Raw genomic sequence first — 144,179 nt, 5'->3', positions numbered from 1 at the left:
CATGATACTGCAAAAGGTTCCCTTGTTCCTCTTGCACATAGATGGCATCTGATGATGATAACAAGTGTCAGACATGGTATAAATGAAAAAAATATTTTTTTCTCATCATTTTTCCCAGCTCCAGGCTTGGTTTGCTTTCTTTTCCCTTCTGCTCTTGACAGCAAAAAGGAGTAACTGTAGTGTTCCTGTAGCTGCAGAACAGATAGACTTTATTTCAGATTTACTATGATTAGTACTGAACTGGGAAAAAGGTACCGAGTCATTAGAGAATTCAGGCAGGGAACTGGACCATAAGAAACAAGCATACTAGTAAGGCAAATAAAGACCTCTTGTGAAGGAGAAAGAGGATTTGAAAGGAAAAAAGACTGGGAGTGTAAGGAGAGGAAAGATGACTGGAAGAAAAATGCGATGTGAGGAGGGGAAGCATATTAAAGATGTGAAGCATTTTTGTTCAGTTTCAATCATATCATCCTTACAAGGTATGCCAACCCACCTCTCTTTTTCTCCTCTTTACTGTAAATATGAAGCTATCATGATAGTTTGCTGTCTTGTCTCATGCCATGCTCTATTAGAAATTCCTAACCTCACCCATTGTCTTACCACTTTATTTCTTTGAGACAGATGAAGAGAAAGTTGGTCTAATCGTTATTATTGTTATTATTCCTACTTTGACAACAAACAGCAACAATTCATGTGTGTACTTGGTATTTATTTATGTCAGAAGCCTGACTGCCCATAGAAAATGAACTGTTCTGTTTGTATTACACTGGTATTAGTGCTAGCTGCATCATACAAATTTAATTGGATCTCTTGTATTGCAGTGTTATAAAAGGTGTTGTCCTCCTCTGATAGTGATGAAATTTTCAAAAGGCTTTGAGAAAGTTGTGTATGATAAAGGCTTCAATATGCAAAATGACTGCAGAATCATCTCTCCAACTTACATAAAATACCACTGGATTTTTGCCATCAGGAAAGCAGGAATTTAGGATCACTGTTTTCGTCTCTCTATCTACCTTTTTTTATTTTTTTTCCCCAGACATCCAACTGCCAAAGGAAGATGAGATTTCAGTTCCTGTGACTTCCAGCTCCCCAGTTAAAAACACTGGAGACAATACTGACCATGCCATCAAGCAGGAAGAGAAGATGAAAGAGGAACCTTTAACGATCTCAGAACTTGTATACAATCCCAGTGCCAGCTTGCTGCCCACCCCAGTTGATGATGAGATTGACATGCTCTTTGATACCTGTCCAAGAGCAGAGAATGAAAAAGATGATACAGATTCATTTGAGGAACTGGAAGCAGATGAAAATGCCTTTATGATTGCCGAAGAAGAAGAGTTGAAGGAAGCTCGAAGAGCGCTTAGGTGGAGCTATGATTTTCTAATGAGCAACATAGAGGTGAATGCTTTTGTGAAGAGTTTCTCCAGACTTCTCCTTGTAGGCCTTGGACTGTTGTTGCTTGTGTTTCCTCTTCTCCTTGTTCTCTTGGAGTCAGACCTTCAGATCTCTTTTCTCCACGAAATCCGTCAGACACCAGAGTTTCAGCAGTTTCATATTGAATATTACTGCCCACTTAGGCAGTGGGTGGCTTGCAAAATAAACTTCATTTGTGACATTCTGGGCAGCTTTTAAATTTTAAAGAAAAAATCATACTACTAAGGGCTGTATTCAAAATTTCAGTTAGTGCCAGCTTTCCATGCTGCCCCCAGGCCCATCAGTAGGTAGCTGTCTTCATATTCAGTTGTAATCATGCTGGTCAGGATCTTAAGTTCCCTTTGCCCACTTAAATTGCTCCTTTAGGTACGGGGTTATAAATTCACCTTTCATTAACTCACAAGAATGTTTATTTTAATTGCATTTCAGTTTTTCTTCTCACTTATTACATCATACATCATGGGGCAGTGATAAGGTAATCACCCTTAATTGTAGTATCCATTACACTAAAACTGGAAGAAAAACTTTTTTGAATATACTCCTTAGTGCAGCAATCTCTTCTAACCAATGCCTATGCCTATACAAGCAATGTTTATGCTGGGTTTTTGGTTTGGTTTGGTTTGGTTTTCTGTTTGTTTGGTTTTTTTACAATTTTACGTGTTTAAAATATTTTCTTAAATTTTTAGCAAAAGATAATTTCTGACCTTATTTAAATGTGTACAGATTAGTATGAATAATGCACAAGAACATGAAGTTTATTTTTAGTGTTTTAGCAATGATTTGTTTTTAAACTACTGGCTGGAGAACGAATGAGATTGAAATAGCTCTGTAAGAGGGACAGCGGTTTGGGAAATATATAGGAAGTTCACTCAGGTTCAGTAGAGGCTGCCTGGGGGAGGTTAAATGCCACCAAGTTTTCAGAAGCATTTCTGAAAGTCTTAGTTGTAAAGCTTCTGTAAAGAGCAGAATTGAAAACAATGATCCTTCCTGTTACGTCAGTTTGTCTTAGGATTTATCAGTGCTTTAGGAAGTCTCTATATGGTAGTCCAAGTATGTTTTGGAACAGAGTGAGTCTTCAGTCTAAATGTAGATTATTGTACATAACATGGAAGAAGACAATAGTAAGTAGGGGAAAAAAGAAAGAAAAGAAAGGAAAAGAAAAGGAAAGAAAAGAAAAGGAAAGAAAAGGAAAGAAAAGGAAAGAAAAGGAAAGAAAAGGAAAGAAAAGGAAAGAAAAGGAAAGAAAAGAAAAGAAAAGAAAAGAAAACAAAAGAAAAGAAAAGAAAAGAAAAGAAAAGAAAAGAAAAGAAAAGAAAAGAAAAGAAAAGAAAAGAAAAGAAAAGAAAAGAAAAGAAAAGAAANAAAAGAAAAGAAAAGAAAAGAAAAGAAAAGAAAAGAAAAGAAAAGAAAAGAAAAGAAAAGAAAAGAAAAGAAAAGAAAAGAAAGGAAAAGGGAAAAGAGGAAAAGGAAAAGAAGCCAAAATCCTACCTAAATCAGTAGATGTGTGACCTACTTTTAAAAATGAGAAGAAACATATATGCATTTTTAAAAGCAAAGCTTTAGACTGTACAGTTGAGCTGAAAGTATTCTACTGACTCACAATTAAAGGATTAAATGTTTTAAGAGATGCATCTTTATCCTTGATGCCATTTATTACTAATCTCCAAGACAACATATTTTCTGTGTCTACTGATATGCTTCCTTTTACATATAGCAGCATACCTACCATCTTTCCCTATTAGTATAAGCCCAGTTGCAGGACTTAATGCTGTTTCATGTAATATGAATTTGTATATCTAGTTATTCCAGTATTGCTTAGAGAACATACTTAAATAAAACCTTGTCAATAGCTGAGAGCATCTGAAGGCCCTCAGATGTACCAGAGAGGTTCTATCTAAGAAGAGAAAGCTTTTATTGTTTTTATTTCCCCTGATCGTAAAGCAGATGTATTTCATATTTAAAGTCGAGGGAACTCTGATTTCAACCTCAGAGTCTTTCTCTTGCTTAGAGATTTACAAATGGAAGGCGTATGTGAGAGTGTTTTATTAAGATGTACATTTAATATATTGTAACCACAGCTCTAAATAATCCTACTAAATAAACTCCTTTATTTTCAATATCAGAATTGGCTTGGCTTTCTCACGTAAGCCTTTACAAGTATCTGGTTTGAAAGTGGTGATTTCTTACAAGTTTTCTCCTTTCCTTTCTAAACTTCTCCAGTTTTTAAAGGATGAGACAGTTACAAGGTTCAGGAGTTCTTTCTCTCAATGGAAAGCTTTCTGGTTGCTATTCATTTCTCAAGCAACAAAGCCTAAAGTGAATTGCCTTTTTCTCTTGACTTTTTCCCTGACAATCTGTTCCACAGAGGAATCATCATTGATTAGTTTCTTGGTAAGGATTTCATCTTGTGCTACTCGTAGCTAAATGAGCCTTTCCTATGAGATAACAATCATTCAGCCTAGTAGAAATGGAGAGTAAGCTGAGGGAGATATTGGGTCTTAAGAGGAAATAATTCACTGATGCTGTTTTGAAAGAAAGCTATCATCATAGTATCATAGTATCGTGCGGGTTGGAAGGGACCTTAGAGATCATAGAGTCCAAACCCCCGAGATTCAAGCCTCCTGTGTAGCAGAGCGGCACTTCTACCACTTGCGCCACAGGGGGGATTCGAACCGAGGGCCTCCGGTGTTGCAATGCGGCATTCCTACCACTTGCGCCACCGGGGCACACAAGGTATCAGAAAACATGTTGTGTGTGGTGAGAACTGGAAGCTGATGTCCTGCTGGACTACAGAGACAAGATTCCATGCAGGCTCCTCTTTTAAGTCTGACAATTGCATTTAAACAAATAAACAAAATAGAAGCCTGTCCTCTGAAATATAATCTTGTCCCTGTAAATTATAGCACACAAGAAGTGAGAGTATTGTTTTGCTTGATTTAACTCTATCAGAAAATGGCTGAGTTGCATGAGAAAGTAATCTCAGAGAACGTGCAGTGTAGTGAGGTCTTATGTAGGGTTAAATGCAAGAGTCTATGTGCACATGTACCTACCTTTGCTACCTATGTGCATACATCCAGGCCTGGCCTTCTAAAAATCTTCCTTTCTGTTTTAGCCCATCAGCATAATTCAAATGAAAGTCACAAGAGTCCTCTAATGTTAAAGGCCAGGAACACCTAATGTGCTCAGAAGCATATAGTTGGGGATACTCAGACAGAGTAGCAGTCTAGCATTTTATTGGTGACGATGACAGTTGGATTATGGAGTATCTGTAGGTACAGTATTGTGCATTTCTGTCTGTGCTTGGATTATATTGTAAAATGTTATGTACTTGAAATCTATTTTGTGGTTTGTCTAACATTTATAAAACACAACTCTGGGAAGAATTAAATATGGTATTATTTCATTGGAGACTGGGGGGATAATATATCTGTAACTCAAGCCTTATCTTTGTACAGTGAATTTCACATTTCTATGTCAACATCCTGATTGTTTTGTATGTTGATACGATGGCAGGAATCCCTAATAAAAATACACTGGAGAAAAACTTTCTGCAGTTTTGACAGTTCTTACGATGAAAGATGTTTCACCTAAAACACTTTTTGTTGAGAATTAGTTGGTGCAAGAAATAGTATGATTTTTTTAGTACTGTAAGAAAAGCCTTCCTTACATGTATTTTTTCCCTACCAGCTACAGAGACACTAAGAAATTGATGGTCTTGAAGTCATTAGTAATGTGGCTTCTGATGCACTAACCATGGGCCTGATGGCTTGCCCATTTACCGTTACCTAGTTATAGATTTGAGTGTCCACCAAATAAAATTACTATGCAGACAATACACATTGGAGAGTCTGGTGTTAAAGTTGGGCCCTGGCTATAGACATATATGGCTGCAACATTCTGGTGGGCAAATCTGACAGGAGCATTATGCAAACACACCTGCGCAGCTCTTGGATGGAGCTCTCTTACACCAGGCAGTTTTCTAGCTCAGACATCACAAAAGTAGCTGATAAAAAATATAGTCTGCATAGAAGCAACACCTAAGAGATGTGAGCAACAGCAACACTATTTTCAGGAGCTAAATCAGAACCTGAGATAATTTTTTGAGCACATAAAAAATTTAGATACAGACATGTCCGTGCTCTATATAAAGCACCAAAATTCAAGAGGAATCTCAGGTGATTTGAAATGCAGAGAGCCAAGACTACAGAATACAGACAGGCCTATTTACTCCGTTGCACGTAGGAGAGGTTTCATTCCTGCTTCAACTGACAAAAAATATAGCATATCCACCTGTTCACCTGCTTATTTGGATTCTAAGTGCTTGCCATAATTTTTGAAAACAGTTCACATAGGGCAGAAATTTATCAGTTGTCATAAACTCATCACATCTAAAACTTACATTTTCTATTAAATTACAAGTCACTGAAATGTGGTAGTTTTACACTAGAAAAAAAATCTGACTGCATTCAATGGAGCTAACTGTTACAGTAGATAGCTGTTAGTGTTTGAGAATAGTTTCATCTTGCAATGTTGGCCAAATGGGAGATCACAAGCACTGGAATGCAAGAAATACCTAAAAGTCGAGGTGCATTTCTAGAAATTTATGTTCATTTAAATCCAAAATAAAGTGGTTGCCTCTTAAGTTTTTGTCAGTTTACTGTAGGTTTTCTTATAGGTGTTTTGTGTGGGGAAAAAAAAAAAAAAAGGTCTTTGAGACACCTTGAGAAGATCTCTACCATTGTAGTAGTTAAATACCGTGTTACAAGATTTTGACCTCCTAGTCTTACATCTTTCATTCTGCCCCTGTACGAAGATGTGTCCTTCACCAGCCCATCATCATCAGGAACTAGCAGGAGCTGGTCAGACATTTTGAAGCCAACTTGCTTGTGGTCACTGTCTTTGCAGGTATATTATTACTGCATCTCATCCAGTTGCTGGCTCACTGCAACCGCTCCATCTTATCCCGTTACAAAGGTTTAGTTTGTCCTTATGGTTTAACACCAATGGGCAGCTAAAACCACCACTGTGGCATTCTCTTACTACTCCTTACCAGAATAGGAGAAAACAGGAAGAAGACATGAGAAAAGAACAAGGAGTTTGCCCATCACTTACTTCCAGAGGCAAAACAGACTCAAAACTGTTGAAAAACAGTTCAGTGTATGTAATTTATTGTCTATTGACAGTGCACTAGAGAAGTGATAACTAAAAGCAAACAAAAACACCTTCCCCCATCCTTCTCTTCTGCCTCCCTGACCCAAACTGTACAGGTGAATGGAGAGTGGTAGCTGCAGCCCGCCTCTAATACTTGTATCTGTCGCTCTGTAAGGGTCTCAGTGGTCATTCCCCCCGCTCTGCTCCACTGATCCACAGAATGCCAGTCCTCTGCTGATCCTCAGCAATCTTTCCATCCACAGCCTTCAGCTCTCCTAGCGCTGCTCCACACGGGCACCAGCTCCCCCAGCCCTCCTGCCCTACCAAGGGCCACACTCCCTGGCTGCAGCTCCATCCAAGGAGCGCCTGTGGGCCTCTCCATGAGCTGTCCCTCCTTCAGACCTCACCCAGGGCTGTGGGCTCTTCCATGTCTGCACGGGGAGATCTGCTCTGTGTGTTGTCCATGGGGTGCAGGGAACAGCCTGGTCCACTGTGGGCCTCTCCAGGGCTGCTGCTCAGTGCCTGGAGCTTCTCCTGCCCTCCTTCTGGACCAGAAATTGAGGTGAAATAGGTTATATTTCTTTGACTGTAGAACAATTAATTATATTGACTGAATAGGACGCAATACTGTAGAATGCTGTATACACAAGTGCAGGGAAGCCTCTCAGTTAGAACCCAGATATCCTATTAAGAATCTGCGTTGAAGATATATATTACATACAGTATCTTGTGGTAAAGTTTTTTCTTTCCTTTTCTTTTCTTTTTTTAAACTAAACAAACAACAAAGCACTTCAAAATATTTTCTGATTTTCAGAATTAGATAGCTAAAATCTCCGAATGAGAAATTTCAAAGAGACCGCAGGCTTTTTTTCACCAGCTGTTAGTGGCAGTGAACCTGGTAATGAAAAATAAAATGTCACCTGGTATGTCCTGTAGATTTCTCAGATGAAATCTTCATTCACATTCTTCTGCCTTTTGTCAGAGCTGTGTAATAAGATAGATACATCTTAGGTACTGGAAGAATAGACTTACAGCCAAATCCAAAAAGGATGTGAGCACAAAGTCTGCCTAATCCCTGCTCTTGGCATCTAAGCCAACAGGGGTAATCCACACACAGCAGCTCTAAAAACACTCAAATAACCAAACTCAGCTGTACACTCATGCACCCACCTGTCCTTTTTTTAACCTAATGGCATGTACCATGTCAGTTGTAGGTGCTGTTTTGTCCACAGAGAATGGTAGCAAAAAAGAGGTTTAAGAGTTGTCAATGCTGTTACAAACAGCCATGAAAATAAATGTCAGCTGCAGCTGAAAAATAGATTGAGTCAGCTTTGCATCATAGCTGCGTATCTGTTCTTGTTATTTCAACCTGCTACTTTTTTGAACTAGACCTGCTGTAAAAGCTTGAGCTATATTTTCGTCAGACAGCCCAACAGAAATATTGCTAACACTATGGCCTTGAGACTGTTAGCTCTGTCTCACAATTTTCTTCATCTAAGGTGGATGGGAAGAACTCTGCCCTTCTCTTCATTTCCCTTCTCCTCCAAAATAGCTTTCCTGAAAAGTTATTTTGTGATCAGTCTCCTTTGCTGTTATGTTCAAGTGACTGCAATCCAGAAAGTTGCCTGTCGTCTCCTCATTTTTGTGGCCTGTGCCCTTCTTCCATCTTGTCTGTACAAATTAAATCAACACCTGGATCTCCAAACAACTGTGCTGAACTCAAGCATAGCCCACAGCTTGGACTGCCTTCCTCATACCCAGCTTCTGCTGCTTCTGCTGCCCCTGTGTAGTCCCAGAAAATCCAGCACAGAGGCCCTTTGCTCAGGTAAGGCCTGCCCTGCCTCCTTAAGGTGGGCTGCTCCTTAAGGTCCCTCAGCAGCACCTGCAGGCCCAGTCAGCTCTTTCCATGGGTGTACATTGGTACTGGGCTGGGCTGAAGGCAGGGGCCTGACGGCAGCCTCCCACCACTGCCCCTCACCTGCTGGCCACAAGCACCAAGGTAAAATGGTCACCTTGAAGCTGTTTGATACTGCTGCTGTATCTGAATACACTGATAGTAGGACTAGCCCAAACCAGATCAGCCTGCCCAGGGCCCCATCCAGCCTGGCTTTGAATGCCTCCAGGGATGGGGCGCCCACACCTTCCCTGAACAGCCTGTGCCATTTCTCCTTGTCCTATCACTATCACACCATACTAAAAGTTGGCTTCTCTCCTGTTAATCTCCTCTCCTTATATGCTCCTTTCAAGTACTGGAAGGCCACAGTGAAGTCTCCTAATATCATTCTCTTCTCCAGAGTGAACAAGACAAGCTCCCTCAGCCTTTCTTAATAGATGCTCCATCCCTCTGATCATCTTTATGGCCCTCCTCTGGATCCACTTCAATTCCAGTTTTACAGTTCATCCCATCATGTTTCTGTAATAGCAGTTAGATCATAGTTTTCTAATTGCACCATGGTTTCCAGCTCCTTCCGCTTATTTCCATGCACTGGTGTAAAGGCACTTCAGCTGGGCTATTACCTTCTTGGAAGAGGCTTTTCAAATTCCAATGAGACACATCTTCTGCTTCTCAAAGTGACTGCATTCCTAACACACAGAAGTTGATTCCTTTCTCCCATTAAATCTAGTTTAAAGCTCTGGTGATCAGCCCAGTCAGCTTGCTGCCCAAAATATATATTAAAACAATACAAAATACAAAATGTATACAAAATATTTACAAAATGAGGACTGTAATCCTATACATGGCAATTTTAATTAAGTGCTCACCTCCCATCTTGATTACAAGAGAAAAGAAGACAAAAGTATGTTAGTTTACATTATTATTAGCTGTAAGCTTGAGAAGTGCAGACTCTTCTGGTTGTTTTGTTATGAGTTGTTTTGCATAGTCCAAATCCAGCTTCTTGCTGGATGTTCTTGATGCATAAACCAATGGAATGGTGACAGCATGGTAGATTAAGCCTGTTGAAAATGCTGTAGCTCATCAGATAGGAAAAGCTATTTTGGTAATACTGCATCAGACTGAACAAAAACCAACCAACCAACCAACCAGAGAAACAAACCCAGATATGAATGGTGTAAGAAAGGTTTGCAAAATATCACAAGATATTCTGGTAGTGGTTGTAATAAAAGTAATCATAGTCTCTTGCATCCACTGAAATGCTGCTATGACAAAATGTACTAACTTAGAATTGCGGTTTTGAGGCTTTAAGTAACAATTTCAGTCATCTTCCAGGAAAGAAAGTGTGATAATAAAGACATAAAATTCCTAATAAGTAGCACTGTCACTCAACTCTCTGACAACTTTAAAATTATCTGTGAAACATATTTGTCCCAGGTAAATCCAGCAACACCAGCTGTCTTTTATTGTTCCCAATTAATTGTTTTATTGTTAAGCTGTATGTATAAAAAAACCAAAATCACGATTTAACTAGCTTTACTTTTTTTTTCTTCTCATCCAGGCCACAGAAATCACTGCCAGTCACCTAATAAACAATTTAGAGGAGTATCCCAAGTCTGTTTATTGTAAATGTTTGTTCTGTGACAGAACACTGTAAGGAAACAAGCTATTTTATTTTTTGTGTCCTTTCTGTTCCAAACTGTTGACTAGATTACAGCACAGGTGCTCAAAATACCTAATTCACACATTGCAATTGCTTGTTTACCTCTAGACAGAAATCTTACATCCAGTTTCTCTAAAATAATGATAAAACAGTGATATTTCAGCATTTTTTAATACCAATCACATTTTTATAAATGTGGCTTTATGTTTCTAGAAACTTAAATCTATTTCATTTTTGGCTTTCCTAGCCTTGTTCCTGGATGCTCTGGCAAGGTCTCTGTATTCTTCCAGGTTACCCGTGCTAGCAGGCCTCTGTAGGCCTGCTTTTTGTGTTTGAATGTGTTTTATTCACACAGGCCTGTGGCATTTTTGCCTGATGCCCTCATCACTGTGGATATGATCTACGAATATTAACCAGCTTTCTTGAGCCTCCAGCTCTTTATTTCCTCATGCCTAAAGTTGTGAAATTGGTTTTTGACTTCCTGTCTGTCCTCAGATGCCTGAATTTGACCATTTTATGATCACAGTAACCTTTGTCCTCCACATTCCCCACAAGACCCTCATTTTTGTTATAGGACAAAGTTTAGCATGGCACCTCGTTGGCTCTACTTTCACTTGAAGAAGATTATCATCAGTACTTTGCAGGAATCTCCAAAGTTGCTTATACCTTGCTGTGTTATCCCTCCCCTTGTACTTGGGTGACATTGCAACGTCCCCTCACTGGGGCCAGTATATATGAGTCTACTTCCATCAATCTGTAAAGGGTCTCATCTTGTTCTGTCTAATCAAGTAGCATGTGATAGGCCCCTCTGCAGTGTCACCTATTCCTGTCTTCTCCTTAAGCCATGAGCTCTCAGTTGTCTCCCAATCCATTCCCAAGCAGAGCTCTATGTACTCAGAGGCTGTCTTGTGTAGAAGTCAACACACCAAACTACTTACCTCCTCTTCCCTAAGATCCTCTATCTGAAGGACATTAACAAGTTTCTAACAGCTCCAAAACTAGCAGGTAAAATGTTTTACATGGTTTCAGAGAAAGTGCATGATTCAAGAATTAATTTGTATACAATGTGTAGAAATGGAGAAGTTGTATGGACTGTCAGCTGAGCTAGAATTTATAAAGAACCTCTGCTAAGAAACTGCTGCCTATTACCTGAAACCTGCACGTAAGCAAGATTTCTAGGGAATTAAGAACTGTGTTTGCCTCTTGTGGTGCTAGGGAGCAGGAGCGGAAGGTGTGTGTACCAAAGGATTTGTAGAACCCTGGTTCTCATTACAGATTACAATACAATTACAATAATTAAAACAATCAAACAAACAAACGCAAAGCATTGAAACAAGGGCTGTTCAAGAGCGCCCTCTGGTGGTACTACAGAAAAATCTACCAAATTGGCAGAAAGTTTTTCTAAGAATTGCGTTTTGTGTCATTGTTAATTATTAACGACATCAAGAAAAAATTTTGCAAGAATGTTTAATTGATGAGTTTTAGGGGTGCGTCTTTGCATTTTTGCCATTCTGTGAATATATGTGTATCTTCCACTATTCTATTATACACTGTAGACCACCAGGAAATCCTTGTCTGTGTGGGGATGTAAGCAAATTCCTTAAGTCCTCTTCTGGACTCATTTGGTTGCAAGAATCTGCACTTTGTACCTCTTTATACCAAGTTCTGCTTTGGCTATACTTCAGCCTTACTTGGAAATGACAAAGATCTGTTAGACAGTCGACACAGTGCACAGTTCTGATCTCCAGGTAGTGTCTAAAATTAAAAGCATGATATTGCCTGATCCCTACTTTTCACTTGTTGTTTATGTAGATCATATGTTTGTTTTTGTTCTTTTCTTAGTGCTGAATAACGTCTTGCAGTAGTAAAAACTAACAATTTGATTTGAGCCAGAGAACTTTGGGTTTCATCTTCATTTCAGGAGGAAAAGAAATAATAAAACATGAGAATTGTCTTTGGAGAAGGCAGGCAAGGAAAAACAAACATGGGAGAGGCTTACTTTGAAAATAATTAAGGGCTGATAACCTGAAAAACAGGTTTCTGAGAATAGTTACACACACACACAGAGAGAGAGGAAAGTATAATTTTCTTATCAGATCAGATGGTGTTTGCAAGATGAAACTAACTTCCGTGTTCTTGGGTGTTGTCCTGTACCCATACAATTTGTATGTTGATGTTATTACCCATATCGTTGTTATTATTTTAATTGAAGGCAAAAGAGTATGGTTTGCATTTCTTGCTGAGCCAGTTAAGATTTTGGGTAAACTGCTTGATTGTTTTTCATGCCTCTACAAAATAAGATAATGTGTATCAGCCCCAAAGGCAATATCTAAAAGGTAGGACTGTACAGTTTTATTATTACTCTTTTGGTCTAAACTGTAAGTGGAAAGCAGACAGACACCAAAGAACTTAGAAATAAAAACAGTCAGAAAAACCCTTGGTGTGAGCTGAGAATGTGAAGTAATTGGATCTTAAGAGAATTGTGTGGAAAGGGAACTTTGGCTGTGAAATAAAAAAAGGCATTAGTTCATATAAGATTTAGATTAAGAGGATCTGCTTTTCCTACCTTTGCGGTCTGCTAACTCTTATTTCATTCTGTATCTTACTTATATGACTTACATATGACTGTAGATACCAGTTGTCAACTCTGCTGTATTTTTACCAAATTTTTCGAAATATTATATTTAATTTACTAAGCATATAGTTTGCTGTATTTTTTATTATAGATGTGATTTGCTCTTCATAAATATTAGAGATCTTTTTCCAAGTTGCAGTGATGGGTGCAGATTCGATCTGACTGTCCTGACAGGCTTGTAATGCCTCATGCTGCCTGTGCTGCTGGCATCAGCTGAGCTGTGTGGGCTCATACCACTGACTTTGCTGATGTGGAATTGTAACCTGAGGCCAGCAAGTATGCAAGAACACTTTGTTTGATCACAGACTGCGCAAAAGAATATATATTTTTTTATGATTGCCTTGATAGCTGAGCCATTCTGCACAAAGAAAGAAGCCAAACAAGGAGGAGCTGGAAAATCTGTGTCACTGGTGAAGTCAGCCAAACCTTGTGTTTAACTGGAGGAATGATTCCACATGGCTTGTAAGTTCTGACTAGACTTATTTGTTAGCTGCTTAACATGACTCAGTCTGCTTAGGTAAGTTACTTGGGCTAGAGACTAAGATCAGTATGGGTGTAGAAGTCTAAGGACACACAATGATTTCACATAAACACTAAACATCTCTGTAGTGGCTTTAAGCCAGGTATTAAATAATCTGACTTGCCTTCAAAATAACAGTCAATTTTACCCTGGGGGAATTTTTTCTAATAGCAACCTCTGAGATAATTTACTTTATTAGTTATATTAACTTAGATAATTGAACTTTTGTATGACAAGGCCACTCTTAGATATTCTTTCAATTTGATTGCTTTGCTGCTCCATTTTTGCTCAGTGTTAAAATTGTGATCAGTTACCTTTTATGGTATTGATTTTTATTTTTTTTTTATTTTTTTTTTTTTTTCCCAAAAGGGTAATTATATAGAATCAGAAAATCATCTAGGTTGCAAAACATCTTCAAGATCATCAAGTTCAACCATCAGTGGGACCACTGAACCCAATCACTGAACCATGACATTTAGAGTCATGTCCATACATCCCATATAACTCTAGGGATGGTAACTGCTTTGCTTTCAAGGGTAGCTCATTCCAGTGTTTAACTACTGTGGCAATGAAGAAATCCTTAATATTCAATTTAGGCTTCTTCTGATGCTTGAAGCCACTTTCTTGTGTCCTACAAATTGTCACCTGGGAAAATATACAGACACCCTCCTTGCTGCAACCTCATTAAAGGTAGTTGAAGGGAGTGATGAGGTCTCTTCCCAACCTTCTCTTCTCCAAACTAAACAATCCCAGCATCTTCAGATGATCCTAGTAATTTGTCTTTCTTACTTCTTTCCCCATCTTCATTGCTTTTATTGGCACACACTTCAGCAACCTAGTATACTGTTTACAGCGAGGGGCCCAAAACTGAATAGAGTAAATGAGATGTGGTCCTACCAGTGCCAAGTGCAAGGGGACAATCATTTCCCTTGTCCTTCTGGTCATATCATTTCTAAGGCAGGCTATGGTGCCATTGGCTTTCTTGGCCACCTGGGTACACTGTAGTTCATGTCTTGAGTTGCCTGACTTTTCTTGCAGATCTTATATGCTCTTTTTTTCCTTCCTGATCTTCTGATCAACCAGGCTTGTCTTCTTTGTTACTGGTTTGATGTTTGTTGCATTGCCACAGCCTGCTCCTGCATTTACAAGATTTCCTTCCTGAAGATGGCCCAGCTTTCCCAGACTCCGTTTTGTTTAGAGCTGCCTCCCAAGGGACTCTGTCTGTCTCTAAATAGGCCCAAATTTGACCTCTGGAAATCCAAGGCAATGATTCTGCTGTCTTCCTCACTTCACCAAAGGCTGAATACTATCATCTAAAATACCTGGAACGTGTTTGTGGTTCAGTTTGTAATATGTCAAAATAGCAATAGAATACTGTAAAGTATCTGTTTATTATATTTAACTTATTTCTAATAATGCAAACAAAAGCTGGCAGCATCACCTGGGAATTGACTATATGGCCCAGACTGCCTTTAAAATTTAAACATTTTAAATTAAACATCACCTAATTTTTATTTTTCATATATACTTTGGCCACAATTCATTCAGGGAAGACAAATCAGAAAGATGAATACAGATTTGAAGATGTAGATAATGAAGGTGTATCATTACAAGTGAGGAAGCAGATTAGCATGTAGAAAATTGATGCTGCCCTCATAAATCAAGCAATCACAAGAAACGTTTGTAGTTCTGCAGCCAGTTGCAGACAGCAGTGATTGTCCTGAGAATGATCTTGTTTAACTCAAAGTAATTGAACTACAATTGTCAGAGCATACGTTTGTAACACTCTCCAGTGAGGCAGATGACTGCAGTATACACATTATTTGTGTTTCTATCCGTTTCAGTTATATCCATAAATGATACAAGATAAGCCCTCTACTGTTGGTGTCCTGTAAGTCTTCAATAGTGTCTTCCATCATGAAAATTTTTGTTTTAAGGTCTCAGAACTTAATTTAATTTTGATTAGCAAGCAGCCTAGCGCTTAAGACAATGAATTGTAATAATATGTAATTTATATTTGAAATATAAAGCTTGTACAGTTAAATAGGAGAGATTGTTTGGAATGGATATGATTAGCTTTTGTATATACATAAAAGTAGCACAGAATGGGTTTAAAATGAGATAAAGGGTGACATAACCATGAATGAAAATCAAACCTTCTGAAGGAAAATTGCATAAGAAAAAAATATATGGAAAGTAGCTGAGGATAAGAACACTGAAAAAAAATGCACATATATTTTTATTTGTATTTTATTTTATTTTATTTTATTTTATTTTATTTTATTTTATTTTATTTTATTTTATTTTATTTTATTTTATTTTTAATTTCAACTGTAAACAAGTCCCTTACAGCTGCAGTAGATGGGATGCAAGCAGTCTGGTTGAGCCCTTCTGGGCTGGTGTGTTTTGTATTTATCCATGTTCAGTGGGCACTGGAATTGTCTGAGAACGTCCCCTTTCCTACCTGTGCAAGGTGATTGTCTGCATCCTCATCGAACTACTGCCTATTGCCAAAGCCCCACAAAGGCAGTAGTAGTGGGTTTCTTTCACTGTCACCTCAACTGTGCATTTACATACATCATAAATCTCTCAGACTGAACCTGGGAAAGAAGACTTGGTGGTCTTTTGGGTATGTGCTCAATTTGTTATGGCTATTTTTCTTTTATTTTCAGTAATGTAATAGGGAGATTGGAGACTTAAATACATGCTCTGCTCTTTCCTCTTTATCAGCATTTGCCTGATTTCCTTATTTGGGGAATGGCTGTGTTCAACATGAATTAATGATCCAGTTTTCATGATCCAGTTTTCCTCACCCTCTGGAACATTTTTTCACAAGCAGCTTTAAGAAATGTCACCATGTCGCAGAATTATGGGGGTTGGATGGAACCTCTGGAGATCACCGAGCCCAAACCCCTGTGAAAATAATTTACCTGCAGCTGGTCGTGCACTTAGGCGTCCAGGTGTGTCTTGAATATCTTCAGAGAAGGAGTCTGCACAAGCTCTCTGGTCAACCTGTTATAGTGCTCCATCTCTCTGACAATGAAGATCTTCCTTGTATTAATATGAAACTTCTTGTGTTCCTGCTTCTATTGTATGGGCAGAGTAGAGTGTAAGCTGGGAGACATTACCATGTAGTGTGCATCTGTGATGCAGAAGAGAGCCTTACTTTGTTTGATTTTTGGCTTGTGGATGAACCCTAACTGTTGAGCTGAGTTTCTTGTATGAAGTTCTTGCTTGTCATCATTGGGTGACTTCGGTACAGCAAATAGTCCTTTTTATTGCTCTTGGACGGAATTTGTTCTGAGAAGTAAAATGTTGTTGTTTACTAATTTGTCAGGGAGGTGTGAGTCCAGAAGTTACTGTCCCACTTCTTGCCATGGAGAAAGACTCTCATCTTAGTTTTTCTTCAGAATCTTTTGCTGCCTTTTCTCCTCATTTTGGGTGAGATTCAGCTAAAAATATATGTTTTTCCACAAAATGGAAAGAAGAAGCTTACTGACATTCTTAAAACCACAAGACAATATTATATTTTGAAAATAAAAATTATAGAATTATATAGGAAAACAACAAAAATCAGTAATACAATTAATTTGAAATACAAATGTGTTTTATTTTTTGAGACTCTTAAGAATTCTTTATTGAAAGTTTTGTCAGAGTGGTACATTTCTGCAGAAGTTAATTTTTACTAAATTATCATCTTTGAGTGGAAAACTGCTCTACAAAAATATTTCAACTCCTTCATCTAAAAGAAGTAATTCATGCAGCGTCTGCACTCAGATTGTTCTCAAACTACCATGTTGCCAAACCTGCATATATCTTTTTGCATTACTGTGTCAGAGAGTTTCACGAGGAGAGGAAAGAAAAATAAAGGTTTCTCAGTACACAAGCACTACTTTTCCCTTCTTTCTCAATGTCTGGTATTATGGATGCTATTGTCAGCTAACTGCCACATGAAACTTTCTAAGTGTTTGGATTTTTTTTTTACCGTGTTATTTATGCTTTTTGACATTTTGCTGTTAGTCTTATTTTTGTACTGCTTTGATAGTGCTGGATTTTAGTCTTGGTTGAATTACATGATGTGCTATTAGTCATGCAGCATAACAAACTCAGCATCTAGTCCACTCTCAGGTGCTGCTGCCAACTCTCATTTGCATTATTAGAAAAGAAGTTAAATGTAATAAAACCATAACTTAGGACTCCTCATTGTTCTTCTTAAGGTCTACTTGCACTTAATTGCTGGTGAGCTGCTGTTTCTTGATTTTCTTCATTCCTTCCTTTTTTTTTTTTTTTTTTCCCTTGTAACCCAAATCACTTTGAAAGAGCTTTGTGTGTAATGATGTGTGAAAAGGGTAGCAGATGATAGTGTGCAAAAACCTATCAATTTCCTAAAAGACTTTTAAATGAACTTCTCTGCTTAGAAACAATTATGCAGTTTGGTCTCCTGTTCCTTCTTGTTCATTCATAACTGCAACAAGCAAGAAGTTGCATTAACAATGAAAAATGCAAAGTTAAAGCTTCTTTAACTCTTGTAGTGTAAATCTGCGTGCATATGCTGATTGTTTCTGGAGTATATCCTTCAGAAAAAGAATGTGTCTTCAGATGAAGTGTGCTGTTAACAGCAATCATAACCACACATGAGAGATATACTTTCATCCACACTTTATTTTCTTTGTTGCGTGATGCTCTTAGTATCAGTTATCTAATAGATGATGGTTAGGACTGAGTATGAAATCATTATGAGGAATGTAACAGAGGTGTTTTATGATACTAATATCTTAATTGAAGAAACCTATTTGTGACTCTGTAAAACAAGCAACCCATAAAAACTGAATAATAGAATTTTAATTACTTACTTCACAGAGGTAACAACGTGATGTTTGTCAATTCTTGGAGTTCTTCAAATACTGTCACATGTTCATACATAAACACAAATTCTCTTCAATGTCTGTGTAGCCTGTAACTTCTTATGATGGATGAGAGAAAAATTTCAGTCTTTCAGAATCTCTGTTTTCCCTTCTCAATTGAAAAGCATGAAAATAGATGTACTTATTTTTTAGAATGGTAAATAACAACAGAGGAATAAAACAGCTTTTTGGTACCGGGATAACCTCTCTATATTCTTCATTTTTTAAATTGTAGTTTACTTCTCAAAATGAGTGCCATTAAGTTACATATTTTGGTAGCTGCAATCCCACTTCCAAGTAAACAAATTTCATGCCATAGGAACAGGAAATTGTAGAACCGTCTTATCAGCCTACAAGCTGTGACTAGGTTGCACATACCTTGAAGCACAAAGTAAGACCAGTGCAGTATCCTGCACTTTGCTGGGAAACATCAGCTTCTCTCCTGCTATGCAGGATTTGGTGTCTATGCTAATTGCTCCCCTTCTCCCATTCTCCCCGTCCTTCTGCCATTGGTAGACAAAGTTACTAAATTTTGACTCTGAGCCACTAAATGCAAGAGAGTCATCTCTGCAAAGTAATTGAGGAAGTTATTAATTTTACTGTATTAGATTTTTACATGTCAGCTATGAGCTTGTTAACATTTTCTCTTGCAAATTATCTTGCTCTTCCTTCTCCGTGAATTTGGAGAGACAACTTTCTGTTACCCACCCTTGCTAAAAGGGAGTTAATACAGAGTCCTGCTTTGTGCTTTGCTTTTCAGTTTAACCATGCAAAACAGCGTTATTCCATTCTCATAATATTACTCAGAACAAACATTTTATTGTTCTCATTGCTGAGATAAGCCATAATACTGAGTGAAAATCAGAGCACTTGGGAGAGTAAACAGAGAAAACAGAATTATAGATTGAATGAGGTAGGTGGCACTTCTGTAAACTGTCTAGACCAGGGCCCCTGCTCTTACCAGGATCAACTGGAGCAACTTGCTCCAGTGTTTTGAGTATCCCCAAAGATGGATATTCTACAGCCTCTGTGTGCCACATATTCAAGTGTTTGATCCCCATCAATTTATATTAAGATGGTGTCTAAAGTGAATTTCTCTGTGTTGATAATCTCAGTAACTGTGGTTATAAAGAAATGCATTTTTGGAAAGAAGATGGAAAAAAACATAATTTTCATGGTTTAATGTTATTTATTTATTTATTTATTGGAAGTACTATGGCTTGTTATGTCCCTTTTTCTGATTTGCTATGTAATTTAAGTATTAAATATGCCTTTTTTTTCCTTAATACATGAATTTCAGTACTATTGGAAGATGAATTCAATCCAGGCTTTTCAATTTGTCCAGCTCTTACAGTAAGTAGGGTGGTATTCCACAGAATTCCATTTTTATGAACTATTTTAATTTAGGTAAGCCACTTGGACTATAAAAAGGCTTTGCAAAATGCTTTATGCTTGTCATTTTTTAAAATCAACCCAATGATAATATATAGTGGTTAAGAGCTGCACTATAAAACATAACAACAGAAATTAGTGTACTTGGTTTGTTCCTTGTGATGCATTTAATTTAAAAAAAAAAAAAGCGCTAACAAAAATAGGGAGAAAAGAAGAGAGAAGGACAGAAAATGAGAGAGAAGAAAGAGAGGGAAGGTTAACAGAGAGGGACAGAAGAAATGAAGAAGCATAGAATGTGAGTATAAGTGAATGAAAAAAACAGTGAGAAAGTGACACAGTGAGAAACAAGAAGAAAGAAAGAAAGTAATAAGGAGATGAGGAGAAAAGGAGAAAAGAAAAGAAGATCCTGGACATGTTGCTATTTAAATTGTTTAAATCTTATTCTATAAATACATAGTCATGATTAATTTGCAACTAGTTAAAATTCTAGCTTGTAGTCCTTCATAAAATATTAGTTTTATTGGTCAGTCCTTCTAAGGTGTTTCCATTAGGGAAGATTCAGTCATACTAATCTATAAAAAGTGATTTCCTCTCAAGTTTCCCTCTCAACTTTACAGTTTTGTTTTCAAATTCACCTTGATGTGGTTGCTGTGGATTTTTCCAAGTACCATAACCATTCACATTAAGTATCCAGCTTGGATGCAAACAAAGAATGAAAAAGACACAGCTTATTAAGTCTGATCCACACACTAGACTTTACAGACGCTACTTGAGCAAGTTTTCTTTAATAAAATGTTGAAGTTGTCCTCCTTCAGCAGAGAAGGTGGAGAGTCTATATATATATAGGAAATGACCTTTTGATTTGCCACAGTATTTTGTTTGCATCTAGGGAAAGTCACTGAACACAAGCTTTCTCCACTTCTTTGTACAGCTAGCCAGAATCTTCCACCTGTGGGAAAATTCCACTTATTATGGGGAAATAAGGGAATATTGAAGATTTTCCTTTGCACAACTGTGTTTTCCTTTCATTGTTCTCAATAACTGAAATAAAATAAAAGCACCAGGTAAATTTTATCCAAAGAGAATAAAGGCCAAAGAGGAACAGTCCAGAAACAAAGCAAAAAGAAATGAATGTGTGCTTGAATGACCTGAATGGTTAATAGGAAAGAAAGCTTCTAAAATAAGAACAAACTCAAGGCTGTGACTAAGGAGGCAAACAAAACTGCAGGTCACCTGTTGTAGGTAGTTCTGTCATGGCTTATGCCACGTTCTCATGGTGAATTCCTGAGCAAATACTTACACCTTGCCCAAACAAATGTTGAATGTTGCATTTCAGTGGTGCTGAACAAATGTTCTAGTAAATAAGCATGTTGTTCTTTCAGAGAGGAGGTAGCCGCATTGGGCAAGAACTCTGCAACCAGGCACAGATGTCCTGGCTTTGTGACAGAGGAAGCAAGCAGGCTTCTGAGTAGAATCTTTGCCTTGTGTTGTATTCTGACATACAGAAACTTTTCACTCAGGATCTGACAGATGAGGTAAACTAAGCTAGTCTGCCAAACATAGAAAAATACAAGTCAGACAGTGCATTTTTTTCTTTTTACTTGTAGTCTATTCTGGTTTGGTTATTCTACGTGTCGTACACAACTAGTTTCACAACTCAGTGTTTTCTGACATTAAATTCTTTTGCACATATACTTCTCTGCTATCAGTCTTCTGCTACTAATATCATACAAAGTATACATACATGAAGGTAATGTTTTAGTCTGTTTGGAAGCCTTTAACAATTGAACCTGCCTTTTTCCTGAGATGAAGGCACTTTAAAGGTTTCTCTATCAATATCTTACTTTGACTTTTCAGACTAATGTAATGTCACAACAAGCCTATGATACAGTTATGCATCTTAAACTGTTCATAGCTCCTGTACAAATAGGGGTGCTGCTCTGAACATAATGCCTCCTAAGTTACTTTGGCCCATGAAGACAGAGGTAGATGTTGGTTGCATGGCAGTTGAGGTTGAACCTTTCTGCCAGTACTCCATTATGCGCTGTTGCTATGTGAAAGATGGCAACAGAGGGCCAGTCTGACAGAGTGGCATCTTACATGGAAGCGTGTATGAAGCAAAGGTATACTGCTAAATTTCTCCAGGCAAAAAATAAAAATAAAATAAAAATAATAATAATAAAAAAAAATCACCCACTGACGTTCACTGATGCTTACTGAATATTTCTAGAGACCAAACAATGGATGTGAGTACAGTGAGGCAGTGGGTGTTCCATTTCAGCTGTAGTGGCAATGACATGAAAAAAAAGCCATGTTCTGGACATTAATGCACAGCTGTCACACCATGAAATTAAGAGCATCTTGATCAGCTCATCCATGCAAATCAGTCGCTTGTGATCAGGGAACTGTGTACAGATCTAAATAAAGGCTTCCATGCATTGGAAACAATGGTGGTAGTGTTTGATTACTGCTAATTTTTTTGCATCAGGTGGGTCCCATGAATTCTCACACAGAAAGAACATGGAATACAAATTTCTCAGTATCACAGAACCATAGAATGTCTTGGATTGGAAGGGACCTCAGAGATCACCAGGCTCCAACCCCCCTGCTGCAGGCAGGGCTGCCAGCCTCCATATCTAATGTTAGACCAAGCTGCCCAGTGCCCCATCCAACCTGGCCTTGAAGACCTACAGGAACCAGGTTTTCACAGCCTCTCTGGGCAGCCTGTTCCAGCACCTCACAACTCTCTCGGTAAAGAACTTCCCCCTGATATCCAACCTAAATCTTCCTTCCTTCAACTTGAAACCATTTTCCCTTGTCCTGCCATTATCTACCCTTGTTACCTACCATTATCTACCCTTATCTACCTGACTTTCTTCCTTTTTGTAGGTTCCCTTTAGGTACTAGAAGGCTGCAATGAGATCACCTTGCAGCCTTCTCTTCTCTGGGCTGAATTAGCCCAACTCCATCAGACTGTCTTCGTAGGGGAGGTGCTCCAGCCCTCTGATCATTACTAGTGATGAGCTGTGGGGACACTACTTCAAGCTGGAGTCAAAATGGCAGTCCATGGAGTGATGGCATGTGAAGTCCTCAAAAAAGTTGGAGATGCAGCCCTGAGTGGGTAAAATGATGGGCACTGTCTTTTGGTGTAGGAAAGTGGTGGTCATTCTAGATTTCATGGAACCTAGACAAACCATCATCTCTGACTGCTACACTGCAATGGTAACTGAACTGAAGGCTCAGACTTCCACAGTCAGGCCTGAGAAGGTGGTATGATAACACAATAGCACCAGGTCTGAAATTAGTTAGAAGACTGTGGAGCACACTGCCAGTCTTGGCTGAACTGTCTTACTACACCCATGGTATAGTCTGAATGTGGTGTCTTCTGACTTCCAGTTGTTTGGGCTGATGAAAGATGCACTGTGTAGGCAACATTTTCCTATTAATGATGCTGTCATAGCAGCTGTGAAACAGTGGATCATCTCTGAAGGATATTTACACACATGATATGCACACTCTTGATCATCACTGGCAAAAATGCGTAACTAATGGTGGTGGCTATGTTGAAAAATAGAATTTTGTAGCTTTGTTGCATTAAATTGCTTTATCAAATAGTGTCACTGTGCTCTTTGTATCTGTTGTAGTTTCTATGAAAATAAATAGGAAGAATTACTTTAAGAGCAGTGTATACCTTTCAGATAACTGTAGCTAATTGCCATTTCAGTGGTTTCATTTCCTCAGTTGGTTCTGTAAACAAATGGCAAATATTGGGTGAAGTTAATCCTAAGACATTATTTTAAAACTTTGTCTGCTAGCATTGCGATGTTATTGACAGAAAGATTAATATTCATTTGAACAGTAACACTGCAAAATTCCTATGCAGTTGCCAAAAGTATGGGAGAGCTAGTATTCTGAATATGCTGAGGTATGAAGATCCTGGGCTTCTCCTACCAGTTGCTGCTGTAGGTTATTCCAGACATCAGGGTTACTGTAACTGATGTTACAGTATCAATTTCATATTCAAGAATTCATTATATTTAAGAAAAAATAAAAACCTATATTAGCTTATTATCTGTATTCTGTAAGCAGATAAATATACTAACTAATCAGACTGAATTAGAAATAATTATATCACTTACTTTCACTGAGTGCAGACAGCTGGCTTGAGTTCTTCATAGTCTCTTAGCTAGTCATGCTAAACTCCTTCATGCAGCAAAAGTGAGAGGCGCCTCTCTGCATTATTCTGCTTTTTGTATCTGCAGCTTATACACCTGAAATTCAGCACCTCTTCTGCATCTAATCCTTCGTTCAAAATCTTAATTTATGCCCTTAGCCTCCTTATTATTTTTTAATAATCTTATTAATGATGAATGCTGTTTTTTAGAACAATTGCAAAGTGAGATGGATCTAGGCACTAAATATGGGACAATCTGTTGTAATCAGGCATTGCCACGCAGGAATTGTGTTAGTCTGAGTGTCTACATTAGAGCTGATTGTTAAGAACAGCAGTTTGTTTAATTCATCTCTATCTTCTCTTTTATACGCATTGCACCTCAGTTTGAATTAACAATAGATAATAATAGATAATAGTCTCATGCGGGTTGGAAGGGACCTTAGAGATCATCGAGTTCAACCCCCCGGGATTCGAGCCCCTGTGTAGCAAGCGGCACTTCTACCACTTGCGCCACAGGGGGGATTTGAACCTGGGCCCTCTGGTGCTGCAACGTGGCACTTCTACCACTGCGCCACCGGGGCATACCCGGTATTGTACATAGAAATTACAGAGTCATATGTAGTATATTGTCAAGCTAGGGCTTTATTTCAAAATCACAGCAGGGTCTTCCAGTATGTATTGATTTCTAGTGATACTGCTGGTACTCTAACACCTGGCCCATGTAATTCGAAATGCAAAAAGCAAAAAAAACCCACAAACCCAAAAAACCAACTAGCTATTCTACTAGATATCTCTATTAACTTAAAAAATGAGTATTTTTCTTCCTCAGGTTATGGGTTTTTAAATTACTGGTAGTGTCACTCGAGCATGACATTCTAGTTTAGGAAACACACAGGAATTATGTATTTACAGGTACTTTGTCTTCTAGAGTTCCTAATGTGCCTTCTTTTTAAATCACTGTCACTATATGTGTATATATAAGCACACACTGCACTATGGGTTTTATAGAAAACCTAAAAACCAATCATAGAATCACAGAATATCCCAGATTGGAAGAGACCCATAAGTCATCCAGTCCAACTCCTGACGACACACTGGACCAGTCAGAATTCAAACCACATTTCTGAGGTGTATTCTGGTTCATGTATGCTGATGGAGGATTTTAACCACCTGGATATCTGCTGCGAAAACCATATGGCAAGCTGCAGGAGATCCAGATCACTAGAGTCTGTGGATGATAACTTTCTGATTCAAGTACTGCATAGACTGACCGAAAGTGGAGCACTGCAGGATCTGGTGCTCACCAGTGCAAAGCAGATCATTAAAGGTGTTAAGATTGGAGGCAGCCTGGGCTGCAGTGACTAAGTCCTGATTGAGTCTGTGATCTTGAGGAATGTGAGCCTGGAAAAGAGTGGGGTCAGGACACTGAACTCTGGGAGAGCAGACTTCTGTTTAAGATGGATGAGATCTCCTGGGAAGATGTTCTTAGAGACAAGTAAGTAGAATTAAGCTGGCTACTCTTGAAGTATGCATTTCTGAGAGCACAAGAGCCCTCAATCCCTTTGAATAAGAATGTAGGCAGGGGAGGCAAGAAACTGGCATGATTCAGCTGAGAAAAGAAGGGATTGTACCAGCTGTGGAAACAAGGGTGTGTCACCTGGGGAGAATACAGGGATGCTGTCCAGACTTGCAGAGAGGGGATTAGGAAAGCCAAGGTGCAGATGGAATTGAACTTGGTAAGGGATGTTAAAAGCAATAAGAGATTCCATAGGTTTATTGGGCAGAAAAGGCAGGCCAAAGAGTGTGTACTTTCTTCGGTACATGAGAAAGCAGAACCAGCTATGACAGATATGGAGAAGGCTAAGGTAATAAATGAGTTTGGTTTTGTTTTTTTTTTTGCCTCGGTCTTCACTGGTGGCCAGGATTTTCATATTAATCATGTTCCTGAAGCTTGCGTACCTGGGCTTCTAGGTGGGAACTGGGGGAGTAAATCTCACCCTACTGTAAGGGCAGAGCAAGTTCAAGACTACCTCATGAGGCTGAATGTATATAAGTCTATGGGGCTGGACAGCATGCATCTCAGCATGCATCCCAGGGTCCTAAAGGCAGTGGCTTTTGGGTGAAGTCGCCAGGAACTGGAAAAATGGAAACATCACACCCATTTACAAGAAAGAGATTAAGGCTAACCCAGGGAATTGCAGGCTGGTGAGTCTCACTTCTGTGCCTGGGAAGTTCTTGGAAGAGGTCCTCCTAGAAGTCACGTTCAGGCACATGGTAGATAAATGGGTTATCTGAGACAGCCAGCATAGCTTCACCAAAGGAATGTCATGCCTGACCAATCTGGTGGCCTCTTATGATGGAGTGATGGCAGTGGTGGACAAAGGGAAGGCAACCAATTTCATCTACCTGGACTTATGCAAGTCTTTGGAACTGTCCCCCATGGCATCCTTTTCTCTAACTTGGAGAGATATGGATTGGTGTGGTGGACTATCTGCGGTTAAGGAATTGGTGGGAAGGGCACAGACAGAAGTTTGTGTTGAATGATGCCACGTCCAGGTGGAGGTGAGTAGCAATCTGTGTCTCCCAAGTGTCTGTCTTGGGACCAGAGCTCTTCAACATCTTCATCAATGACACTGATGATGAGCTTGAGTGCACCCCAACCAAGTTTGCGTATGACACCAAACTAAGTGGTGTGGTTGACACATTAGAAGGAAAAGAAGCCATCCAGAGGGACCCTGACAAATTCAAAAGATGGGCCTGTGTGCCCCTAATGAGGTTCAACATAGCAAAGTGCAAGGTTTTGCATTTGGGTTGGAGTAATTCCAGATATATATGCAGACTGGGAGAAGAAATCCTTGAGAGTAGCCCTGTGGAGAAGGACCTGGGGCTCCTGGTGGATGAAAAACTGAACATGAGCCAGCAGTGTGCTCTTGTGGCTCAGAAGGCCAGTGGTATCCAGGGCTCTAACAGAAGAAGGGAGTCCCTCTCTACTTTGCCCTCGTGGCTTATGCTGTTATTTGTTCGGTGACCATGCACAGACCCCATAGCATCAAATAAGCAAAAGGTTGGCCGTGTATATCCCTCCTGTTGCTGGGTGCATCATAGAATCATTCTATCATGGAATTATAGAAGGGTGGCTGTGCCTCGCTTCATTCTCTGAATGATAGCTGTGTCTGTGCCTCTTGTCATTCTCTGTCACATTCTCATGTCCTTTCAAAGAATGACTGATCTCTACATCCTTCTGGGACACCTTTCTTCTGTGCTCCTTGTTACTCTGCAGGATCTGCCTGCTTGGGCTCTTCCTTATCATTCACTAGAGACCAGGAAAGACTTGGTTGCATGTCATTCCCCTTTATGATGGGCAAATCTCTGTGCTCTGTCTGTCTCTGGGCAAAGAGCTCACTTTGAGAGCACATGTATGTCTTCACAGCAGGCTTCCCAGGGCCTCCTGGCATTATCTGGAGGATCCATCTCTCTGTTCTCTAACCCTAACCTATTCTCCTCTTAGGATGGAGCCCAAGTGTTTTACATTGATTAAGGTTTGACAGTCATGTAATCTATTCAGGCTTAGAAAGTGTTTTGCACTACCTCACTGTGCTCACATCGTCTGGTGGTGGGAAGGTTCAGCCTCAACTGCCATCCTACCAATATCAGCCTTTGACATTGTGGTTCCATATAATATAATAGGAGACATTCTTTCCAGAGCAGTCCTCTGTAGGTAGGCGTGCATTCTAGAATCATCTCCTTTTGCATTCTTTTATGCACTGAGCCTAGCTATACCCAATCACGTCTTCATTTATCTTTTTTTTTTCCTTGCTGTTCCTTGGGTATACCTCTTAGGAGCCAATTCAAAGAATATTTTAGTTATTTATATGAGGATCATCAGCCAAAAAAAGCATTTGAAAATAGAGAAAGGTGAGAGGTAACTGAGGTGGCCTTTATTTGTGTCTTGACACACCCTACCTTTGGGCTAAGGCTGTGTGAAAGTTTACCCTGAATCAGTGCTTCATTATGAGGTTGCTATGGGCACTGATATACAATGGTGCTGCAAACACAAGAAAGGACTAAACTTTCCAGGGTGCTAACAGTCAAAACTAACCTTTACTATAGCAAAACAGCTGACACTGGAAGTCTTTTGGTTATTTATTTACACAAAATCTAAAAGCAACTCACATTTTCTTTCTGCTCATATTTTTGCCAGGGTGATGTCCCATGCATTTATCATGTCAGTTAGCTGGGAGTCAGTCAGTGTAGTGTTCTTAAAAACAGTGAGCAGTTCTAAATAAAGAGTCACAGCTGGAAATAAATTAAGTAAAACCCTGGGAGGTAAGATCCTTTCAAGACCAAGATTTGAAAAAAGATTTTCAAGCCAAGGAAGGACTTGCTTAGATTAAAATCTTTTATAGAAGAAGACCATATCCAGGAGGCAGATTAGAATATCAATTTGGAATTTATTCATGAGTGTGACCTGAGAAGATTGTCTTAAGATAATGATTTAACTTGAATGATTTCATTATTCTTGCATTAGCCTAGATACATAGAACCTTGTTGAACAGGCTCAAGCAGTGCAGAACCTATGAACAGACATCAAAGACATTGCTTGTTTGGAAGTAGCTGAAGTTTTCAAGTGCTACCTGAGCAATACGATCGTTTTCTGGGAAGTAAACAGAGCATGACTGAGGTTGAGCTGTTCTTTACGCAAAGCCTGACATACATCCTAGAGGCTAATGTATCTGCAACTTTTGGCAAGCAGAAGGAAGCCTGATTTTTAACATAACATTCTGAAGCAAATAAAGAACTCTAACAAACATCACGAAATAGTATTTTTTCCTCATGCAGCCAGAGATTAACACTGTTAAAATAGTGATTGAGGGTTTTTTGTTTGTTTGTTTGAGAAAGAAAACTGGTTGTTTTGCTCCAATGTCTTTGTTCAGTGCTTTCTGAACATCTCATGTTAAGAAACAAAAAAGCATCACTAAAAAAATGACGTTACCGTACATTTCTTTCTAAGAGAAATAACCTGGGAAAAATCCAAGAAATGTCAAAAATTGCTATGGATCTTTCAGAATAATCAGTACTTGCCATAATCACAATTTTAAGTTCTTTAACTATTTCTGTAATATTCTCAAATATGCCTTGCTCTAAAAATGTGTGTTTTGAAAAGCAATGTTTTTTCTTCTTTTTCTTGTGTTTTTGTACACTCAAAGAATGAACAGAATTACATGTCTTCATCTCCAAATATATTAGAATTCTAGCTCCTGTTTGAGTGGTGCAGTGATTAACTAAATAGTTCAGGAGCAAGAGTGGGTATAGACACGTCAGCACATCTTTACCTTGTGAAATTTAGGCTGGTCAGCAGAGTTGGCTAACCTGGGTACCACATTGTGCTGGTGCAGTTATGCCGCTATTCCAAACTTAAGCTAATATTGTTGCCTGGTAACTTGGTATTTTGGTTCATTAATCGCAAAATCAGTATGCCATTCCTGATACAAGCCAGGATGCCGTTGGCCTTCTTGGCTGCCTGGGCACACTGCTGGCTCATATTCAACTGACTGTCTATCACTACACCAAGGTCCATTTCCATCAGGCAGCTTTCCAGCCACTCCTTCCCAAGACTGTAGGGTTGTCTGGGGTTGCTGTAATGATGCAGGGCCTGACACTTGGACCACCTGAACCTCATACAGTTTACTGTAGCCCATCAATCCAGACTATCCAGGTAACTCTGTAGTGCCTTTCTCCCCTCTGGCAGATCAACACTTCCTCCCAACTTGGTATCATCTGCAAACTTAGTGAGGGTGTACTTAGTCCCCTCATCAAGATCACTGATAAAGGTATTGAATGGGATGGCCCCGGTACCGAGACCTGGGGAACACCACTTGTGACTTGTTGAGTCTACTGGCTGTCTACTTTGTTGGTTTGTTTTTTTTTTTTTTCCATGTAATGCATATTCTTTTCTTCTATAGAGGAGAGTGTGGACAATTCTTTCTATTTAATACTGAATTTGAATAGCAGTTGCACTGTCTTTTGGGATTAGTATTCTGTGTCTCTAATTTAGGCATATCATAAATTCCTTGATTTTAGATTGAGTGAAATTAAAAATTGAGAACCTAGACTAGATAAAGGCAATTTACAGATGCAGTGAGATGAGAAAACAAACAAGGCATAGATCTTGGAATTACAGGCCAACATTTAGATCAGAACTACTGATACTCGCTAATGACTATTTCTTCACCTAGCTCATCACTCTTCCTGTTCCATGCAAGATGAACATTTGAATGCCAGGTACTTGAGAACGATTCTATTTTGACTTGAATGTTCTGATTTTCATTTTCAACTGCAGAGAGGAACTGCTGGTGCCTTCAAAAATTCCTTTTCTATTCACTGTAAACCAGTTATGATGCTCTTAAAACAAAGCAATGTACTCAGTATACTGTTGTTTGTTCTTTAGCTTGATGGGAATCTGAGAAGTCTGGGTGTATCTGAGAAGTTTGGGTGAATCAGAATCAGTACTCTGTCTAGTATAAATAAATAATTTGACTTTTCACAGCAAGAAGTTGAACACTGGAGTGGAATAAATACAGAGAGACAAATGTGGGGGTGGATTTAACTGTGAGCAAGTCACCAAAGAGCTTATCAGAGTCTTTGGTTGACCTTATCACTGTGAAACCCTGGAAGACCAGAGTGTGAGACAAGAGCAAGCAGTGTCTGTTTGTTTCTAAGGATGGACAGGAGGTTCCACTGATATGCATTGTTAATCCTGTTATTCTTAAGGAACCTTTCATCCTTTATCACTGTTGTTTGGGAGAAGCTGGAACCAATTAACTGATTAGAGGAACTGTTTGAGGAACAGGAATGTCTTGCTTGTAAGTGAATGGTATATAAGATGTATGCTGAACACAATAAAAGACTACCCTGATTCTACAAGGAACTAAGAGAGCTCTCTAATTCAACTGAGCACCAACAATTGGCACCCGAACAGGGACCTGAAAGAACAGGGAGTTGAAACTGAAGCTGAACTGAAGAACAGACCGGTCTGAAGTGCGTTGAGAGAAACACAAGCAACCTGTACAAGAGCATGTTGAGACAAACGCGGCAGGCATTGAGACAAATGCGGTAGGCATTGAGATAAATGTGGAACACGTTGAGAGAAACGTGGCAGGCGTTGAGATAAACGCGGAGAATTCTGTACAGGAGAACATGAAAAGAAACATGTGTTGAGAGAAACACGGATGCGTTGAGAGAAACGCGACAACCTGAGGATTCATTGTCCCCCAACTGCTTCGACTGCCTTTTGCTGGATGAAGGTAAGACTGCGTTGCCATGGGGAACAACATGACCTCGGAACAAAAGAGTGTCCCAGTTACTTTCCAAATTATTAACAAATGGGGGAAAATGGTGTCCACTGCCATTTTGCAGCAGATGCTTGTATGGGCTACCAAGAGTGACCCCTCGATCAAAAATGAGTCAATTTACGATCTTGCAGTATGGGACTGGATCGGGCTGAGACTATGGGACGCTGCAACTAAGGGTGTTAAGACAGCGTTCGTGCTGCTCCAGGCTTGGAGAAAGACTTCAGAAGCGCTAGAGAGCCACTTAAGATCTCAATCTAACACCCCCAGTCTGCCTGAGGGCAGGGGAGTGGCAGTTCGGCTGCCCTGCTACCACTATCGAATGAGGTTTTTACTGCCTCGCCTCCTAAAGATCCCGGCTTCCTTTTTGATCCCGGCCTCATAGATCCTGAAGAAATGATTGATTTATCCCCTCCTGATTTGTATGATGTATGCACAACTGTTCAGAGGGAGGCTAGGAAAGCCGGAGATGCAGATATGTTGAAAGTTTTTCCTGTTATAATAGCGTTCTCGGATCAAGAGCCTCGTTTTGAAGTGTTACTGTATAGTGTCCTGCAGGACTTGCCATGCGCAGTCACATCCATGCCTCCATGTGAATTACAGGCAGGCACTTGTATTGCTCAACTGATTTATTCTCAGGCACAGCCAGTGCCAGCTGCACCCATGAGAAGGGGTGCTGCAGGGTTTGGATCGACAGGGACCCCCACACAGAAGTTTGATGTTTCAGGAATTTTAACCATTGACTTAGAAGACAGTTTTTTTCACCATCACTCTCTGGACCTCCACGATGCTTCTAGTTTGCTTTTTTCCTCTGTAAAGTGTCAGCACCAGCCCAGAGGTATCAGTGGACAATATTCATCCTTAAAACTATACTACTTAAGCAAAAAAGAGGGAATGGAGATGGCACTTCCAGCAGGAAGGCTTGCTAAAACGACATATGTATTGAACTTTTAAAATCAAGGATGTGATGATGGGCAACAACCAGCGGCCCTCACTTCATTTCAGTTAACGAGGAAAGAGTGAAAATTCATGGGAAAAATGTGATAATATTAAAGAATTTGGAATCAGGTCAGTGGGAAGGCCCATTCCTGCTGATAACTTGGATAAAAGGAAGAATGCTTAGGATGAACTGTACTGGTTATTGTCACTGTCTTTGTGATTGTTAAATGTTTATGGTATATGAAAGTATTAATGCAAATGGTATATGGAAATGTAATCGTTAATGGTAAATAGAAGTGGATTTGTTAATGCTATAGGGATGTGTAAACATACATGCTATAATGCTATATGGAAGCGGAATTATTAATGTTATGTGTAACTGTAATTGGGGGTATGGACAGTCGAATTGTGAAAAGCAAAAAACAACAACTAAAATTGCAAAAAGCTGAAAGAAGAACCATGACTTAAAATAGTAAAGTTTGTGATCTGCCCTAGCCCTAGCCAAAGTGCCGGCAAGTGAACACACTCACCGCAATACTTCCCCTTCCCCGCCCCTCTCTCTGAGACTTGTAATCAGAAAGGAAAAAAAAAAAAAAAAAAAAAAAAGGGGACAAAAGCTAAACATTGGAAGCAAGAATAGCCTTTATCTGCAAAGATCTAGGAAACCTGTTATCCCGGGGAGGGGGCTGGCAGGGTCCAGGAGGACGCTGTCACTTAACAGAAAAGTAATGAGAGCAAAAGGCGGCACTTGATTTGGTAACAAAAGAAATAACAGCTAAGGGTGGAAAAAATTAAGAAAGGAATTGCAGCAAAGTGTGGAATTTGTAGTGAATGCTGAAGCAACTAATTGGGTGTTAAATACTTCTCTAACTCCAGTGAGTGATGAACTTGTAACCATAAGAGAAGCCACTGGCCAAAAGTGAAAAGTCTTGCTTTCTTAAGACTTTACAATTTATTCTAGGTAAACAGGTAGGAATAAGAATGCAGCACCAGTAGTATTCAGAATAAAGCAGGGAACTTCGCTGGTTCAGATAAAACAGTAACCCCTCAGATTTGAAGACATGGATTACCAAATAGCTACCAAAACAAAGGAAATAATGTATAACATGGACAATTAGTGTACTGAACTTTCTCAGACTTAATGGCTATCTAGTGTCTCCACAGAAAACCCACGTGGCACAGCCACCAGTAACCTGTTTGCATTATGGAATCACTGCTGGATCCCGAACCTTTGGGAACAGCGAGGAAGAAAACAAGCTGCCAGACTCCGGAACCACAAACAGCTAAGAAGCTCCAGACTTTCCAAGGGATGACGAGGTGGTGTCACCTACAACAGTGGAACACTGGTAAAACCCTTCTATGTCTCATACAGATTGAGAAAGGCAAATACAATCAAGATTTACCTGTGGTAATTAGACACGGACTCTGTGATTAGTGCAGAACAAAAACTTCTTTTGTGAATAATGAACTTAAATAATATGAACTTGGTCAAGTGCCTTATTAAATGTGACTCTCTTTTCACGTGCGGCAGTGCCGGATCTTCTATCCTGCCCTGAGGGAGATGGCGCTGGAGCTGCTCTCATCCTTCTGGTGCCATCCCACGGCACCTAGTCTATGTTGTCATGAGGGTTGGATCATTGCACAGGCTCTGTCAGCCTCACCTCCATTTTGTTGCACCTCAGCGGTGTCTCCCGGTAATAGGAGATGAGGTCGTAAAGGCTGTCAAATATTCGATTATTAATGAGAAAGTACCTGTGGCTGCTGGCATCCTGCCACCATTGGATGCGACAGTGCTGCACCTCTCCATTGCTCCAGATGGACAGGACGTAGTCTCCAACAAATGTCCCGCTCTCCCTAACAAGGAAGGAGCCATCGGGAGCCCCCATGATGGTGCAGTATGCCATCATCAGCTGCTCAGCGATGTGCCGCCCACTGCGCCCTGCTCCCATCCTGCCATGGAACCATTCCTGCGTGAGATGCTGATTGACATTGGGGTTCACCTCTATCTGCGCAGGATGTCTTCCTCGTCTGCTCCAGGCTGGGACGTCATAGAGCAGGTTCCACATGCAGGCTATGGGGGCGTCCATAATTTGAAAATCTGCGGTCTGCTCTCTCTGCTCCTCTTCTATGATTTGAGAATTCACTGTCTGCCCCTTGTCCACGATTTGACTATTCGCCGTCTCTGCATTCGCCACTTGCTCTTTGGTCATACATGAACCCATGGTTTCTTGCCACTCACTCCAAGCTGCCTCAGTTTTGGTGGGTCTTGCCAAGGGTCTTTATAGTATCTGCTCACACCCATGCCAGGTGTACAAGCTAGACGTCTGGTGATCATGTCAAGAGGGTCTGTCTGGCACAAATAGTTACAATCTTTCGGTTTTCTCCCTCGGTGTCTGCTGCACTGTTTTCACCTCTGAAGGTCCTTTGCTAGTCCTGAACAGTGAAGCAGGAAAGAGATGCTCTGGTGGAATTCGGAATAAAGGGGGGCTAAAAGGGGGATAGTTAAAGGTAGTTTATAGAAACAAGTAAAGGAAACTTAAAGGTAGTTTATAGAAACAAGTAAAGGAAACTTAAAGGTAGTTTATAGAAATAAGTAAAGGAAACTTAAAGGTAACAAGTAAAAGAAACAAGGGGCCTAAGAGAGCAGGGAGGTTGCAGATAAGGAGTGAGACCTCACGAACGACCAGAAGAGGAGTTGCATTCCCCTTGATAAGAACAAGAGGGGGTCTGAATGCTAAAGACAAGAGGGGTCTGTATGCTAAAGAGCTATTGAATATGTATCAGAATTCCTAGAACTATTGCCTCTGTATTAGAAGTCTAAGAAATCATTGACTATGTATCAGAATTCCAAGAAATCATTGACTATGTATTAAATGTACCTATATCTGTGTCACGATTTTACAAGTCAGTGTGCAAGTTTGGTGGAGCTATCCCTTATTGCTTTTCTCCGTGTTTTAGTTTCTGTTCCATGTTTGTTGCAGTGTATACAAAAAATGATACAGGATACTATGAACTGTGCATTTTCTATTAATAAAGAAGGGGGAGATGTGGGGGTGGATGTAACTGTGAGCAAGTCACCAAAGAGCTTATCAGAGTCTTTGGTTGACCTTATCACTGTGAAACCCTGGAAGACCAGAGTGTGAGACAAGAGCAAGCAGTGTCTGTTTGATTCTAAGGATGGACAGGAGGTTCCACTGATATGCATTGTTAATCCTGTTATTCTTAAGGAACCTTTCATTCTTTATCACTGTTGTTTGGGAGAAGCTGGGATTAGAGGAACTGTTTGAGGAACAGGAATGTCTTGCTTGTAAGTGAATGGTATATAAGATGTATGCTGAACACAATAAAAGACTACGCTGATGCTACAAGAAACGAAGAGAGCTCTCTAATTCGACTGAGCACTGACAACAAAAAGAATCAAGAATAATTTATAAAGGCTGTTGCCATATGACATGATGGTATGGAGTATTTTTTTCTTCAAGGGGTTCCATATGACAATAAGCTTTTACAGAATGTTTCATGAATAGATGACATACAGGAAAAGCATTTGATTTTTTCTTGCTGTTTGAAAAGCACTCACCTTTCCTTATGAGGTTCATTTTTATTTCGTGTTGTGCTTTAACAGTTGATTTACTAGTAGAAAGGCATTCTGCGCTCATCTGTTCTGGGCCTAATCCTCTACATGGAATCTTTCAATAAATGATTTTTATACTATTATGTTGTCCAAACAAAATAATACAAATAGGTTTGTACTTTTTTTTGTACCATGGTATCATGACTTTTTTTTTTTAATTTTTTTTTTTTTTTAACCCAGTGAGGCAGATTCAGATTCCAGATTGCCATTACTTGAATGATGAGTGGCTGACCGGTTAATGGCTCTATTATCCTCAGTTTCTTGCTCTGACATTGCCATTATGCAACAGCAGCTTAGTGATTAAAGCAGTTCTTTCCACATTGCAGAGCTTCTTAAGGTAATAGAACTTTTCAGGAGGAAAAAGTATTTTTCTTCCAGAAATCTGCTATAGTTTGTTTGATAACTGTGTTTCACATTTTTTAAAATGTGCTATTTTTCTGCTACAAATGTATTTCAGAACTAATGTAATATTAATAAAGATTTGTTGGTCTTTTAATTCAATTTTTTTAATATTTTAAAACCTACCATATATCTTATGTTATGAGAATTGTTGCTTTGTTTCTTTGTGCTCTTTTATTGTGCTTACTTGTTGTCTAACATCTCAATAGTTAAATTTAAGCTGTTAGTGGTAGATTCAAACAATGTAGATTCAAGGAGTAAAGCTGATAAATCTTCCTTACTTACGTAAGTGGAACTGCATGGAAGAAGTTGCAGTAAATCTTCAGTTTTGAGAGCCCAGTACTCATTCAGCAAATGCTGCCAATGCTTTAGGATAGAAATGTCTGCTATGTGATCTGTCAGTGTGCTGAATTAACTGTACATCCTGAAAATAAGTGTATGTAAGACTGTGTCAATGCACTAAGGTGTACTCTTCCGAGTTCCACTGAGCCATGGTTCTGTATTCACATATGTGAAGTAGTTTAAATGGCATGGGTGTTTGCATATTACAGTGTTGTGGCTTCAGTATATAACTTGTATTTGTGGCTGATTATACAAAGTGAGAAACAGGATCAGAGTTTCTTTTAAATTTGTAGTTTGGGTTATATAAATATGATTGAGAAATTGTGGATACATTGTTTAGCACATGCCCAACCGTACTTTGAAGAATACATATCTCTGTTGAAGTTCCAATATTGTGACAAGTTTGAAGTGCAGTTGGAAAAATAAAAATAAAAAAATCCCTACATCCTGGAGCTAAAGTAGCTGAGATAAATAGTGAACAAAGTCCTTTTGTAGACTTTATATAATACTTTATGCCCCACTCCACCAGAATGATTTCATTTCACAGTGGGTTAGTACTTAGTTTCACTTTGCTTTGATTGCTGATATAAGAAATTTATTCTGAAAAATGAAATGCATCAGTTTCTGTTTAGTTCTCAATAATGTTCAAAATACTCTGGGATAATTTCACAGTATCACAGTATCACAGTCTGGTGAGGGTTGGAAGGGAACTTAGAGATCATCGAAGTCCAACCCCTGGGATTCAAGCCTCCTGTGTAGCAGAGAGGCACTTCTACCACTTGCGCCACAGGGGAGATTTGAACTCGGGCCTCTGGTGTTGCAAAGCGGCATTTCTACCACTGCGCCATCTCATTTTTATTTTATGAAAAGTCAGGAATAAAAATACAGCTTGCTTTAGAGAAATCGAAGCAGAAGTATGTCAATCTATATATGGCACTGACTGTGCAAGGAAGCCTTAATTTGGACCAGGGGATGGACTCTGGAAAAATTTAAGTGTGCTGTTGTAGACAAGAAGGAACTGACAACATATAGCACAATAAAGCTCAGTTTATGCCCTCAGTTTATCCAGACTGGATTTTATGTGTCTGTGTCTAAGTTTCCAGTGTCCACAACAAAGGAAGGACTGAGGTGAACTGTTATTATCTCTCAGATCACAAGTTTATACCACGCATTTACCAGCAACAAGATTTGTCTCATTGTCAGTCCTAGGTAAGCATGGTATGTCTATACCTAACATGATGCAAGACAGATTACCATTCAGAGGATGCATGTACAGAGAATCTTTCCACTGCACTAGACTGGTAAAATACATTCAGCCAGAGAGTCACTTGGTAGTGCCATGCTGTAGTTGCAGATGCTGATTACTCACCTTCTCCATATCGCCATTTCTAAAATGCAAATGGGAACAACAAACACCACACATCTTACCTGTAAAGGTCATGGATTCTGGTGTGGTGGAGTGGTGGGGAACAGGTAGCACATGCAATGAGACTTCAAAAAGTTGAGGTAAAGTAAATGCCCCTAAATTAGACAGTTGCATTAAGAAGAGAATATTATATTGAAAAAAATAAAAGGTGGTAGTGTAAATACCTATCAGCTATGGCATGTGAGTTGGATTTCCACTAACACACATTTCCGACATGTTATTGGAAACTCCCTTACCACGGCAATTACAGCTGTATGAACCCATTTCATAAAGAACTGAAATAAAATTTGCCTTAAACTTTTGTTTAGCTTATGCAAATTATAATGTTATAAAATTATTCATATTTTATACATAGAATTACTCAATTCAGCGCTTTTTTTTTTTTTAACAATATGAACTGATAATTTGAGAGCTGTTTGATTTTGATCTCTTACAGATAAGTAAAATTAAATGCTTTAACTCAGAATGCATTTCTTCTCAAAACATTCATTTGCTTGGATTAGTGCTAGCAAATGTATGCCTTTTATTTGGGCCTTTTTGTGTGTGTGGAAAATTAAAATATTTAATAAGATGTAACCACCAGAGGGAGCTCATATTTTGCATGCAGTCAGCAGGTGATCATTTACTGAGTTAAACATGCACATATCTTTTTAGTAATTAACGATGTTCAGCTTCCTGTTCATTAGACCTAATGAAATATTATAAGATGCAGAATATATCTGAATGATACCTAATGCCTTACACTGAGGAAGATTGAAACAGACGAGATTCTTAATTAAATAAAACCAGAACCAAAGAAGGCACTGAAAATTAATCAACTCAGTTGATTTTTACTGAATCGAATAGAACTTTTCATGTCAAGTTTAATGAGATCAGAATTTCTTCCTTGGCCTTTTAATGACAACATGTATGAAAATTAATTTCTGATGATTTTTATTCACAGGCTGACATACAGAATGGATTAACTGCTCTTTGAAAAGGGCTTCATAAGCTTCTGGAACTTAAATGGTCTCTCTAAGAAGGTTGCCATTTAATATCTGCTGAAAGAAAGGTACATACTGATGGCAAAAGTGGGCTGTTTCTCCCAGGAAATTCTTGGACACAGATTCACCTGCTTTACAGCTATATGTGTACAGAGAACTGTATAATCTGAAGACAGAATAAAGCTGTATTTGAAATACAAAAGAATAACAGCAATATGTATTTGATGACTAGTATCAGGCCACATATGAAATTTAAAAAAAAAATTAAAAATACCACCAGGTGCATCTCTGCTTGCAAATATTCTTCTTTTAATGCAGCCAGTTTCAGTTACTCCTTGTGCAAACTATTGCAAACAACAGGATGACAGTCTTGCCTTGTGGACTCTTGAACTGTTGCTAATGATGGCCACAAAATATGCAGTTTTCTATCAGGAGAGTTTTCAGAACATGCCTGAAGTATCATGGTGAATAGAGAAAACAAAATGAGAATACTGTCTAGAGAACATGGGCTTCCTGTTCACAGTATGGGCTTGATTATTTTTCTATCCTGTCATTTTCCAGTGGAAAATGGTCATAGGCATCAGCAATCATAGATATGCTTTTGTGCTACTAAATCAGTGCTGTGCATGTGTATTTGAAGGTAGGGAAGTTTTTTCAGTATAAGAGATGCCGGGTCATGAATAGGGTTAGGCATGTGTTTAGCTCTGTAAGATTCACCTGTTCACCTATTCCTCTCATTTTATTTGTTGAAGAATGTTTTTCCTTACTTGGAAAGAATCCCAGTATCCTCGCGAAGGATGCTGTATAAACTAGGACTTTCCTGCTCTTCAGAAATTTTAGTAGCTCCCTGCTCTTCTTTAGGGTTCCATTCAGAACAAATTTTTAACTTCTTAGGAACTTCTGCCATCACACTCAGCTAGGCCATAGAAATCTGAGCTGCAAGGAGTTATAAATCATTTCACTTGGTAATCTTAACATCTGTCACATCATGTCATTGTCATATCTACCATATAGCTTTCATCATCCGTAGGTTACAGAAAATCCTTGCACGGTGAGGAAATTGATAACAGTGCTCATCTCTGTATTAGAGGGTCAAAATTCTTCAGTTGAGAAAAATAGAAAAGAAATCAACATGTTCTGATGGCTTCACGTTACCAGCAGAAGAAATCTTAGTGACTGCTTTAGAGAAATCAATAAATAATTGAGTGAATAATTGAAAATTGGAGGAAGGGGGCATAGATTCCAATGACTTCCCAGGAACTGTTTCAGAATTAGAAGATGTCACAGAGTTTGGTTTTTGAAATTTTTATTAAAAGGAACAGTTTTGTGTACTTTATGAATATTTATTAACCTGATAATCATATATTTCTAGGGAAGATGTAATTTTTGTCAATAGCCGAAAAAAAATGGAATGACAAGTTTTACGAGGCTATTCTATGAAAGCAGTAATTAGAGGAAAGTTAAGGAAAATGGATGATGTATTAGGTGGGGTATTGACAGGTAACTTGGGAGAGGTATTTATTTCAATTTTGATATAACATAACTAGAATCATGTACATAAAACCATTGATCAGAGACAAATGGGAAAGCGTGCAGCATATTTCAGGGAAAGAACAGGTCAGAGCATACTTGGATAACTGACGTATTTGTGACTGATTGGGCCTTCTCTGGTTCTTCTGGGCTCCCAGAGAGCAGGCTGATTAAGCTGTGATTTGTCATTGAGGTGGGAAAAGTACAGAAGACTGGAAAAATTCTTAAGCAGTGCTTATCTTTAAGAGGAAGAAAAAGAAGGAAGCCAGGAATTTTAACATGATATCTTTAGTTTCTATTTCCCAGAGAAGTTAAGCAATTTTAATTTACTATTAGCTCGAAGTAAGGAAAAGAAAAAAAAAAAAAAAAAAGTTTTCCAGTCAATCAAAACTCTTTTTGTTGCATGCTAACAGAACAGGCCTTGCAGAGGGACTCAGAACATTAGGTGCCAAATGGGCTTTTGGCTCTGCTTTCTGTGATATGTTCACGAGCAATCAAGGGAAATGTGCTACGTGTAGATACACAAATGAATGAAAAAATATTTGGAATTTATTTCAAGAACATATTTACTCTTAGTAATGGTAGAACATTTTGAGCTGGTATACTTATCTTGTTCCTCTTCCTCTGCTGTTTAGATTTTTCAGTGATGATCAGTATGATAACGCAGAGAATTTACTCTTTATTTTTGTAGATGATGACAAACTGAGGAACTGTGCCAAGGCTTTGGCAGCAAGGATTAAATAATTAACTTATTTATTTATCAGCGATATCTTGCTGCTGCAAAAATGGCTGAGTGAAGAGAGAGTTCTAACATCATGACTTGAAATCTCAGAGCTGCTAATACTTATCACAGTGATGGAAGATGTAACATAAAACTGGACAAAATTTATTATTGTGGGCTGATACTTCATATGTAAATGTAAGAACATACACTTGTGTTTACATAGGTATATGATATGTATACACAGATAAACAATGTAATATGCTATATGGAAAACACCAGAAAAAGGTAGTCTTTCCAGGGCATCATTTGAATAAGGTGAACAAATTCTTCGTCAGAAGAATCTTTATTTATTCTTATGCTATTTATTCTTTATGTTATCAAGTTAAAGCAAGTATCCTGTCAAAATAAATTGGAAGTCATATGAATTAACAAGTCTTCTTCAGAATGTTACCCATGGCTGAATGCATATTGCGAACAATGTGTTGTACAGAATTTAAAGACATAAGGAATTACTATGAATAGTTAATTTCTGAAAATTTCTGAAAATTCATCTTCTGTGCAATTACTGTTTCATTATATGCAGTTTTCTGTAAGTTTCATAACAGCAAATGGAAAAAATCTGCTCTGCCGAAGGAGTTACAGAGTTTATTTACTAGCAACTAATAGTTCCTTATTTAATAGTACTATTTATGCTTGATTTTGCTGTTTGAGAAATGGTGTTCTACAAAATTCAGACTACGTATTCACTCAGGTATTTTGCCCACTTAATGTAACATTTGGGACTAAATGCACCTTCTGTTTCCGGTAACAAAGGAGCTGGCATCCAGGGCAAAAATTTTCTTACTTTCCCTGTCATTTATAGGCTTTGAGTTTCAACTGAAGTTTAGATATGGTCCTCTTGCCAATGTTCTACAGCAAATACGAAGAATCTCATTGCACATCTGTTTAACGACTGGTTCTTTCAGGTGCAGCAGAAACTGTGACATAGCTGTCACACCTTTTGAACCGAGCTTCTTTGATCTCTTTTCCTGAACCCTACTCTTCAAATAACTTCAAATCCACTTCCACCTCATTGCCTCAGAGGACAGTAATAAGAAGGGTGAACAAGAATATAAATGGAAAAATAAGGAAAATACTAGAAAGTAACACTACTGTTCATGTCTTTAGCTTCAACCTTCAGTGGCTAAAGCTACCAAAAGAAAAGATCTACAGCTAAGGGTAGCCAGTATATGATACAAAATGCCATAAGGCAGGAAATTTCAGTAAAGTCACTGAAATTGTGATATGAGAATTCCTGAGTCTGTCACAGGCTACTTGTGTTTTCTGAATGAAAATTCCCAAGGAGAAGTGGAGACTCAAGAATGAGTCTTCATTTCAGAAAAGTTTCTTATTTATTTATTTATTTGTTTGATTGTTTGTTTATTATAAATTGGGGCTGGTAATGATGATTTTGCTCTCAGAAGTTGATGAAAAGGTATGTTCAGTATCTGTCCACTCCTCTGATAATATTGCCATAGAAAAAGAAAAAATATATTTTGGCATAGATATGTAGAGGAAGAATTTTGGCTAGAAATTATGAGGGCTGTTCCAAAAATAATGCCTTCTGTTTTGTTATGCTATCCTACAATTACAGAGGAGGATGTTGGTGGGATGGCAGTACCATCTTAATCTTCCCACCAGCATTTCATCACATTTTTTTACTGTGTGACACATGGCTGCAGAGGGACTGTCTGACTAAGTGGTGCCTGACATGGAAGTGTGCATGAAGCAATGGTGTGTCACTGAATTCTTTTTTACATGTTGACAGTTATTGACTCTTACTGCTTGCTTCTGGAGACCAACCAGTGGATGTGAGCACACTGGGGCAGTGGGTTGTATATTTCAACAATGGTGACAGTGACAGTGGTCAACATTGCACACTTTTAATGGTGCATTACAGATGCGGCATGCAAGCTTTTGTTCATCACTGGTGAAAATGTATAGCTATTGAAGATGACCATGTTGAGAAATATTGATTTGTAGCTGAGGATGTGAGTTATTAAATAGTGTTATTGTACTCTTTGTATCTATTGTACTTTACATGGAAATAATTATTAGACATCATTTTTGGAGTAACCCACATTTACATCATTTTAGATCTTTTTGTTGTAGCTATCATGTTGTGTGAAAGCAAGAGGAAGATGATGCCTATAATATTTAGCTGGAGCCCAATATATCAATTCAGTGGAAGCAATTCAATTCCAATATCCAATGATTTGGAGATGGCGTAGGTGAATACTGCATTTAATATTGATAATTGATTCTGCAGTTATATAAATGCAGTGGAAATCTGTTACAGCATTTTCTATTGTAGGGAAATAACAATAAATACTTTGTTGATTAGTATAGTGACAGTTTCCTGCAAGAACAAAGTTCTTCTCACTGACAGTTCATGTCCTGTCTTATAGAGGAGTGATTTGTGGCACTGTGGTGAAGTTCTTGGCATTTACAATTGCTTTTGTGCTGTAGGAGTGAATGTGCTCCAGAATTGGACAGATATAAATCAGTTTCCAAGCAGACAGAATGTCAAGTATAAAAAGCCCACAGGGGATATCTGAAGAGGAGGGGTAGCCACGTAATACCTGGAAGCAGCTCTTAGGCTCTGGCATTCAGTGGGTTTAACCAAATGAGTGAAAAAAAAAAAAAAAAAAAGGCTTATACAGGACTTTGGATTGCTTTGTAACAAGCGATTAGGGAGATCCAACTAGTATAATTACCAGCCAGAGACCTACATCCTTTTTAAAAGGTGCAACACAGCGGAGGTCCCAAAGGCTTCAAGGCACAGTGGCTTGGATAGGGGGTTTAACAATCAGAACAGTGTGTATGGTAGGACTCAAACTCAGGCTGCGCTTGCCTTAATAAATGTTGTAAATATACATTGGTTGTGTGTGTGAATTCGGAGAGGGCTGCCACAGTGAGAGCTAACTACTGATAAAATAGCAGCAAACTAACAGCTCATCATTTTTAGCCTTCTGCTAGCGTAACTCCGGGGTACCAAAAGATACAGGCAGGCAAGTTACACAGTTTACTGTCTGTAAATAACTAACTGTAGCTACCATAATAGCTACACTCCCACCTGCGAAAACAGGAATTCCAAAGAGTAGTGAAAAGCAAGTAAAAACAAAATAAACAAAAAAAAAAAATTATTTATGCAATAAAATAATAAAATCATAGAACAACCCAAGTCAGAAGTCATCCATAAGAATCCAGCCCCTTGCTCCATACAGGGCCACCCAAACTCCATGCCTGGGAGTGGAGTCCAAACACTCCTTGAACTCCAGGACTCAGGGCTATGCCCACACCCCTGAGCAGCCCATTCCATGCCCACCACTGGGTGCAGATCCAGTTTCCATAAGAAATTCTTCACAATGATTTGCAGCATGTCTTGTGGGCATATCCGTACTGGCTTTTAACTAATTCAGCTAAGCGCTGGGATGGATCACTATAGAGAGAATGCTGTGCAGTCATTATCAGTTCTGGCCCAAGTTATTTTAAGTTCTGGTGCAGCTTTGTAGCTGTGTGAGTTCAGTGCAAGCTCAGGAGCAGCTTTCAAGCTGTGATCGTGTTGGTGTCTGTGTACACATTCTGAGTACTTGACTATCAAGTGCTGGTTCCATTTCCTATATGTCTGTTGCTGCATGACAGGCTGCAAGCAGGTGGTTGCCACGTGCAACAAAATATTTAGATACATGCAAGCCAGCCAGGATCCATATCCTGTAATTAACATTCCACTGTAGTTTCTGACAGTTCTTCCCTAATTCTCTTTAACCACTTCCAAGGAACACCTGTTCATCTGCTTACATGTTGATCTTACATTAAATATTAAGCCCCTCTTACCTCGATACCTCAAGTTCATATTTTACAAGATGAGAGTGCCCATAATTATCTTCAAAATATGGGAAAAAAAAAAAAAAAAAGGAATGGATTACATAATACATGGAGACATGAATTCCTCTGCTGCTGGGGTTAAGAAGAAATTTAGAAGTAGAGGAACTGGGAGCAGAAGTAACTGATTTTGACTCTTTTCTTCCTAGGATGGAATAAAACATTGGGAAAGGGCAAAATAAACATGGTCATATTAGGTAGGACAGTTGTGTTTCTAAAAATAGATCATATGTTATTAGAGAGAAGAAAAGATTTTAAAGGAAAATGTTAATAAGAACAAAGAAAAAAATAAAAATATCAGAAAAAAAAAATAGAGTAAGATGAATTCCTGTCTGGGAGGACTGATCTATTCTTTCTTATCCTATTCAATTCATGAGAAGAAGACATTGTAGATTTGAATTTATTACAAGAAATAAGAACAGATACTTTTTTATCTGAGTGCATATTTGTCGTGTGAAAGAAGCTATGAAATCTACCACTGAGAGCAACCGTGACACTCATTTCTCTGAGGTCAATGAAAACTAGTATCTAACTGCAGTCACATCTGTTTCAGAATATAAATATGTGACCAGTTAATAATTCCAGATAGTCAATAAACATTTTCCATATTTTCAATAAAGTTTGATCAGAATGAGTCTTGATTTGAAAATGTACAACAGCAAAGTCTTGGGTAGCTGGCAGTGCTCAGCAACAGATTTAAGAATAGAACTTTCTACAGAAGCAAGTAAGGAGCCGAGACTTAATAAATGTGAAGTTTTTTGTTTTTATTCTATTTAGTTAAAATACTCTGACCCTTGGCAATTCACTTCTTCAGTAACACAAGATGATATATTTAATTACTTTTCTGAGTAATAATAAAGGAAGTTTAAGTTGCGCTTCATTAAATATGTTGTTGATGTGTTTCTCCAATGAGACTCAGGAAAAGGTATATATATTGTTCAGTACAGTCCTATTTTCTGACAGAACGCATTCATGGTAAATTACAATTTCAGCAGGATCTGAGCAAACAACATGAAGCTGCATCAGAGAAGGTCTGGGACTAGGGTTTTAGGGAAATGTTCTTCACCAAGAAAGTGGTCAGGCAATGGAACATGCTCCCCAGGACAGTGGACATGGTTCCAGGCTGCTGGAGTTGAAGAAGCATTTGGACAAATCAGTGCAGGGATTTAATTTTTGATGGTCCTGTGTGGAGATGGGTTGTTTCTGCTAACTCTTGCAGATACCTTCCAACTCAGCATATTCTATTATTCCGTTATTCTGTGGCTTGACCAAGTCTAACATCTTAATGATTCCGTAAGTTTTATTTTGGAAATGATAATGATGCTTAAATAGGTTTATGTTCACATTCAGGCAAAGGCAGATAGGTATCCTGGCATTACTTTTATTAAATCTATTGCATTTCTGTTTGCTTATAATTATTTGGATCATCAAAACCTTTTTTGTTTGTTTGTTTATTTTAAACAAATAAAATGTATATTTTTTTCAGTAGCAAAAAACCTTTTTTTTTAAATAAAAAAAAATTTATGGAGGACAAGATAATGGCTTGCACTTACTATGGGTTCACTTCTTGTTTACAGTTGTGGATCTTAGTATTCTGTTTGTATTAAGTTGGAACTTTGTAATGAAAGAATTATTTGCATTTAAAAAGAAAACCACCTTTTCTGATGGAGTTATTGTCTGTCACAGATTTCAAAACTCTGAATAGAGAGGAATTGACATGCATTATGAATGCACCCTATTTTCATCGTAATTCCATTCTTTAAGAAGCTAAGAGCCTTCTAATAAAGACAGAAAGAATAGGTAAAAGAGTAAAAAAGCCTCTCAGTACATTTTCAATTTCCTATCATGAAACACAGTGCATTAAGATTCTGTTCAATGCTTTACACATTGCTATAGTAATGCGTTTCTTACTGCATTTATGTTTCCTTAATAGAGTTCAGTGCTATAAGACTACCCATTTTATTCCTGCAGTTGTCCAGTCATAAGTAGCTTATGTAGAACAGTTAATGTTCAGTTAATCCTGAGCATCATTTTTCCTGAATTTTAAATGTTGAAATTATTTTTCTAGTACTATATTAGGTTACACTAGCTATTCTAACTATTCAAGAGATTTCAGAAGAAAATGTGCTTAGCTCTGATTTTGGAGACAAATTTTTATGAAACAGCATTTACTGAAAGGAAGGTGGAGTGTAATTGCATTGAATTTGGCAAGGGCCAAATGGAAAACCATAGCTTTCCTATTGTTTTCCTCAGGATGTCTGTGTCATCACGTCATTGTGTACTGGAGAAAGCAAACTCTCATCCCTTCATATGCCTTCCACATAACACCTTGCTTTCCTCTGGAAGTCACTAAGACTGAAGAACTTCTCAACTTTAATGTGCTGTGGTGATTTGAGTATTTATGCATTTCAAAGTGTTTTCGTTATAGTTGCATCTAGGAATGTTCGCCTTTGAACTTATGGAGCTCAATATAGATGTCTTCTGGAGGTTATCTTTATTGCTGTTAAAGATCTTATGTGTCTTTTTAAACATCTTTGATGGTGACAATGGAATATTATGTTATTGTGTAAGAGTTATTCAGTAAATCTTCTGATGACACCAAACTGAATGATGCTGCTGATATACAAAAAGAAAAGGATGCCAGTCAGAGGGAACTGGACAGGCTTGAGATGTGGGCCTGGCAAGCCTCATAGAGTTCTACAATGCAAAGTGCAAGTTCACCTGGATTGCAACAATCTGAAGAGTGAATATAGGCTAGGCAGAAAATAGATTGAGAGCTGCCCTGAGGAGACGGACTTGCGGGCACTGGTGGACAAAAACCTGAATATGTGCTGGCAATTTGTACTTGCAACCCAGAAGGCCAACTGTCTCCTGGGCTATATCAAAAGAGGGGTGACCAGTGGGAGGAGGGAAGTGATTGTTCTCCTGTGCTCTACTCCCACCTGGAGTACAGCACCCAGGCCTGGGGCAGCCAGTACAAGAAATACATGGAGCTATTGGAACAAATGCAGAGGAGACCACAGTGCAGACCACACAGATGTGCCTGTCAACAACTATTCAGAAATTGTTTTTTTTAAAGAAGCTTCTTGGAAATATTTCGCAATTGGGTCAAACTGTAAATATTTATAATATTCTTCTGATCTGTTTGATTGTAAAGAAGAAGTCACTAAGTACCTGGCTCAGTGTCATGTTGTCTATTCTGTGCTTACAATTTCTTTAAATAAACATTTACGTTGGTGAACTACACAGAATATATGCTTTCTTAAGAACCTTTGTAGAACCACAAAGACCTATAATTTCCCCATTAGTGTTACTTCTCAAGGATAATTCTCTTGAATTATAGGTTTTTTATCATAGTTGAAGTGGTAGTTATGCAGACTAGAAAGTTCATAACTTTTTGGCTGTCAAGGACCACTCTGTGGTTGCATTCTCCTTTCTTTCAGGATTTTCAGCATCAAAACTATTCCAAAGAGCAAATACATTTTCTATTAAATTGCAAATTGTTTCCAAATTCTCTGTACTTAACCAATACAGCCAAAGGTTTATACATATGAATAGATTGACACATATTGTGCCTTTTAAAAACCTGGAGTTTTAAATCTTCCTATTTTCTACAAACAGAATAGAAAATCAGAACTCATACCCTTAAGTTAGCTATCAGTAGCTAACATAACCAGAGCCAAATATTATCCCTGCAGTCAATGCAATTTACCTTGCTTGGATTTTGTCAGCTCAAGTAGACTTTTGGATCTTATAAACTTAAGTTGACCTTATTGATCTGGAAAATACTTTGTTTTTTTGTTTGTTTGTTTGTTTGTTTTTTGTTTCTTCACTGAGTGCTTCTGTCACTGAGAAACCCTCAGTGCTAATTTGATTAAAGAAATGCTTACAACAGAATCCACCCAGTTAACAGACATATTCTTTCAACTAAAAAAGCCCCCAGTGAATTAATGCCATTAGAATTTGTTTATTTCTCTGTTGTTATTAGTTACAATTTTACTTGTCTGCTTTCTGTGGATTTGTTTATGCTTTTACCTTCCTACTATGTTGAAAAACAGGATCCTTTTCTGTAACTGGTTGTTAACTGACACACTGACAATTTTAACCTTATTCCTTGGATTCCTTGGATTGCAATAATGTATAAAACTCAGTACTTAGAGATAAATATGTATTTTGAAAATAAGCACTAATTATAAAAATCTTTATTGAAAAGAAGCTCTTACAGCTTACTGCTCAAGGCATACAATTTGTAACATAGCATGCACTCGTGTTAAAATAGCACACTAATGAAAAAAGCCAACCTGAAATGAGAACAACCCTATTCCAAGCCTCAGGTTACACTTGAGACAGATCAGTAAATTCCTCATTGCCACTACTTTTCCTAAGTTCTTAGTTGCTGTGTGTTGAATTACTGTAATTTCTCTCAGTTTTATTAAATTAAAAAACTTTCAGAAAAATACATTATATAGAAAATTGATTGACCCCCGGGGAGCGCTACTCGTGACTTGTAGGTTATTTTCTAGGAATGTCCTGCTTGGTAATCATTCTCTAGAATTAATTGGCACCTGGTGTCCTGTGAAAACAACTGTAGCTCAGTTTAAATAAGCTCTAAGACTATATCCATACTAGTAAATGTGTGTACATGACTGGGAATGTTCCTAGATGCTGCAGTGTCTGAACTGCCAACTGCATGGTCATTATGTATTGGGAACTTTCTGTGAGCCATTCTATCTGCAGAAAAGTTGCTCAGAGCCTGCTACTTAGAACAGGCCATTACTATACCAAGCAATAGTCTAATATTCTCTCTGTGGCAGCTACATGATGTAGGAACTATCAGTGACACACTGGGAGGGGAAAATGCATTTATCTAAGTTGGATATGTGGATGAAGTCCCTTTTTCTAAACTTGAAAGTTACACATTAAAATTCACATTTAATTAATGATACTTGCAAATCCAATGATTTTTAGAGATTTTTCCTTTAACTTTTCTTTTTCCCCCTTCCTTTCCTTTCTTTCTTTTGTAGTACAGAATTGATTTCTATATAACACTGTATAGTACAGAAATTCACAAAGAATACATCTGTTTGCAAAATATTGTATTTTATTTAGAGAAGTACATTTTAAAAGTTCCATCTTAACAGCGAATCAGTTACTTTGGATTACCTGTAAAGTTTAACTCATTTCCTTAAGTTATTTGTTCAAGATGATCATTCTTGAACTTGAAATTTAGCAGCTCATGATGTGCATCTGAAATTAGAACTATCCTCTTCTGCTTAAGTTAAGATCAAGTCACATTTTGCTCCTTGATTAGAGTATGATGGTCCCTTTGTACTAAAAAAAAAACCACCAAGTCAGCAGAGTTCATTATGTTAACTGATAAATAGCTATAATGGGTAGGAAATGCAATACAAGCATATCCAAATGTTTTTAGCTCAACATGTCAACCAAAGCACATAAACCTCAGCACAGCTAAATCCTAAACTAATGTAGCCAAATGAGGAGCAATTTGTTATCCCGAGGTTTCAGAAGCTGTTTTAGATGAAGGATGCTTCCAGGATCAGCCTGGAAATAGTCCAGCGGAGGGCTACAAGGATGATAAAGGACTTGGAGCACCTCTCTTATGAGGAAAGGCTGGGTGACCTGTGTCTGTTCAGCCTTGAGAAAAGAAGACTGAGAGGGAATCTTATTATGTTTATAAATATCTCAAGTGTGAGAGACAAAGGGAAATGACCAACCTCTTTTCAGCAGTCTGTGGGTACAGAACAAGGGAAAACGGCCATAAACTGGAGCACAGGAAGTTCTGTGTCAATATGCAAAAGAGTTTCTTTATGATGAAGGTGATGGAGGACTGGAATGGGCTCCCTAAGGAGGTTGTGGAGTCTCCTTCTGTGGAGACGATCAAGACCTGCCTGGTCACCTACCAATGCACCCTGGTCTGGGGAGCCTTCTTCAATGGGGTTGGACTCAGTGATCTCTGGAGGTGCCTTCCAACCCCTATAATTCTGTGATTCTGTGAATCAGTTGAAAAGGAGACCATTTTCAGTGTGTTTTTAGAAGAGAAAAAATCCAACTGAAATTTATTTTCACTGATGTTGCTGAGATATGCTGTCTTTTCTATAATTTGAACAATGAGAAAGGACTTTTTAGGTTGGCACAGACTCTGACAAAAGTTTTATCAAGTTTTTGTCTGAGACTGAAATCCCATTCTTCTTCAAGGTTAAGGAGCACAGTATTTTATCTTACATTCCAGAGCAATGAATTTAGCTTTCTAACTTTGTAATTCTTTTATTGTTTGTTTTATTTTCAGGAGTGAGTCATGTAACCTTTCATCTACTTAGATATAAAAGCACTATGAATTATTTCTTTTAGCATGTTCCTATTTCTTCTTGCCCAGTTGGTCTGTGCTATTTCTTTTTGCAGTATTGTTTCTACATCGCAATAAATATCATCCTACTTATTGATTTATTGTTCATTTTTCCTAATTGTAATAAATAATTCTTTAATATTTTTGAATACACCTATTTTATTTTCCAAACAATATGGGATTCACCTTGCTTAGGTGGAGAAAACTGAAATTAGTTGTGTTCACATTTATTCAGTACTTATGTCCTACCTGTGAAAAAACTACTTTCAAAGTGCTGTGAGTTCAAGGAGAAAATTCTAAGAAGAGTATAATCTCAAATGTTACTCTAATATTTTATAAAAGCAAATGTCTATGTGTTTTCACTCTAGTACAGAACACCAGACTTGCTTTCTGGCAATTCCTTTGACCTGCTAGGCACTCATCTTAGGATGCAGCTTAGGATATTGTTGGTGTTCTGGGCTGCAAATTCAGCTTACCATCAACTGGTCCTTTCTGGCAGGGCTGTGGTGAGTCCTTTCATCCCTCTACTTGTATTGGTAGTGGATGTTGCCTTGACCTAGGTGCAAAACCTATTACAGAAGGCTGGTAGGTGTAAACAGGATAAATATCTTATTTGTTGGATGAACAACAGCATCGGTATGCCCCGGTGGCGCAGTGGTTAAGGACACCGCCTTGCAACAGTGGGGCCCGGAGTGCGAATCCCCCCTGTGGCGCAAGTGGTAGAAGTGCCGGTCTGCTACACAGAGGCTCGAATCCCGGGGGTTGGACTCGATGATCTCTAAGGTCCCTTCCAACCCGCACGAGACTATGATACTATGATGATGATGATGATCATCAGCCCTGTAATGACTCTATGACTGACTCAGTGAACTCTTTGAGTACAAAAAGTTGTTTGGAAGGTAAGAAAACATAGAACAGAAAGAACTCTACTTTTAACTCTGCTTTACTAAAACTCCAGATTTTGCTCTGTTGTAAGAATTCAAGGATGACATTGCTTTGCTGCACTTAGTAGTTTTATAATTGTAACATAAACGTGGTGACAAAAAATTAAGCAGGTATCAAAGCCCTTCACATTCTCTGCTATCTTTAAACTAAAATTTGTATTTCTAATTCCTGCATGGCTGCATTTATCTACAGTGCAAGGGAAAGCTTAGTATACCTTTTCATTGACAAGAGACAGACTGATGGCAGAATTTTAAGCCGACTCAGGGAATTTTAAGTCTAACTTTGGCAATAAACAAATAAATAAACCCAGACCTGTAAAATACTTATAATTTTCTTCTAGGACATTCCACATCTCTTAGGCAGAGAAGCACTTTATACTCCATTTACCATATGTGATTTATTCAAATGAGAGGTCAGCTGAATGGTTTGTGCTCTTCTGGATCACATCCTTGCCCTGAGGCTGTACTTTGGTCAATAAGGAAACACGGTTTGGTTAGCAGGTGGATTTGCATTCTGTTTAACTCTGTCACAGCTTTGGCATATGCAGTTTGCATCTGCAGATAGACAAAGAAATAAGCGCAGGCAAATTAAAAACATTCATGTGAAGAATTTAAACAAATCACAGAATATCCCAATTTGGGAGGGACCCACCAGGACCAATTAATCCAACTCCCAGCTCCAAACAGGACCACCTGAAATCCACACCCTATGCCTGAGAGCATTATCCACTTGCTCCTTGAACTTGGCCAGATTGAGGCTGTGCCCAGTGCTCTGGGGAATCTGTTCCATGCCCACCACCAGGTGAAAAGCCTGTCCCTGACCTCCAACCTGACCCTCCTCTGAGGTTCCAATGAAATGTGAACTTTTACCAAAGACTTCAAGAAAGTGAATGGTCTTGACTTGTCAAGGCATGCAGTATAATAAAAAATTCTTCAATCCAAAGCACTAAAATACGACTCCTTTAGTTGACTGATTTGCACCCAGCTTTTTGCTCACTATTTTAATGATGTACTCATCTGAATTACAGGTGATGAGATAATAGCATGCACTTTCTCTACAATACAGACATTGAACTCTACGATTTCAGCTCAGGATATTCCATGATGCAAGTCCAAAGTGGTTAGCTAGTATCTATGAATGGAAACCTTGGATGATCCAGAGCGCGTTGCCGTGAACAAAGCAAGTGTTTTCGCACTACTGGAAGGTGTGACTGAGGTTTAAGTCTCTGCGGCATCTTCACAGCGTTGGTATTACCATTCAGGTGTTACAGGCGAACCACCCCATTTGTTACCGCACTGCCGTTAGCACTGCCAGGAGCACCAGCCAAGGGCAGCCGAGGCCCAGCACCCGCCGACTCACGCCTCGGGACTTTTCTGTCTCCCCACGGGAGCCTCGCGGGGCAGCGAGGAGAACCGAGTTGTGCGTCGGAGCCGGAGGCGGCGGCAGTGACCACGCTCCACCACACTCCTCGCTCGGGGCCACCGCTGCACCCACAGCCGACCAAAGCCACCGCCCGCGGCCCGCCTCCCTCCGGCTCGACGGGTACCGGGGCGGAGCGGGGCCGCCCCGTCCCGTCCCGCCCCGCCGAACGCGCGGCGGAGTGGTGCCGCCAGCTCGAGCCGCTGCCTCTCGCCCCGTTCCGGCCGCGGGCGCAGGAGCCGCGGGGCAGCACTGCCAGCGGGATCGATGGACGCCGAGGCAGCGGGGGACGAGCAGTCCCGCCTGCGGGCGCTCTTCTTGGCCTGCGATGCCAACGGCTCGGGCCGCATCGAGCGCGAGGACTTCGCTGCGCTCTGCTCCGAGTTGCGGTTGCGGCCGGCCGAGGCCGAGGCCATCTTCCAGCGCCTCGACAGCGACCGTGACGGGGCCATCAACTTCAGGGAGTTCGCCCGCGGCTTCCGCGGCGCCACCCGGCGGCGGTCCAGCGGCAGCCCTGGGGAGCCGGAGGAGGAGGGCGAGGTGGCGGCGGCGACGTGGAGCACAGCGGGGCTGGAGCAGCCCTGGAGAGACTTCGAGGTGCGGCTGGGGGACGAGGCCAGGTACATCCCCAGGTAAGTCCGGGAGCACAGAGACTCCGCTCTGCTGCCGGTGCTGCGGGGACCACGGGCCAGCTGTGCTGGGTGGCTGCGAGCCCCGAAGGCAGCCCAGCGCCGCTGTCGCGCTGTCCTCCGGGAGCGGCTTTTGTGAAAGGGGCTCTGCGCTCTGGTTCAGGGATTTCCATTTCTTGTGCTTTTTCTCTTCTTCCTTTTTTCTTCCCCTTTTCTTTTTCGTTTTCTTTTTTCGCTTTCTTTTCCTTTTCTTCTTTTTCGTTTGCCTCTTCGTTTTCTTCTTCTTCCTCGTTTTCTTCTTCATTTTCGTTTTCTTTCTTTTTTTCTTCCTATTTTCCTCTGTGCGCAGCTTCTCCCTCTCACTGCTCTCCGACCAACCCACGCGGGAGACTCGGGTGGAGAGAAGTTGCGGGCGGCATGCTCATCGCGGCGTCCCAGCATTCCGGCAACGTGCTGTGCCCCGGGAGCCTCCGCCGCCGGTGCGGGCCGGATGAAGGGCGCTGTCGGGGAGTGAGGTTAAATCACATCTACCGGCACGAAGCCGCCCGGCCGCGTTTCGCTGCAGGGCGTAGGCAGTAACCTGTCTGAAACTAGAGGTGTTTTAAGTTGTTGCAAAAATGTTGCCCATAAAAATACACGGTAATTCTACTGCGCTTAAATGCTGCAATTCAAACTGAAAAACAGGCGATCGGAATTTAAGGTCTTGCCGGAGGACCAGTTAGTTAACCTAGGTGAGTGGCTGTATGCAGAGAAACTGAAGCAGAGCCGCAGTGTGAGACGCACAGGAGACAAGTCTGTAAGTTTTCTGCCAGTCATATCGAATTACAGTTTTCTGCTTTACACATTTCAAATCATGGACAAATACATAATCCTAGTCCTCATGTAATGCTCCTCAAATCACTTCCTAATACAGTAATACGGTTCTAGCTATTTCTAAAAGTGCTTTTCTCTTCAAAGAACTTCTCAGAGAGTTACAGAACCCTCATGTCCACAACCAGCGGAGACTTTTTTTTTCCTTTTTCTGAGAGTGTAACACTGCCTATACTGGAATGTTCCAGGCATGTCAGTGTCTTCTCAATGTTCTGATCTTTTATACTGAGTTTGAAGGCATCAGTCTTCCCTGCTGTAAATGGAGACAAAGAGAAGTATAGCCTCTTGTTAAGAGAGTCTGCAGCAGCAATTCAGAATTTAGCCTGAAGCCAGACAGTAACTTGATAGGTGATAGAAGAATGTGACTCAGGACCAGTGATGGCATGTGAAATCATCTCTCTCCTTTCTACACTAAGCCTATCTCTGCTGCAGGAGCAGCAGTTCAAGTGCTGGATTCTTGCACTGGAGAGGATAGCAGGGGATGGGAATGGCCCTCTGACACCTCACTGAGCAGATATGTCATTTCATTATACTGCTTTGGGATTCTAATGCACCAGATTGCAAACAGAACTGAACGTCAGCAATTAAGTATGTGTGTCAGGTGGGCTGTTGCCTGATGTAAATGTTTCCCATTCATGCTCAGCTTTGTGAATACCTTGGAACACCCTTCACAGTTGGCTGTGCTTCTTAGGTGTGTGCCAACGTCAGCCCAAGAACAGTGTGCCCTTTGTTTTCCTTGTTCTTTCTCTCTCCTCTTCTGAAGCTGTGGAAGCAGACCTCTGTTGCAGCTCAGCTTTTTACCATTTGTGGCACACTTTCTGTTGTTGAAACATTTTTATAAGTTTTTCTTTGTGTGTGTAGTCCCACTGAATGTATTAGTATGTGAATAATAGTGAATATGCTAAAATTGTCAGAGGCAAGGAAGGGTTTTAAATGGAAGAATGTAACAAAATTATGACAAGTACTTCCAAAAAGTTGCTTATTGTTTTACTTAAATTATTTCTTTTTAGTTGTTTGTCTATTATTTTTTTTTCTATATCAGTTTTCAAAATAAACAACAACAACAACAACAACAAAAATAAAACTAACAAAACAGACTTATGTTAGTGCATAAAGCAGTCACTGTTAACAACTTTCATATTTGCAGTTTAATGCATTGGAATATCATGAGAAAAGTAACTACAAGGAAGACACTCCTCCAATGGGGATGAGTGAAGTCCATTTTTCTGATCTCAACCATGCAGGGGTTTTAATCTCTCCAGGTGCTCCACATGCTGCCCCACTCTAGCACAGTACTGCCATATGCTTTCATACTGCTATGGTTTCTATAGAAAAAAAGCAAGGCATGGGAGATAGAGTGGGAGAGATGGAAATCAAAAGGAAATCTGTCATTAATACATGTGGTTCAGGCTCTTTTTCTGAACGTGAGCTTTCAAATAGCATGAAAAAGCCATCACAAAGGCACACAAACTGCAGTAACACTGATTAATTTCTTAACTTAGCCCTTAATGGAGAAGTAGACTTTGGATAGGCATTGTTTACTTTTAGGTACTTCCTGGTTCCAGAATATTTTTTATTCAGTTAATATTTCAAAAGTACTGTTACTATGTGATGGAACATGCCTCTCCTTAGTCTGGTGTATGGGTTGCAATTCTGTGAGTTTATACTGCAACTGCTTGTAGTTAAGTAAGGGTGAATGACATCAGAAAGTTTGTTTTCAGCCTAGATTCTTCCCTCTCTGTCTGAGCAGATCTTTAGGGCTGGGTTCAGTTTTATGTCCTGGTGAGAGGGATGCTGTGTCAAATTACTGTTGGTCATCTTCATGGGTGCTTAGTGGACAATTGTGCCTTGAGCACAAAAAAGTGTAAAATATTTACAGGCTGATCATCCAGTATAATGTGTGAAGCCAGATTTTAGTGGAATTGCATATAGAGGGCTGCTTTTTAAATTTTTTGGGGGCATCCATTTCATTTGAAGTACAACTTCTACTCCTTTGCTGCTAAACATAGATGATGGCAGTGCTTTTCATTTCTATGTTGTTCAGAATTCAGACCTGTTAGCTGGTTTATTCCCCTAAGAAGTGTTTGCAGTGACTCAGCAGCAGAGAAGACATAAGAAATGTGTATATCTGGTGCTCCAGGCAAGATTACTCCAGTGCACTGCTTGTGCTGAAAGACTTCATTCAGCCTTTGGCTGTGTTAACTATTGTTCCATTCCATTTTAATGTGTGATCATCCTCAGATCAATTTGGATTTCATTGGTAATATGAAAAGGTTCTCACTACTCCCTTAGCATGTATATGCTCCTTCAAGCATCTGTAATTGTCTCCTGATGGCAGTGCTTTTCCATTCCTCATCTTGGAGCAGATAATAATTCAACATCTGCTGGCACTTCAAGGGAATTCTTACAAGCTCTGTGAAGTTATCCATGTCAGTAGATCGTAGCAGAAACTTCCCAGGAAACAAGTTCTTAACTCTTTATTTTGAAGATCGTAAATCAGAAAGAACTAAGATTTTCAGCTGTGGCATACTGTGTACATTCTTATGTATTGCTGGAATAGTTGGAATCTGTTTTAACAATAGCAGGAGATATTTGTGTGACTCTTGGCAAATTGGATTTGCATAGAAAATGTGGATTTGGGGCCATGATAAAATGAGAAAAGAGCGATGTTTTTAACATTAACCGCTTGAAGTGCAAGGGCAGGAGATACTCGTGGCAAGTACTGCATTAGAGGAGAGGAGCTGACGAAAAACCAGTTTGAAACCTGTTCCACTTGTGCTGTCATGAGCCATAATGGATTTTTGACAAAGCCAATACAGAGGTCAGGTCTTGCTGGAAGACTGCATTTTCTTCCAAGAAATGAAGAACACTGGAGATTTCCTTGGAAGTGGATACGTGTTTCTCAGGGAGGCAATGGAGGCAAAGCCTGAGGAAAAGTATCTGCTTGGAACTCCTTTATCACAGCACTGGAAAAGGATCTTTGCTGTAATTATCACATCTCATCTCTTAATACATCTCATGGCAAGAGCCTGTCAAATGTACTCTGCTGAAAGTGTGACAGATGCCTTTCTATGAGCTATAAGACTTTCAGAGTCACCTTAGGTTTTCCTGCTTGTCTTTTCCTTTTAACCAGAACAGCTTCTGTGTGAAAGAACTTAGTGTCTACAGCATTTGTTTTCCTTAAATTTTTGTAACTCAAGTTCCAGAGCCATAAGTCCTTCTTTTGGGATATTCTTCTTTTCTATGGACTTCATCTTTTCTACACCACTTCCACTACCTGCTCCAAGCTACACCTTTGTCTTTAGGCAAAGAACAGTGCTAATTCTGTGGAAACATTAAAATATCCTTCCCTGAGAATCAGCTGAGGCTTTTCTTGCCTAGACTTTCACATGGATGTTGTAAATTTGTTCTTCTATTGATGCAATCCAGTCTGTGAAAGGACAGGTTAAGTTGGTAGTGAAAAACATAATATCAGGTTGAGAAACACCTGGAAGTTTGTTCTGTATGAAAATTTCATGGAATTATGTGTTTCCTCAAGGCACTTAATCAAGTAGAAATTATTAGGCCAGACTTTTTGAACCCACACCCTACAGGCCACATGCATCCTGTCCCAGCTCACCTTGCATTTGTCCCCCACCCCATGCAGTCATGGTGGCTCTGCCTCACTGAATGGCCTGGTCCAGCCCTGGGTGGACTCTCATACCCCGGAATAACCAAACATTGATGTGTAATCTGCATCATCTGAGCTGAAACCAGGACATGGGGAGGGCACAGTGCAGTGATGACTTCAAATAAGTGATGGCAAATAATTGTATGCATTTTGATACACTGGCTAAAAGTCCTGTGAACTGCAAAAAATATGCATCATTGTAAGGGAATTTGAGAATAGGCTTCAAGAGCTCCAAAAAAGTAATCAATTTTTTTTTGTATATTTGTGACTTCTTTTTAATTCAGCATAAATGCATTTTTTAAAATGGAATGTTTAAAGTTGTAATCAGATATTCAAATGAAAAATCTGATCATATCTCTCTACCAGACCTTCATGAGAAAGATATCTCTTACTTCACAATCACACCTTAACTCATATCATCACTTTTGGCACTGTGTACCTTTTTTAATCAATTGTTTTCAAGGATGAAACACAGCAGGAATAAAATTTCATTAAAAAAATCTGAGAAATACATTGAGAGCTCATTAAGAATTGCAAACACTGCTGCTGAACCAAACAGATGCGTTGGTTTCACAAGAACAAGGTCAAATATCCCACTTATGTTTTCTTTTCCTTCTTTTTTTTTTTTTTTCTTTTCATTTTTAAAATAAAGTTATTAAAAATTAAAATAGGTTTTGTTACTTACATGCATCAACTATTTTATATATTTTACAAGAACTGATCTGAAAAGAGTGCTATTTAAACTGCATTATTTTTTGACCCATGACATCAGAGGTGGATGTTGGTGATACGGCAGCAGAGGCTGAACTTTCCCATCGATATTCCATTATGTTTTGTTGCTGTGTGACAGATGGCAGCAGAAGAGCAGTCTGGTAGAATGGTGTTTGACAAGGAAGTGTGTATGAAGCAAAGGGGTATCGCTGAATTCCTTTATGTGGAACAAAAGATATCCACTGACATTTGTCAATTCTTGCCAAGCATTTATGGAGAAAAAGCAGTAGATGTGAACACAGTGAGATGGTGGGTAGTGCATTTCAACAGTGACAAGAGTGATAGTGGGTTGCCTCTGCTGTGCAGGCTTTTGTGCGCACAGCATGTAGGCTCTTGTTCATTGCTGATGAAAATGCACAGCTAATAGTGTTGATTATATTTAAAAATTTTGTTTTGTAGTTGTGAATTTGCTCTAGTAGTGTCATTTGAGTGAATTTGCTCAAATAGTGTCATTGTGCTTATTGTATCAGTTGTAGTTTCCATGGAAATAAGTAAGAGGCTCTATTTTCAATGCAATCTACATTTATGTGGCTCAAGACAATTCCTCTTCACTTATTGCTGCCAATGCAAGCCAAGAGGTTGTACTCTCATGTATTAGGCACTCACCTGTGACAACAGTAGAACCTTTAGTCTTTAAAACAGATTTTGTGGATTTTTTCTAATGGTTAACAAGATGGCATACCCAGCATGTTTGCATTTCTGAACAAGGTATTTCTCTATCCATGGTAGCTAACTGATATTATTATCTCCAATGTAAGAACAATTGTTAGATTGTAATGCCCCTTTCTCTTCCTCTAAATCAGACTTCCCTGGCTCAGATCGCCTTACATTTCATCCCTTCTTATCCATGTTAGAAGAGAGGTTCTACAGACAATGAGTGTTTTTATAAGCTACGCTGGGAAGAGAGTGTTGCAATAGAGATCATTGTAAAGCTTAGAAACAGAAGCATATTCTGCACCTATGAGAATAAAACCATGTTTTTCCAGTGCCTGAAAGGCAATAACAGTATGGATAAAGAAGAGGAAAGAAGTGAAGGCAAATGTCAGAAAACCATCAAAGGGTTCTTCAGAGACAGGGAGGTTGTGATGAGAAGGGGTTTGGCCTCTTCTTGCAGGTAAAAAACAGGACACAAGGAAATGGTCATAAGTTGTACAAGAGGAGGCTTAGATTAGATGTAAGGAAAAGCTTTTTCTCTCAAAGAGTGGTCAGGCACTGGAATGACCTGCCCAGGGAGGTGGTGGAGTTGCTGTCCCTGGCAGTGTTCATGAGGAGTCTGGATGAGGAGCTACAAGATATGGTTTAGTTAGCTTGTGGTAGCAATGGTTATGGGAGGACGGTTGGACTGGATGATCTTGTAGGTCCTTTCCAACCTTGTGATTCTATGGTTCTATGAATCTATGATTCTATGAAAAGAATAGGACCTAAAGAAATGCCATGAAGCTGTGACAGGGGAGGGTCTGATTGGATATCAGGAAAAGGCTCTTCACCATAGGTTGGTGGGCATGGAACAGGCTTCTCAGGGCAGTGGCTCCTTCAGAGCCCCAAGCCTCTGAAGTTCAAGAACCATTTGGACACCACTCTCAGACACATCGTCTGATTTTTGCATGGTCCTGTTTGGAGCTGTTGGACTCAGTGATCCCTGTGGGTGCCTTGCAACTTGGGATATTCTGACTCTATAATTTGGTGAAGTTTTCTTACCTCTTATTAAAATCCAAGCCCAAAGAGACACCTCTAGTCCCAGTGAGCTTACAGCTCGTCTTGCTATGTTGCCATTGGTAAATCTCTACCTTTCTAAAGAAGATGCAGGTAATTAAACACCAAATAGTAATGGAAGGAATTAAAACTATGTCGTAATCATACAAGGAAAAGTGGTATTGTAAAATCACTGTCAAATCTTTGATTTTCTTCTGTTTTCCACTAGCTTACTGCAATTTGTCCTATAATTGGTGAAAAATGGTGCTTCAAATAAACTTGATTAGGTGAAGCTAAGTGGACCATGTAATCCAGCCTACTTTCCCTTGGAATTACAAGGAGATTAGATGTAAGAATCTGAGCAGCTACTTAGTCTTTTTTTTATACATTCCTTCAACTTTCTTTGAACTTCATTTGGGGTGTGGACCAGTCAGCCAACAGCCACTGTACATTCAGCCATCCAGAACAGTACTAGGAGTTGATATAAATTGGTTTATTTGGAATTATGCCATGTAATGGAATCTAAGTGTCTGATATCTCTAAGCTCCCCCCCTCCTTTTTTCTTTCTTTGCTCCACCTTATTCCATTTTGGTATTTTGGATCTATTATATTACAGATGGCATTATTCTCAGGGCAGATTTACTTTCTTTCTGTAATGCAGTGACTTTATGGAGTACTAAAGCTCTCGTGTAAAGATGTGAAAATTTGGGATAATTTCATATACTAATATTACAGGGAAGGCAAACTAAAATAGTAGATTTTTTTAGATGAAATAAGGTAAAGCCAGAGCAGTACTTGTCTACTGTACTGTACTTTTTTGAGCCACTCATGCCTTGTGCCTGTACTTGGTAGAAGCAGCAAAAAAAGCATGTGGGGTAGGCTGTGAAAGCAAACAGCTAGAGGGTCCAATGGAACAGTTTCTTTCATGTTGTGTATTAGAAAAGCTCTTTCTATGCCTTTGTTGTCATGAGTTAGCAACACAACACATGGTTCTTGTGCCAGGAAGATTTCTTTATTGCTGTGATGATCATGATGTGTATCTGCATCATCTCTGTATTCATATCATCTTGTGTATCCCTTCTTATTTTTCTAAGTGAGACTTTTATATTCTGACACGCGCATTCAGTATATTTCCACTAGCAATCCATGGGTTAGAAAGCAAGTAAGTTTCGTAACAAGCAGAGAGCTTATCTTATACCTAGGTACAAAACACCCCTGTTTATTCAGACCTTCTGTATCCTTTTCAGAGCCTCATTATCAGAGAGCTGGCATCTGACGAGGCCAAGCTGACCTCTTCATCTCCCACATGAATGTCTACACTTTAGTTAGGGAGGAATTTAAGGGCACCCCTGAGCATTTCACATGAATTTTGTTGAAAATGAATGAAGAACTTCTGAATTCCATTTTTGTACTGCAAAGACTGAATCTTTAGCAGTCATCATAGTAAAATCTGTTTGTGAAATCTTCCTCAATAAATAATTTTGAATAACTAACAAATATGCAAAAAGGAATAATATGTATTCAGTGGGAGCTGGAAACATACCAATACATTTAGCAATGTCCATTGCAACTATTTTGCCCTGCCGCAGTGGCATTACTAATAACTAGTAAAGTATGTGAAAATATGAGTGATTTTAAATATAAGAAGAAATGATTAACAACAATTCCTCTTAGAATCATAGAATTATTTGGGTTGGAAGGGACCTTTGAGATTGTGTACTTCCAACCCCTTGATATAGCACCTACCAATAGACCGGGTTGCTCAAAGCCCCATCCAGCCTGGCCCTGAATGCCACCAGGGACTGGGTATCCACAACCTGTTCCAGTGTCTCACTGCCCTCACAATGAAATATTTCTTCCTAATATCTAGACGAAATGTACCGTCTTCTAGTTTGAAACCATTCCCCCTTGATCTGTTACTACATGCCCTAATAAAAAGTCCATCCCCAGCTTTCCTGTAGGCCCCCTTCAAGTTCTGGAAGACATAAGCATTTAAGTATCATTCCATCAATTTTGTTGCATGACTAATTGCTCCTGTTTTTCTGTTGCTTACATCAGTTGTTGAGTCATGTTTCTAACTAAGATTTCCTCTGAAGCTGCCATAGAAGTACTCGGGTGAATGTCACTGGGAGTTTCAGTGGCCAGTTTGAGACTAAAAGAGCCTTGTCGGTGCTTTCCAGGATTCTGCATGTTTTGTTTTCTAACCCTCATAAAACAAAGTCACAGATATTTTGAGTCCATCTGTATGGTAGTCAGTCATGAGGAGGAATAAGAAATATAAGGTTTTTCTTTTCATCACACACTCTCATAGTAACTACTTTTTGCTTCTTACAGCTGCATCTTAAAGCAAGCAGGCAGGGGTATGGCATGGGCACAGCAGTGTGGAAGGGCTGATTTTTATCTTAATTTCTGGAATGTGTATTTGCATAAGCTTTTAAAAAAAAGCTGCAAGGGAGAGTTACAGGCATTCTTATATAAGAGAATACAAATTGCAGAAATTCCTTACAATATTCCACTACAGATTCTAGCACAAAGTATTGTAAAGAATGGCCAAACTAATAATTGTTTCTCCAGTTCCTCAATGTAAGACACTGTAGTTTCTGTTGTACTGTAACCAGTAACAGTCCGTGAGGTTGGAGACTCTGGTGATTGGCTGTTTTTTATCCCTGGACTCTTAGTACAGACTGAGATACTATGTAGTTTTGTGGATACAGCATCATTTTTATCTGAAGACAGCAAATGACTAATCCTGCATAAGACGAGGTACGAAAGATAAAGTGCTTGTGAAAAAGGAGATATACGTCCTTAAATATCCAACCATGATTTGGTAACTTGTGATTTGGAAAAGGCTCAGGTATACATTTGCTCAGGTAACTAATGTTCTGTCTTAGTATCAGGTAAAATGGGTCTTGCTACTGCTTGTTTGCTTTCTAGGAAATAAGGTTGTTTGTAGACATCTCCTTGCCAACACTGAAATTGAAGGTGAAAATATAACTTTATAACATAAATCTTTTGTTTATGTTTTTTATTCCTAAAAATCATATATAGAATCATGAAATTATTGGAGTTGGAAGAGACTCTTAAAGGTGATCTAGCCCAACTCCTCTGCACTGAACACTACAGCTAGGTCAGGCTGCTCAGAGCCCTGTCCAGCCTGACCTTGTATGTCTCCAGGGATGGAACATACACCACCTCTCTAGGCAATCTGTTCCAGTGACCTAGATTGTGCTGAGTGTATCTGCCCTTTAAGGTGGATAGCTTAACTTCTATTTTAGACTAGATATTAAGATGAAATTTTTTACTATAAGAGAGATGAGACACTGGAACAAGTTGCCTAGAAAGGCTGTGAATGCCCCCTCCCTGGAGATAGGTGTTCAAGGCTAGGCTGGATGGGGCTTTGATTGACTCGGTCTAGAGAGAAGTGTCAGTGCCTATAGCAGTAGAGGGTTTGAAACTGGATAATCTTAAGAGATCATTTTCTGCCCAAACCATTCTGTGATTCTATGATTCTGTCAACCTTGTTGTGCCTAGTGTCATTTCTGTTTAATACAACACACTGCTAAAGAAGTATGTGAACATCCACACTGTGAGAAGTGGCGTTCTTCAGTGACTAGTTCCAAACACAGCAGCTGCTTCTGTGTAAAATCTGAAACTATTCTGGAATAGTTTGTTAGCTGTTTTAGTAAGGTATTTGCAGCTTTGAAGGACAGCTGCTGAAGTGCTAAGAATTCATGAAATGGAGCATATGTTACCATACCCCACTATCTAAATAAATGGAATTTCAAATAGAGGGATTATGAGAGATTGCGTTTTGTAATGTTTAAAGTACAGTCGTGCTCCAGCTTCAAGGCTAATCAACAGTAATGGAAGTATGGTAGGAAAGCTACAAATGGTATCACCTTGAGACTCTAAACTTACTGTTTGGCCAGCTGCTTGTACTTGGAAGTCACTGTTTAAGTACTACAAATCTGCTATATACTGGCATTTTAGCCGAGATATGCAGAACATGAATCACCAACATATTTTGTGGTATTCGCTGTCAGCAGAACCATGCTGAAATTAACTGTTGTGCAGTAATCCTTCAGTGCAGAAATCTCACGTACCTCTGAATGTATGTTTGAAGAGATAAGACTTTTTTTTTTTTTTTTTTTTTTTTTTTAAATTTTTCCTATCCTGGTGTTAGTATTTATCTTGGAATTGTTGTAACAACTGTGAAGGAAAATGTCTGCAGCTGTTTTTTAAAGGTGGAATATTGAGTAAACATACATTAGGGGAGTTCTTTATGAGTATGTTTTTTTGCATAGTTTGTAGCAAATCTGTGTTTTATGTGCTATTGTTATGTTTCTGTATATTAAAATAAACATCTGCGTCTCACCTACAAACAGATTTTATGATTTCTTGAAATATTTCAGTTGTTCAAAACAGGACTGTGAGATAAAACAATTATACTGCTGTTGTAGTAAAAGAAGTTTTACTTTCCATGGGAAAATCATATAGAATAAACAAAGTTCTGGGATGCTGATAATCTGAACAGTAAAAGTGCTTTAGGTGTAAAATCACAGTGATTGTTGATATTATGGTTGTGTTTAATGGGTTAATCAGCACTACCTTTATGGAAAATATGAAAATATCAGCTAACAAGGAATATATTTAAATCAAAGGTTAAACTTTCCTGTAACAATAAAAAGAGGACAGGCACTCATGATGTGTTATAAATGCTGTAGGACTAGTAATTGCAAAACAATATTTTGTTTGCCTTTCTGCTGTGCTTCCTCATTACAGATCTGCTTCACGCACATTTGTAGACTTGCTTTCTTTTTGCTTTTTTTTTCCCCTTTGCTTTATCTGTAAGCTCTTGAATACTTGCTCACGTTTTGGTATATTGTCTGCATGGCAGTCAGCTTTTCTTGTCCTTGGGATTACTAATTTCTGTTGTAGAATTTTCTCTGAGAAACTGCCTTATTAAAGTGCCATGTAACATGAACTGTGACTTGATACACTGTTGTGTGACCAGAAAACCGAGCTGTTTATGTAATAGTATGTGTTACAGTATTTTGGTGCTTATGCTATTATTTGCCTTAGCATGTTGTCAACAATTAAATTGTAATTGACAATTAAAACTCTGCACGGTCACTTGAAATGAGTCCTGATCAAATAGAAATTAGAATATTTTATTCTTGCATTGGAGCAGCCTTTAAGAAGCAGTATAAATTTCAAGAGAGCTTTTAAGTAGTCGAGGATCTACAGAGACTTTTTCCCTTCCAAGATGAGTCTTTCATGTATGACTCATAATTTTCTTTTTTTTTTCTTTTTTTTTTCTTTTTTTTTTTTGTGATGTAAAACAAGGCTGTCATTATTAGAGTTGCAGGCATTGCAACCAAAATAATTGGTTTTAAATGAGAGAGGTATGTTCTCTGTTCTGCCACAACTCCCATCGAGTTATTCATACAAGAACTGTGAAGTTTTCTTCCAAGCTTGCATGGGTAGCTTTTACATCTGTCAGGTGAGTTCATAGAATCATAGAATCACCAACATCAGAAAAGACCTACAAGATCATCCAGTTCAACCATCAACCCATCACCAACAGTTCTCACTAAACCATGTCCCTCAACACAACATCTAAACATTCATTGAACTCCTCCAGGGTCAGTAACTCCACCAACTCCCTGGGCAGGCCATTCCAGTGCCTGACCACTCTTTTAGAAAAGTAGTATTTCTTAATGTCCAGTTTTGCGGGTCATGCTTATTTATTTCCTTACTATTGCAGCGTTGTTCTCTGTTCAGTTTACTCCCTGTAGTGATGTCACTTCTTCTTCTTTTTTTTTTTTTTTTACTTTTAACTTAGGTAGTTGGTATTCTTATCCCCTTCCATTTCTTTTTTCATTCAGTTTCTTACAGCAGTAAACCTCTCCACAGTGTATAGTTTATTGTTATAGCCACCAACAATCTTGATTTACATTATGGTTTTGCTCTAGTGGCACACTCTTCAGTGTATCACAAATATAAGTACAAAAAATTTACTTAAGCTAAAAAATGTTTTTCTGCAGTAGCTGTGTTAAAGAAATGGAAGGGGTAAAAATAATTTAGAAGAATTGAGATGTATCTTTGCTGTATATTCAAAGTCTGTACAAGTTAAATTTAAAAAATAGAAAATAAAGAGGTATACTTCAATTTATAGCATTTTTCAAACCCCTACAGAGCATTGTTCCAAGTAAGTGTGTTAAAAAAGGATCTGTCTTTTTCAGACAAGAGCAAGTCAGTGTTCTGTATCAGAACATACACCTAGTAGAACCAAGATTAATCCAGTCGTATGAGCATGTCATTCAGAACTTCATCCGAGAGATCAAACTTCAAAGCACAGAGATGGAAACCTTGGCCATCGCAGTGAAAAGGTACAGTAAGCTTTACTTCTAGTTCATTTATGCACTTACTTTTCTCCCTATTCTACCTTGTTGGATTAAACTACTATTGGTTAATGACAAAATATGCCAAACAGAATTTTCATAAACAGAGTTCAGAAGTTGTTTACATGCACCCACTTTTGTGTAAATGTTCCCTGTTGATGTTTTGGGTATGTCCTGTCTTTGTTCATACATCTAATGCTTTAATCTAATGCATTTTGACCATTCTTCACATCTGTAACTGCGTGGTTTAGCATCACTCCCATTATAATTTCATTTTAAAAAACATATTTTTGCTTCTCCAGCTTCAAGGAGATTAGCTCAGAACAGGATAGATAGTGCAAGTTGCTGTCGTTATTGTCTAGAAGCCTTGTCATAGGAAAACCAGAGGGTCCTTTTATCTTTGTAATTTAAATTTCAGTATGAGATACCTTTCACACTAATCATTTGCCATCTGCTGTAATTTAAAATCTAATTTGCATGTATTTTCAAATTCAAATTTGTGATTTTTGGTTCCCAAACACATTGATTTCAAGGTCTGGTCATTCTTAAATGCTGTTTAAAATTGTTTCCATTGTTAAATGTTTTTTCAATGTTTGTCTATCTAATTCATTTCATCAAATGTATTTCACACAATTGTCTGTCAAGACACAGGGCAATTTCTAAAACGATATTTACTTTTAAATTTTAGAGCTCAGGATAAAGCAACAGTTCAGCTCAGTGAGCTGGAGGAAGAGATGGAACAACGGATACAGGCTGCAGAGCAAAAAGTTAAAAAGGAAGTGAGTATTTTTTGTTTACACAATTTCATTGTGACCAAACTCTCTGTGGAGTTAATTAATCGCCAGGTGAATCTTCAATGCTGCTAGGCTGACTGTAAACAGAGCCTGGATGAAAAGAAACCTCCCATAAGGTGGGAAATGTGTTCTCTTATTGCTTACCCAAAGGGGAATGACTGTTCAGGTGTAATAAAGCAAGAAAAAGAAACAAAACTCTTTTGTAAGAAAATTTTCATGCAAAGAAGTTTATTTCTGAGAACAGTATCAGTAACTGATTAGAAAAAATTGGCATTTCACCAGGAGATGATGGAATCTATTTCTAATAATGCGAGAATTTAAGTAATTAATGCTCAGATCATTTATTCTTCATTTTTACATCTGATTGAAGCAGTGATCTTTCCCCTGCTGATGCATTCTGATCCTGCAGTTTTAGGTTTGAGATTTCTAGAGGAGAGAGGGTGTTTGTGATACCAGAGTGTGAGGGCCTGAACCCCTCAGTTGATGGGGATTTCACTTGTTTCAGTGTGCTCAGTTTTCAGATGTTGTTCCATCTCACTTGCAGTCTTCATGTGAAGTACAAGAATCCTTTTCCCTTGTCATATTGGAAACTTGAGTAGCACCACAAGTGTCTGTCTAATTCTAATCAGAAAGCAGTAAAAGAAAATTGCTCTGCCTGTCTTCGCTGCTTCCTATTGAACTGTTCCTAAATTTATGTGGTATACCTAGCTTTGCACTGAGTGGAAGAGCAACAGTTCATGCGAAATATTCTAATGCGGATGAAAGAAGTTCACTAGTTAAAATGTGTATTCTGGCTGTGGTCATTAATTTGGTAGCAAAAACTACTGAACCTTTACTTATGTGGTATGTGTTCTTTCACGAAAGCATTCACGAAATAGGAAGCAATGAAGTGCAGTCAGGCAATGGGTCGATTTTAAATATCTCTTAGCAATTGAGCTGTGAAGAGAAACAGTGCTCTGGCAGATTTGCTTCAAATGTCTTGTTCTGTACAACAGGAAATATTCCTACCATCAAAGTCTGGGTTTTTTTTTGGTTTTTTTTTTCCTTGTAACAAAACGAAAAGCATAAAAATGTTAACGCATTCCAGCAAAATAGCATATGTATATTTAACCAATTACAATAAAACTTTGAGAACAGAAAAGCTTACTATTTTCATAGATAATATGCATTTTTGTTTAGAAAGCATAGGCATTTGCTTTGGAAAATTTCTGTTCTGCATGAAGTGTTTAATCACTGGGAAAAGCCCTGTAAGCCTTATTCCCTACCGTAAAAGGATGACCTGGATGTGTGCACTCATTCAGTCTGAGAACCTCTGCAATTAGATATGATCTTTACATAAAAGACTGCTAACTATGATCTGCATATAGATTGTTTTAGCTTCTAAAAAGGACCCTTGTGATGCAATAAAATGCCTTGTAGTTTGCAGTGCTTATGCTAGATCTAGTCTTTGGGTTGAAATGCTAAATAAATGGCAGGGCAGCAGTTTTTATCAGTGTTAGTTTTCAGATTGTCACTGAGCTGGAATGGAGTTTTCACACCCAGATATCAAAGGTGGGTCATGACTTGTTTCCTACAGTACTTTCCTCATTTTCACTCATGTACATTTTCTGTAGCTCATAGCTCCTTGTACTCCACCTCCTAAAACGCCCTGAGAGTAAATGTAAGATATTTACTTTGTGGGATTGTGCTCAGCCATTAATCTTACAGCCTGCATTCATGACTATTGTTTGTTAGAGTGATCTCATGCCATGGTGACACCTGCCTCTGCGTGATGGCATCTGCAGCATGAACCTATCCTCTTTTATTTCTTCAGGGAAGCAAATAGTTACCAAACAATACTTAAGAGTCTGATACAGGGACCAGTAGTCAGAGAATCCAGCTTAAGCTGATTACTTTGACTGATGATCATTTTAACACACGGATGTCAGCGTCTGATTGCATTCTGAGCAAAGTCCACACCTGCCATCTCTTGTTGGGAAGCACAGGCTGTCACTCTAGCAGCACGTCCTGCCACTGCCATCTGTCTCCCTGTGCTGCGAACTATGCACCTCTGCATCCAGGAGTGCTTGTCAGAGCTGGGTGCATTCTTTTCCTATCAGTCCTAACGTCTTCTTTTTCCCAGTCCCATGTCTCTTTGTTTGAATTAAAATGATTTCCTCAATAATGCAGTTGGTTTAGGATCAACTGCTGTGTGAAACTCCCATGACTAAGGATGCTGCCATCAGCATGTCTTTCGCCAAACATGGTTTTGTATTAATAAAATGTTTGCAAGCAAAAAAAGAAAAAAAATTGAAGTAAATGAGTAACTAACTAAAGGTGGTATAGTAGTGCTGTTGCAAGCATGTTGGATCCCACACCACAGAAGGCTGGTTTGAAAGTAAGGGTGCAGTGCTCTGACCTGCATGTCTGTCTGTACAGACATCTGTATATATAATATGCACCTTCATACATGGCTTTGTTTAAGACATTTAAAATGCTAAGAGAAAGAGACTGATGTGAAAGCAAAGCACTGAATTCAGGGCTGAACCCCTAACTTTTCTTTCTCCTCACTGTTTTTGTAAGTGGACTGCAATAGTAGAACCAGTGTCTGTAGATTTAAGGACAAGGTGGTTGACTTAATGTGAAGTTGCACTTATTAATGTACTGGGGAAAAAAATGTTTGCTTTCCAAGCTGGCAGTTGTGTCTTTTAAGAAACAGTTGAAGTCTGTTTCCACATTTAATAAGATAACAAATATTATAGGAGAAACGAAAAGCTGAAGAAGCACTAAATGAGTTGAAGCGCCAGTATGACACTGAAGTTGGGGATCTTCAGGTGACTATAAAAAAACTTAAAAAGGTAAGTGACTTGAACTCATAACTTGAATTTTTTTGTGCAAGAGATGCTGACCTTATGAAGGGCCTTCCCCAAGATGGATATTCACAATGCAGCCATTTAAGTTTATTTGCATATGTAAATGGCAACTTAAAATAAGTTTTTTGTTTGTTTGTTTGTTTTTTCATATGCGTTGTAGTTCTGTGCTGATGTATACATTTTGTATAGTTTACTGAAATACATAGTGAAGAGACCAGATAGCCAGATTCTCTTGCTGAATAATTTTGAAGATCCTTGTATGTGATATGTTAGAAACATCTAGTACATTGCCACTAATTGTAATGAATAGAACTAGATGAAATGGGCAATAAAAATGCAGTATGTTGAACCAATACAGTGTTTTTGTCAGCACATTTCTTTCAGACTTTAATTTTTGGGATAAGTTTGAGCTATAATTTTAAACAGACATTACTAGTGGAATTAGTTATTGCTAGTCTAAATCTAATTCCAACCTGATTAATTCAAAGCCTAATTGAAGGATAACTTGACATGTTAGATATGAATACTGGTTTGGATTATTTTATAATCTAGTTTTAATTTTGTTAGTAGTGTTTGCTGCAAATTGGACTAGAATTTTTTTAACTATTTAAGATTTATTTTTCCACATTGAATTGAACTCAGAAGAGCACTGATATAAATGGAAGTTTCTCATGAGAAACACGAAAACTTTTGATAAATACACTGTACAGAATTGACGTTAGATGAAGTAGTACATATATATACACACATATTTATGTTAGTGAGGATACAGCTGTTACAGTCTTCTCAGTTGCTGGGTTTTGTCTTCCACGTTGTATGTATTCAATACCTGTACCAAATTCCAGAGTGCCAAGTAGAAATTAAGTATTTGTAATGTACAGACAACAAGAAGTTTTTGGAAGAATGCTCCCTACTCATGAAGCTGGGAATACTATCGATTTTTAAATCTTTCATAGCTATAACATGTTCTTGGGGTTGTTTGATATGATTTCCATTACATTTTATGTATTTTGAATGAGAATAATCAAGTATGTGTGTTAACTGGGTGATTTTATAATTCTTTTAGGTTGAAGAGCAATCGAAAAACTTAAATATCAGGGAAGATGTTATTGAACTGAAAAAGAGAATACATGATATGTTGCTGGTATGAAGTGTTTATCATTAATACATTAATTTAGCTTCAGTTTTATTCTTCTTGCAATACAGATTTTTTTTTAATTTTTTTTTGTATTTTATGCTATTCAATAAAACAAATTAAATACATAATCTAACAAGCTAGAAAAGAGAGAAACTTCTGTGGTTATTGATAGCTGTGTGAGGATCTCTAACTTGGAAAAAACAGTTCTATATAATGTTTATGCACATTTAGAAATGGCTTAAAATGGCATAATCCCATTTTTATGGGACTGTGAAACCCGAAAGTCAGATTTCAGTGAACCTGGCCTACTGGTTTGCTGACTTCTCTGATATTTAATCCTCATTTCTCATCTCTGCTGAACTTTCCTAGTCTTCATTTTCATGTATTTTATTGGTTTTTATTTAAGCATTATGGTATGTCAGCATTTTATGGAGATGATTGTAACAATTAACATTTAATGTCTTTCTTTTATACAGGAAAATCAGAAACTTAAGAAAGACCTCTTAGAAGCACAAACAAATATTGCTTTTCTCCAGAGTGAGTTAGATAGCTTGAAAAGTGAATATGCAGATCAGACTTTGAACACAGAGAGGTAAATGCTTTTACTTGATTATCTTCACTGGGAAAATAATGTTTTGTTTCGTGTAGGTATAATGTATTAAGTCAGTAACTTATCCTCTAAAGTTGCCTTAGGTGGGTGAATGAATATTTGACACCACGACTACTGTTCATTTTGCTGGTCAGATATCTGAAAGAACTAGTTCTGGATGTGATGCAAACACTCATAATTGTTCAAGGAAATCTAACGGGGACTTCAGTTAGGAGTACAAGTTTTTTCCTCCATGATTTTCAATCTGAAGAATATCTCTATAAATATTAGCAAAAATAGTTTGGGAAGCTTTCCAGCTTTCCACATCCATCTCAGCTAGTTCATTTAGGGCAAATAAGTGCTGCTTCTAGACATTCAGATTGATTTGGAGGAGTTTTTATGGCAGTGTTACTAAACTGTTGTCCTCATATAACATAAAAGGTATTTCAAGGGCAGTGAGTCCTCTTATATGACTGTTTCATTGATCACAGAATCATAGAATTGAGTTGGGAGGAACCTTTAATGGCTATCTAGTCCAACTCCCCTGCACAGAACAGGGGCACCTACAGCTAGATCAGGTTGCTTAGAGCCCCATCCAGCCTGACACTGAAAATCTTCAGGGATGGTGCATCCACCACTTCTCTGTGGCAAACTATTGCAGTGCTTCACCACTGTTATCACAACAAACTTTTCTTACATCCATTCTAAATCTCCTCTCCTTTAGTATAAAACCATTTTCCCTTGTCCTATCACAGCCGATCCTGTTAAAGAGTCTGTTCCTTCTTATAGCCTGCATTTATACTGAAAGTCCACTTTTCAGGTTTCTATCTCAGCTGAAACCATGACATCCTCTCCAACCAAGGCCTGCTGTGACAAGACTGAAGCAGCTGAGTCTAAGCTTGCTGAACTCTGGCTGCTTCCCCTCATCTCATGGGCCCATGGAATGCCCAAGGCCTGTTTGTCCAGCCCAGCCCAACCCAATGACTCTACCCTGCAACCTTTACTTTTCATCCACGGTTTTTTTTGAGATGTACTGGCAGAGATTAATGAAGTTAGAAAATTATTTTATTTTGTGTAAAAAAATGCTTTTACTGTATTCTAGAAGTCAGAGATGTGTACCCTGAAAAGCTTAATTCAGAAATACCTTGAAAAAGTCTACTGTCCACAACACAAAATAAAAGAATACTATATTAAATACAACTTCTTATATAACCTTTTTCTTTTTGTAGAGACCTAGAAATGATTCGGGAGTATACTGAAGACAGAGATAATCTGGAAAGACAAATTGAAATACTTCAGTAAGTTCTCAGCTGTTCAGATGTATTTTTAACAAACATAGTCCTTATGTAGGTGCAGGTAAACATTTCTATAGCTCTGCAAAAGACTGGGATGAGATTTAGGAAAAAATACAAAGTACTAAAATGGCTTCAGTTCTCATGGAAGGTAGTCTGCTTATCTATATAATTTCATCTTATATTTGTGTTCTGTATACTTGCGTCAGAATCACAGAAGTATAGAATTGCCAAGGTTGGAAAAGACCTCCAATATCATCCAGTCCAACTGCTCATCTATCAGCAATAGGCCTTGGATTGTTAGAAAATGGTGTTTGTTTCAGCTGTGCTGTCATACCAGTGTGTCTGCAATGGAAGCAGTGGCTTCCTTTTGTTATGGATGAAGCAGGAAACACAGCCCTTGGCATGACTTGGAAACATGTGGGCAAATTATGGCTTTGCCATTAGAAGTCTTTTAGAATGCATATTCTCAATAAAAGATGGAAAATAGGTTGGTGCAAAGGGATTGGATCATCTGCACTGACAAACCCACAGCTTGTGATGGGGCAACTGCACAGGGGCCAGGTACTGGTGCTGGTGGCTGAGTTCCTCAAGGCCCAGTTCTCCAATGGCACAGAGCTAGTTTGTGTTACTTCTGAGTTTTGTGTTTCTCTTCGATGTCTCTTTTCCTCAAACAAACAAAAAAAAAAGGCACATGAGCTTCCGCTTCTACAGATACATTTAGAAGGCTGAATTCATTTGGAATGGTATTAATTGCCTTTCTGATTTTTCCTTTTTCCCCAAAATAGTTGTGCAACAGATGACTACTGTACAATCCAGTTTTAGCACCCTATCCATGTTCTGTTTATGCCTTCTAAAATCATACCGATTTTTTTCTGCATTACTATTTACAGGAAGACTTAGGAAGACTTTACGGTGCTTTTTTTATGATCAGTAATTTGTTTCAGCAAAATTTCTTAAGCGGGATTATTACCAGCTATTCATCTACAGCAGAATAAAACATTTTCTTTTAAAATGTGTATTTTTTTCCAAATTTTATTTGCTTCATACTATATATTTATATTGTATAGTTTTTAAGTTTAAGTTGTTATACTTTCATAAGTTAAACTGTATTTCCTTTTTAGATCAGCTAACAGAAAACTGCATGACAGCAATGATGGTTTAAGAACTGCACTTGAAAACAGTTTCAGCAAGTTCAACAGATCATTGGTATGTAACTATAATTTTGCTATGAGTTGCTGTAAGAAATAATATGCCAAATATAAGTTGGTATATATTTGATGAGTACTTGGAAAACTGAGCTACATTCAATCATCTTACTCTGGGATTGTATTTATGTGGTTGGATTTCAGTAGATTTTAATGTGCAACAATAGGGCTTTTGCTCCAGCAAAGCTTAAGGTGCTTTAGAAAATACTGAATTTATCACCAAATATACCTGATGAGGTGAACAAATTAGCTGTTTTTTCACAGAGAAGGAAATGTGTCAGATTTGTTTATGTGGCAGCTCTTTATCACTGAAAACACAGAATTTCAGAAAACTAACTTCTTTGTAACAAGATCTGAACCTGACTTCAACTTCTGTCCAGGCAAGTGAGTGGGCTAACAACTAACAGAGGCTGTTGATAATAGCAATCTCACTCAGACCTTCTGGGCTTTTTATGGACTTTTTTGGACCTTTTTGGAACTTTTCTGGTATTAGAAAGCCTTCTAGACTTTAAAACTATTAATTGGGCAAGCTCCTGCAATGCTGGAAGTGTAAAAAATAATTTAGACAGAATAATGGTCCTACAATAAAAATACTGGACAGGAAGACTGAAGACAGAATTTCCTTCTGACATGCCCCAAAACATACTCAAGGAAAGCAAATTCTATCTCTGCTAATAAAATTTCTTTTTCACACTAGTAGACAATGCATAATCAATGTAATAATCCTTTTGGAAATTCCATTTTCTTATAGTTGAATGTGGGCAGCGGGTCCAGCATTAAGGCAACAATGGAACCTAAATAGTGTATTGTAGTGTTCTTTAGACAACTAATTCTGTTTAAGGAATGAAGCTTATTTAAAAATAAGTGGTTGGATATACATTAAAATGCACTGTAGTCATTCTGTTGATATATATTTTGATCATGATGAATATGATGCTTATATTATGCTCATCAAACTTATTATGCATTTATTATTCATCTTTTACAGCGGTTAGCAAATACCTCACCAGGAAGTACTATTTCTAGGAGCAGTCCCAAATGTAGTGGTGGACAGTCTCCTCTGAACCCACGTTACGATAGGTAAGCCAGGTTTGCTTCTACTAAGTTGAAAAAGACTAGGTCATCAAAAATGTCTTAGAATATCAAATATTGTCAAGTAACAGAGAAAGTAATTCTTCCTGATTTGGAAGAAATATGTAACCATAGAATAAGATCCATAGTATGGTGAATTCAATAGCAATGTTTTCAATAACATCAGGAAGTTCAGGAAAAATTTATTCAGTGATAATGGTGAATTAACAGGGAATTCAGACAACCTCTTCCTGTTTTTGGTTTAATTCTCAATGCCTCCTCCTTCCTCTGTTACCTGTGTAACAAATGTTGTTACTGGTCAGAGTGTCCTTGGTTTTTTACCTACTGAATCAAAGTCATGGAATCGTAGAATCATAGAATTGCTCAGGTTGGAAAAGACCTTCAAGATCATCAAGTCCAACCACAACCTAACTATGCTACCATAACTCTTAACGACCCCCTGCTAAACTGTTTCCCTGAATACCACATCCAGACAATTTTTGAACATGTCCAGGGACGGTGACTCAACCACCTCCCTGAGGAGCCTATTCCAGTGCATAACTCTTTCTGTAAAGAAGTTTTTCATGATATCCAACCTAAACTTACCCTGGTGCAACTTGAGATCATTTCCCCTTGTCCTGTCACCTGTCACCAGAGAGAAGAGACCAACCCCACTCTCGCTACGAGCACCTTTCAGGTATTTTTGAAGAGAGCAATAATCCCTTCAGCCTCTTCTTCCCCAGACTAAACAGCCCCAGTTCCTTCAGTCCCTCCTTGTAGTGCATATTCTCCAAGCCCTTCACCAGCTTTGTTGCCCTTCTTTGATGAGAACATGTTCAGGTCATTGCAGAGGCTCTCATTGATATCACAGAGCTCTGGATTCAAATTTGAGTGGTCTAGATCATTCTATTTTGTGAAAATTTTTATTTCATCCTTATTATTTGAAATAACTGGAAATGCCATTAAAAATTTGTGGTTTATGGCAAGCATAAACCATTATGGTATAGGCATTTCCCTCCTTCCTAGTCAGCCAAACTACACAGCTCCTCACACACCATGCCATTAGCCCCTTCCCCATTTCTGTAGCCCTCCTTTGGACCCTATCTAATAGCATCTTATGTTGTGACACCCAAAGCTGCACCCAGTGCTGGGGGTGAGGTGACACAGCACAGAGTAGAGTGGGACAACCACTTCCCTCACCCAGCCGTGAGGGGTGCCGCAGAGTATGGTTGTCCCTTCTGGCTGCCAGGGTACACTGCTGGCTCACATTTAAGTTGTCACCAGCCAGAACAACCAGATCCCATTTTGCAGGCTTGTTCTCCAGTCCCTCACCCCTGAGTCTGCATGTAGAACCAGGGTTGCCCTATTCCAGGTGCAGAACCCAGCACTTGCTCTTGTTCATGCAGATGATGACCACCCTCAAACTTGCCCAGATCTTAATGCAAGGCCTCTCTACCCCCAAGGTAGTCAACACTCCTCCCAGCTTAGTATTATCCACAAATTTACTTAATAGAACTTCCATATCTCTATTGGGATCAACAGTGAAAACATTAAAGAGAAATCACCTTGGTGACATGCAGGTCAAGCCTCCCCTTGCCCAATACAGCTAAGTTTTGGTTGTCATGGGACATTTGTGGGGTCACTGTGCCACAGCTTTGTGATCTCATGAGCCACCTCCCTGCCAGCCGCGATAAATGTGGGGACCCTGACAACAGAACACCGACTTGAGGCTGGGAAGAAGAGACTGGGGGCTAGGAGCTCCTTAGATAGACCTTTCCCTCCCATTTTGTGAATGATCCTCCTCTTCCAAAGAAGTTTTGACTTCTAGAGAGCAGCAGCAAGCTCAAGCCAATGGAAGCAGACCCACTAGAGAGTGATGTTGAGCCCATGGGGGTGGACCTATCTCCAGAGGACGAACCAATGGAGGTGTATCCACCTCAGTCGGGCCCAGGCAACCACTAGAGCATTGTGCTTGCCCAGAGACGTCACTGCATCTGTTGGTGGAGCAGCAGGGGCTCTTGGTTTCCATCTTGGTGTTGAAGAGTCACCATTCACCAGAGAGACCCTGGGCCAGCTGCTGCACTCTAGAACCCCTTCTTCCCCATCCTTTATTCTCCTTCCACAAGACTTCTCAGTTCAGTGATGTCTTTCTACTTTAGAAGAGAGCTTATGGAAGGAATAAAACTTAATAGGCATCATTAGGCATGTTATTAGATGTGATTTAGTAGTTTCAAAAGACAAAAAGATATACGAATGTCTCAAAATCTGCTAATTTTAAATAGTTTGTCACCTGATCATCATTATGAAATACTGATTTGGATTCAAACGTTATAAGCAATTTACATTAGTAAGTACCTTTTCTCTTCTTTAGCTTCACAGTGCATCTAGATCTAACTTGCTTGAAATGCATTTGAAATTCCTAGTACTGAATCCCTGCTTCAGAGAGGCTGAAAATTCACTAATAAAGGCTTTTATTTCAGTGAATCCCTAACAAGCTTGACTTTGTTACAGTGTGCACCCTTCATTTGTTTTTCACTGATCTGCTATAGGCTAGCTGATAAATGAATACAAAGAGCATGAATACTGTGATAATCCACAACAAATACTGCACTTTTTCCTTTCATTATTCATTAGCCCGTAAAGGTGGAAATTAGACAGTTCTACATGTTATTGTGTGGTAAAGTGAAATCCCTAACATCCCTATATGCTGGATCTTCTGTGGTGTGCACTGGAAGCTCTCAGCCCCTCTGGCAGCAATCTTTATGGACTGCTGTTGATATTGTCTATTGTAGCAGTGAAGTGCTTCACATGTGTTTCCATAGGACAAAGCAAAATGGATTCTTTTTGGCATATAAATAAACACTCTTAAGAGACTTATGCATTGTTTGTGATCTGAGCACCCAAGAAATGTTCTTAAAAATTATAAATGCAAAATAATATAGTGCCATATGTGTTAAATGTTATGGTTAGCATTTGTAGGTATTCAGCATTCTAGAATGATGTAGATTTTGTTGGAAGAAAACCCCAACCAATTGTGAACTAAATCTATTTATTCTGTTGTTTTTGTTTTTCAATACTTGCTTTTTAGGTCATCTCCATCTTGTGTGGATGAAGATTACTATTCTTTAGCTCTTTGTGACCCCATGCAAAGAATAAACAGTGAAGTTGACAGCTTACCTGAGAGCTGTTTTGACAGTGGTTTGTCTACCCTGAGAGATTCAAATGAATATGATTCAGAGGTGGAATACAGGCATCAAAGAACTTTTCAAAGACCACAGTGTATGCAAGAGAACTATGGTGGTGATGCTTCTGATATAGATGTAAGTACCAGACTTATCTGCTTCTCTAGGATCACATTTGGTAGGAGGCAAGAATGAGATGGATCTTTGCCAACTGACCATATAGAACTGAGTATGTGGATTATATGTACTTAAGCAAAAACAAAGGTTGACTTTTGTAACATTCTTAAATAGTTACTCCTTTGAAGAAAGATGTATTCAGAAACATTACTTCTCAGAAAGGGTGGTCAGGCACTGGAATGGACTGCCCAAGGAGGTGGTAGAGTCACTGACCCTGGGGGTGTTCAAGGAACGATTGGATGTTGTGCTGAGGGACATGGTTTAGTGGGAGCTATTGGTAATAGGTGAACGGTTGGACTGGATGATCTTTAAGGTCTTTTCCAACCTTGGTGATTCTGTGATTCTATGGATGTTTCGATTTCTTTTGGTAGACTTTTGAAGCAATACTTTTTTTTTTTTTTTTTTAAGTATACTTACTATTTTTTGAAGATTGTTGAACAGTTTACAAGGGGAGCTCTTTTTTTAATGACTTAAAAGCAGGTACTATGGAAGTAAAATAGCTTTTGGTTCAGTTTTTTGTGCTATGCTACAGCAGTGAATGGAAAAATCACATATATGAGAGCTTGATATTAACAGCACTGGGAGTAATGTCTTGTAAGGAAACACTTTTCTTTTTTGTTTAACAACCTTTGAAGTTACTGTTGTTTTTTTTTTCCCAGTTATTTTTAAAATTGAAATTTTCCCTATGGAAATTTTCTTTACCTGTAAACTTTCAGTAAAGTGTATGCCCCAAACAACCATTTAAGAACAAAATGTAGGCTGTAATAGACAGCAAATGTAGTTTTAGTAGAGTTTGGAACCACAGGATCATAGAATGGCTTAGGTCAGGTACTTCAAAGATCACTGAGTTTCATCAGGCTGCACAGAAACCAGTCAAGAGTGACCCAGAACACCTCCAGGGCAGGGTCATCCACGATTTCTTTGGGCAGGCTGTTCCAGTGCCTCACCACCTTTCCTCTGAGTGAAGACTTTCTTCCTAACATCTAACCTAAGCTTCCCCTTTTTCAGTTTAAATCCCTTCCCCCTGTCCTATCACTATATACTTGTGTGAAATGTTGATCCCCCTCCTGTTTCTAAGCTGCTCTTAAGTACTGGAGAATTGCATTGAGATCTCCCCAGAGTCTTCTCTAAGTGAAACAAACCCAGCTCCCTCAACCTTTCATTGTATAGGTCATCCTCTGACTATCTTTGTGGCCCTCCTCTGGACCTGCTCCAACAGCTCCCACGTCCTTCCTGTACTAGGAACCCCAGCCCTGGACACAGTACTCCAGATGGAGCCTCACAAGGGCAGAACAGAGGTGGACAATCACCTCCCTCTCTCTGTTGGCCACTCTTCTTTTGATGCAGCTCAGGATACCATTGGCCTTCCAGTCTGCAAGTACACACTGCTTGCACATTTTAAGTTTTTCATAAACCAGGACTGCTAAGTCCTTCCTGGCAAGGCTGCTATCAAAGAATTTATCTCTAGCTCTGCACTTGTATCTAGGATTGCCCCAACTCTTGCACTTGGCTTTATTGATTAGATCCTTGTGGGCCCACTTTTCAAACCTGCCTACGTCCCTCTGGATGGCATCTCCTCTTTCTGTTGTATTGTCTGCACCACTCGTCTTCGTGTCATCAGTAAAATTACTGAGGGTACACAATCTCATAGTCTAAGTCATTGATAAAAATTTTGAAGAGCACTTGTCCCAAGACAGAACCCTGAAGGGCACTGCTTGTGACTGGTTTCCAGCTGGCTGTAGAGCAATTGGTAACAACTCTACCTAAAAGCATCCATCCAATTCTTTTTCCACTTAGTTAGTTCACCCTTCAAATCCACATTTCTCCAGTTTAGAGATAAGGACTTTATGCAGGACCACGTCAAAGGCTTTGCACAAGTTCAGGTAGTCTTCATCTGTTGCCTTTCCTTTGTCCACCAGTCCCACCACTCCGTTGCAGAAGATCAAAGAAGTTCATAGAACAAAGAAGTTCATATTCTTCAGAATTTGCTAGTGTTTTCACTGTGCAAAAAAGAACAGGTAGGAGAATACTGAATACCAAGTGTTATTTATTTGGTTTAGAGAGTATTTCACTTAAGACAGCTGCTTAGATTTTCACAAAGAAGAAGAGAAAAATCACAGTTTCAACCAGAACTGCATAGTTGAGTTAGGTTCATCATTTAATCCAAACTGTTAAAAACAAAGGTTTCAGTCAGTTTTAGTTGTGACATTGCAAGCAGAAAGCATGTTTTTGTATCGAACTAAATATGTGGACTTATACTTTCAGGTTCCTGAGATCAGGGATGAAGAAGCATATGGTCCTCATAGCAGCAGTACAATATTAGATTGGAAATCCTCAAGACCAGTAAGTCGAAGCAGCTCAGTAGCTTCAACAAGGAAATATGTATATGCTCTTAATCCTCAGGTAACCAGTTCTCTAGTGAAAAACAAAACAGAACAAACAAGCAAACAAAAAATGTTTTGTTATAGTATTGTATAGTTTTTTATGAGATAAATCAGTTTTTGTTTTTTGTTTTTTTCAGTCAGATGCAACAGATTGTACTCCAAAATACCCAAGTTCAGAGAAGGCTTACAAGATCATTCTTGCTGGAGATGCAGCGGTTGGAAAATCTAGTTTCCTTATGAGACTTTGCAAGAATGAATTCAGAGGCAATACCAGTGCAACCCTTGGTATGGTTGTTGTTCTTCTTAAATTCTAAAGTGAATATTACCGTTGTTATTTAGAGGTAGTGGATGAAAAGATTACCCACTGTGATTGCTAGGTTTTTGTGAATATGCTTGCAGTCTTTAGGTGGTGAGCTCTAATTCAGCATTAAAGCATAGAACTGACTAATGAGTATTTGGAGTGTATAATAGGATTGAACTCACTTAAAAAAACTTAAAATTTGTGTCCAGACTATTTTGCAGTTCTTGTGGCCATCTGGTCTACTCATTCGTTAGTCTTGCACAATATCTGTTAATGTCTCTTTCTTTATCTCCATTTCTTCAAAGTGTCATTGGAATGGGAGGGGTTTTTGTCTGGATTATTGTGTATATTGCTCTAGCTGCCAGATGACAAATTTTGCTTATTGTTTCTAAAGACTGAATTTTTGCTTTCCAAAGTCATAGTTATGTATTTGTTTTATTGGCTCAAACTTAGGATTTTTGTTATGTTTTTGTTATAATTTATTTTTCAATTCGCTAGGATTTGGAATAAAGTCTGTCTTATAAAACATTTTTACCTATAGAAGTGTTTTGCAAAATGAAGAACAGATGTTTGTTGATCATAATGCTAAATTTTTATCAGTGTTTCTGGGAAAATATCTGGTTCAAATATTCCCTTAAATGATTTTCAAAAGACAAATATGTGTTTCCATATTCAGGGGATTTTGCAGCTCTATTTGAGTGAATCTATTTAGTACAAGCAATGTAGTTTGAGATAACTGCTTTATCTTTGTATATGCAGCATAACATTTAACTTTCTGTGGATTTTTAAGGTGATTAATATTTTTTCTTAGACTATATAAAATTATTCTTTTCAGGTGTCGATTTTCAAATGAAAAGGTTAATTGTTGATGGAGAACCTACAGTACTACAACTGTGGGACACAGCTGGGCAGGAGAGGTTAGTGACTACCTACAACTTCAGTCATTTCAGTGTTTTGGGTTTTTTCTAAATTAAATTTGGATTTTTTCATCCAGATGGAGTAGTTGTAAACTGTTCCTTCCATTTTTATCCTGTCTTTGTTCTTACAGATCTGCATTTCTGACAGGTTTATATTTGAGATACTCTTTACTTATATTTTTCTTGAAATTGCTGATCATGATTTGCATTGAATTTAGTATATGAAAAGTCTTTCTTCTCCTGAAGACTCAAAAACGTACAGGAGTACTGTACAGATTACTAAGTATACAACTGAAGTTCTTTGATTTTCTATGTAGAATTTTCACAAAATCCTGTGTCACTTACTTGCAGAGTCATAACTTTACTGACATCTTGTAGGGCTCAGTATGAATTTAATCTTGGAGGTCACAGAATCATAGAATCACAAAAGCTGAAAAGGACCTCTATGATCATTGAGTCCAACTGTCCACATATCTCCAATATTTTCCACTAAGCCATGTCCCTTAGTGCAACATCCAAATATTTCTTGAATACCTCCTGGGTCAGTGACTCCACCACCTCCCTGGGAGGCCATTCCAGCGCCTGACCACCCTCAGAGAAGAAGTACTTCTTAACATCCAACCTGTACCACCTATGGTGTGACTTTAGGCCATTCCCTCTAGTGCTGTGGCTAGTTCCTGGGAGAACATGCCAACACCCAGATGGCAGCCTCCCTTCAGGTAGTTGTAGAGTGGCAATAAGAGACCCTGAGTCTCCTCGTCTACAGTCTAAATAATCCCATCTCCCTGAGCTGCTCCGTATAAGGCCTGTGCTCCAGACTCTTCACTGGTGTCATTGACCTTTGAACATGCTCCAGGGCCTCAGAGTCCTACTTCAGTGAGGGGCCCAAAACTGGACAGAGTACTCAAGGTGCAACCTCACCAGTGCTGAGTACGGAGGGGTGATCACCTCCCTGTCCTGCTGGCAACGCTATTTCTGATACAAGCCAGGATGCCATTGGCCTTCTTGGCCACCTGGGCACACTGCTGAATTGTGTTTAGCTGAGAGTCGATAGACTCTTAGGTCCATTTCCTCTACACGGTCTTCCAGCCACTCTGCCCCAAGCCTATAGCATTGCCTGGGGTTGTTGTGGTTAAAGTGCAGGACCTACACTTGATCTTGTTGAACTTTATTCCACTGGCCTCAACCCAGCAATCCAGTCTGCCCAGATCCCTCTGCAGGGCCTTCCTAACCGAGGCAGATCAGGACTTCATGATAACTTGGTGTCATCTGCAAACTTACTGAGGGTGTACTCAGTGACCTCATTCAGGTCATCAATAAAAACACTGAACAGGACAAGCCCAAGTCAGTTTTATCTGTTCAGTGGCAAAGCTCTGTACTAGTCTGTGTAAATTTACTTTTGCCAAGAAGAGTGTTTATGTGACGTAGGAAACTGGAGACAAAGTCATTCTCCTCTCACATAATAAGTTTGTGAAGAATATTGCAATTAGTAATATAATTACCTAGTTGTTGTACAGTTCCTTAGTAGACTGTGCTGTGTTAAGAGAAAATATGATTATAACAGATGAATTCATTCCTGGACTTAATTGCTGGAAGTTTGTTGCTTCATATTTTTTTTTCAAACGTAGCTGAGTAATCCACACTGCTACAGTCTCCAGCGTAACTCCTTAGTCTCACACAAGTCTTCTTTTTTTTCCCGAAAGATTCCGAAGTATTGCTAAATCGTACTTCAGAAGAGCAGATGGTGTCTTACTCTTATATGATGTAACATGTGAAAAAAGCTTTCTTAATGTGCGAGAATGGATTGATATGATTGGGGTAAGTAACTTAAATACCTGCAAATTTAAAACTGTGTTTCATTGCTCTAATGTCTGACTATCTGAAGAGAGATAGTATGGAAAGCTTATTCTTTGCTTTAGAATTCCAGACACCTTTTAGGTAGTTTTGTTTAATAGGTAAAACTTGAGTATCTCAGGAATTAGCCAAATTGAAGTCTCTTCTGTAAATTCAAACTAAATGAAAGTTCTAATGGTATTAAAGAATATTCTTAGAATATTCTTATATGCTTAGTGTTAAAATGAATATGTTTTTTATATGAAAGACTATCACTGTTCCCATTCACTTCCTTTTGGAAGAAACATGAGATACTGTTTCAGAGGTGGATGGCTCGCCTAATCCTTGGGGCTTCTGCATTTTAAATCAATATGTTAAATTCTGTAAACTAGCCATTCTCCAACTGAAAATTTCAGTATTTCTGTTTGCTACTACTTGCTTATTTTAATACAAATTTGAATTCGATGAAAAATACTTTTCTACTGTTCCACAGTCATTTAATTGGAGGGAAAATGTAAGCAAAATTCCTCTTCTTAAGACAGGTTTTTGTTTTTATTTTAATAGTAAAACAGAAGTTGATCACTCTTCCCACACTAGTTTTGTTGTAAAGCATTTAGATATGATAACTATTTCCCCTAGAACATTAAATTCATGCTTATGTAACTGGGTTTATGGGTATGGATGCACACCTATGCAGGCTGATATTTAAACAGGCTTCCTGAAGTATGTTCTCTTTCTGAACAGTTATGTAGCATATAAAATTATCTGGTTTTGGTAGCGTGTATGAATTTCTGTGGGAAGGAAGTCATGACATGATGCTAGTTAACTTTTTATATTCTGAGAATTTAGCAATAAGGAAACAAAAATTTCTTTACAGGATGCAACTCATGAGAATATTCCAATTATGATGGTAGGAAACAAAGCAGATCTTCGCCAAGCAGTCACAGAACAAGGGCAAAATTGTGTACCTATAAACTGTGGAGAAAAGCTGGCAATGGTAAGATCTATGACTATCTTTTCAGCATAAAATGGTTTCAAGAACAGTCTGAGAACTCTGAAAAACTTGTAAACAAATGTCATGTACTGGTCACATGTTCAGATCTAGTTATTAGGATTCATGAGCAGTTTTCACTATAGCTTTATTTATCTTGATGGTCCTTGCTGAGCTAAATTTTGCCTCAGTGCAGCTGAGCTGAACTTTTTTTATTTTCTGGGGTATTATTTTCAGCCTTCATGTTTCTAAGGTGAACGGACTAGGAGACAAAGTTTTTTTCACCTCCAATAAGAAATTAGCAATAGAGTTTTGCCAGTGAAATGAAGTACACCAGTAGGTGGATGAGAATCTTAACCTGGCTTGAATTATGTAATATGTTGAGTTCTAAGGACCCACAAGGATTATGAAATCCATCTCCTGTCTCCACATAGAGTAATCCAAAACTCAAACTGTATTTCTGAGGACACTGTTCACATTCTTCTAGAACTCTGGCAGGATTGGTGCATTGACCACTGTAAAGCAGAGTCTTTACATATTTACTAAACTAATACTAATACAGTAGTAGTACTAATACAACTAAAAGTTGCTATTACAGTAAAAATTACATTTAAAAAGATATTTGTTTTTTCTGTACTGAAGTGAATACATTGGAGAATGAGGAATACCAGAGGATATCCTGTTCATTTAAATGCATGTGTAATCATGCCTTTCATTACTGAGGAAATCATTTTTAATTAAATACACATATCCAAATCAGTTCGATTTCAGATGAGTTGGCTCAATGTCTTAATTTTTGTTCACAGACTTATAATGCTTTATTCTGTGAAACAAGTGCTAAAGATGGATCTAATGTTGTAGAAGCAGTTCTTCATCTTGCTCGGTAAGTAGTCATTTTTCTATTTTCAAAAAAGCACAGCTGACTGTATTTCATAAAATGGACATTATATCTAAACTTATGTACAAAGACACGCATGTACATATTTAAAATTTTCTCAATATCAATTTCAACAAATGAAATTAGAAGAGGAATGCCATGTTAAATCTTTATAGAGAAGAGTGAGGCAGGTTTTATTCTCAGTATAGACAGGGGGTTTGCTTACTGATGTTACATGGTTGTCTTAGTCATTGATATTTAATGTTAGAGCTTAGTTATAGACTTATTTTAAAATATTTTTAAAATTTAAATTTTTAAAATTTAAAATTTGGTTGGTGAATGAATAATATGTTCAATAGTACGTGGATTTACTTTCTTAATTCTTTCATATACATAGATCAATTTCTAATGCTTACAATTATTCATATAATTAACTCTTAATTCTACCATACGTATTAATACATACTCGGTTTTATACCTGATCATTCTAATCTCACACACTTTCTTTAATATCACTTTCTCTAAGTTATTTGAAAGACAGAACTCTGCATTTCAACCATTTAGCAATGTGGTATTTCTGTGAAGAAGTGTGAACAAAACATTATGCATTTACAACTTTTCCAAACTGTTCTGTGCTGCAGTATTTTGAAAGGCTGGCAGTAAGAAATACTCAAGCTCAGATTTTTCAGTTTTAGTCAGCGAACTCAAGGCTACAATTAACAAGTAGATTAATTTTTGTTTTTGACTTAGCTCATGCAGTAATGAAACTTAATGACATCTGGTCAGTATTTGTTTATTCAGTGTTAAAACATGGCCCAAATAAAAATGCTGGCTTTTTGGAGAGCATCATTGCTTCTTCACATTTGGTTTTCAAGAATGCATGTACTTAGAGAAGACAGCTCTACTAGAGATGCTGCAAGAGCACAGGTGTTTCATTGTTCTGTTAGCATCAACATTAATTGCTGATTTAAATGACTCATTTCCAGGAACCTGTGACTTACAAAATTGAGAACATACTTAACATAGTTACTTAATGCTAATCACAGTTGGAAAATTCTCTCTAATATTTAAACATGATAGATTTGTTTAACTGCCTCAAAGATAAAAATGTCTTGGCAGTTGTAGCCTTTCTTTTCAGAACCTCCAAAATTTGTTTTCTCTGATAGGCTCATAGTTTCTTAAATGCTCTGGACATTACCTAGAACCTTGGTCTGGAATGGTTGGTTCCAATTTCTTGAGTTTAGTAATACTTTTTCTTAGAAAGAAACATTTTACTTGGAAGTAAAAAAAAAAATCTAAAAAGCCATATCATTGGAGCAGATAGTCCTCCAGACTAACCTGTTACTTCTCTGTGGGATTCCTTTCCCCTTTTGTTTGTTTTGTTGAATAATATGATGCTTTGAATTTAAAATTGTCCCAACTTCATGAATTTATTCTACTGATACAAGGGGGACATAAATTATGCATGTGTATATGTATATAAGGTACATATACATGTTAGCAAGTAATTCTAGAACTTGCTTTTGAGTTTCTAGGAATCCCTATCACAGTGGACCTGAAAAGATAAAGAATTTCTCATGCATACACAACTTCTAAGTCTGCGTACAAAACATCCAGTTTGTGTTTTTTTCTCTGAGTATGAATTCACGCTTGAAATTGCAGTTGTTTATTGTTTTTTTATTTTCAGCTTTGAATGTAACCTGTTATAGTAACATAGTGAAGCGAAAACATTAAAGAAAAACAAGCAAAAGAAAATAAAAGGGAAAAAAAACCATTGCAATTGATTCAGTTTCCCCAGCGAAATCTTTGAAGATATGTTGATTCTGTGGACTAAATATTGTATTAAAGTTTTCCTGGGAGTTAGGTGGTGTTGAGCTGTGTTGTACTGGAAGAAACAAAATGCTGAACTTGAGCTTCAGTAAGAATACAATAATTGGCTGCATATTTATCATGCATTTTTTTTTTTTGTTGTTGTTGGTTTTTTTGCTTTTTTGTTTTTTTTTCTCTCCTTATATATATATGTATTATTTTTCCTCACAGTGAAGTGAGAAAACGAAGTGATAATGAAGATGATACGAGGTCAGTAACCAACCTGGCTGGGACACCTGTCAAAAAATCAGCACTCACAAAGAACTGTTGCAATGTTTAAGTGCACCATTCCTGGCATAAGAAATTTCTGTATGTAAAAAAAAAAAAAAGAAGAAGAAAAGAAAAAAAAAAGAAAAATGAAGGAGTTCAATTATGTATTCTTTTTGCTATGGATTTATAAATTTGTGTATTAGAAGTTGGACATTGTGGGAAAAATCCAGACACTAGTTTTTACTAATTCATATTTATATACTTGCTTGACTCTTATTTCTGATTTCATTCTTCTTAAGCAACGAAATTCAATGAAGCAAGCTCTGAATCAATGCCACACTAGCCTGTGCATTAAATACTGTAATATATTTTATCTTCCTAACCTGCTTGTTTCTTTATGGGCTCATTATTTCTCAAAGAATATGATAGGACAGTATCATATATCACTCGCAGGAACAGAAAGAGAAGTTCTGACAAGAACATGAATTATTTTAATCTTTTTGCTCGTATTTGCGTTTCTAGTTTTCTGAAGGTCTTACATATACATGAAAAATTTCCCAAGAAAACCCTAAGCCATTAAAATGTTGCCTAGTTACAGGTAAATCAAGTTCAAGACAAAAAGTAGCATGGTTCATTAGAAGAAGACAGTGGCAGGTGTGTAGGCTACTGGTGTAATTTTACATCAGTGGGTTAGAATTTATTTAAACAGAAGAGTTAGGATTTGACTGGGAGCTGAAAAGTAGACTTCATTTCTAATCCTACACAACTCAATAGGGAAAGGGACATTTGCATGGACCATTACTGTTCCAAATTCTAGAGCAACCAATAATACTCGTGATATTCAGGATTAGATGAAATAATTTTTCAGTACCCTTCTGCTTGTTTAGGCTAGATCTTCAACAGTGTAATAGAGAGATGTGGATTGTAATTTTCCTGTGTTTTTCAATAGCTTTTCATTCAGGCATGAATTAAGGAATCTTAATGGTACAGAGAAGTCTATTCTAATTCTAGTAATTCTAATCTTCATGCATTTTTAAAGTTATAGGTGAAAGAATTACTGCATGCACAAAAGCATCTGTATGAACTGTTCATTAAAAGAAACTGCTGGAATGAATGGCAGACACTTTTGTTAATGGGAATATTGTTGCCTGACTGTAAAAAATTTCCAAGATACTCAGCAGAGAATGATTTGAGTTATTACTGCTTGTAATAGTTCCCAACGTTCATAAAATGTAGTAGAAACTGTAGGTATTTCTCTCATCATCAGTCATAGGACTGTTGACTAGTAGCTTGGATTGGAGGGGAGCCTCTGCCATAGGCAGGGTGTGTCACCCATGCTGATCAGGCTGCTCGAGGCCCCAGGGATGGGGCATCCAGACCTGCTCAGAGCAGTGTGTTCGTATACCTCACCACTCTCTGTGTAAAACATTTTCCCCAACAATGAATCTGAATCTCTCATTATTTGCTTTAAAAATAAACCAATCTGTAAACATGCAAATCTGTTTCCCCTTTTTGATGCTATTTGCTGCTGCTAAGAACAATTCGATTGCAGTAGCAGAAGCTGAATAGATCATGTAGTCTGCTGAAAAATCATGGTATGTCTTCTTCTCTTCAACAGTGTAATTCATTGTTGGGTGCCCCTGACAAATGTGGCTTTCAGATCTTTAAAGTTTGCAGTGTGTGTGTGAGTGCAGTAATTCCTTTCACAGCTGAGGTTCTTTTCATACAGAATGGTGTGTGAAGGCTTATGCCCTGTGGAGAACCAGGTTGAAGGACATGAGGTCAGGGACTTATTTTTTTTTCTCTCCTGGATTGGACCGTGGGTTCTTTGGATACTTTGTCTCATTTATTTTAATGAGCAAAGTCTATCCTGTATTGTTTGGCCAAGTTTTATGTCATGGTTTTATGGTCACTGGTATTTCACATCATAACATCATGTCATGCACTGGGAATTTAAGTGTTAATACCCCAGTTCCGCATACCAAAGAGAAGAAACTATGTTCTCCAGAAGACTATTCAATGTGCTGATATCATTCCTGCACAGGGGGGAATGTGTGTAAGGCGTTGGCAGGTCATCTGACTGTCACATCTACATCTCAGCATTAGCGTAAGGCCTTCTTTTTTCAGACAATCTCTTTTTCATTATATCTGATTTGGTCAATCCCAGTTCTAATTATCTTTTTTTTTTTTTTTTTTTCCTTTTTTTTGTTTTTTTGTTTTTTTCCCCCCCCTGATACTTGGTTTAGTAAATTAGTTAATTTCTCATCACATTGTGGCAGTTCTTTTATCAAGTAATTTGGGGTTCCCTCTTTTCCTGTCTTTGGTGTCATGGATTCTGAGAAATCCCTCTGCCCTGCTCATCATGGAACCAGGCTGAACTGGTAAACCCGTAAACCATTGACACTTTATAAAACTGAATCACTTTTTGTAAGCTACATAATTTTCATGTGTGTCGTGTAAAGCAACAGTGTTTTATTTTTAATTAAGATTCAGGGTTGGAAACTGATAACAAAGTTTTACCTTGGAGTAATTTTATGATCAATATATGAATTATTGGAAAAAGCACTACTGAATGGGGATATTACTATAGCTCAGTTGGAACTGGTTTTAGAAATTATGTGTTGATCAGCTCCATCAGGTCTGAATACTCACATACTAACAGGTAGAATGAATTTGTGTTAACACGAAAGAACTTGGAAAAAACAACAAGAAGAACAAAAACCAACTTCATTTATTTCAGTGTAGAAACAAAACCAAAATATTTATACATGGAAATAACAAATATTTAAGGATTTCCATTGTTCTGCTTCAAAAAGTTACCTTGCCTTCTACCTGAAATGTAAAGTGACAAATATCAGCTTTATGCTCTGACATAGTTGCACTATTGTACTTTAAATGTTTTTATTGTTTTACACAGTACTTGAGAACTATTCATTTAATCATACAAAGCTATTTTTTTAGTTAGTGGATATATTCCCTTAATACATGTATTTATTCAGAAAGGAGAGGCTTTTCATGTCTTTCCTCATAATCTGTAAATATATATATATTTTTTCAGTTGATGTGGAAGTATTATTTTGTCCTGTACTGTTTTTGATCTTTTCTAATTGTGGCATAGTGCTCATTTCTGAGGCAAGAATTTCTGTTAAGACTCACTGGAAATGTTGGAATCAAATGAGTGTTCTAACTGCCCTGTGGCTTACATTAGTGCTTTAATGCTGCACGTTTGGTTAATTATTCTTGAAGACGTAATTATGGCCTAATGTGGATTAAAGTTTTCAGTGTATCTATTTTTGTACTGACTGTAAAATCCTCTATTGTTTTAGGAAAAATAAGTAACAGTTATGTATCTGTATGCTGGTTAAAATGTGTTCCAAAGAAAATAAAGGCCACTCCTGTAAGGAGCATCAATGCAGATATGCACCACTGTGAATGCCCAGTTCAGCAAATAGAGTCAGTGCCAGAGCCTCCCCCTCAAGCCTACTGCTGTACAAAAATGCTAGGTAACTTTCTAGGAAATCAGACTGCAGTGATCCTGCCTCATAAATAAAAGTGAGTTATTTCCTCATGTAGTTTTTTAATAGAATTTACAGTCTTTATTATTATAGGAAGAAACTTCCAAAAAATATTTCTTAGTGTAATAAGTATTTAAAAGAATAAAATAAAATAAATCCAATATCTCATCTGCAGTTCAGATGTCTTGTATCACTGCTTTTTCCAGATTTGTTAAAGCATGATTCTATCGCTCTGATCATGTATGGGCCTCTTACGGGTTGAAGAAACTTCACAGCATTAAAGCTTGTAGTATATGTAGTAATACAGCTCCTGCTGTATTAGTATCTGGCAAAACCCCTTCTTACTGACCTCCCTAGGACTGGTAACTCTGTTATTGATTGTTGACTATTTTTTTTTTTTAATTAATTAATTCCACATTTCTTGTTTTGTTAGAAAACTTTCCTTGTGGTTAAAGAGAATTTGGCGTAAATGTATCCAGAATATTGGTGAAAATGCATTAGATTGCTTGCAAAATTGAGTCAGTTTCCTACAGTTTCTGCTCTTTGAGTTAGAGCTACAAGAGAGTGTATAAGAAATTAATCATATTAATCAAGTGGCTGAGTAACCAATAAACACGTTTTCTTACTAGTATGAGGAAGGAATTCGTTGCCAATTGCACATGCCAACTTTTAATAAAGCCAATACATATAAATAAGGCTCTAAATCGTTAAAACCTTTGTACTGTTTACAATCAGAACTGTGATTCTGATGTGGTGTTCATGAACTTCGTTCTTCCTTGAAACAACAGATCGCTGCATCCACTGTGATTTTTTATGTTTGAAAAGAACTGCATTCTCTGTGTTGAAAATTACTGTTCAATAAAACATGCTTCAATAGCTTATGTTCTGTGTTGTATTTCCCTTTGTCACTGCCTAACTAGTGATCTGTGACTAGTCAGATTTATACCTCTGGCTGCCCTGACTTCTTGACCTCACTGAGCAGTGGTCAGTTTGTTTCTCCACTGAGAGATGTCCCTGGCTGTGAATCTCCCTTTATATCACGCCTTTATAAATGCCTTTGCCTTTGAAACCCACAGTGTATTTTTAGGATCTTATTGCCAAGAGCTTTGGGCTACCCTTGTACATGGAAGATGCTATAACATACTTAATATTCTACTCCATAATTACTTGGGAATGCACATCAAAGTCTGAGTATAGGAAGGCCTCTGAACTATACTTTTTCAAAATTTTTGAGAACAATTTAGGTTGCAAGGGGGTCCCAAGCAAATAAACTGTGTCTTTCCTGAAGAGTTCACAGACTTGTTAAGGACAACAGTTATCACTGAATAAATATGTTTGCTGAAGTGCAGCATGAATAACTGGAGCAGTGGAGTGATGTGATTGGCATGAAATCTGTCCTCCTTAAATGAAGAATGTGCACAGATCATTTCATGTGTATGTAGAGGGACAAGTATTTTCAGTTAATGGAACAAACAGGTGGAACAGGTGATGAGGAGTATGAAATACTTTAGTGATCAATTACTGATATGATTTTGTTGAATAAATGTTTTAAAATTGTACTTTCAAATAATACATTTGAAGTAAGATGGGAAGCTTTAAAATCCCTACCAATGAAGTACAGAGGTATGAATATAATGAATATATGAATATAACTGAGTAAACGAGTGCAAACAGTGGTACATGCAGATTTAAACTGAGTCTTTTTCTTTAAAGGCTAGTCTTGTAAATACTTTTTTGATACGTAGTATTTTGCTAAAACCAGTCTTTCCCTTACTTTTGTCTCAGCTTTGAGATTTACTACACAAACAACCAAGCAACCAAGATGAGTTTCAAATATTATCTTCTTTGAGTTGTTAGTGTTTTATCTTGGAATCATAGAATCATAATACTGTAGAATCATAGAATATATTAGGTTGGAAGGAACCTCAAAGATGATTTGTTTCCAACCCCATGATACAGTCAAGGTGCTGACAGCTAGATCAAGCACTAGGTCAGGCTACCCAGAGCTTCATCCAACCTGGTCTTGAACATCTCCAGGGACAGGGCATGCAGAGCCTCTCTGGGAGGCTTGTTTCAGTGCTTCGCCACCCTCTCAGTGAAAAATTTCCCTGTGACAGTTAATGAAATTCTCCCCTCCTTTAGTCTAAAACCATTCTCACTTATATCTAACCACTTATAAAGTTGATTTCCCTCCTGTTTATAATCTTTCTTTATATGTTGGACTGCCACACTAAGTTCTCCCCAGAGCCTTCTCCAGCTTGAACAAGCCCAGTTCCCTCAGCCTGTCTTCATAGGAGAGGTGCTCCAGCCCTTTGATCGCTTCTGTGGCCATTCTCCAGAACCACTCCAAAAGCTTCACATCCCTCCTATACTGGGGTTTGAGGCTTGGCCATGGTACTCCAGACAGGGCCTTGCAATGGCAGAACTCAGTGAATTCTCCTAGTCTGCACTCACATCTGGGATTTCCCCAGCCCAAATGCAATACCTTGCACTTGGCTTTGTTGAACCTCATAAAGTTACATGGGCCCACTTTTCAGGTTTTTCAGTGTTCCTATGGAAACATCTCTTCGTTTTGATGTATCAACAGCACCACGCAGCTTGGTGTCAATGGCAAACTATCATCTAGGTCACTGACAGATGTTAAAGAGCACCAGTCCCAAAACAGACCCCCAGGGGACACCACCCTCCATCTGGACACAGAGTCATTTTCCACAACACTCTGTCTGTGGCTTTCCAACCAATTCCTTATCCAACAAATAGTCCAGCATTTTAACTGATATTTTTCCAATTCAGAGGTAAGGATGTTGTCTGGGATGAAATGAAAGGCCTTTCAAAAATCCTGGTTAACTACTTCAGTTGCCTTTCCTTTGTCTGCCAGTGGCATCACTCATTCATAGAAGGCCACCAGATTGGTCAGGCATGATCCAGGTATTCACAAGACCTAAAATTGGCATGTATGGTATATCCAGAAAGGCTTAATTTTGTTTGTTTGTTTATTCATTTATTTATTCATTGCTTCCAAGCCCATAAGTTCTCTACTTCTACTTTTAGTCCTTTTCAATTTATCCCGTGTCTTTGTTTGTCTGTCTGTCCTATGTTCCCACTGTTGTTGTCTCCCTGCTATTCCACACCTTTCATTTATCTGCTTCCAATTACCACCTTATTCAATTGCCTTTCACTGGTAACTATTCCTTTGCTACCTTTCATCACTTCTGCTTCACTACACTAACAGGGCATGAGCTCTGCATCCTGACATCCCTCAGACTGTCTTTGCTCTGCCTCAGGGTAAATATTCTCAAATAATCATGTCATGTTCCTTTGATAAATAGTTAAAGAACATTCTGAGAGGTGGACTGTTGCTCTTGAGAGTGGTTTAGCATTGGTTTTATTTCAGATAGGAAAAACTATGCAGCAGTTTTTTATGACTTTTTTTTTATTTAGATAGGGATGGAATACAAAAACACTGTGAAGGAATCTAAAAGAATGCATGCGAATGTCTCAGGGGTTAATTATTATTTAGATAGCCACTGTATCCAGCCCCAGATTGATCACATTAGTTACAGAGATAAAAGTTTTAAATAATAGGGTGAAAGTTTTGCCGCATTCACCTGGAGACTTGACCTTGTTTAAAAATTTGGAATGTGTTTTGATAGTCAGATCACAAGAGCAGGAAAAACTGAAGCCTTTGGCAAATGGAATTATTGAGTTAGAGGAAAATGTGAACAAAGAGTTTTTTGGGTTTTTTTTTAAAACAAAAATTAATCCAATTGAAAAGGTAATTTTACTGGAGCTATCTATGTAGTATGAGTTTGTACCGTCAGTTGTTCAGGCAAAAACGTTATGGGCCCAAGATTTTGTTCTGTTGGGCCTTGATATGTGCTCTAGACATGTTCCTCAATTACAAAAGTTCTATTTCCTTTCATACTTCCTTTGCTTTTTTGTATTTAAGGCCTAATTGAAGACTAGGAGAAGACTACATGAGGCATCCAAGTAGCACCTGTGGTGTACCGCAGACAGTGCTCCCACAGACTGTTGCATGTGAAGATGAAAAACTGGATTTTTACTAGTGTGTTTTACTATGTTTTAAACTGTTGTAATTCAGATGAGTTTACTAGTAACTATGCTGATGGAAAACATAGATTAAGGATTCTGCATCAAGAAACTGCATATTCAGAATTGCTATTAATCTATTAATATGGATGAGATCCCACTTTAGTTATCACCTATACAGCTAGACAAAAAATCACTGTCACAAAGTACTGGCAGTTTGAAACTACTCTGTTAAAGACTACCAAACAACCTGTCTTACTATTAAGTTAGTTTCTTACTTACTTTAGCTACTTAAAGCAAGTGGTTTGTATTGCAACATGGGGAAATTCATAATCCATGAAATTAAAGCAGTGATGCTCATTTAGTGAATTACATTGCTGAAATATTCGCCAATTTTTATTATGACAGTGCCTCATAGTGTAAACTTGGTTACATACACACAATATTTGCTAGATAAATAAGTACGCTTGATTCAATGAATTAGTTGCCATGTAATATCATAAATATTCCTTGATTATAAGTGTAATTTTTCTGAAATACTTATTGCACAATATTTTAGTACAGTCCAAAAGAATCTCTGATTTTGATAATTTATTGCACTACATTAATAGATATATTTCACTTACTTATTTATTACATATATATAATATTATTTTAAATAATATATATTTTAAATATTACATATATATATAATATTTTAAAATAATATAATTTTAAAAAATTATTTATTAATCTCACAATAAACTTTAACAGGTTTTTATATGCCATTTCTTAGCTTTGCAGGAAGGATTAAAATTTAGACTTTTACCCACAATTTGCAACGAATTCTGAATGCTGATCTGTCACTGCAGCTGAAGAAAAATAAATCAACCTCCATTACAATATTTGTAATTCTGATAAATGAAGCAGGATGGCTTATTATTGTGTCTATGAGTAGCTCTGGCATTACACATTTTTTAACTTAGTATATTTGTTAGCTTAGCTTGACTGTATTCCAATAGCTGCATTACACCTCATAAAAAAGTTCTTGTTTGATTTGAATACTCTGTTCACTCAAATGATATTACAGGACTAAGATTTCACTTTAATTGGTAGTTCGACCAAACACAGTTGATAGTCTAAGCTGAGGGCAAGGAGTATTTTGAAATACTCTCTTCCGATTGCTTGTTCTTTGTAGTCACTAGAGGGCAGCATTGCCCAATAAAACACTGCCCCTGGGGCTTAGTTTGTGTTGCAAGGACAAAAAGAAAAATAAGAAAATCATATATGCAGTCAAAAAGTAGGCCTGTCTATAGAAACATTCAAAATCTTCATATAGAAACACTCAAAATCTTACATCCAGAACTTTTCTTTGCCATACATAGGTTTGTTTGCTCTCATATTTAATTTTGTGATTCTGAAGATATGTGGGTGGCAGTGGGCACCTTCTGCTTTGCTGGAAATACACTTGGGTTAGCTTATTTGATTGCTTTCATTTGCGTTTAAAATTATTAATATGAAAATGAAGTGCTCTGGGGTTGTTACATATCACTTTTGTCTTTGTATGGAAGAAAATAATGCATTCAAAGTCCTCTGACTGACAGTGTTAGAAATTTGGAAAGTGTGCCAAGTGTTGTGTTTTGGAGTATTTCGTGGGCTAGAGAGATTTCTTCTTTAACATGTCCCTTGATGTGCATATCTTGATAGCCTCAGTTTGCTGAACTTGAATAAGTAAGTGATTAAAATATAAGTAATAGAAATTCTTCACACTGAGGCTGTTAAGATTAGAATTTTTGGTTGTGTAGTGGTCAACATTAACTGACAGTTAACTCAAGAACAGCTGTAAATGTTGATTGTCCCAAGGTACATTTATTGTTCTTTTCTTCCTCCTCATCAGTGCAGCAAATATTTGCTTTTTACCTTGCTGATCATCTTGAGTGAGACCTACATTGAAACAGTTTAGACATACACATGTAATACATATGCGTGCATATGCATTCTTTTTACAGAACTCATTAATATATACTAATGTCCCTCTTGGCGTGCGTGGTCACATCTATGGTGGTAGTAACACCACTTGCTTCCTCCCCTTTATTTCTTCTTTCTCCTCATCACAGAGCTGTTTGGTTTACCTCCTGCTATTTTTCCATTACTTGTTATGACTTTAATGTGTAACTTTCTGTCTCTTATAACTCAAAACAATTTATATGAAATTTAAGAAAGAATTCTTGCACTTGCTGGATGCAAAGATATAAGTTGCCTGTTGTGAATTCAGTGCTTCTGTGAAGCAGGATCATTGAGAAAAACAAGGTTGTTAATGTACAAAGCAAAGCTAAACTGGAAAATTTTAGAATTAGGACACACTGACTCCTTTTGCTAAACTAATATATTAGTCCTTAAGCGAATACATTGGTCTCCGCTGTTAATCTAACCTAGATCAGTGTGTAGGAGGAGAGAGATCTAATGTCACCCTGCTTCAGGCTACCAAAGCTGAGGTGAGGGTAGAGGCGAAAATAGATTTTGTGGATGAGAATAGGCTTTTAGGGATCAGGAGAGACTGGGAAGGAATTACATGAAGTGGGTAAATGGTAGCCTTGAGAGAGTGTTGCACACAGCCTGCAACAGCACTTAGTTTTGAGAAAACATCAGGGTTGCAGACTGCTGTGTGTACACTTTTGTGTAATGGAGTGACTTACTAAAAGAAGGTAAATTCCCCTTCTCAGCCATTCTCTTTGATGTTCAGCCTTGCCCTGCTGTAGGTGTTGGGGCTGGAGGTGATTCTGACTCCCTCTGCCTTGAATGCTCGCATGTGCATGATGAGTGAGACACAGTATTTCCTCTGACAATGAGTGGGATAAATTGTATAATATATATATTTACATAATTTACAAGGTTTCAGAGAAACTTTTTTAAAAAATTATTATTTTCTTATTTTTATTATTAGATTTGAAGATAAGTCACCAAGCAACATCATGAATTCTGACTGGCTTTTGAATGGGATTCCTGTGGGCTTGGTAGTTGGGGCACTGAAATCTGACTACCCCAAATTCTTCTGAAATATCTCTGTGGAACAAACATATGCCATACATACATGGACAGAAGTTGGTCAGTGTAAAGAGTATGCCAAGAAGTAGCTCTGATAAACTCAAATAGTTGCTACAGGTTTTGTTATAATCTGAGATTAGTCTCCTTGGAGACATAGACAAGTCAGTAAGATGCTGGGTGTTGGAGCTGTTGTGAAGTGATGGTGTTTCCAGAGACAAGATGGACTGGAAACTGTTATTTCTCCATTGTCTGAAAATAAGGAAAATAAGAATAAAACATCAAGATACAAGGATTATTTCTGTAGATCTCATTGATGGATGGCTTATATTTCTGACTTTCTTCTTGTTTTGGGGGAAGGTGAATGGGAAATAATAAAATTGGTTTTAATCTAAGCCAACTGACTTTGTTGTGGGGTTTTGTTGTCAAATGGTTTAAGTTATATGTATGTATTCATGTATTTATGTATGAGTATTTCCATAAAATGAGATGCTTAAGAGGTTTCAAAAGCCATGTTTCAATTATTGTTTTTGTGTTGCTTCAGTAACTCTGGAGCATTTATCCATGTAATAGAATGATCTTCTGCTTCACTGGTTATATAGGCCTCATGCTTAAACAGCTTGGCCTGATAGGATTCAGACGAAATGCTGCTTTGTATATTTTGCATTAAAAAGCTAATTTACAACAAATAAAAGAGCAAGCACTTAAAAAGACATAATCAGAATGACTTCAGAAGCTAATTAAATTTCAATATATATATTTAAATATTAGATTGAACATTTTTTTTTAAATAAAATATGTCAATATTGCTATGTGTTATGATGTATCTGAAATAGGAGTAACCTATTTGCAATAAATGAAAAGATCTTGATTCCTTCCCTGCATAAAAATTCCTGACTCACAGTATATTTTAGGGATTGATTCTATAAGTTCATTCAGACTGGCAAGTATCTATTTGACATTAACAAAGTTTTTATAAGTGAGTGGCTGGACAGTGATGAAGTTGCTGATCTAGATCAGCCTTCAAGATCATAAGCATTAAGCTACTAGTAGTAAAGAATTAATTTCACTGAACTGATTTGACTGTCCTAGTAGATGTGTACAGTCAGATACAGAAGTTATAGATACATGTTAGCCCACGCAGTTCTACTAACCCAGTAGGCTCACATGTATCTCCAGCCACTTGCAGTTCCAGTTAATTATCTACTTCCATTGTGCAACACAGACAGATGACGGGTATTCTGGAACAAGAAAGTAAATTTTGAAAGATGAAAGACTTATCAGATATGTATTCTCATGTGTCACTGAAATTCCAGTTCAAACTGTGGGATTACTAATTCTATAAGTACAGCAAAGGAGAACAATTGCATTTCAAATGAGTTCCATACAGATGAAGATTCATAGCTTTAAATCACACATGTGGAATTCAATCCAAGCTTGAAAGCAACTGATTGGACCTATGGATGTGGCAGGTATTCTCGCAATTCTCTTCTCTATTACAGGCGAATCCTTGAGTCAATAGGTTCCATTATGTTCCTTCTTACATTCTCTCAGTTTACCACTCTAAAACTTAGCTAATTAGACACTGGAACTGTCTAGGAGTGTATTTCACTAGTAAGAAAATTGCTATTCATAAATGAAGCTATCAGAAGAAACATGACAAACATGGTTGTTATGATATTGCCTAGACACTCTCCAGTGTGTTCAGTGTAAAAATACAAATGTCTGCCAAAAATAGCTAAGAATATAGATTGAAAATTTGCTTCATCCTTTGTTAAGCAACAAGAAAGGCTGACATGAGACACTTGCTGCTCCTTTACTGATGCTATTCTTGGGACCATAGTTTCAAGGACTTTACTATTCATTGTTTAGGGATACCTATAAATCAATTACTTATTAACTACAATGACGTAAACAACCTGTATTTAAAGTGGATTTAAATTAAACAACTGGATAAGAAAACTTCCCATTCTTTTACTTTGGAGACAAATCAGTTTTACTCACGTAGTTGTAGGGACCTATATTTTTAGGAGTATGCAATGTAATCTCTAAATATTGCTGCAAGACTGCTGCTGACTGCAGGATAGAGCTTGACCATTATCTAGATTGTAAAAATCAGATCTATTCTAAGAAAAACTTAGGTTGTACATTTCCGATAAACTTGGTCTAATATGTTATTCATGTCATCTGGATAAGATAGATTTTAACAAGGCTGCGATCAGGGCAACCATCAGACAATCAAATTAGAGATTTTTTAATCCCAGCTCAAGCATCGTTGGTGGGAAACAACTGAACACTCAGCAGCAAGGAGGTGAATACATGCGGGTGGTGGAGCTGGTCTCTGCTACACACAGGAAGAGAGCAGAAAAACAGAAATTTGAAGAATGCCCAGGAGAGCGAAGTCTAAAATACGGAGATTGAGGAAAGTATTGCCTCATTTTAATTTGTTGGCCAGTGCTGCTAGATGCGGATATTGATGGTAAAGCAGCAGAGGCTGAACCTTCCCAACAATATTCTGTAACTTTCATTTACCATGGGACAGGTAGCAGCAGAGGGGCATTCTGACAACATTGTTTCTAACACAGAAATTAAGTATGAAACAAAATGTGGAAGTGAATTCCTTCCCGTGAAAAAAAAAAACAAAACCCACAACATTGACATTCACTGATTTTTGCTGAATGCTAGTGGAGACCAAGCAATGGATGTGAGCAAGTTAGGAAAGTGTTGTATATTTCAACAGTGACTGAGAGAAAGTGACTGAGTCACCTCTGGTGCAGTTGTTTACAAGTGTAGCATGAAGGCTTTTGCTCATCTTTGGAAAAATAAAATATAGCTAATCATATCATAGTATCAGAGTCTCGTGCGGGTTGGGAGGGACCTTATAGATCATCGAGTCCAACCCCTGGGATTCGAGCCTCTGTGGAGCACAGCGGCACTTCCACAGGGGGAATTCGAACTCCGGGCCCCAGTGTTGGAAGGCGGCATTCCTACCACTGTGCCACCGGGGCACACTTATGCCCCAACAGCTAAACACTTATTACCAACAGCTAATGTTGGTGACTGTGTTGAAAAATAGTGTTTTGTGCGTGAGAGCTTGCTTTACCAAATTGTATCATTGTGCTCTTTGTATCTGTTATATTTCCATGGAAATGAACAAGAGGCATTACTTTTGGAGCACTCTACATAAATTACTGTGAATATTATAACCCCTGATCAAACCCTAATGCCATCTTTCAAGAAAAGTTATCTAAATTTTGTCAGACTACAGATGTATGCTGTGAGATATTTTGACTAGTTTAGCAATGACAAGCATTCTGCAGTCTGAATGATTTAGCTAATTGCTTTCTTTCCATTGTTTCAGGGGATGAGGGGAACCCAAAAGAAGGCATGCAATACTTTTTGTTGACATCTCATATCTTAATTTGTCTTGCACAGGAGGAGATTTCACTTCATGTTTGCTTGCTTACTTTGTGTAAGTTACTAGAGATTCAGTACTTGCATTACTTTAATTACAAGTGTCTTAGCTGGAATCTAGGGGCATGCCGATAGTTGAAATTCCTGTGACTTATCCTTTTCTTAGGAAGATAAAACCTTCTGAGAAAACTCTCATAGAAGATGAAGCATTAAATCTCAGAGCTGGTCTGATGGCATATGCAGTTCTGTTCAATGGCATATTGAGTTCTGTTTTGGTTGTACTGGAAGATAAATCCATGATAATATATATATTTTTATATTTTTATCTTTTATTTATATGTATATTTTTTAAAAGGCTCCCATGCCAGTTAGTAACAGTCTACTGAGGTTTTTCAGGCATATCAGGGAAAGTGTAAGTTCTTAAAGAAATTAAGACAGCAGTTTCATGTGATCCTTGAACAAAATAGATTTCTTTGTTTTCCAGATGCTTTGCCAGATGTGTGCATGCTTATCAAGAATGCAAATGAAAATTTTTAGTCATTTGCTCTTTTTCTGTGGAAGTGATGTGGTCTGACTTCAATAGATCACATTGTAAATTTTTTATTCCTTTTTCTACTGACCTCTTTCTGAGAAATGGCAGAAATGTTCCTGCTGATATATTCAAATAAATTTAATATAGCCTTAAGAAGAGACAAGCATGAAAATTTCAGACTTAACTAGTAAAATTTGCCTAAGCTAAGTCTTATGTGATCTTCTACTGCATCGATATCAAACAAGGAATATATAAAATGGCTCTTGAGTCAACTACTTGTTAGTCTCCTGTGAATTATTCCATTCAAACTACTGTGGATGTGTTCCTAATAGTTTCAGTACTGGGTTTGGTAAGTGTGTCATATAGGCACCAGAGATACATGCATGTAGTTTAATAATGAGCGTAAAAGAGGTAAAGTAGTCAGGCTTGGTTAAACTGGGAGGACGTATGAGAACAGATAAAACAGTGAGAATACAGTAGGACACATCAATCCATAAAAACTGTACTTCTCAGAACGTGATGAAATATCATTGGAAAAATAAAAGGGGTCCCATTCAGTTATATAGAATATATGTAGGAATGTGGCTGGGAAAGACCTAGGATTACTAATTCTGACTTCCATGGGTATATTTTAATATCTGATAGATTTGCATGCTTTATTTTTTTTGAATCCTAATCTTTTTGAATCCTCCCAGAACTTCTGTGAATACTACAGACAAATGTAGGCACATCTCCAGAGTTTCCAGCAGTCTGATATTATGGGATTTAATGACCCATTTGATCAGTGACACATAAGCATACTGTCTGATTATTCTACTCAAATACACCAACAAACTAGTTATTTCTGACTGGTGCTTCCAAAGCCTCTGTTTAATTTTCAGCTCTTCAACACCCCATTCCATTTTTTTCTGACATATCGAGTAGCCTACATGTGGCTATGGTCTAAATGTGGGAGAGCACATGTTTGTGACAGTTGACCCCAATATCCCATGCCATATAATGTCATTGTCAGAAATAAACAATGGGCTAAAGGAGGCTGAGACGCTGTGCTTTCTCCTCTCTAGAAAACATTGTGCGAACTGAGAGTTTGTTTTCCTAGAAGTATCTTAACAACTGCTTGCCTATAGGAAATAATAAATTATTTCTTTTCCTTGCATCTGTATCTTTTTCTTCACTTATTAATCTGCATTTTTCTTTTTTCTTTTTGTTTTTCTTTCCTTCTCAAAGGAGAGAGGAGTGAATGAGTAGCCATACAAGTGTTTTGCTCTTTTAGTGGTTGAATCCGAGACTGTCCTTTTTGTTGCCCAGCATGAAAAAGGAGGTGCAAGATAACATCGAATTGGATAGTAGTGTTGATCGTGGCATGCTGCACTGAAATTACAGCTGTTACAACTACTTAACTGTTAGCAGATTCCTGTTATTGCCACAGGCATCATATACACTGCTGTATCGTAGAACCTATTAATTGTTGCTCCCTTATTTATAATTTTTAATTTACTTTACTTTTTTTTTTTTCTGGTTTAATTTAACACTTAACATCTTGTTCTGCTGTGCCTGGGAAAGACTTAATAACACCTTGTGATTATGCACATTGCTATTCCTGTACTATTATGATGGTCTCAGAAAAGAAGGCTAAAAATATTCTTCGCTGAAGTCGGCAAAATACTGCTAGTAGGTCAAGAGATATGATCCTTCCTTTCTACTAAGCATTGATGAGGCTGTATCTGGAATAATCTGTTTGGTTCTGGCCCCCAAAAATGGAGAAACATGGACAAACTGGAAGGAGTTTAACATATAGCCACCATGATCCAGGAATTTCAGCAACTTTCCCATGAAAGCAGGCTAGGAGACTTGAGACTTTTCAACATGGACGAGAGGTGGCTTGGGAGTGATCTCTTCATTGTCCAAAAATATCTGAAAGTAAGCTTTCATGCTTCCTCTGGAATTTATTAGATTCCTTAGATTCCTTCCACCTTAGATGATGTTCTGTATTTGACTTGGAAAGGTAAAGACTTTTCTAGGTAAACAACTGGCTGGATGGCTAGAACCAGAGAGTGGTGTTTAAAGGGATCACATTTAGCTGCTGACTTGTAACCACTGGTGCTCCCAGGAGTCTGGCATTAGGGTTTGCATTGACCACTACCTTATTATTGATCTGGATTTTGGGATTGATTGCACTCTATGTAAGTCTAACTCTGCAGTTCACGCTAAACTGGAAGGAAAGTGTTTATGGGGTTTGGATGACCTTAGAGAAGGATCTGAACAGGCTGGACGACTGGGCTGAGGCCAAATGGATGAAGGTCACAAGACCAAGTGCAGAGTCCTGCTCTTTGGTAACAAAAAACACAGGCAACATTACAGGCTCCGGGCAGAGTGGCTGGTAGACTATGTGGAATAAAGGAAACTGAGAGTGTGTCCTGACTCTTGGCTGAACATGATCTATTACACAAATAGTGTTGTCAGCAAGAGCAGAGAAGTAATCGTCCCTTTGTATTCAGAACTAATGAGGTCATGTATTAAGTACAGTTTTGGGAGCCCCAGTCCAAGTAGTCTTAGCCTCACTAAGGCTCTGTAGCATGTCCAGAAAAGGGCAAGGATACCTGGTGAGGGATCTGGACCAGAATTCTTCTGAGTAGTGGCTCAGAGAGCTGGGATTATTTAATCTGGAGTAGAGTCGGCGCTGTGGGTCTGCCTCTCCTCCCACACTAACTAGGAATAGGGCTAGAGGAAATGGGACTCAAGTTGTTCAGATATGTTAGGTAAAATGTCTTCTCTGAAACAGTGTTTAGGCACAGGAATGGGCTCTCCACTAAAGCTGTGGAATCACCTTCTCTGGAGGAGTTAGAGACATGTTTAGATTTGAAATATTGGCGGTGGGTGGACAGATGGACTGGATGATCTTTGAGTTCTTTTCCAACCAGCACTGCCTGGGGTTGTTGTGTCCGAAGTGCAGGACTCAGCATTAGGACTTGCATTGGCTTCAGCCAAGCTATCCAGTCTGTCAGTATCCCTCTGTAGGGCCTCACTAACCCCAGGCAGATCCACACTTCCAGTCAACTTGGTGTCACTTGCAAACTTACTGAGTGCGTACACCATGCCCTCATCCAGCACCAACCCCTAGGGAACACCACTCATGACATGTCACTAGTTGGGTTTAGTTCCATTCATCATGAGTCTCTGGGCCGGGCCCACAAACATGTGAAATTTCCTTGTGTGCAAGACAAAGTAAGATATGAGATGTCAACAAAAAGTATTGCGTGCCTTCTTTTTGTGTTCCCTTCATCCCCTGAAACAATGGAAAGAAAGCAATTATCCTGAGTCTAGTTTGGAGGTTCATAGGGGTGCAGTTGTTTACTCTTCAGTTCCCATTTGTTGTCCTTTGTCCTTCATTTGCTGTCTGTATTCCTTCCTGCTTTCCTTCTTGTCTTTCTCACCAAAATTACTCAGTGAAACTGGAGTCTTACATCTTACTATTTTAGGTAAATACAGTGCAAATTATGAGGTCTTTGTCAAATCTCTAGGCTTACTCTCTGTTGCTGTTGACTGCTTACTTTACGGCATTGAGATTGAATTTATTACTCATATGGACAACAAACCTGAAAACATAGCTTGGAAAATGGCGAGAGGACATCCTACTAAGTTTATGGAGTTCTGTTTGTGCACTGGTGGTGCAGATTACTGGGAAATTCTTCAGAGCTTCTTGCTACATAGACAGGAGGCACACTGTGATCACTGTGGGAAGGCTGCTCACTAGACGAACTGCAGGAAAAACTGCACCAGAAAATTCTGGCACTCCTTTGATTTGTAGAATTTTTTTCCTTTGGATTATATCTCCGACTTGGTAACTTTTCCCATTACCCACAGCAATGAATAACTAGAAGCACTTGCAATTATTTTTAAATTAGACCTTAAAATATGAAAGGTAAAGGTTTCAAAACTATCTATAAGCACAACTGAATTTTTAGACATCTGATAGTCGCTAAAAATCTCTCTGTTGTTCACTGCTAAGAGAAATTTGGCTACTGTTCAGTTCATGAATATATATTCATACATATATATATTTTCAGTATTCCACTGCAGGGTTCTTGGATAATAATCCATGATGCTTTCTGACAATAGGTATTTTCCTGAATGTACTATATCTGGCCATTGTTCCAATGAGTTAGCTAGTAGCATTAGTAGCTAGTAGCTAGTAGCATTAGCTAGTTGCTACTAAAGATACTAAGAATTAATATCTTCAGGGATGCAGTGTTGCCTGGGTAAAGCTACCTTGTAGCCCAAGAAACTGCTTCGCGTGTATTTTGATAAGGAATTTAATTTTGATTAAAATATATTGCTGAATTCTCTTAAAAGAATCTTGTAAATACAACAAATATTGAGTAATATTCTCTTCCCCTTCCAAAAGTGCAGTTTTTGCTGAGACATATGTTCCTGGTAGGGGATGTTCTCAAATCCCATAAGACTAAAGGTAATGCATCTGGCCATTTGAGTCCTGTTTGTGACATTACTTTGCCTAATCTATCTTTAATAGTCCTATTCATTCTCTCTACCTTTCCGGATGACTGTGGATGATACGGTGTATGTGCCGCCATAGTAATTCCCAGTGTCTTTGACAATTCGGCCATCATTGAGGAAACAAAATGTGTTCCCCTGTCTGAGTCTATTTCTTCTGGGACTCCGTACCTTGGAATTAAGTCTCGTAACAGAATTTTAATCACAGTTTTTGTATCATTCTTTCGTGTAGGAAATGCTTCCACCCAGCCAGACAAATGATCCACAATAACTAACATATATTTAAATCCCAATACTGGTGGCATTTCAGCAAAGTCAATTTGAAGTTTCTGAAAAGGATATTCAGCTGGAGGTCTCTTCCCTTCTTCCATCCTGGGTCTGGTTATCCCGTACTTTTGACATATTTCACATCCTGCAGCAATTCGTCTAGCTGCTGCATATACTCCCGGTGCTATCCACAAACGATCAATCTGATTTGCAATATTTCCTGGACCGCCATGGCTTCTATCATGATACCACCTTACTAAAGTTAGCAAATATTTATGTGGTAACATAGGTTTATCACCAATCATCCAAATCCCATCCTTTTGAACAGCTCCCATACGCATCCACACCTCCAGTTCCTCTTTATTCATTTCTGTATAAAGTGTCTTAGGGTCCGATAGCAGTGGTATAGTTTGTACAGTCATAATAGGAACACTATAATTAGGGTGCACAGCAGCTGCTCTAGCTGCCGCATCTGCAAGTTGGTTTCCTTTTGCTAACGCATGTTTTTTAGAGCTGTGTGCAGGTATGTAAACTACAGCAATCTCTCGTGGTTCTTGTATAGCCAGTAATAGGTCATTTATTAGCTCACCGTGAGCTATTGTTCTCCCTGCAGAGGTCAGAAAGCCTCGCTCTCTCCAGAGCATGCCGATAGCATGGCAAATTCCAAAAGCATACTTTGAGTCCGTGTATATATTTACCTTCTTGCCGCGTGCTAATCGTGCCGCTCTACAGAGCGCAATAAGTTCTGCTCCTTGTGCTCCCAACCCGCTTGGGAGAGATTCTGCTAGTAGAACAGTCGTCTCAGTTGTCACAGCAAATCCGGTGTATCGCTTTCCTGCAATGTAATAACTAGAACCGTCAGTAAACAAGTTTAACTCAGGCTCTGTTAATGGCTCATCTTAGTCTTCCCTCGGTCGTGAGACTGAGTGAATCACCTGCACACAATCGTGTTTATTTTGTTCTCCAGTTGAATCAGGGAGTAAGGTGGCTGGATTCAAAGGTTTTGATCGCTCTAAGGTGACAGGAGCAAGCGGTGAGCGCGCTGTGGAGAAAGGGATTTTTCTGCATACCTTTTAAGCAAGATTTCTACTTCATGCGGAACCTTTACAACCAGGGGATGTCCCAAGACAATGGTCCGGACTTTCTCGGTGAGTTCTGCCGCTGCAGCCACAGCTCGAATGCAATAGGGAGTTCCCCTCACAACAGGATCTAATGACTGTGAGTAATAGGCCGTAAGGTCCAGATTTTGGTCCAGAACTAAAACTCCTTTTGCAATTCCTCTTGATTCGGTAACATATAAGGTAAACGGCTTACCATAGTCGGGCTGTGGGAATCAAATGTTGTTTCTGCATTTAGAATAAAATAAAAATATTTTATTTCAATGTCTCATTATTTAAGTGAAGCAATTTGTAGTTTTTAGGTAGAAGTCACAGGTACAAAGACTGCAGCTCCTGTCTGCCCAGCTGTCTGAAATAGAACTACTGGTTTTTGGTGCTGGACAAATAAGACCTGAGTAATAAACATATTGAACCAACACCGATTTTTGAGTGGATTTTGACTGGAATTTTTCATTGCAATCCCCTTTGTCCTATGATAAATGATTCCCCTATTTATCCTATCCTACTGGGAACACGTATTTTTTGTGCTAGCTTCTTAATTACATTTACAAGTGTCTTTCACACAGTTCATGTTTTCTTTCTGTGGGGATTTTTAGGTAGTACACACTGAAAATATATGGTGCTTAAGGTACATGATTGTGAAGGAAATTATGGGCTGGTTTTCACAGTTGATAGGAAATTAAATGGAAAACTGGTAGTGGATATTCATGGCCTTGCAGAACCTTTGTAGGCTTGAAAATTCTGCTATTCATCTTGTATCATCTTGGACTGATGAGGAAAAATGGGGCTTATGAAAGCCACTATTCTGTTGTGCTTTTACAGTTCACAATTTTATTCTCTAATGTTTTTTATACTTCCAGAAATTCAAAGTTGCCTGCTTCTATGAAGATTGATTACCATTGTTTAGCTCATACTGGACAACTTTTTCTATTGGCTTTGTAAACTAAAAACATAAAATATAGACTCAAAGGCTGACTCCCCTGTGATCTGAAAAAGCTGCCTCCCTAATTCCATCACCAAAATATTCTGTGTACACAAACTAACTAAAGACAATCAGCCTTATTTATGTAACTTGAATGTAAAAGTTTTTAAAATTACTATGGGTCATTTCATCACTCTTCTGGAAATAATATTTAAAGGCATGGAAAAGCAATTTTTATGCATGGTTTACATAATGAGGTTTTATTTTTTCCTTATCGTCTTATAGTTTTCTTAACGTCTCTATCAAGAAACTTGATTACTTGTGTTTCCATCCTCTTAAAAGTGGATCCTGCCTTCATTATCCAAGCCATCATTATGCAGACATCATTATACAGGTGATGGAAGAAGCATTGACACCCAGATTTCCCCTATTTTATCTTGACAGTGTTTCATATATGCAATAGTGCATTTTTCTCTTGCAGGTATTTCCTTTTGTTACTCATTATGGTAATTGAAGCTTGGCCGCAAAGACCTTAGAGGCTTCTATCTTCTCCTCACATGATAGACACTTCAGTGATAAACTTAAAGTTACTGAAGCGTAACTGAGTGTTCATTTGATATTTTGTGCATTTCAGCAGCACTGTAGGGCTTCAGAGGCTCAGCATGAGCAAGATTGTTAATGTCCTGTGAGGGAAAACAATAACACATTTCATTAATGCATTCATTTGTGAAACATCCATTAGTGCACTAGGGATACTAATGACGTTATGTTTTAAACTGACATGTGGGGCATGACAGGAATTGCAAGGTCTGATGGGAACAGATGAACTGATTAGGAGATATTTGAACGGGTTCATTTGCCTTTAGGTTAAACCATGGTGTAGGAAAAATGAGAAAGCTAAAACCTGGTCAAGATTAGTGTTTTTTTAGCATGGACTGATCTTCAAAAAAGATGAAGTAGGACTGCCTAAAAAGTTAATAGAGTGTCAGTAAGGGCAATAAATATGTATAATGCAAAAGCTTAGTTATTACTAAATCACAGTCAGTATTCTAGCTTGAGTTGAATAGATAAAGCCACTGCACAACTCAGTGTACAGTGTACAGATTTATAAATACTTTGCCTGTATAGTCATTCTTTTAACTTTTCGGTTAATTATCTTCTTTCTGTTTGCTGGAAAAGTTAAAAATACATAGCAGGATTTGCTACTGACTTAATTAACAAGACTTTTGTAATTTGATTAAGAACTGAAATGTATCAAGGGATTTTAATGAGCTAAGTAGTGTGCTTGTCAGCAGAAGGTCTAAGAGTTGATTAAATTTTCCTTTCTTTGAAAGCATAATTGTCAGGTGTGTTATTTATTTTGTCAGGTTTGAACTAGCCATGAATTTGCAGATAAAGGCAGTTTTCTTGGTTTGGACTACTCTCAGATTGATATAGGAGGCTCACAGTGTATAGTATTTGACAGCTGCATCTCAGCCATTAGTTGTCGGCAGTGCACATCTCATTGACTTCCAGCATAATTTCTCACGAATGATCTGACATTCTATGTCAGCTTCTCGAAGAAAGGATTGGAAAAGCCGCTTTCTGGCTAACTCTGATTCAGAATTATTTTGCAAAACTAGACATTCTCCTTTTCAGAAGATGTGAAGCTCACTAGCTAGCTAAAACAATGAGACTGCATTATGAATACTACTCTGCTGTATTGTCATTCTTGTAGAATTCATAAATGAAAAAGCAGCACTGATATTTGCAAACAATTTCCTGTCTACTTTAGAAATGGAAGTGATTTTGATAAACAGTTGAACTTTTGAATGGTTATTTGAACTGAGCCTCCAAGCCCTTTCTGACTTTCCTCTTGCTAATGCTATAGTAGCATCTCTGAAGTTGATCTTGATGAAAGGTGGTGTATGATGATGATTATGAACATTAAACAGCGAATAAAAGAGTATAAGATTAAAAAAAAGGCCTTTGAGTACATTTTTATCAAATGGGAATAAAATGATACTATCATGTTTTCGATAGAAAATTTGTCCATTGTGAAAAGGTGTATTTAGAGGGGAAAAAAAAAAGTAATATTTGTCTTTAACCTTTCGTGTTGAAAATGACTGGCCAATATTCAGTCCCGCAGTAGGCTTTAGGTAACAGAATTTATTGAAGAGTCAGATGAAAATACATAGGGCAGGAAATCTGTATGTTAACAAAGACTAATAATTTGGACAGATTCAGTGTAGAAGTGGTTATAGTAAAGTATTACGACTGTAGAATCATAGAAATAATTCATTTGGAAAGGACCCTTAAAAGTCATCTAGTCCAAATCCCCTGCAATTAAAAAGAACACCTTCAGCTAGAATTTGTTTCTCAGGCCCAACCCAGCCTGACCTTGAATGTTTCCAAGAATGGGGCTTCCAACCCACCTCTGGGCAACCAGTTCCAGTGCTTCACAATCCTGATTGTGAAAAGCTTCTTTCTTATGTTCAATCCAAATTGCACCTCTTTTATTTTGAAATAATTTCCCCTTATCACAATATACCCAGCTAAAGATTCTGTAACATTCTTTTCTCTAGCTCCCATTTATATAAAGAAAGGCTTTGATGAGGTCCCTTCAGAACCTTATTTTCTCCACACTGAACAGTCCCAGATATCTCATCTTGTTCTTGTAGGAGATTTGTCAAATACCTTGAATCATTTTTGTGGCCCTCCTCCTGTGCTCAAACAGGTCTGTGACTCTTCTGCAGCACTGAAGACTCCACATCTGGATTCACTACCGCAGCTGAGGCCTGACCAGTACAGAGTGCAGAAGCAGGATGACTTCTCTCAATCGGTTGGCCATGCTTCTTTTGATGCAGACAAGATTATGTTTGGCTTTCTGGGCAGTGAGGGCACACAGATGGCTCATGTATAGCTTGCCATCCACTGCAAGCAATTTTTTTCGAATTTTATTGAAGGAATATTTTGGGAAAGTTAGATTTCCTTCTGAGTAAACAACAGTTTCTTTCTAGCAGTTTCTAACATTTAAACTCTATCTGTCTCTTAGAGTTCATATACTTCTGCACTTATCCTGCAAGAGAACTTTTGGAAACTGCTAAGGGAATAATAGGACGTGGTATATTAGCAGGCACTCTGCAGTGTAAATTTCTTCTGCACAGCTGAAAACTCTTTTAGTAACAAATCAAAATTTCTGTAACTTATTCTTCAATAACAACTTGAGAGATTTAGTCACAATTTGGATATATTTTTAAATTCTATAATTATTATTTCTACGTGTTGGTATTCCAGATCAAAATTGAAGTTATAATGTCAAGTCTTAATCCATGCTTGTACTTTCAAAGTGTTACAGTAAATGGCAACTCAATTAGCATTATTTAATGATTTTTGTGGCAGCCAGTATTTACAGATATAGTAACATTTCTGGGTATTCTAGATATTTTATGTAATAATGATTAGAACAAAATATAAAAAAACCAAACATACGTCATAATGATATCACGTGTAATAAAACTGATAATATAATGTAATACATATATAATAATATAGGAATACCATGTAATATTATATATACAAAAATAAGGCAAGATTGCAGTTCAGAAAAGAGAATTTGTTGAAACATTTACTGAAATAAAATGTTTGACCTTCGCAAATTTTCTTGATCGGCTTCATTATTCCTTGCACTATTTATTGACTTAAAGGTATGACTGGTATAAATGAAATCAATACAAGTCAGATTTGCAATGACTTTATATATTGTGCAGGCAGCATGTCTCCTTGAGATCAGTATTTCAAGGATTCCATTATGACATGCATGAATAATGTACGAGAATCAAACTTAGCTTTAAGACTAGACTCATCCACTGTTCTTAAAACAAACAGAAAAAAAGAGTAAATTAGTGTGTTAGGTCTGCAGTCTGGATGTGTTTTTTTTTTTTTTTTTTTTTGTGGGTGCTGGGGATGGAGCAGTGTGATCAAAAGAGAAGACCAGAAATATAGTTCCAGAGTTTGAAAATACAGAGTTTGGACCAGAGAAAGATCTGAATTAGGAAGAAGTCAAGTGGCCCATATGGACAAATAATTATTCAATGGTAAACTTTACTGCATTAAAATAAAATTTCTGGATTTTCTTTTTGAATTATTTACAAAATCTTTAAATCAACTTGCCTAGCGTAAAATGGGAGTATTCAGAGTATCTTAACATTGTTCTCATTTACCTTCTAGGAATGAAGAGCAATTTTGAAATCATTGGAATAAATTTCTATTCTTCTGACTGCTATACCATATTGTATTTTTAAAAACAAGCAATAAATCAGTAATTTGCAGCATTTTTCATTTAGATACTAATTGAGTTCTAGCACATTATTGATTATTATTACTAATGATCCAGCAACTCTACTGTTAAGGCATGAATGATGCTGAAATCACAGACCGTAAGCTAGCAACTTTTTTAACAGATTCAACTGAGAATTAGAATATGTATGTAAATTGGGGTGTCAGAAAAAGTGGGAATCTTTCAGTGCTGTTGCATCTGTTCATTTTACAAGATATCAGCTTCACATTAATGTCGATGAATGTTCGGAGTAGTACTGGAGTAGTACTCCCAACCTTCGTTCTACGTGTCAGTGTCAGAGCTCATAGTGAAGGTAAGCAAAACAGGGAGAAGAGCTTTTGGAAGCTTCTGATTCACTGAATGGTTGAACATTGAATTCAAAATTTTTTTTGCATATGCCAGCCAGATATAGTGATTTTTATTTCACACACAGACTTGAGATAAATTATGAATAATATGCCTGAAGAGGATCAGTAATTTTTTCCCCGGTAACTCCTGCTATGTCTAGTACTGCACTGAAGAAAAAGATAGAGCTTCTTACATATTGGTTATGATCCCATGAAGAGGTAATTATAAATATGACATTACCTTAGGAAATTTCCTGCATATGTCTATGATGGTTTAAAATCTACAGAGAAGTTACTATACTAAATTCAAAGAGCTAAGATAAATTCATGAAGAATTTTATTTTATTCCATAGACACTTTCTTGTTTCCTTTCTAAGTGTAAGTAGATTTTTTATTGCTCGAGAGCTCAACACCGTGCCCCTAAATGAGAAAAAAACATGAGTGCATTTTGATTGTCTTCAATCTTTGATTGAAGACCTGAAATAGATTTGATTGGAAACTCCACCAATTGAAACTCTAGATGCTACACAATTTGTTTAAAGTTTTGAAAAGTTCTTATTTAAAAGAAAAAATTTTACACATAGAAGTAAATTCTCACATAAGCAGCCAAGTTGATAAATGTCCCTTTTAAGGCATATTAGTGTCTGCTCATGCAACAAACACACAATTTATGTGGTGCATTACTTGATTCTAAAAAAAGAGCGGATTAGTCAACGTAACAGATTCCTATCTCTTGAGGTTTTGGTATGGAAACTGTTGAAGACTGTGGAAATACTTAGAAAGTTTCAAAAGCATATAGCTAAAAGAGGACACTCAAACTACTGCTCTGTTAATTCACTGTTCTATTGGTAGTTGGGAGTACACAATGTACTCCATAACTTCTCTTGAGTTTAATGGGGAAAAGGAGACAATAATAATCAGCTCTGGATTATTCTCCCTTAGCTCATGATAGTGAGGCACATATGAAATCATTTAAAGTGCATATTTTAAAAATTGTTATCTATTTTTTGTGCTTTTTATGTATATATTTATTGTAAAACTTTGAAAGGCACATAATTTGAACACAGTTTTTTGGCAGAACTTCTCCTTTTGAAGACGTGAGAAACAGTCCTGCTCCTGAAACATTAGCAAGTAAATAAAAGAAACAACTTACATCAAATCAGCCAGTTTGATTATACAGTTTGAAAAATGATTGAGGATAAGTCCTGTTTTCAGTTCATCCTTTGTCTTACTCATTCCTCATATTTCTTGCACCTAAGACTGAATATCAAAAATTTAGAAAGCCTGAATAATTTTCTATGACCTTTAATTTTTGATTCTTCACTTGAATTCTGCTTGATAAGTTTCTTTCAGGGTTGGCTGTCTGAGACTACAGTCTCTGTCTATTTAGGAAACACAACAAGATGTTTATACAAGTGTACATACAAGAATAGAAGTGAAGACTTAAAGTGATTTATTGTCTTAACAACAACAAAAGACGGTTACAATGACAGTGAAATCAGTATTGTACTAATGGGAGCTCATACATACCTCCACTCTAAAATAGAGATACATGGCAAGAGTTATTTTCCATAGTATCAAGAGCAATGTGTGAAAATGTTTAGTCGACTTTAGAATATAGTGTTTTCTGAACTGCTCTGAGTGGAAAAAAGGGAATGAAATTGTCTAAAATTCAATGCAAGTTAAGCAGGGACAATGCACTGTCATAAAGCTTCAGAAATATTTCCTTAAGTATACATTTTTGGCTTAATGAAACTTTCATATCTGATTTTGAACTACCATGCAACCATGCAAAATAACCTGCACTGCATTTGGAAACATAACAGAGAACACATGGCCTTTCTTAATGTGCCTGAATGAAGACCTACTTTTCCAGTTAAAAAGGCAGTGTTTCTGTGTTTTGCAGTCAGTGAGAAATACGTATTTCTATGCACATCAGAAGGATAAAAAGGTGGCATTAACTGAGATGTTAATTCTTCCATTTGCTGGAATTTCTCCTACTTAGTGGGAGCCAGATTGTGAGTTTTTAATAAATAAGTAAACATAGAAATTTACTGAAGTCGATAGCACAGAGTTAGAGCTTTTACTCTGTGGAGAGACTCAAAAAGAAAAATTGTAAGTATATAAGATAGATAGATAGATAGATAGATAGATTAGTGGATACTGATTTTATTTACTTGGGAGACATATAAAGAGATGCATTAACTGAATAGTGGAGTTAGTGAGAAAAGTGACTAAACAGAAGGTCCTTCCTCGGGCTGTGCTGGACTGCAGCTGAAATTTACATGTAAGAAGCGGGTGGCTTAGATTGCCGAGCAGGAGACGACGAGTGCAAAGACAAGAGAAAGACACAGATTGCAGTCAGAAAATCATTGAGGATGATGAAGGTGAAAACTGAAAAAAAGAGCATAGACAGATCAACCACAGCAGTCTGGATACTTACAGAAATAGAATTAATTGCACATATTTACGTTTCTGTTTTACTCTAAGGATGTACTCAGAGAATGCACTGGGAGACATAAAGAGGGATCCTTCACTGACAGATTCATGGGAAGGTAAGTTTTTCCTCTATTTCAAGCAATTAATTTGTCTTGATATCTAGCTTATGTTTTAGGTTTTATATGAAACATAAAGTCACCTCCACTGAAAAGTTTCATGAAATTAGTGAAGTTTGAAGCTATTAAGATTCTACAGATATATTTTAAAAAATAGGATTTGATAAAGAGTTTCTTACAGTGAAACTTCAGTTTTGGTAGCTGAAGGAAAAAATAACAGCGACTAAATTCTGTTTTGACTTGCAGTGTGTGTGACTTAAGAATCCTCTGTCTGTATGAAAGGTGAAATGCCAAAAAATCTTACTGAAAACAAATGGAAATTTACTTTCCCACTTAGTACAACCTCAGATAGCCTTCTATTTTGGGTTAATGTTTATAATGGAAATACTGTCATGTGTCTTTGAGGTAGGAGGTAGGAAGACGTTCAGGATTTTTTTTTCTTTTTTTTCTTTTTCTTTTTTTTCTATAGCATGAAATAGTTACTTTAACAGAGAAGAAATCCAGCTCCTTTTAGATGAGTATCTGCACATGTTCTTGCAGGGTACTGGGTGGTGCATGGCTACATGTGACAGTAGAAGTCAATTGAGTGAACCTAGGTAGTGACTGAGAGTTCTCTGGCCTTTAAAGCTAAAAATAGAAGCTGCATGTGGAGTACAAAGTAACTGCACTTCCTCATCCAGATTTCTTGCTCAGCTCAGTAGCTTTCTGAAGACAAACTTCAGAAATGCGACTGGAAAGAAAGTTACAGAAGTTTCTTATTCCAGAAGGCTGCTTTTCAGTAATGATTATATATCTGTCAATTATTGATGGAATAAATACATCTTTAAGTGTTTATGTTTTTATTCTTAAATTTAAATTGTGTAGTTTTAAAATTAGTTCTAAAGGTTTACTATATTTTCTTGTAGCTTATAGATCAGGAGAATAGATGGAATGGATGCTGCTGCAGAGATATTATAGATCCTCTCCATTGAAGATTCTGTAGCAAACTGCTACAGAAAACTGAACTTTTGAATTCATATGGTGATTGCGGTGCTCCATTTTCTGTTCATGGACTCTTCCTGATGAAGGTCTATTCAATTTTACAACTATAATGAACAGTGCTATAGCAATGTATGGAATTACAACTTTAGAAATGGAAATTGTATCAGCAGTAATCAAAAAAACTGTACAAGTGAAATATTATCATTTTAAAAATCTAAATTATAATTATTTTTTTCCCCTGAAAGTCAGAGGACAGGGAAAAGGATAGAACTTTAAGACTTTCTTCTGTCTTATTTTACTGTTTAAGTTCGAGTTCTTGAGGAGTTCAGGTGTGTAATCACAGCCTTCTGTTACAACAGGAATCACCATCTGCTGAGGCATTCTGTAAGCAATATAATGTCTCTCCAGAGATAGTTAAGCATTCAATTCACAGAGAAGGATGGCAGGGACTTGTAAACAAAAGGAGACAACAGAAGCAGTGAAGAATGGGCTGTGCTCTAAAGCTTCAATATGTTTCTTTATAGCTGAAATATCCTGTAATGTTATAAAATCCTGGCTGAGATTTTTGCTGTATTTGTTGTGTGTGGGTTTTCTCCCTTTTTTTTTTTATTTCCCTTAGACTTGCCTTTTGAAAGCAAAAAAGAAAAAAAAAATAATGCTTATCATTATTAATTGAAACTTTCAAGTTAGTTGTTATTTAGCAAATAAGGTTTACAGATTGGGAGGGAAAGCTCTAATTGCAGCTCATCAGTAATCAACTAGGCAAAGTGTGCTCTTGAAAGGATAGGTATTGGCTGTTGGTGCATATCCAATTATGAAGTGACTCAGAATGAACAGTCATGTTGGTAGATGACAAATGGTTTTTTTAAACACTTTTCACCTTATAAAGGAGACAATAAGGGTTTTTGAAGCAAAAATGAGATGAGATTGACTGGAGGCTATTTACCAAATTGTTTTCAATTAAATCAAAGTTTTACAATTATAATATACAGGATTTTGGAGTTTGAATTTAGAAGTTATTATAGTTAAATACAGAAGTATGTATATAAGTATACAAATACAGGATTCAGGTAGCTTGTGTGTCTTCAAAAACACAGCAGCTCCCTTAATATTACCCATTCAGGAAAATACATGTTGGGCACATGTCCAATAGTCAGATTACGTTAGATTTATGTGTATGAGAACTTCAGGCATAAAGAAAAAGGAATAAAAGGAACATATGAATTATTTTTCATTAAAAGATAGTTTTGTTGTAACAGGTGGTATAATATCTTTATGGCAATGATGCAAAATACAGGACGGTAAGAAGAATATTTATTTACTTTTGAAGCTAATGCTGAAGTTTCTATGTCCCTCAAGTATATGATAATCAGGGGCAGATTTATGTAATTCATAGCAGTATTCAGCTGAAACGAAATGCTTCAGTTGTGACTTAAACCATTGGTTATAGGCATGAACTAATAAAAATCTCAGCCTTGTTTTTAAAGAATGCAATTTAGAGTGACTCTTTGAATGTTCCAGACAGTTATGTGTCAGGTGTGTACTCGTGAATTAAATTCTGTTAATGAGTGCTTATGTTCTTTTAAATTTAAAAGAGATGAAATGCTTTTGTTTTGCCTTCTGTGCTATGACTGAGAACAAGTTAATCATTTTATCTAAGCTGTACTGTCCCATGGGCTACCAGAGGTTTCACCCAGTATGAAGGAAATTGTCACCGCACTTACAAAATGAAGACAGCAGTGAAATTTAGGTCGACATAAGAAGTGGAAATTGTCCACTAATAAGTGAACAACAGTGACAGAAGCCTCCTATGGTTGTACATGTTCCTGCTGATCTAAGGGACTTTTCAGAAAACTGCAAGCTTTTTAAAGTCATTGATTTCTTAAGATCTAACCAGAGAAAAGCATGTCATGATAAGAATGAGGAACAAATATCAACAGCATAATTTACTGGAATGCTTGCACAGATGTTTGCATCTGTCTCTTAAGTTACTGGAGAAATGAAGATTGTAGATCCTACTGGGAGCAGCTGTGAATTCAGATGCCCTTGATATATTTTCTGGACTTTGACATGTAAAAATCTTGTGTACTACGGATGTACTGCATTAGAACACACTACCATTAATTGTAGTAAGAAAACACTTAAAGTACAATAAGCATTCCTCTAGTTTGATCTATAAAAATATCAGAAGGTGAAGCGGTCACAGTAGTACCTTTTCTTCTGAGGGTAAGGAAGTAAAAATTCTCGAATTATGATGATGTTAAACATTTAAAGGAAATCACCATTTATTAAAGACTTTTGCATGCCACTTATTTATTCAGAATTTTACCTTGCCCCTGAAAATAGATCTTGTCAGACCTACACTTTTGAAAATCATACTTATTTTATTTATGTAAGAAGTGAAATCGTGCACGGATTTTGAATTTTATCTTTAACAGTTCTGCAAGCAGAAGACCAGAAATATGACTTTGCAGACAATGAACAGAAATCCCTAGAGTATCAAAAATTGGAAGTGCATGTTAGTTTCTCTATTACTTGATCAATTTTGTCACTAATGCAAATCTATTCCCACAATGCACGGAGTGTCATTAATTTTATGTTGTCTACGTACTCTTGCCATAAGGTTAAACAATTCCTACTATTAAGCTAGATGAAATTGTATTACCTTAATGAAATGCACTTTACTGATAAAGAAGAATGTCACTTTTTGCTGTTAGTAAATTTTTACTAGAGAATTCCCAAAATCCTATCATAATTACTTGGACAGCTGTGTATTTTACATAATGAGCAAACAATGCCAAGATTTTTTATTTTCTTTGTCAGCTCTATTGGATGTTAGTATGCATGGTGAACCTTATTTACGCCTTTTATTACTTCATTGCAAATCATTCTTCATTGCTGCCCAAATTTATGGAAGGACATTGCTCCCTGAGGGACAGTATCCTTTCAGATTTGTAACTGAACATGACTGATGGCTCCAGTGTAACAGTCGCTTATTACGGCGCTCACTGAGCTATGATTGCTCCAATGCTTTATATGTTGGCAGATGTGTTTCCCTTGGAACAGCATCTCTGAAACAGAGGTCATTGATAAAATCCCCCTCTGGCTGTTCCATTATGTGCAAATTACTGCTAAAAGGAGGGAAACGGAGAGGGGATATGTGTGCATGTGTGTGCAGGATGACTGCTCACTGCAGAATTAGGGAAGGGAAAAAGCTAATCTAATGAAGCAGAAAAAAAATCTGTCTAAACTAGAAAAATGTTTTTATAATATGATCAAATGGAGGAGAAAGAAAGAAATCGAGATTTTAGTTAGGGAAAAATTTGCATAATATGGCAGCATTTCTTTTTTAATTGAGACATAGTGTGTGCTTTGTCTGTATAGCCTTCTAGTTTTGAAGATAACAGAGAAAAGGGGCAGTGAACACCTACTTCTATTAATATATATTAAGTACACGAGACAATTGTTATTTATGCAAAGGGCCTTACTATATACTAGTGGACAAGGACTGAGAAGTGTACCATTTTCCAAAAAGAACTGAGCAGAAATAGGAGCTGTTGAATAAAGCAAGAGGCTGTCTTGAGTGCCTCCTAGACTGTTGGAATGAGTCATAGATGCTCACTATCACAAGCGCTCTTAACAGAGGGTTAAGAGGCCTCAGTGTGTAATGAGCATTCTTGCACAGAAGCAGAACAGTAAGCCATGAAGAACGTACAAAGCGTATTTGAGATATCAAAATTTTGACTATGCACTTTGCCTTTCAGTAGTGAAGGTGAGGATCTTTTTTCTGAAGGTTATTTTTTATTTTTTAAATTTTTTTAAAATTTATTTTTATTTTATTTTTTTCCCCTAGCTTTGTATCTCTAAGCACTGTGGTTAACATGAAGGAAAAATTATTAGTGAAGAACAATCCGTTAACACCATTGTTTACAAACTTTAGTTCAGCATTCAGGATGTATGCTGTGAATCACCATCCGTGGAGATTACCTAAATTTAACTGAACTCATGTAAGCAAATCCATTAAATTCTTAAAAAAATATCTTTACTGTATTTCTTGACAAAAAATAAAGTTCCCACAAACATGCTCAGGAATAACATTACCTCTTGGGAGTCTTACATTATCATGCTGTATATCAAATACTTACCATGTATAGGCTGTAATAATTTTAACTATATTCTTTTTATTTAATTTACTCGAACTTTCTTAATAATAACAGAAAACTGTTCTTTCTTCAAACTTCACAACACATAAATTTGTGTTTTGCAGAAAGTAAAAATACTTGTGATTAATAGATATTTCGTTTGCCCTCATCTCCATTTTTCATAAGGGATCAAATTTTTAATTTAAAAGAAAATAAAAATTAATTCAGTAGTCATTCAAATTTCTAAACAGAAATTCTCAAAGAAGATATTTCCTTACTGTATTGTGCGTTTCTTCTTTTTCTATTGCTTTTGTAATCTCTCCTGTGTGGTGTATCAAAATTCAAGAACCTTCAGAAAATAGAATGTATTTTTTTCCTTAAGGAAAGAAAAATTGAAGTACTAGTTTACTTAAGAAAAGACAAGCAAAAAAAACATTATGATTTTTACAAACAGAAAAGAAAAACAAAAAACAACAATCTTTATCCTTCTTTTGATCTTCATTTTATGGCAAGAACAATATCCAAATGAGATAAATATTGTAAATATTTGGTTTATACATAAGTCTATCTTCCATATTATGCCTATATTATGCCTTCAAACAAAAGCAAAGTGATAAAATAGGTAATATTTGGAAAGAAAAGAAAGGTAAAACCTTTGACAGTATCTTTCCAGTGTATGATACTTGCTTTAGATATAACGCACACTGTGTGGAGAAGTGGTCCAGGAGGGACCGTGAACAAGGTCAACAACATGGCTGAACAAGGCCATGTTGTTTTTGGTTGCTTGCAAGTTTCATGATCTGGTTGTCAAAGAATCTTCCCCATTATTCCTTTGAAGTCATATTTTTGACTTTGGAGTCACCTGTCCACATTGCTTGTATTCATAATCTTTTCATCACAGAATATGATAAAAAATAATTAATCTCTGCAGTGGCTGCATTTCGCTGAGTACAAAAAAGCAAAGACCAGTCAGTTAGAAAAAAATATTACAGATGAAACTGTTGAAGTTAAAATAAAGTTATTTACATATTTCTTCTGCCTCCAAATAAGGGAAATTTTTTCTTCAGAAACAGGGCATATTTATAGTCTGATTAAATAATGCTCCTGAACTGTGCATATTATGTATTTTCTAGTGCAAGCGGGTTTGTTACCCATCAAGAAAAATATACCGGCGATGTTCCTGAAGTTTTGACATGAAGCCACATTTCCTTCCTGAAAATGATCAATTTTCTCCTAGAATACATTTATCTGTATTGAATAGGCACATAATGATTACAAGAAAATTATTTTTGCAGGCCATTCTGCAGCAATATGTACACTCACAAAGGAAAATAGCAACTACATGTAGGACTGGAATGCTGTCGATCATTGTACATAATCAATTCACGGTATGATTTTGCTGTAAAGAAGGTTTAGCACAAAACATCTTGCTAATGTCAGAGTGGAATTAGTATTATATGTCATTTCAGGGGATAAAATACCGGGAATGGTCAACCAGAAGGATACACGTTTTCAAATTTTTTAAAAAAATTTTTCTTGTGTCCTGATACCTACAAAATTTCGTTTGGTTTCCTCAGTTACCCTTCTGCACAGTTTTCTGACTTTAAGGAGGGTTCATTGTTTCTATTTAAATAGGGATTTAAATTCTCCTACAAGAATGAATTAATGTTCTTGAATTTAAGTTAATTTTGAACACGTTACACCTTTGATAACAAGCAAGACATAGATTGGTAAGACAGCTGTTCTGAAATGTATGTCACATATTGGTCATTTGCTATAAAACTAGAACATTTAGGATGAAACCTGAGGATTTATAACAGCAAGACAGCCGTTGTCATTTGATCCTCCTCTGCTGTTGTGTCGTCAGCTCTCTTTTGGCTGTGTACAACTATGAACAGCATAGATCCCAGATCATTTTTCTGCTGCCACAGTTGATTATACTCAGCAATATCATTTTAAATCAAGAAACCTTCTGGGACAGTGGTTTTGTGGAATGTTCCCAATAAATTTTAGTTTTGCTGAACTAATATTTTCTGGCAAGTGATAAATAGCTCACTGAAGAGTCCTAGCACTTAGCAAAAACGTCGCAGACAACAGATTACATCTCATTAACAGAGAGTGAATATTTATAAAAATACTCGAAAAATTCTAGATCAGGTTATTCATTCTTGAGTTGTGCATGCCTTATGTATTCTCTTAATTAATGCCAGTTCTTTTAAAGGTCATTTAGAAACCAAGTTAATGTGGTTAACTGCCACCTTGTTCAGCAAAAGAGATTCTGTTAGTTAAAGTCACTAAAAGTGTTTTATAATCATTTTGTAGCAAGACAGGCGGAAGTAGCAGTCTTTCCAGGTCAGTGAGTATCTTGCTTAAGCTCTGCTGACGTTCCTTAGATTAGCAAAAATAAATATATATCCAGACCATTTCCAGGTCAATTAATAATATCACAAGTTTTTGACTTTCCTTCAGATGCTGAAGATTTAGATAGGTGAAGGCTTTACGATCGTTAATGACTTCCAAGAAGTTCGCAGCTAGGCAAACTACCGAAGTAACACGAAGGTGATGGGTTGGTAAAATGGCGATTTACTGAAGCAAACATTTATATAAACTACGCCTTTCGTGTACGCCTACTGCATTACACATCACTAAGATGCTTCCAGAAATTGGGGAAGGACCTGACACGTAATATCCCGAAAAGCTTCCCATATTTCGCCTAATACAAGAGATACGGACAGCTTAAACTAAGTAGAGTAAGTTTATTTATTCTATGTAAATTCTTTTCCATTTTTCTAATGGTAAAAACCAAGACTCTAGTAAAATAACTACTCTCCTGTCTTGAAGAAATGTACTAAATGCCTACAAATTAAAAAACTATAAATGTAAAATTTCCATATTTAGATTGAACTACTCAATTCTGTAATTTTTAACATTTATAATAAATTTGGAATTTTTTTCACATTGTTCCTACTGAAAACTAATGCTGATGGTGCTCAGAGTTGAAATTAGGAAGTTTTAAGCTGTGAAAACGAGTAGGGACACTTTAAAACAACATTGATTAACTTAGCAATCAAATGTAGCATTGTCCTATGCATGCATAAAATGAAAGATTTTCTTCCACACCACAACTTAATATCACTACCTGAAGATTCGTTATGATTAAAATTACAATTTGCACAGCCTGATTCATTTAACCATCTGGACTTCAGTTCAAAGGTATGAAGAGAAATTGCACTTCATAAAGGCTTATTCATGGTTCAGTGCAATATATGTTGCACTGCTGCAAGCACAGAAACATACATCTTTACAGTAGATTTCCATATGAGACTGCATGGAACCCATAATTTTCATGAAATTTCAGTGCACATTTATCACATTCTGTTCACTGGCGTCTATGCTGCTTTGCAACGCAGAGTATACAGCTCTGGTTATGCATATATTTCATCAAGAAATTGCACGTATAGGCTGGTGGTAACGAGAAATATGGTCTTATTATATCTTTTCAATAACTTGAACATGAAAAGATAAACAAAGCTACATATCTCATTTTCTTATAAGGTTGTTAGCTTTGTTAGGTCATAGTGAGGGGGAAAAGCATGATATTTATCTGGAGTATAGAGCAGAAGAGAGCACAGAAAAACTTGAGAGCTACAGATCTAACTAGGCATCGTCACTCTGATCTTCAGCAGCTACTTTAATTTAATCTTTCTCAACATTTTCCTTTTTTAAAATAACTTTGTACTAGACACAGGTGAGACAAAACATTCTGAATTCATTTTGAGACAAATAAAATATCTCGTAGTTTTGTTGAGACAACTGAATAACTTATTTAGAATGATAAAAAAAACCCGAAAAACCAGCAAGACTTTACAGTTCGTCATGGGCTCTATAGCACCACAAACTTTAAAGTTTTGGAAATGCAAGTCTAATCTACCTAAGATGAACAAATATTAGCACTGCTGAGTGAACACAGTATCCACAATTATTTTGACTGTTTGAACAAAATTATAGTTAATTGGCAATGTATCGTTATATCAGGGATAGGTAAATTCAGGACCAAAGGAGGAAGCGATTATTTAACTAAACATAAAAATCTTTAAAGGCTCAACATTTATTTGAATGTAATGAATATATTTGCTCTCTAAGATCCCTAAGAAAAGTAAGATCAGATATTGTGATACTAGGTGGCTGTGTAAATGCAAAGGTGGGTACCATGAAATTGGTGCAACCTCTGCTATAATGCTTTCATGAAATTTGACAACCTTTTTTTCTGAGTGGATTTTTTTTCTTTTTTCTTTTTTTTTAACGGGAAAAGTAATGGAAATATCCTTTATTCAGATCTACAATACAAGAAGAACCTAATCTGTTTATGAAATACAAGGTGAAGTCTAGGGAAAGGGTGAGAACACAGGAAAGATTTACTGATTTAAGACTTAGCTAGAAACCTTGATGCATACAGCTGTAGTTAAATTAAATAGGGTTTTATTGGGTTGGCAGCCAGTCACGAGTGAAGGTTCTCTTGAGCTCGATTTTAGGGTCTGTTCTCTTCATTGTTTTTATTAATTATAAGGACGTTGAACTCAAATGCATACTAAGCGAGTTTGTAGAGAATACTAAATTAGGAAGAACTGTTGATTCTCCTGAGGGTAGTAGGTAAAGAGGTCCTGCAGAGGTCACAGTATCGCAGTCTTGTGCGAGTTGGGAGGGACCTTAGAGATCATCGAGTCCAAACCCCAGGATTCGAGCCTCTGTGTAGCAGAGCAGCACTTCTACCACTTGCGCCACAGGGGAGATTCGGACCCGGGCCTCCAGGGTTGCAAAGTGGCATCATTAACCACTGTGCCACCAGGGGCACACAACTGTCTTGACAGGTCTTGATAGTCTAGACAGCTGGGCTATCTTTAACTGCATGAAGTTTAACAAGAGTAAGAGCAAGATTCTGCAAAAATCTTGCAAAAAAAAAAAAAAAAGGCCTGTGTGTTCTAGGTGATGGCAAACTGAACATGAGTCAGCGGTGAGCTGACTCAAAAGGAACAACTGTGCCCCAGGATTCACCAGGCCCACTATCACCAGTGTGTGAGGGGGGAGGTTTTCCCGCTCTTTTCTGCACTATACAGCCTCAGCTTGTGCAATGGCTGAAACATTGGTTGCCACAACATAAGGACAAAAAGCTGTTCAGTATTGTTCAGAGGAGGTCAGGGAAGGTGATACAAGGTTTACAGAACAAGACACATAAGGAGTGGCTTTGAGGTCCCTGAGTGTGTTCAGCCCAGAGCAGGGCAGGCTGAGGGGAGGATTGATGGCAGCTGTAGCTCTTCGCAGGGATAAGAGGGGAAGGGTTGATTTCTGTACTCTGTGATAGCAACAGGGCCCGAGGGAACAGCATGGAGCTGTGCCAGGGGATGGACAGCTGGGGGTGAGGGACAAGGTCTGTACCAGAGGGTGGTGGGCACAGATTAGGCTGCTGAAGTTCAAGGAACATTTTGATAATACTCTTAGACATAGGATTTGAATTTTGCCTGGTCCTTTGTTGAGCTAGCCGTTGTATTCTACAGTCCATGTGATTCTCTTCCAACTTGGGATGTTCTATGATTCCATGAACCTAGAAAAGTGAGTATTTGGGGTTTAAAGTAGATTCTGAAAATGGTATTCATGTACACAAATATGCAAAATTGGTAGAATAGATGTGCATGTTGCCAATATGAGAAAATGCTATTGAACTGATTTGATTGATCTGTTTATAAAGCTTTCAGAAACATGTTAGATATGGAATTCAAATATTTTTGAAGTACTGCATTTTACCTTAAATATTACATAAACTCTTTCAGCTGTCTGTATGTTACACAATTCTGGGAATATCCTGGGGAACTGCAAAAGGCTAATCCACCCACAGCATTAAAATAGAAGAAATAAAATGCTGATATCTTGTCCGCCTTCTTTAGACTGTGGGCATTTGGATGGATGTGTGTCATTGAGTCCCATAAACTTGTACATATTCAGCTTCATCAAGTGGACTTGAATCTTCTCTTCCTGCTTCCTGTAAGCAAATTACAGTCAAAGGCATTTTGCTCTAACAGCATTTGCCTAGAGTTTCAAGGATGTAAGAGCTCTGGGAATCCTGACTGCCAGTGAAGACTGATTCAAAGAACACATTGATAAACAACCTTCTCCATGTCTGTGGAAGTCATTGTCATTTATTAGAGAGGCTTACCGTATAGTTATTGCTCATTGCTTACCAAGTGCAGTTGCATCTGTGCCTTTCTTTTTTTTTTGTTTTTCTCTTGGCTGTTTACTGTCATTGTAAGCATAGAGAATTTCAACTGAAAGCAAGAAAAGCATACTTAAAAACAGAGTAGATTTCTTTGCAGAATGCAAAAATAAATGTTAGAATTCACTGCATTTAGATATGCATTTACAGAATTATCCCGAGTTGAAAAAGTAGCTGAATGGATTTATGGAAATATGAAATTAATATTGAAAACTCAAGCTAAAATAAAACAAAACAACCACAGAATTATGAAAGTCTAGAGCTGCAAACTACTGATGGCTGTAAGAGAAAGCAATATTTACTGTCTTCCCTAACTACCTGCTGTAGGGTCATTGTAAGAGAAAGTGGGGAAAAGTTGACATTTTTTTCTGTTTCTGTATAGCTATTCCTACAGTTTCGGTGTAGAAAAATATTTGTGAATGAAATCTATCTGACAGTGTTTTCTCGCCTTATTCTCTAGATTAATGAGACCCTGTGGTGGAAAAAACTCAGACTAGTAATAAAACCCTAACCATATTGATTGCTTAACTCATGTACAAGCATATTTTTCAGTTGAATCTGATGGCATCTTTTATTGCTCATGCTCATAAGACCAGAAAACTGTAATAATCTCTTCTACCAGTCTTGTGGGAAATAAGTAACAAGTAAAGTACTTTGTATTTTTCATCTTATATTGAAGTTGGTCTTCCTTTGTGTGGAAAATGGAAGTCGACAGAAACAATCAAATCTCGAACCTGGAACCTCTGGGTGTCTCATCTCTCTTACAGCTATTGAGATGTGCATTTACTTCATGGTTAATATGATGCTTCATAGCTATTATTTGTATGGCTAGAAAACCTTTGAAAAATAAATTGTGAATCAATTCAGTGTTTTATCAGTGGGGTAGTTGCTTTTTGTTGGAAATGGTGAAATGTGTTCAGTTTTTTGTTGTTGCTGTTTTTTTTATACTGGAAACAAGAAAGAAATACACATATTTAATTATTCACATGTACTGTTATGTATCAAAATATATACATCAAAACTTTTTTCTTCCCTCAAAATAAGCTTGAATGTCATCAGAAAACATTACTGGCTGAACTTTTAAAATGGGCGACCAACTTGTATTATGTGTGAAGTATAAAAACTTTCAGTGGTTTTATGAATTTTGTTACTGGTATTCTACATCATAGAATCATGCAGTGCAATGGAGTTAAAGAGTTAGTTGGTCTTGGAAGAGAAGAGTTTACTACAGATCCAGAAGACTTCATTATTCCATTTCTGTTTTCTGTTCAGCATGAAAGATAAAATTGACTGAGAGTCACAAGATTGTTATCTTTTTCTGCTTGTATTTTGTGTGTGCTCCTTAGCCTTTTCTCTGAAATTTATTTATTAGCTTCAATTCCAATTTTATTGTTTTATATTGTGTTATCTTGCAATCTGCTATCACATTTAGTTAACTATTTCCCCCCCCTTTAACTTGTTGCCACCTTTCCCTGTCTCCCTTCCTGCTCTCCCAGGGTATGGGTCCCACTACCCCGGTAGTCATGGAAGTAGGCTGAACGTGGCCAGAACTTTTATGTTACATAATTATACTTGTAAAGCAGATTGTATGTGAAAAGGAAGCTCTTCTTTCTTTAATTCGACAGAAATTTACATATATGTACATATATGTGTGTGCGCTTAACAGAAGTATAATGGAAAAAATACTTCTTAGCTTGAATTAATTACTATTTATAAATCTGCAAATTAATAGATGATGGAAAATTCAATTTAACCTCAAACACATATGTGAGAATAAAACTGTTTTTTCAGGTCTGTGTACTTAGCCTTCAAGGAAATTCTCTGCATCCTATATTTTTCAGTTTCTTGTTAATTACTGCATTAGTAATTCATACATATAATATATGTATGTATGTACATATTATGTAAAATTTGGTAATGAAATAATATGACCCTCTTGAAAAACTAGAAGGCTTTGATTCAAAAGTTCTATTAACTTTCCAAATATACTATTGCAGAATTTTTGTCAAGAGAGTTGGCCCATTACTTTATGTAGTAGTTTGTAGTGTTGTAAAAAGAAAAAAAAATTGTGTACATGAATGGTAAAAAGGCTGTAGAGCAAAGATTATTTACTCAGGTGGTAAGTACCAGTATTTTCATTTATCTGTATATTTCGAGCATTGGACCCCAGAACTGAAGAATCACTTTGTGATTTGATTATAAGGAACATTAGTTTGAAGGTAGATGAGGTGGGTTAGGCTTAAGTGCTGTAACTGTCATTTGAAAATCTTTTTTTGTGAAGATGAGCAGTGACTATAGATTTAATGTCCTGTACTGTGTTCCTGTTTAGTTTGAATTTCTAATTTCCCATGTTCTGTGCTTTGGTGTTAACACATAAGCTGTAGTAGAGTGATCTGCTTTTTCTATTGCTTACTTTCAGAGAAAATAAGTAACCTGGTTTTGAGTTGTGTTTCCTTACAGTGTGAAGAATGTATGAATAAAAATACAAAAAGAAAAAATGATTTACCATGATTTCAGGAATAATTGCATGATGGCTTTTTTTTTTTCTTTTTCTTACTATATGTATGTCTTCAATTAAAAAAAAAAAAAAAAGGGAAAAAAAAGTCTTGAAATACATTGTAGAGTCCAGAAATAAACTAAATCTATGTAACAGTGAAATTCACAAGAGCTAAGGAAGAAAAAAAAACAACAAAAAAAATAATATACAGGAACATGAGATGAAAAGGTGAGCAAAAACAAGGTGCTGAGTTAAAGTCTTAGTAAGAACCTAGTAATTAAAGGAAAAATATAGAAATATATAGCCATACAGTATTATGTATTTTAATTGTTACGATCTGCTTTGGTGGAAGATGCAGGTGTTAATTTCTGTTGAGAAAAAGGTCATTAAATGATAAAATATCTTATAGATGAAAGTTGCAATGTGGCAATACTCTGAGTGAGAGACTCAACTGAACTTATTAAGAATAGCAACTAGACAATAATTTTGATCTTAGGTCCACGTGACCTATAAGAGAGGTAAAAAATTGTAACAATTATGAAAATGATTCAGAAAAAAAAGATACCGATGAATGTTTCAAAGTCAAAATCTGTAGGTAAAATCAGAATACTTACTTTCAATACTGTAGGAATTGAGAAGATTGCCTTGGCTCAGAGAAAATTAAACATGAATACAGTCTAGGTGATGTATGGATTGAGAGCAGACCTGCATAGAAGGATTTTGGGTTTACTGGTGGATGCCAGTGTCAACAAGAATCAACAGTGTTTACTTGCAGCCCAGAAAACTTACTGTATCCTTGGCTGCACCTATCAGGACAAGACAGGAATAGAGAGCTGATTCTATCCCTCTATTCTGCTTTCATTGGACCCTCTCTAGAGTAATCCATTCTGATCTTGAAGCCCTCAAAATAACAAAGACATGGACCTGCTGGAGTAATACCACAGAGGGTCATGAGGATAATCACAGAACCATAGAATAACCAAGGTTGGAAAAGATCTAAAGTATCATCCAGTCCAGCTATCCACTCTGCCACTAATGCATCCCTTGAATTTCTTTTTCTTTAAACTAAACAATTACAGTTCCCTCAGATGCTCTTTGTAAGACTTGTGGTCCTGACCCCTCACCAGCTTCGCTGCCCTTCTCTGAACACCATCCAGGGCCTCTGTGTCTTTCTTGGAGTGAATAGGACCCAAAACTGAACACAGTTCTTGTGATGTGGCCAGCTGGCAACACTATTTATGATACAAGCCAGAATGCCATTGGCTTTTTCGTCCACCTGAGCACACTTGTGGCTCATGTTCAGCTGAATGTCAATCAGCACACTTCTAGGTTCATTTCTTCAACACCGTCTTCCAGCCACTCTGCCCTAAACCTGTCACATTGTCTGGGGTTGCTGTGGCCAAAGTGCAGTATCTGGCACTTGGTCTTGTTGTGTTTCATCCCACTGGCCTCAGCCCAGCTATCCAACCTGTCCATATCCTAATAATCTGAGGTCTGGGTCACCTCTCAGGACTTAGAGAATTAAGGTGGATTACTCTGGAGAAGACTTCACCTTATATTGGTGCTCTACTTAAAGGCAAACTTACAGGAAAGTTGGAGACAGAAGTGTATAGAAAAGCAATGGGTAGCAGTTTTAAACTATAAGAAGGGAGATTTTAATTAGATTAATAAAGATTTAATTAGGAAAAAAATCTTTACTGTGAAGGTGGTGAGGCACTGGAACAGACTGCCCAGAGAAGTTGTGGCTGCCCCATCCCCTTAAGTGTTCAAGGCCAAGTTGGATAATTTAGTGGGCAAGCTGATTTAATAGAAAGTCCATAGAATCTTTGATATCTACTCTAACCCAAACTGTTCTACGATTCTGTAAGTAAAAATGGAATTCAAAGGAGAAGAAAAATCAATTAGACTTATTCCAAAACATTTTTTTAAACTAGGGAATATCCATTTCTTGAGAGAATCATACAAAATTAAAAGTTCTGCTGCAAAGACTTATGGGTCACTTTGGAAACTAAGTTGGTTATCAGAAAAGAAAGTGAATCAATTGAATAGATGCTCATCACAGGTATTTAATACACAGTTCTTATTTTTTAAGTATGTTATAACAACTGTGTTTCTTCTCTGTAGGCCATTAAAATATATGACCAAAAAGGATAAGAATCTCCGTACGATAAGAACTCCTGAATCTAAACTATGATACATATTTGTTGGTGCAATTCAAATGGATCAATAAAGTTGATACTAGTTTTACTGCTCCACCATGTTTCTGTAATTGCTGGTGCAAGATGCCAATCACTTTCTCAGTAGGCTGGTATTCTGAGTTGGTATTTCAGAAAAAGATGAACAATCTCTTTTTCAATACACTGTATTTCTGACCTGTTGTGTCTGAGAACTGCTATGCTGAAAATGTGAAAAGAGAATATAGTTGCTGAACAGTATGGAGCTGTTGCTTGAGTTTAATGAGATTCTCAAGATGGATGAAATTTGTGGCAACATTTAACAGCCAATTTTAGCAGTGTTCAGCTACAGTTAGGGAGGAACATTGTCAGCAGCTTGAATTACCTTGAGTGAACACAGTAGACAACAAATAAAATGAAATTTAAATATTGTCTGATGTGGTACAGTTAAAAAAAATAGATATAAATCAGGTGTTTTAGGCAATCAAAAATTAGAAAGAATGATCTGCACAGGTACATTGGTTAGAAGAGACAGACAAGGAGACCGTCTAATAAATGATGAGGGAAAACTCTCTTCTGTGATCATGAAGAAGGCTAAGGTTCACAGTGAGTTCTTTGCCTGTTTTCACTGGCATTCAGAATTCTCGGCTCTCTCACGTCCCTGAAACTCTAGGTAACTGCTGGGAGTGCAGAGTTCCTCTGTCTGTAAGCAAATAGCAGATTCAAGATCGTCTTAAGAGACTGCTTACATACAGGTCCTTGTGCCTGGAAAGATTATGGAACAGATCCTTCTGGAAGATGTGATAAGGCACGTGTAAGACGTGGTTATCAGAGACAGCCAATAGGACTTTGCCAAGTACAGGTCATGCCTGATCAATCCAGTTGCCTTCTATGATGGAGTGATGGCATCAATACACAAAAAAAACTGATGTACTTTTGAAAGTCTTTTGATATAGTCCCACCCCACTTTATATCTCTGAATTGGAGAAAGACAGATATGATGAGTGGAATGTCCAGTGGATAATTGTTTGGAAGATCACAGCCAGAGTATTGTGGACAATGTTTCTATGTCTAAATAGAAGCTAGTGATGAATGGTGTCCCCAGTGACTCAGGGAATGTGACTGAGTGCACCCTCAGCAAGTTTGATGGTGACACCAAGCTGAATGCTGTAACTGGTATGACAGATGGAAAGTATGACATTCAAAGAGACTTGAACAACCTTGAAAAGTTGGCTCACGTGAACCCAAAGAGATTCTACAAGGCCATGGTAATCATGTTTGTGTCTCTCCTCTTGACCAGCTCCAACTGTTCCACAGAGATTACTGGGAATAAGACACTATTTGAGTCTGCTTGGATTACTTTTTTCTCGGTTATTTAGTGTGTTTCTAATTACGTGATTTCTAATTCAGCACTGAATAATTTCACAAGTATTATCCTACTCAGCTTTATATTCTGCTGATATCTATTTTTATTTTGCATGCCAAGGATGGGAGTAAGAAATCATTCTTTATCCTTGACTAGAGGTTTCTGAAATGATTTGAAACACTATCTCCACAGAGTTCACAGAATCTGCCCAATGCTTTTGTTTTTGATAGGCACTAGCTTATACTTCAGCCACAAGCCAACAATGTAAAAGGAACTACACACTTCTATTTGATGGCTGGTACTGTGAAGCAGGATCAATTGACAACTTTTGAAGTGCTCTTTGGGCAAGAACAAGTTCATTTTCTCAAAACTGTACGGTTCTGAGCTCTTTGTGAACTATGAAACACTTAATCAACACGGCACAGAGTTATGCAGATACCTTCTAGTTCTCAAAAATAAAAAAAGTAACTTGATTTGTTCAGCCTAGAAATGAGAAGGCTAAGGGGAGGCCTTCTGGAAGCCTGTAGCTTCTCACAGAGAACAGAGGGGCAGCAGTGATCTCTACTCTCTGGTGACTGTGACAGGAACCAGGAGAATGACATAGAGCACTGGCAGAAGCAGGTTTAGTAGGGTTCAGGAAAAGTTTTTTGGAGGGCAGTGGGCATGACCCCAGGCTGCTAGATTTCAAGAAGTGTCTGACCCACAATTTCTGACACAGGGATTGAATTTTGAATTGTTCTGTGCGTACCCAAAAGTTGGACTTGGGGATACTTGTGATTCCCTTGCAACACAGGATATTCTGCGAATTCGATAATTCTCTATGCAGAAGTTTCTTTGCATATGTCTGTAAGAAAACAAAGTTGCCACTGCTTTTTGATGTGTTGCCTTAAACGTGAATTTGCAGTAAAAGTCTTTATAACTATATAACTTGAAATAGTTTTATTTTACAGTTAGCACATAAATATAGGTTAGGGGCTGATCTACTAGAAAGGAGCTCTGTGGAGGAGGACCTGGTTGTCCTGGTGGACAACAGGTTGACCAATCAGTAGAACACCATTGCATTCAAGAAGGCCAGTGGTACCCTGGAAGAGGACTGTGGCCAGCATGTTGAGGGAGATTATCCTCTTCCTGTACTCTGTTCTGATGAGGCCACATCTGGACTACTGTAATTAGTTCAGGGCTCCCCAGACACAGAACTACCAGAGACATCAGAGAAGGGCGGTGTCTAACTCCAGTTTATAGGATGGAGAGGATATTCTTTTAGTATATGTGTACTTGATGTCAAGATTAAGACACAGTGGGTCAAATGTTTGCCTGACCAGTTTATTAAAAAACCTAATTGCTTAGGGATATGGGGAAGGGAAGGTGTGCGATAGAAAATAGAGAGGAAATAAAAACAAGAAGTCTTTGTAGAAAGCAAGAGACATAGTCACCACCACGGATCCAGCATGGTTTCTTATTTTTCCATTGATTTAATTAACTTGCCCAATCACTGATGGGCATGGGTGAAAGCCAGGGATCTTCCAAGAAAGGATGACCTGGGGGTGTATTTCCTAAAAGGTTTTTTCTTTCCCCTCTGGGAATTCCTCATTCAAAAGATTCTTTTCTTTGAGAGTTCTTCTCCCTGAGTCCTTAGATTAGTGGGGACTTTTTGTCACCCACTTTTCATTCTCTTTTCTTTTTTAATCTGTTTTCTATTCCACTAGCGTGATGCACCTGACCCAACTGATAAGCCTTCTGAGAGTGGTGCCTTCATTACCATGAACAAGCATTATAGCCTTTTGCAGTGATCAGCTCCTTCAAGCTGCACCCCCGGAAAAGATTATTCGTCCCACTTCTGCCTATCTTTACAGTCTTAAGCAGAGGTACTATGGTGCAGTGACTTGCACCACTTGCCCCCCCTGGTTAACTAATGGTAGTCAGTTGTAGTCTTCTCACCAAAAAGGCCTCACAAAGCAGGCTTTAGGATAATAAATAAATAAATAAATAAATCCAGTTTTGTCTTTCACAGTCTGCAAAGGTGATGAAGGGTCTGGAGTATCTCCCTAATGACAAAAAACTGAGAGACTTGGGAATATTTAGCTTGGTGAAAAGAATGCTTATAAAGGAAGTTCTGTCTGAAAATGAGGAAAAAGTTCAACGGTGACAGCCCTGGAATAGGCTGAGGGACTCTAGAGTCTCCTTCTCTGGATATATTCAAAACTCTGTTCTGGTGTACCTCACCTTATCTGGTTTCGGTTTTTCTATCTTAGATGAATTGCTTTTACTTGTATTTGTACAGAATTCCATATTACATCTCTTAATAAAATTCCATGCTGTAGCATCTTCCAACATGGACTTTTATGATAGTTGGTCTGTTTAGCAACCTTATAACAACTCTTCTCTTACTACCACTTTTGACCTTATTAGTTATTCATGTAACATTGCTCAGTTAAAAGCACTTTTTAAGCTAAGTCCCTGATATTCTTACATCTAATATTTCAAACACATTTCTCACAGCTTTTGTCTTTTGGAGGTTTAACAAGTAATGGCGCTTCCACTGCATGGATATAGAACAGGTATCCATGCAAAATGTGAATTGAGTTGTCTAAAATACATGGATTTATTTCACATGAATCTGAAAGACTGCAATTTCCTTTTGCTTAAATTTATTTATTACATCGTTATGCATTGTGAATGGTAAACATACCTTCTTCCCTTGCCCAATATCTCTTTTTATTGTGTAATTTATGAACAGAAATCTGTGAAGATTTGTATCATTCTTAGTATGTGATTTGTAATAATGAACTATTCAGAATTTGAAGTTCGGAATTCCATTAATCTATCTTCCCTTCTCAAAGATAGAATAAAAGAATAGGCTTTGTATTAAAGACAAAAATGTAAACACATTTTGATTTCTCCGATATTAGTTCCTCCTATTTTATGTTGATTCACAATGTCGGAAGTGCATGGTGGTGGTATGGCAGTAGAAGCTGATCCTTCCTGTCAATATTCCACTATATTTTGTTGACTTGTGACAGATGGCAGCAGAGGGGCAGTCTGACAGAATGGTATCTGATCTGGGAGTGTATATAAAGCAAAGAGGTGTCACTAAATTCCTCCACGTGGAAAAAATCGCATCCAATGACATTCAATTCTGCTTGCTGAACATTCATGCAAACTAAGCAGTGGACATGAGCACAGTGAGGGGGTGGGTAGTGTGCTTCAGCAGTGGTGCAAGAGACATCTGGTACAGATGGTGTCCATTTTTATGACGGCATGCAGGCTTTTGTTCATTGCTGATGAAAATGCTTAGCTAATGCCAGTGGCTAAGTGGAAAAATAGTATTTTGTAGCTGAAAATTTTATCTGTCAATCATATAATCATATAATAAATGACTTAGGTTGGATGGGACTTTCAAGATCATCTAGTTCCAAAACCTATGCTATAAGCAGAGTTGCCAGCCACTAAATCAGGTTGCCCAGGGCTCCATCCAACATGGTCTTGAGCACCTCCAGGGACGGTTCTAGTATTAAATGTGGAGGCTGGCAGACCTGCCTATGATGGGCCCGAGCTTGATGATCCCTGAGGTCTGCTCCAAAGCAAGCCATTCTAGGATTCTATAAACTCCTCCTCCTTCTTGAGCGGGGAGACCAAGGGTTGGGTTCACTGCTTTAGATAGGGCCTCATGGGGGTAAAGTAAAGGGGACAATCTCCTCCTTTCCCCTGTCAATCACCCTCTTTTGATGCTGCCCATGAGACAGTTGACTTTCTATGTGCTGCAAGTGCACACTACTGGTTCATGTCCAGCTTTTCATCCCCGAGAACCTCCAAGTCCATTTCTGTCAGGCTGCTCTCAATGACCTAGCCTGTTTGCCTTCACCCAACTGCAACACCTTTCACTTGGCTTTGTAATACCTCATTAAATGATTGTGTGCCTAACTTTCAAGTTTGTCCAGGTCCCTCTGGATGACATCTTTTCCTTGTATTGCATCAACTGAATTGTCATCAGCTAACTTTCTGAGGGTAGACCTGATCCCTATGTGTATGTCTTTGATGAAGGAACTTCATCAGGGAACATCTGTTTTAGAACACATCCATAGGGGACACCACTCATGACTGGCCTGACAGCCACAGTTTTTCAAATATGACTGAGAGCATCCTGGCAACCATATCAGCCAGTTCCTTTAAAAACCTAAGATGCATGTCATCTAGCACAATAGACTTGTACGTATCTGCTTCATGAGGTGGTACTGGACTTACTCTGCTATTATACTGGGAGGGATTTTTCTTGCCATTCTTCCCATCTCTCAGGAACATGAGAGATGTGGGAAGCCCAGCTGAGGCCAAGAACTCGTCAAGTATCTCCGCCTTCTCCAAGCCTGAGGAGGCCAGCTCTTTCTTTTCATTTATTCATAGGAGCTAGAGTCTTCCATCTCAGTCTCTTTTACCAAGGTATCTAAAGAATCCCATCTTGTTATCTTTCACATTCCTTGCCAAATTCAATTTCACCTGTGCCTCAGCTTTCCAGACTCCATCCCTGCACATCTGGACAGCATCTCTGTATTCTTCAAAGGCCACCTATCTCTGCTTCCATTGCCTGCGCATTTTCTTCCTACATCACAGGTTGACCATCAGGTCCTTGCTCAGCCATATTGGTTTCCTGCCTGTTTTTTTAAACCATGGGAATGGAAATCTCCTGTTCTTTTAGAAAGATTTCTTTAAAATATATAACCCACTCTATTCTGCTTCTTTGCTAGTTTCCAGTTTTCCACACAGTCTCCTGCATCCAACAATTCCTTAAACAGTTTGAATTTTGCTATTCTGAAGTTCCTTACTATTCTTTTCCAGGCTCACATTCCTCAGGATCCTTAGGATTATGAACTCAACAGAGGCATAGTTGCTGCAGCCAAGACTGCCTCTACATGATCTCCTCCATGTTGGGGAGCACCAGGTTTAGAAATGTTTCACCTGTAATGTCTATTCAATAACTCAACTAGAAAGTTGTCCTCAATGAACCCCAGGAGTCTCCTGGATTACTTGCAGCTTTCTGAGTTGTTTTCACAGCAAATATCCAGGTGGCTGAAATCCCTCACCTGGATAAGAGACAGAGAGCATGATGCCTCTTTCAGTTGAAGCAAGAAGGTCTCATCCAAGGCCTTGTCCTGATCAGGTTGCTTGTAGTAGATCCCAACCACCAGATGCTCTTTATTGGTCCAGTCCCTCACAGTCTCTCAACTGGTTCATGAATATTTCTCATGACCAACTCTTCACAAACTATCCACTTCTTAACACAGATGGCATAGTTTTGGTCTTGTCAAGATGCAGGCTATTTAACATTTCTGGTTTTTGCAGCTAACACTTAAGGGAATTAATATCCTTCAAAAAATACTCATATATGTTAGCCTATAAAATTGATACTCACTTGAGAATACCATGAAAAAATGATCTGCTTTCTCTATTATGAAAGCTTTCTTTAGACATGGAATTGACAAAGAGAAACAATGCTAAGAAAAACAAGTAATAATAATTAATAAGAGTAAAAAAAAGAAAAAATCAGAGTGAATGGTTTTCAGTTAACCCTTAGGTACATATCTTCAAATGTAATATTTATTTTAAGTAATGAATACTCTCAGAAAACAGATTGTTCACAGGTCATTTAACAGAAAAGAATAAGAAAAGGAAATCTGAGTTCTTTAAGTAATATAATGGGATAGTAATCTAATGGGAAAAAGACAAAGGGTTTTCATAGTTTCGCCCGGGTTGGAAGGGACCTAAGAGATCATCGAGTCCAGCCCCCGGCATTCGAGCCTCTGTGTAGCAGAGCGGCACTTCTACCACTTGCGCCACAGGGGGGATTCGAACTCCGGGCCCCAGAGTTGCAAGGCGGCGTCTTCAACCACTGCGCCACCGGGCAGTGGTTTTCCTTTAAATCAGGTTTATCTAGACAGCTTGGAGGAGGAAAACCAAGGAATGTCCATTGGTTCCAATCATGTAGATCCTTATCAGTTTCTTCTTTGCAGTCTCTGGAATAGTCAGGCTTTAAGAATACACAAATTAGGAAGACTTAGGGGCAAAGGGCATTCTTTTGTATTTATGTCTATAAGTTTCTCCTGAAAATATATGATACAGTTACAATGCAAAGAAATAAAAATAATAATGGTATATTTCTGATAGACCAGTGCGCACCTCCTCCTGATACACTTACAAATACCCTCAGGTTCCCACTGAGGCAGACACCTATTGATTTCTTTGTTTTCCAACTTCAAAAGTAATAGATTTCCCTGTCTATCTCTAAGGAAAGAATATAAGAACTAACTATATACTTCATTTGAAAAAGAAGAAGGGCAACAGGTAGTGAAAAATGCTTGCAGTGCATTAGATGAATAGGAAGTTTCCTCCATATTTTTCATTTTTATCCGACTTATCAAATATATTCTGACAAAGAGGAAATGAACCTGCTACTCAGATTACTGAAGTTAAAATTATAGAGCTCAGAGTGTGAATACACGAACTTTGCCCTTTCCTTGTTGAAAACAGAATTGGATAACCAGTATTTCCAATTTTCTTCATTTAATTTTCAGAAGGAAGCAAGGGATTTGGATATAATGAAAAAGCTTAGAACAGAGTCTATTGAGAGTTTTATTTTCAGGTTGTTAGAATTCACAGGCATGATAAAATTGCTTCCTCTTAGAGTACAAAGCAGTAAGAAATGAAAAAAAAAATCAATCTGCAAATGACATTGACACTAATACAAGATTACTGTCCACTTAATCCTGATAAAATATCAGCCTGGGGAAATAAGAGATTGATAGAGTATCTTTAATGTGTATCATCATTACACAACATGCCAAAAAGAAGGTTAATAAAAAGAATATAATGGAGGTAAATAGGAGAAAGACATAGGATATGAAACAGAGAAATAGAAAATGAAATACAGGTTTTAAACTAAAGTGTTCTTTTATCCTGAAAATCGTAAACTTACTCTGTAAGAACTGACAAATTTAAGAAAAAAGCACCTTCCATAGTTTAGGATAATATTCATACAGTGTTCCAAAAGCAATGCCTCCTATTTATTCCCATGAAAATACAATAGATACAAAAAATTCAATAACACTGCTTTATAGAGAAAATTCTCAGCTACAAAGCACTATATTTTGACATAGACATAGAATGGTAGCATCATATGGGGTCATCTACACCATGACCAGGTTTCTCACAGCCTGGTCCAGCCTGACCTTGAATGTGAGTGCAATTGTTTTAACATGGTGGAATTTGATGCCACACTTTTGATTCATATGCATTTTCATGTTAGATGTGTTATCAAACTGCCCCTCTGCTGCCATCTGTCACATAGAAATGAAATCTTGGTGGGAAGGATCAACCTCTTGTTCATTACCACCAATATCTGCCTCTGACTCTGTGGGACAGCACAATAAAGCAGGAGGTATTATTTTCAGAGCAGACACTGTAAAATATGCAACAGTATCATTAGTATATAAGTAGCAAATTTATTTCCTTAAAACATTAAATAGAAGATGAATAAAAACATAAAATTGGTGGGACATTTGACTAATATTTTAGTAAATCTAATACATTAGGCTGGTTCAGTGTTACTAGTTGCAATTCTTACTTATGTCTTAAGATGTCCATCACAGATTCTTTATGACATTTTAGTCTTCCTGTACTCCATCCTTCGCGATAATTCTTCACAATTTGTGTGCTGCCAAAAATCAGTGACATGAATTAGGTACAATAGGGAAGCATTGAATATTTTTCTTTACTAAGACATGGATTGAAAAGTGCAGTAAACAGGCATGATCAGGTTTTTTATTTGAATATCTGATGAACTATACATACTATTTGAAAATGTGCAGGTCATGTATTTTTATCAACTGAAAATAGTCTTCCAAATGTAAACTGATTATTTTTAATTAATTACAATTTTAATTAATTAAGATTTTCTGCAGCCAAGTTCTCAGCTCAGTGGACAAATTTTATTGACACCACCATTATCATGCTTTCTGCTTGATCATCCTGTTCTCGACTGAGTCGGTGTTCAAGGAAAACACCTGATCTATACTGATCTAAATATGCTCTTCTGTTTTCCTGAAGTGAAAGGTCTAAGTATTTACCTTGCTAAGTCTGGCCTAAGCCAAAATTTATCAACAGTCTTTCTTCTGTACATATATCTTTCCTAAGGAGTGATTTTTTGTTGTCACATTCAGAACTGCATGTGAAGCAGTACTTGTATCTGTGGGTAGGAAAGCAGAGCTGTACACTCTGAAGAAGGAAGTCTTCCTTCTCTAGCCTGAACAGAAACTCCATCAGGAAGCATCTTCTGAGTACAATTTTTTCCTCCTTGTATGTGCATCTCTGCTTTGGAAAACAGCGTTCTGTAATCCAGAGAAGTTCAGATAAGTCAGTTAAAATGTATTTCAACACCTTTCTTCCAATTTTCAGATATCCCTTCTCTGTCTAAAGGCTAGCATAAGAGAAGATTGATTTTTATTTGATCTTGGTTGTTTTGAAGTGACTGGCAATATTTTTTTGTGTTCTCACGATCCAGTCAAATTACACATTCAGTAATATTTCCACTAGAAGCATGAAAATTAGAACTGCTGTAATTTCTGGGTAAATAATTAGCTGAAAAGACACCCAGAATATATACTATTTTTTTAAATCAATTCCAGTATGCTGTTTTTTTCTATTTTTTTTAACCTTTTTTCCTCCACCTT

At 37.8% G+C, this 144,179-nt stretch overlaps 2 protein-coding genes across 5 annotated transcripts in view; both read left to right on the top strand.

Annotated features, from left to right (window-relative positions):
• Positions 1-2,531, top strand: part of FRMD3 (FERM domain containing 3) — a 138,712-nt gene extending 136,181 nt beyond the window's left edge. For all 3 annotated transcript variants that reach the window (XM_015849240.2, XM_015849239.2, XM_015849238.2), the window contains one exon: positions 1,037-2,531. In XM_015849240.2, coding sequence (XP_015704726.1) covers positions 1,037-1,632 — 596 coding nt within the window. In that variant the 3' untranslated portion in view covers positions 1,633-2,531. The remainder of the gene's footprint in view (positions 1-1,036) is intronic.
• Positions 2,532-53,912: 51,381 nt separating this feature from the next.
• Positions 53,913-93,862, top strand: RASEF (RAS and EF-hand domain containing). 2 transcript variants are annotated; one of them, XM_032441366.1, is made up of 17 exons: positions 53,913-54,377; positions 67,623-67,769; positions 68,470-68,560; positions 71,317-71,412; positions 72,494-72,571; positions 73,042-73,157; positions 74,384-74,452; positions 75,571-75,655; positions 76,643-76,734; positions 79,814-80,045; positions 82,350-82,427; positions 82,606-82,753; positions 83,605-83,686; positions 85,390-85,504; positions 86,397-86,516; positions 87,317-87,393; positions 89,428-93,862. In XM_032441366.1, the coding sequence occupies exons 1-17, from the start codon at positions 54,013-54,015 to the stop codon at positions 89,534-89,536; spliced, it is 2,100 nt and encodes a 699-aa protein (XP_032297257.1). In that variant the 5' UTR covers positions 53,913-54,012; the 3' UTR covers positions 89,537-93,862. The 2 variants fall into 2 exon arrangements, with proteins under 2 accessions (XP_032297257.1, XP_015704747.1); XM_015849261.2 differs by having other exon boundaries at positions 53,914-54,377; positions 82,350-82,487.
• Positions 93,863-144,179: the final 50,317 nt, after the last annotated feature.

Source organism: Coturnix japonica, chromosome Z (genome assembly GCF_001577835.2).
Source record: "Coturnix japonica isolate 7356 chromosome Z, Coturnix japonica 2.1, whole genome shotgun sequence".
Classification (NCBI taxonomy): Eukaryota; Metazoa; Chordata; class Aves; order Galliformes; family Phasianidae; genus Coturnix; species Coturnix japonica.
This window is presented reverse-complemented; position numbering and strand designations above follow the sequence as displayed.

What these genes read in the sequence shown, in the direction of transcription:
- RASEF (XM_015849261.2), top strand. Translation starts at nt 54,013, where the DNA reads ATGGACGCCGAGGCAGCGGGGGACGAGCAGTCCCGCCTGCGGGCGCTC. An exon ending in GAGGCCAGGTACATCCCCAG is followed by an intron (nt 54,378 to 67,622) that starts GTAAGTCCGGGA and finishes TGTCTTTTTCAG; the next exon opens with ACAAGAGCAAGTCAGTGTTC. An exon ending in GCAGTTCTTCATCTTGCTCG is followed by an intron (nt 87,394 to 89,427) that starts GTAAGTAGTCAT and finishes TTTTCCTCACAG; the next exon opens with TGAAGTGAGAAAACGAAGTG.